Consider the following 144,179-nt stretch of genomic DNA (forward strand, 5'->3'; position numbering starts at 1 on the left):
GGATAGATGCATTAAATGAATTTTAAATGTTTGGATGGGGTGAAACTACGCACATGAACACAAAACAGTGCAGATCCACCGGAGGTTCATTGACTCTCACACGACCAAGCCAGTACAAAGTTAATAAATAAATAAATAAGACCATTACGTGCTTGATTTTTTGTAAACTTAATATTTTGTGTTCTATTCACTAAAATTGATCAACCGCCATTGATGTTTTCGCCGCAGTGTGCACATTTTTTTAGAGTCAGGCAGAATTCCTTCCGTAAGGAATTGCTTGAACAAGATATAAAAAACAGAAAATGTAAAATGTTAAATAATGAGTTTAAATTTGATATTGGGAAAAACATTTGGTTATTCTTTGGCATTTATTTTTCCGCACCGATTTAATTTGGCATAAACAAATGTTCAGCAAACCGACAAGTAAAAGGCAATATTTAAAAATAAAACGGCAATAACCTCGAACGCATTTCCCCAAACAACTTAATGTTGTGATGCATATTTTTAACGATAGAAAGTCGTTCTTTACAAAGTAAATGAGAGTAAAACGTGTACAAACCTGATTTGAGTGGCACAACACGAGGCTGGTTGCAACCTTCGTCCAGCAGTTGAAGATGTTGCTCGTTTTCTTCTTTTATTCCACAAAGTTCCTCTTTGTACTTGGGTGTCGTTCTTTCACACATTTTCAAATGATAATTCCAAAAAATCCGCACTTGATCTCTGCTTGGCGATGAGTCATGTGCCTCTTTTCGTTAGCGGCTAGCAAGCTAACAAGCTAAGCTAACTACGCCGAAAAGCATCAACGCGCGAAGATGAGATTATCGGGACACAAAGACTTAATGAATTATGACGTAGTCCTTTAGAGTAGCACTGGACATCCTTTGAGAAAATTACAGTCAGTTCTACACTAAATCAGAAGAATTTAGCGGTGGACTGTTTTTGTTCCGGTGTGGACGGGTCGGGGGATGTGGTCGAGGTCGAAGATGCGCGCTTGCTTATGACGTCATGCACGTATTTTTCAAATATATTTCTTTGCCTCTGTGTTTGTTTTTACCCCTGTCTGATCTATTTTAATATATATTTAATATAATATTTTAATTCGGTTGTTAAAAAAATTAACAAAATAACTAAATTAACACCACATTGGCGAGTCAGCTCTTACGTCACTTCCGCCTAAGCCCCGAGAAGCCGCTGCTGCTCCAGCAGTGAGACGTTTCCGTTTCTCCGACCGAACTTGCAACAATGCTGTGGTTCACTCGGGCTGCAAGATTGTATGAATATAATGTCTGCATATACTAGCAGTGCTTCTCAATTATTTGACGCCCGCCCCTTCCAAGAAGAAAAAGATTCGCGCCCCCCCACCACCATTTTTTTCTGTCTTTGTATATTGATGTTAGATTGTCAATAAAATATCCCTTAACTAACCTAAATTGATAAGAAATATAATTTTGAGAACTATTATAGTAAGGATCTCGAAACTCAGTACTCTATTGTACAAATATTGATGAGATGACAAATATTTGTCATGTCATTATCCACACCGCTTATCCTGTAGAGGGTGGCGGGAGGGTGCTGGAGCCAATTCCAGCTGACTACGGGCGAAAGGCGCACTACACCCTGAACTGGTCGCCAGCCAGTCACAGGGCAGACATATCCACCGTGACTGAGTGGCAACTGAACCCACGTTGCCTGCACACAACTCAGGGGAGTGTACCACTCCACCATCAGTGACATGATAAATATTTACGAATACGTTTTTTGTAAAATACTTTCTTAAAATTAACCAAACACAGTTCTTAATACGTACATAATATAGAAAAGACAAAAAGAAGAGCCAGGCGGATTTTAAACAAAAATTTTATATGAATAACATAAAGCAACAGCTTTAGTATTGTTGGAGTTGAGTCACCGTGGAAATGAGAAGTAGTTAGTAAATCAACCTTTAAAAGCCAAACTTACGCCAGTACGTGTTCGTTTTTTTGTATTCAAGAAGAAAAGGGTAAAATAAAGACTCAACAACTGTTCAGAGTTCCGATATTTAGTTTCTTCAATTTCTGGAGTTCAGGAAATAGTACAAAGACAGATATCTGGGCAGCTTTTTCTTAATCTCACGAGAAACTACACTTGGGCGAGCACAGTCTAAAAATGCGCGCCATCTTTCAGCCCAGCTTCAGTTTTTATAGGAGTTTTTTTTTATCAAGGGTAATGTAGGTTGAATCTGTCGTCCTCGCTCCCTCTCACGGCACAGGTCCACGTCCAAGGGAAGGTCCTCCCCAGGTTAGTCATCGTCTGGATTGTTTATTCCCGTCTGGTCCCCAAGACTGGCACGCCAAGGCTGGCCTTCTCCGGCGGGCAGTCTCTCTGTCTCTCTCCCCGCTGGCATTCCTCTGTAATCTTGTCGGTGTGCATGTGTGCATGCGTATGTGCATGTGCTCCGATCTCCAATTGTTATGTCTTTCGGAATGTGTTTTTTTTATAGCGTCAGTGTGAGTCCTCCAGTGCCCAATTTGGTATGTTTGCATATCTACAGCCAATGTGGAGAATGAGCTTCGTGGTATTTGTCCATGAAGTGCTGTGAATGCAAGTCATGGAAATGCTATGTGTGCAAATTTGTTCTCACTACCCAAAATTTCAATAAAGTTCACACATTTAAACTAAGTACTATAAATTTAGCATTTGAGAATAATATAATAAATCATTAAACATCAGGCCTACCACGCAGTCATTCTTGTGACCCGTGCTTCTAGTTTCATTTGATAAATGCTTATTGTTCCATCCATGTTTAAAATATTCAGTAAATATGAACCTGCTAACTTTAATAATCGACATTCTGTCCCGTATGTGTTTAAAATAATGCCAGCAATCGTAATACAATCCTTCATTTACCATTCCAGCACTTTTATCATTGCAGTATTTTTTATCATTGCAGCATTTTTATTAATTTCCCCTCTGTACCATGGACAGACATTCGGAGTGTTTCCTTACACTTGTTTTGTTGTGGGATGTAAGTGTGTATATTCAGGGGGATTTGTGTATTTACATATAAACAGTGTATATTTGCATGTTTTTTATGAATGCTGCTGCTAATGTTATACATGAACGGCTACATTACGCCGCCGCCTCTGTGTGATCTATACCTTTGCTGCTGTAACACTGCAAATTTCCCCATTGTGGGAATATGAAAGGACATCTTTATCTTTATCTTTAAAAACCTTGTGTTGGTGCTTGTTAAATAATTTTCCATAAGATTAAGATTGAACAAAATGGTGAAACAAAAATTTAAAAAGTAAATACTGTAACAATTAAACATTGAATACTAAATTATTCCTAAAACAGTTCAATGAATGTTGAAATTAATAGTGAATTATTGTAGTTTAATGAATACTGAAACGAATAATGAAATATTAAAGTACTTAAATAAACACCGAAATCATTTTCGAACACAATAACAGTTAAGTAATAAAAGAGTGACATATTTTAATTTAAAATTTGCAACCACATCGCAACCTGTCGAAAAAAACTGTAAAAAGGCAAAGGTGCAAATATGTTGACATAAAGTATCACTTTATCATGTCAACTGTTAATAATAGGGAAATACATTTGGAATACTGTCCAACCGACGACATGGTGTCAGATGTATAAACAAAACCAGCAACAAAAGTAAAATTCAATACATCTCTCAAGTTCATATTTGGGAACAAAAATGTTTGTTCATGTGCATACGGTTTAAATCTTACGTTTTTTATGTTTCGAAGAAGATAACAATGATTTGCATCGCAAATGGCGACATCTGTCGGTGAGTTGGTGACAGTGCTCCACACAGCCAGCAGCCAATCAAATCACAGCGGGGTGTGTCCTGTTCTTCCGCTTTCGTGACGAACAGACTGCCATTTTCTCGGAGGAAAAAAACGACGCCATCTTTCATTCGTCTCGTCTCGAGAAGCACACGAGTTATCGCCAAGCAGAGAACAAGTGCGGATTATTTACTCCAATGCGTGTTTGTTTTTTGTACTCAAAAAGAAAAGGGTCAAATAAAGACTCAACAACAGCTGATTAGAGTTCCGATATTTTAGTTTCTTTGATTTCTGGAGTTCAGGAAATAGTACAAATACAGATATCTGGGCGGCTTTTTTTAATCTCACGAGAAACTATAATCAGACGAGTTCAATCGAAAAATGTCGCTCTGATCTCAGCCCAGCCTCAAATTTTATAGGAGGTTTTCTATGTCAAGGGTCATGTTGGTTGAATCGATCGTCTTTGCTCCTTCCCCCGGTCCACGTCCAAGGCTGACCTTCTCAGACAGGCGGCAGTCTCTCCTGCTCACATTCCCCTGTAATCTCGTCAGTGTACAGATTGTGTGGTGTATGTTTTCCCAGATCAAATTATGTTTTTGCGTGTTCTTGATCGCGTCAGAGATAGGAGAATGTGGCTTTCTTAATTATTCATGACGTCATAGCCCCGCCTACAGAATGTGGCTTCTGTCAAAATTGGCCCCGCCTAGAGAATGTGGCTTCTGTCAAAAATGTCAAATTTCCCCGCCCCCTGTGTTAAAAACTATCCAATCTCCAGCCTCCTATTTTAAAAAAATTACATTTTCCCCGCCCCTTGAAACGTTAATCCCTCCCTACAGAATGTGGTTTCTGTCAAAAATGTCCCCGCCTACAGAATGTGGCTTCTGTCAAAAATGTCAAATTTCCCGCCCCCCCTGTGTTAAAAACTATCCATTTTCCAGCCTCCTCTTTTAAAAAAATTACATTTTCCCCGCCCCCTTGAAACGTAAATCCCACCCTACAAAATGTGGTTTCTGTCAAAAATGTCAAATTTCCCAGCCTCCTTGAAGTGTCAACCCCTCCCTACAGAATGCGGTTTCTGTCAAAAAAAAAAATGATGTGTCCCCAATCCCCCTCCCAAACTGTACTTATGTCATCAATATTTTAATATTTGAAATATAGTGTTATATAAAGTAGCTAATTAAATAAGTGAAATATATATCATTGAATTAAATAATTGAGATATATAAAACCTAATTAAATAATTGAAATAATATGAGTTGAAAGGGGTCGGCGTTGTTTTTACCTTTCAATAAGGTGTTGACCAGGTATATGTTCGGTTGATAAAAGCTCCCGTTTTCTTTTTGCAAACATGTCTAGACATATTCCCAGGGACATAAGTTTAAACATGGCAATGTGCATGCATGGGGGGTTGTCTGTGCAAGTCCCGGCGCCTTGAACCGACACCCCCCAAGCCTGTCACATCCTACATCTGATAAGAGCCTTAAGGTGTTTGAAAAGATAGCGAGGGGCAGGCAACTGTCGACATCCGGTCGACAGACCCCTTTACTTTTTGCAAACATGCCTAGACATGTTTGCACCGACACAAATCTGAACATGTATTTGTTGCGGCTGCCTACATTTGGACAGTCAAACGCCGTCATTTATCCCGCTACGGACGAGAAAAATGAAGGGTGATGTCTCCACCCCTCCCGCCGTCGCACCCTCCTATTTCCCTGTACGTCACATCCTTCCTACTTCCGGCAGCCCCCATGTTTGTAGTCCTTTTTTGTAGTCCATACGCTGAGTAAAATAGCAACCAGCCAGGTTAAGAAATAGAATACAGCTAGGTTAAGAAAATAGCACACAGCTAGGCAACCCCCATGTTTGTAGTTTATACAGGTAAGCAAAGAAATATTAGATATTAGAATATTATTATAGATATATATTATAGTATATATATATATATATATACATATATATATATATATATATATAAAATAAATAGCATGCAGCTAAGAAACAGCGTACAGCTAAGAAATAGTATGTAGTTCGGTTAAGAAACAATATACATTTAGGTTAAGAAAATAGAATACAGCTAAGAAACAACATGCGTTTAGGTTAAGAAATAGCAGCTAAGCTAAGATATCATTAAGGTTGTTTTACCAATTATTTTACCTTTCAAGGAGGAACATCATCTTGTCTGTAGACATCCCCAAGTCATCTTTGCAACAAGCTTTGACATGTTTTCACGTATTTCTTATCTATAGTTGGACAGACAGACGACCACCAAGTTGTGGTCGTGTTTGTAAGCATAAACAACACCGCCCGCCCCCCAGAATCACGCTTCTGTCAAAAATAAGCACATCCCCTACTATCATATCCCGACCCCAGTCTCAGTACAGCCAAAGCCCAAGTCACGCTCTGCACAGACAAACCAATTTTTCCGGCTGAAGAGCCAGACCTACTCTAAAAATGAAGACGCTCAGAACAAGACGCCGCATGGTCATGGACATCACACCGAGAAGGGTGACAACCATCGTTGCACCTGATCAGGTTTCTAACAACATTGCAGAAATCTCTTCAGGTAAACGTTGCAATTAATCTTTAACTATATAGCTATATAATATTTAATCATGGTATCTTTGTATTACAGATAGCGGTGTGGATGAACCTACATGCGGCCATGACATGACTATGGTTGAAAACGTTGTTGGTGTAGAAACCCTGACAACTGCAAACATGGAACAGGTTGACGCCTGTACAAATGTAGACCAGGATGGAACCCCTACAAAAACAGACGAGGACCAGGCAGGACCATCATACTCTTTATGGGTGGGCGGTACGGGAATCTTAGCAACCCCTGTTGTAGCCTCGTACAACACTGGCGAGCCATCATATTCAGGGTGGAGCCGTCCCGTTTCACCGACACCGCCGTCGACACCTCCGATGACCCCCACCTCGTCGGCAGAATCTTCACAAAACGAGAAGGTACAACAGCCCAGTTGGTCCCACCAGGCTGAATCTCCACAAATCAAGGAGGTACGAGTACCTAGTTGGTCCGAACAAGAGTTCTCAAACCGTTCGCTTGAGCCCTCTAAGGTTCAGACCGTCAACGACCCTTACCCCGGACCTGCACCTATTTCCGAGGATGATGTACAACATATGTCATGGGTTGATCCTCCTAAGGGATGGGTTGATATGGATGTCGTAATAGTTATTAAAGCGGCGATTCTTTACATGGTAAGACGCTTTTTGATAAAGTATCACAAAAAACGGGGTTGTTTGCATAGCTATAAATACTTAGGGCATAATTATTATCTAAGACAGCAATATGAGCGCATCATGCCAATCCTTTACGATAAAAAGTTTTTACCCTGTATTCACTACTTGTTAGATTTGTGTTCTGTAAAAACGGATAAAGAAACAGTCAAGCGAGTTGCAGAGATCTTAATGGTGGAGTTAGCGCTCGTAAAGAACTTACCCGACCGCCTTGCATTGGATGAGAACGTATGTCTTATGATATACCGTGATCAACTTGATGTTTTCGAAGAATATCTGATAGAAAATAATAACTTTGATTAAAAATGGGTAATGTGTTGAGAAAATTATCGATTTTTGGCTATAGAAGCCAAGGGTGGGCAGATATAATAAATAGAACAATTACATATAACCCCGATGATAAAGACCCTTTGATTGAAAATTTTTTATTGTTTATGCAAAAAGTGCGTGCCATGTCTTTGACAATTTTTCAGGAGCCTTGGGAATCGTTTGTGCAACATGTCATATTTTTGAGTCGCTCGGGTTCGATCGACACGTTTCAAAATATTTTGGAAAATGAGATAAGTGTAGGACATGTACTTACCATACTCACGCTGTTTACCGATGTGATAAGATACCGTCTCCGTCATCAACAACCTGTGGATCTCGCGCACGAATTGAAGATGTTTGAAGATCTGTTAGAATCAAATGTTAATCCATCTGTTTTAACCCTGACCTATAGACTTTTTACGACTTAGAGAATCCTTATCATGTGTAACCATACTGAACCTTGTCATATTTTTGATTTTTCTTTCAATAAAAAATGGATGTTTTAAAAAAAGAGGCTTTTGCGTCTGTGTGTTTAGACAAATAACAATGTGACGTTTGTCACTAAATCATAAACCGTCATGAGCGTTAAGCGTTGGTTGAAAAAATTGTACTACGATCCCATTCAACCAGCCAGTTTTGGAGGTGCAGATCGCCTTCATTTAGCTGCGAGGGAGAAAATGGGTCAAAAAGTGACGCGTCATAAAGTCAAGGATTTTTTTATCATAGCAAGATGCATACACCTACGAAAATAGGAGCACAGAAAGGTTTAAAGGGAAGTCTCTGCTTTGAAGCTTGCCCCACAGAGTAATAAAATTGCACTTGGTAACAAATAAATTACCGCAAAAGTCGGCCAGCCAGGATGAAATAGTTAAAGACAGAGAGTTTCCAGAGTTAACAAGTATCATTAAGCGTTCACTGTATCGCGTACCATCGCTATTTAGAATTTATTGTCATCGTGCCCGCAGGTGGTCAAAAGTAAAGACGGCTGCCGCCAGCACAAACGGCCCCAAAACCTGAAAATAATATTGAAGAGAGATAGAAAAAGAAATCTGCCAATATGGAAATGCACTGGTGCCGGACTACGAGTCCATCATAAAACAGAAGCATTGTTCGGTAAATAAATTAAGGTTGAATGATTTAGAATGATAACATAAATTATGCTGCTTTATATTTTGATGTAAAATCTTAAGAGCTCCTTTCAGAGCGCATTCTCGCATTTAGTACGAGGGATTGTGTACATTATTTAAGAAATGAGACATTAAGTGATAAAGACTGCGTAAACATCATTTAAGAAATAATAAAAGCCTTGTTCTTCTGAACTGTCAGTAAAACACCGGACTTAATAGCTCTCGGATGGTGCTTTATGTTTAGTGGAAAACACCAAAATTTGTTTCATACCATTTATGCTTGCATACTCTTACGCTGATATATTGTGTTTTCAGTAAGTCGATGTCAGATACACAGAATGGAATGGTGTTTATCTACTTCTTTGAAAAGGTAAATATTTTACGAATCCGATAAGAAATGTAGCAATTTTTGTAATGTTAGCAAAGTCGAGTAAGTTTTGCTGCAGATATGACTTGACACCGATTTGACAGTCTTTTTCATCCTTAATTTACTTTTCTTTTTTTTTAAATCTGACTTGATGATTTATTATCCTGACAAAATTCTGACTAATAGCTACTGTTAACATCTTTGGCAGCGAGACTTCAGCAAACTATTAAAACAATAATAATAATATGCTTATTCTCTTCCTTGGTTTTTTGTTTCTTTTGTAGGAGACATGACTGTGATATATTAACAAAAAAGATGGCAGGAATTTGTTCATATTCATTTTTGTTTGTCTTGGCGTGTTTGATTTTTTTTAAAAGGAAAACAGGCAACATAAAAGATAGCCGCATTTTCGCAAATAAACCTCATTCTCATTTTCTGTATTTTGATTATTTGAAAAATATCTCTCGGGTTGTTGGGAGCGTGTCTTAAATTTCACAATGTATTATTTACCAGTGATGCACGATAATATTACCATTGTTTTTAACACGCTGGCCATCGATCATGTGGTATTGGCATTAATTTCACAGTTTGCGCCGTGACTTTTGACCGTAGGTCAGTCAAATGGTCCAGGCTGACTTTCTAGACACTGAGCATGAACTGTAAAATAGTCCCACTTTTTCCATGCATTGTAAATGATTCACTTTGTGACTATAGTAACATGGCAGAAAATAGTCAGAAATGTTTATCATTGTTTTCCAAAGTAAATGCCGGTGTTTGCCCGTCTTATTCTGAGTCACAAATCAGAGAAAATTAACTTTCGAGAGGCTGAAGTCAGGACTTGGGCAATTTGAATTTTAAGTAGTGTCTCTCAATGATTAACCGATTATCAAAATACTTAATATTTGATTCCAGATTAATTATAGCGGTCACTGAAGGTGTAGTGGTACACTCGACTCGACCGAGTTGTGTTTTTTACCCTTCACCTGTGCAAACCAGAACACTAAGAGCAGAGTTGTTGAACTTACATGTCCGTAGTTGAGGAACCCTTGTTTAATGGCAATTTGTTCTGCTTCCTCCCGACCTCCTGGTATGTGGACAGCTCATGTGTTGGTGTAGACCCTCTGACCCGTTGTTGGTTGCAGCCCCGAAACCAGCAAGATCAACAGGGATTATAAAATCAACTCCACCAGTGTGAGCTTTCGGTTGCTCGCAGAGGGAGATGGTGGGCCCGCAGCCATGGGGTCTCCAGAAGCAGCACAGTTTACGAGTACTGCCCCTTTCCGCCAGGCTAGGACTGCCCGCGGTACTTGCCAGTGTATGGAGTGACAAAGACAGGAAAGGTCACAGCTTACCTGATGGAAAACACAGGGGGAAGGTGGAAGAATAAATACAAGAGTGCATAGTTACACGTTTGAAAAGTAGCACGCAATAAAACGGTCGTCATCAGGCAAGAAAAGGTGCAACAATTGAATGATTAGGCTATAATTAATGTCATGTCATTATCCACACCGCTTATCCTGTACAGGGTCGCGGGAGGGTGCTGGAGCCTATCCCCGCTGACTACGGGCGAAAAGCGCACAACACCCTAAGCTGGTTGCCAGCTAGTCACAGGACGGACATAGACACCGTCACTGAGTGGAAACTGAACCCACGCTGCCCACACAGCACACAACTCGGTCGAGTCTATCCATTAGTCACAAATAATTACAGTGGAACCTCGGTTCTCGAACGACTCTGAGTTCGAACAAATCGGAGTCCGAACAAAAAAATAGAGAAATTCTTGCTTCGCAGTTCGAACAAACATCGGAGTTCGAACGCCGGTATGACGCGTGAGTGCGTACGCGAGGGTGGGATGCTGAGCGGCGTACGGGTGTAGATCGCTCTCTTGCTCTCTTCGTGATCAACTGTTGTCGCGTGCGGACGTGCTGCGTTTTGCTCTCGCATTTTATATAGGTGTACGAAGTGTTTTATCCCCTAATCATGCCTCCAAAGAAAGTCAGTGCAAGCAGCAAAGGAATGGTTTCGGTGTTCGAACAATTCGCTTTTCGAACAGGGTTCTGGAACGGATTATGGTCGAGAACCGAGGTTCCACTGTATATTGAAATTAGAGGACACTGCAGGGAATGTCATGGCCATCTTGACATCAATTGCGACAGAGAGCCTGAACTCGACGGTCCAATGATGCTCAACTGTTTACATCAAGAACATTGATGACTCTCATTACACTGGCAGCTCAAAGTGATTCCTGTCTGGGCAGTTGCATGTGAAGATAGCCAAGGAACTTGTTGAGGGCAGGATGGAACCACATGTATGGCGGGCACCGCAAGCAACAACACTAATGAACTTCGGAGATCCTGAGCCAAGCCACCTCCCAAATTTGGCCACCCTGCGCAAGGCAAAACAAGAGAGAAATGATTTGGCATTGGGTGATAAAAATCCAATTTTGTCGTTGCAGCTGTTAAAGTACAGTACACCTCACAGTGGGAGCATCAAAGACATTGGACTTGACAAATTCTTCTGTCATTACTGGAGTCAAACACAAATGCATGTGTACAAGACATTGTCAAAAAAACCTCATCCAACTGTATGCTTTGATGCTAAGCATGATGTTAGCGCTATCACAGGGTGGCTAAAAGAATGGATACATGCAGGTGCACCGGTCCCAAAAGAAGCTGTAAGTGATTTCTCTCTCGCAATTCTTGGATCTCTGGTCAAAGCTTTTACCCCACATCCCGATTTGAAGAGCTACATTAATGAGTGCTTTAAAGTCTTACTTGGGAATCAGCATGCAAACCTGCCACCATGCTTTGTCAGGGTAGATGTTGCACATTGCATCAAAATGATCTGCCAGTGGGACTGCCTGAAAAATAAAAGACATTGTGTTAAAGAGTTTTATGTGAGATCATTATCACAACTACTCAAGTCACAATGTGTGGAACATTCAACAGAACTTCTAGGTGCCATCACTATTGTGGCACTGAGTGAGTCCGAAGGTAATGACAGTTCTGCAACCCCTCTCCCATCAGAAAAGTGGAAGAAATACCCAAAAGCTCAAATTGCACAAGAAGACTGTATCAGCATGCCAGACACAGAGGTTCAGGCACAGGAACCCGTCGAGGCGCATCAACAGATCCACACTAAAGCTCGACAGTGGGTGACTGAATTATGCGAGGAGAGCAGGTCACTTGCCATGGCTGAGGGAGACAGAGATAACATCCACTTCCTCCCTGAGATTATTCCCCACATCATCAGACTGGGAAGTTACTTACCACTCTGGACAGGAGTAATGAATGGCCCCTCTCTTCCGAAGCACCACCATCACTGCAAGTTCGGCAGCTGTTGAAGCAGAGTTTAAAAACATAAAAAATGGGCTTTTCAAGCATGAAAGCCTTCCCATTCGTGTCGACCGGTTTGTTGCTCGTCATCTTGCCTTCATTGACGGAAACATGCGGATTTCTGCTGCAAAACAAAAAAGAGAAAAGGCTGATGTAGGTGATGCTACGACTGTCTTAAGACCTGACGATGTCTCTACTTCCCAGAGTGGGGGAAAAAATGTAAAAAATTATGCTGACCTTGGTGATGAATCTGATGCTGCTGCAAACAATCTTCAAAAAGGAAGATGAGTTCATATCTCTCTCCTTGTCCTGAGTGGCTGAATGTGGATTCATCCGTGGAACGTAAAAAAGTCAAGGTGCCATTGTTGAAAAATGGAAACCAACAACAGCCTGTTAAACTTTCCAAATTGAAAGTCGCTGTGCTCAACATTTGTGCATTTGATGCCGTGTTTGAGTGTCTTTCTTGCTCTTATTGTCATTTGAAAAGGCTGTAAGCAGCAAGACCTGTGACAATCCATTCCTCCACTTGGTAAAAACCATCGCAACACGAGTTGTGACACAACACGTGTATTCCAAGAGGGCAGAACTCCTGAAAGAAATATTCAAGCCTGTCCACCTAACCTCTGGTGCTCTCCAAATAGATGCACAATGCCACATCTCGACAGTGATTGAGAGAGCCACGAGGAATCTTCCAAGTGTATACTTGAAAAAACAATGTTCCTCACCGTACTGCAGCCTAAGCACTCAAGTAATAAGGGAAGTTCCGCTTGTGTGTACCAATATTGCTGTCCTGCAGACTTGTGGCATGACTTATCTTCAGACTGCTGCTGAAGAAGGACTGAGCCTTCCTGACTCTACTTGCCTCCGACCAATCAAAATGCATCTCAGTGTCCATCTACATTTAAAAAGCAAGACAACAGTACAGGAAAGGCTCTGTGTTCGGCAAATGTTTCCCACAGCTACAGTCTGGGAGAATGTTTGTTGATTGACACCGACCTTGGTACGAGTGGGACAGAAGTTGCCCTGCTTGAAATTCCCTCTAGTCTGGTGCTGCAAGAGAATATGTTTACTTTGAGAGCAGTCATAGGATTTCAAAGAGGTTTGACCCAGGATTCTCTTGGACATTATGTGGCATACTGCAGGAGGGCTGCTTTTGCCTGGGAGATGTACAATGACCTGGAAAGTGGAGTGAAAGCAGCATCAGAAAGGACAAAGATCTTCCCACATGCTTTGTTCTTCACAAAGCAGTGATTGCTTAATTGTTGCAATGTAAATAGTTTGGTGTTTTGTTTGTTGCTGTTTGTTTTTACATATAAAGCTTTCTCTACAGGCTCTCATCAATTACGCATGGACTGTTTTTATATTAATTCAGTTGTTCTCAAATGAGGGAATGCTACATCGAGGGGTGTGTTTATGTTGTTTTTATTTCAAAATAGATCAAGGGATAAGTTTCGGCCTCACGTCTGCTATAATTTAAGAAATAATCACATAGCTTTAATGACTACTGATGAAATAAACACGTGAGCAGCAGAACAACATATTAAAAGAAATAAGATCGAATTTAAAGTAATGGACAGCAGTGAAAACAGGAAGATTTTAAGATTATTGCATGCTAGCAAAAAAAAGCTACAACAGTGAGTGTGACATGTTTACCTGAAGTTCGTCCGGCAACAGTTGCTTTCCAGGATCATGAAGAATGTAAAATGCGCAGAAACATGCAAAACATCGGTTCATTCCAGGAACTAGTTTATAACCTGGAATTAATAACAAATACGAGTGATTCAAGTGATTAGCTGAACGCGGTAGCGCGATACCTAGCTCCTTGTTCGACAGCATCCAAAACAAATTAGACTGACGCCGGAGCGTTAGTGTTTGTGACATCACCGCGTGAATTAAAACGTGTAATATCTATCGAACCGGAGCAACACAAACGAAACTTTTAACAGCACAAACAAGCACAAACGAAGCACAAACGAATGGCACCATTCCCGACCCATTTGGATGAAAGTGGGGGGCTGGGTGACGTCACCACTCGAAATAAAAAAGTGTCATATCTCTGGAACCAAAGCAGCACAAACGGAAATTTTAACAGCACAAACGAGCACAGATGCACTCTTAACTATTTCACCCTATTTTTGCAAGAAATGGAGGGCCAACTTCACGCTGATGGACTAGGCGCGCGCCGTTGACCAGTATGGTGTGATAGACTGGATCGTGCTAGTCTAAGGAGTTATATCAATGGAATTAGGCCATAACTCATTGAGAAACTGGGTTTCTCGGGAAACTGTGTTTCCCCTGCGGATAGCACGGAAGTGTAAATTAAGGGTTCTGCGGTCCCTCTAAAACCGAATCGTGTTATTCAAGGAGTTATATAAATGCTATTAGGTCGTAACTCGTTTAGAAACATGTTTTCTCGGTGCGGAAAACTGTCTCGTGTCCGAGATCTTACATTGTGGGGACAAAGGATGGACAAAGAGTGAGGGGGAACTGGAGGAGTCTTGTGAAGGTTCCCGAGGACTAGTGATGGGTCCAGCGACACTGAGGCGTCGATGCGCCCGCCGAGCTTCCAGGGCAAACCCGTGTCATTGAGCGTACTGCTTTAAGAAAGTCACGTGACCACTACCGGAACCGTGTCGACACAGCGGTCGCGCACCAAACTGTGTTTATAAGGATGCGCATCTGTCAACAGGATGCACGCTCAAAACAAGCATTGCGTTATTGGCGCGTTACTCTGCGTTAAATATCCGCAAAATGGAAGACGTCACTGGTAAACTCAAGTTTTCTGCCTTGTGCGCACTCAGAGGTGCAGCGCTATATGTCAGCAGGACACGTTGCACGTACGGAAGACCCGCTCTTATACTGGAAGTCCATGGAGGCAACGTTCCCTCATCTATTTATATTAGCCACACAGGCGTTGTGCACACCGGCCTCTTCAGTGTCTTGTGAGAGGATCTTCTCAAAGGCGGGGGAAATTGCCTAAAAAAAAAAAAAGATATAAATAGACTGAATTACAAAACGCTGGAGAAACTATTTTTTTTAATAAAAATCTTTAATTACAATGAGTCCATTGTCATTCACAACACTTTTACTTAGGCATTCAGACAGATGTTCACTTAATTTATCAACTGCGTCTCGAATATCAACGATTTTTTTTTATGAAAGTATGTATATGTAAAAATAATGTGAATGGAAATGCCTAATCAATGGAATTGGATAAAATTAGTTTGACAGATCAGAGTCTGATGACCCGGTCAAATTTTTCCTGCAAGTCCACCAGGTGTCAGTATTCAGCAACACAGTGTCAACACAGTGTCAATACAGTGTGTCACTGTGTCAAAACAATACAGGATGCCTCATCTACCCATCACTACCGAGGACTGCAAGAAATCTTCTGATAAGGCTGAGGCTGCAAAGCAGGCGTATACATCGAAGGAGCACAGACCTCAACCACCAGCAATTTCTGGGATTACTGAACCTCTTCGAAGATCAACAAGAGTTAGACGACAACCGGACAGGCTGATTGAAAATGTTTAATGTTTTGTTATTGTTCCTAAAATTGTTGTAGAGCTGCTTGTTGTCATCAAAAAATGGATAGATATTGATAAGAAGTGAAAATAATTGATAACAAAACTAAATTATTATTATAATAATAATATTTTAAAAAATTAATTAAAAAAGTCATAGGCATTGTTTAACGTTTGAAAGGGAGATGTAATGAGAGCAGTTATGTCATTAGTTACTAATTGGCAGTATTGCCTGACGTGTGTTTGGTTACCAGACGAACAAGTGTCTACGCACATAGACGAGAAGTCAATAAATAAAGAGGCACAAGCTTGCAGCATCACGTTACCTGCGTGACTTCTTAAGATAGAAGAAATAAACTTTACAGTAACCATAAAAAAAACGTATAGTCACCATAAAATAAAAAAAAAAACGTATCGTAAACATACTAAAGCTGTTGCTTTATGTTATTTACAAAGAATTGGTGTTTAAAATCCCCCTCGCTCTTCTTTTTGTCATTTCTATATTATGTACGTATTAATAACTGTGTTTGGTTTGCTAATGTCAATAAAGTTTTTTTTTTTTTTTTTACCAAAAAACGTATGAGTAAATATTTATCATCTCATCAATATTTGCACAACAGAGTACTGAGTTTCGAGATCCTCACAATAGTAGTTCTCAAAATCATATTTCTTATGAATTTAGCTTAGATAAGGGATATTTTATTGACAATCGAATATCAATATACAAAGACAGAAAAAAATGGTGGTGGGGGCGCGAATCTTTTTCTTTTTGGTAGGGGCGGGCGTGAAATAATTGAGAAGCACTGCTAGTATATGCAGACATTATATTCATACAATCTTGCAGCCCGAGTGAACCACAGCATTGTTGCAAGTTCGGGAGGAGAAACTTAAACGTCCCACTGCTGGAGTAGCAGCGGCTTCTCGAGGCAAAGGCGGAAGTGACGTCAGATCTTACGCGCCAATGTGGCGTTATTTTAGTTTTTTTTTTTTTTTTTTTTATCAACCGAATTAAAATATTATATAGAATATATATTGAAATAGAACAGCCAGGGGTAAAAACATACACAGAGGCAAAGAAATATATTTGAAAAATACGTGCTTAAAGCATGACGTCATAAGCAAGCGCGCAGCTTCCGAAGGACCTCAACCATATCCACCGACCCGTCCACACCGGAACAAAAACAGTCCACCGCTAAATTCTTTTGATTTAGTGTGGAACTGACTGTAAATTTCTCACAGAATGTCCAGTGCTACTCTAAAGGACTACGACATAATTCATTAAGTCTTTGTGTCCCGATAACTCATCTTCGCGCGTTGATGCTTTTCGGCGTAGTTAGCTTAGCTTGTTAGCTTAGCTTGTTAGCTTGCTAGCCGCTAACGAAAAGAGGCACATGACTCATCGCCAAGCAGAGATCAAGTGCGGATTTTTTGGAATTATCATTTGAAAATGTGTGCTAGAACGACACCCAAGTACAAAGAGGAACTTTGTGGAATAAAAGAAGAGAACGAGCAACATTTTCAACTGCTGGGCGAAGTTAACAAGCAGCCTCCTGTTGTGCTACACAAAGCAGGTTTGTACCCGTCTTACTCTCATTTGCTTTGGAAAGAACGACTTTCTATCGTTAAAAATATGCATCACAACATTAGGTTGTTTGGGGAAATGCGTTCAAGGTTATTGCCGTTTTATTTTTAAATATTGCCTTTTACTTGCCGGTTTGCTGAACAATTGTTTATGCCAAATGAAATCAGTGCAGAAAATAAATGCCAAAGAATAACCATTAGTGGGGGGTCAACTCCGTGTTTTTTTCCCAGTTTAAAATTTGAACTGATTATTTAACATTTTACTTATTCCGGTTTTTAAATGTTGTTAAAGAAATTAAGTTTGTCATGTCATCATGTTTCAAAACTATGCTGACAGATGTAGTGTACTTTTATATCCACTGTTGGAGTTGAGCCACCGAGAAAATGAGAAACATTTAGTAAATGAATCTTAAAAGCCAAAGTTACTCCAATGCGTGATCGTTTTTTGTACTCAAGAAGAATAGGGTCAAATAAAGACTCAACAACAACTGAATAGAGTTCCAATATTTAGTTTCTTCAATTTCTGGCATTCAGGAAATAGTACAAATACAGATATATGGGCGGCTTTGTCTTCATCTGACGAGAAACTGTACTCAAGACGAGTACTATCGAAAAATGGCGCGCTGATCTCAGCCCAGCCTCACATTTTATAGGAGGCTTTTTATGTCAAGGGTCATGTAGGTTGAATCGGTCGTCCTTGCTCCTTCCCCCGGCCCGGCCCACGTTCCAGGTCCAAGGCTGACCTTCTCAGGCAGAAGGCAGTCTCTCCGTCTCTCCTGCTCACATTCCCCTGTAATCTCGTCAGTGTACAGATTGTGTGGTGTATGTTTTCCCAGATCAGATTATGTGTTTTTGGGTCTTCTTGATAGCATCCCTGTGATGTCCTCCCCCAACTTGATATGTTTGTATCTTCTATGGCCTATGTGGAGAATGTGTTTTGTCGTATTTGTCCATGAAGTGCTATCTGGTTTGTCATCAGTTTGACCTGAGCAGACTGAATCTGTTTGTTCTGAATGAGAGTGTGGGTCATGAAAATACGATGTGTGCAATTTTGAGGTCTTACATTTAAACTAAGTCATATAAATTTAGCATACGAATGCATCAGTAAACACCATGACTACAATCCCAGTCAATCTTATCGATGCACTGTACTTCTACATTCATTTGATAAATGGTTTTTGTTTAATCAATGTCGAACATATTCAGTAAATATGAAGCTGCTCAATTAAATAATTGACCTTCTGTCCCGTAAGTGTTTAAAATAATGCCAGCAATCATAATACAATCCTTCAATAATCAGGTGTGGCCATTCCCGATAAGAAGGGAAGGCCGGAGAGAGGGGACACCTTTCCCTTTTTGCTTTTTGGGGAGACTTCTTTTGACATCAGCACGTGACAAAAATAACCAAAATGACTGTGTCAGAGAATTTTTTTCCATCACCAATTCTGCCATGCTCGGCGACCTGTCCGGAGGGAAGCTGAGCCAGACCCACACATCAACAACAAAATATACCCCATTTTTGGCATCACAAACAGGATTCTTGCTCCATTGATGGTCTCAAGGGTGCTGGGGCGCAGGCGTTCAACAGCCGGCCGGCTGAACTTTCGGTGAGATGCTTTTACTCACAATGGGTGTTGTGCGCCTGTGTCCAAGCGGTCGGGGCTTTTGGGGTCGTTAAAGAAAGCTTGTGCGTGTGGGTCTGCTGGCTGATTGGTCATGGAAAATGTCCCTGTGTTAGTTTCAATTATTGTTTAAACAAGAGGCCTCTATAAATGATTAAGACATTAAAAGATGTAAAGTAACCGCACTGTGAAAGAACATACAAAAATGTATTAAAAAATAAATAAATAAATGAAAAAAAATAATGATAGGAACTATGTAAATGGGGACTAGCGCGGGAGAAATGTGCAGAAGATAAAGAAAAGAAAGGTCTAGTGGTTAAAGAGATGAGAAATAAGATGTGTAAAATTATAGCTATAGACAACATAGTCGTGAATAAGCTCAGTTTTAGCACAGACCCTGGCCAGGGTGTAAATTTTAGCAGGAAAATTATGAGCTGAAAATAGAAATAATGAAGAGCAGCGCGCGTCCATGTATCGTATTGGGCACTTTGTGGCATGGAACACAGTAAGGATCGAGGCGTACCGTTGTGTGGAGGGCCTGCGGCTGAGCCGACAGTTTCGCTGGTACGTAGCAAGAGATACGCTGTTCAGATACGTACCCTGTGATTACTCGTGTTCTGGTCGGATAATTCTGTCAGGGTCTTGCCAGCGAAACGCTGGGAAGAAGGTGGCAGGACTCTCCAAACGCGGACACAGGAAAATCAGTTTAACAAAGAGTGTTTATTGATTCACAATAGTGGAAGTCCAATCATCAATTAAGGCAAATATATCTATCTTAGCATTACATCCGTCGATAAATCAGGAGAAAACACAAAGCGCTGGCGGATAAAAGCTCACACCAGGAAGGAGATAAACGACGGAACGAAAAGCGCTTGCACCGGCAAGGAAAAGGAAAAACGATCAACATAAATAGCTTGCCAAAAGGGCAAGAGGGAAAACCAATTGGAGAAAACGAGGAACAAAAAGAGACCAAGCAATAGCTGGCAAAACGTGGAACACAAAGAGATCGCAAGAGCAAAAATGCATGAACAAGAGAACAATCGATACCAGGGTCATGAACGTGAGCAGTGCAGGAAAATTATCCGACGCCGGGCAGTCAGTGTAGGTGGCTTAAATAGTGTGTGTAATTAGTCAGTGGATGGATGTCAGGTGCGGCGCCGGTGGGCTGGTCTCCCGCTCGTGATGACGCGGGCGGAGTCGGTCGTCGGAGGAGACGCCCCTGCTCAGCTGAGAAACATAAACAAAAGTGCACATGGCAGGGAGGTGACGAAAACAACAACAAAACAGGCGTGACCGGCACGAGTCATGACAACCGGGGGGAAGCAGCTAATGCAGCAGCCGACGCATACAGCTCCCATTGCGTCTGCTCTTTCCATTTCCGCTGCTCCTGGGCCAGGTTCTGGTGACGCAGTGCCACAGCAGGCTTGTTGTCCGCACCTGCCGGTCAACAAGGTCACGTAACAGAAGTAGGGGTGGTTATAGACATGGATTGTGAGTGGGACGTGCTTTTGCTGTGGGATGTGGGGTCACTGGGTGATGAGCAGTCCAAGCTGAGCCACTTACTGAAATGTGTCAGCCTGTGGACCAGCGCCATGCCTGTCACGAAGAGCTCCACGAGCACGGGGGCGCCATCGCTACCCCCTCCTCCGACAACGCTTCTATGGCTTCCAAATGCACACTTGACGCCTCAACCCGATTGGGAACCCATTCCACGATAGGGGTGCCCGCGGAGCCTCCGCATTCAAGGACTCGCAGGTCTTGGCATTCCGTTGACGACTGATGGACAACAGTTTTTGATGGTGGAACAAGATATTCCACGCTTTGCAAGCTCCCTCTGCATATCCCAGTGAGCAACAACACTGTCACCCTTGTGGGACTCTTGAGATTGGCCGAGTCACTGCCATGGTCCGAACCCGCACCTGTGAAACACTGGAATTCGAGTGGGACTGAATTTCCAGAAGGGACTGAATTTGACTGTGCACTTCCGCCGGGGGAAGCATATGTTGTCCTCCGTTCCAGTAGACTGGGCAGCTCTGAGACCAGGGTGGTGTTTCAGCACCCATTACGAATTCCTCTGTTATGGAACATTTTCCGAATTTCTCGGCACTGTGGTAGACAATGAATTGGTCACTCTGAAGCGAAAGCTTTGTTTGCGTCTCTGCCAGAGGGGTCGTGGACCCGGGGTCTCACTGACGTTGTGCTCTGCTCCACAGCGTCTCCAATTTGTTTTTGCTATATCTGCGCCTTCCCCATTTGACAGAGTTAATGCCGGCACAGCTTGGGGGCAAAGGGGGGCATTCCGGCCATAATGGCTGGGATGAGGACTGCACTGCTCTTGGTGCCCTCCACATCCTGGAATGGACTCTTTCCTGTGGAAAATGGATTTCATTGGCATCTCTGGTGCTCAATTTTTGTGTGGAGTGTGTCTGCTTGTTGTATTTCAGGTGAAGTGTAGATGGAGTTGGATGCAGACTGGAATCTCACTTGGAGCAAGCGACGAGGAGGACTCCTATGAGGGTCATAAGATGTGGACGTGATAATCTGAAACAATACTGTTTGCAAGAGCTCGTCGGTGACGAGGGGTTGGCAGCTCTCGAGCGAGACGATGCCATGGGATTCTCACGCTGGAGCGTGGCCTCAACTATGTTTTTGCATATCATTGGACTCGTGTTTGTGTTTTGTATGTTAATGTGTCTTGTCCTATCATGCTTTTATTACGCTGTGGATTTATTCTGTTCTGTAACGGTGTTCCTTCATCCTACTTGCCTTGTGGATGCAGGTTCACTAGAAAGTGTTAGCAAGGATCTCCCTCTTTTCCCCCACTCTTTCGAAGGGGGTTGGGGGGGGGTTCACCCGAGGTTTGGAGAAGCTTTGATGCCTCCATATGGACTGCACTGGAAATTGTTAGTCTGACTGCCGGTTTGCTTAAAGATCTAACATTGCGGGGGGAACTCCTTCGTGACCGAGGTGGTTGATTTGGGATTTTTTGGAATTATTGCTGGATTTATGTGTGGTCCTGCAGGAGGTGTTAGAGTGACACCAGGGAGCAATTTGGCCATACACTTAGTTTTCCTAGTTAAACTACCCTTATGTAGCATGCCTTGAGCATGATTTAGGTTTTAGTCAATTAGGTTTCCCAAATTTTAGACAATGGATTCATATAAAAGGTTGGAATGGGATTTTTGGTGACATGCTGGTGTCGTTTTTGCTTTATCAGGACAAGATTTCCTCAAAGGGGGAAATATGTAGTGTATTTTTTTATTCACTCTTATGAACATTTTAGTAATTCTCTTAAATAACTATGAGGGAATTGGAGACTAAAGAAGTGACCAGTCACCTATTCTGTCATGCTCGGCGACCTGTCCGGAGGGAAGCTGAGCCAGACCCACACATCAACAACAAAATAAACCACACAGGTTAATAGAAGGTCACAAAAACATGGACCTCTTAAACAGGAAAACGTGAGTTCAGTGGTAACAGAGTTGTGGCTATGCTGGCAGTTTAGCAGGAAGCCACAAAAACAGATGCACGCCTTGAACCGTGTTTGACAGGAAACCGTTTCGCTCGCATTTAATAACAGAAGTGTGACCCAAACATGTCTTGTAAGCTGAAACCGTTCGAACAACAGGAAGAGTGTGGACGGGTGTGATGAAGTCAAAGTGTTCATGTTTTTCCATTCTTTATGAGTTTGCATATACAAATTGCTTTGCTGTGCTTCAATAAAACGCTGCACAGGAGCGGGAACGCTTTTCTCTTTGCCGGACTGCTCCTCCTCAATCTTGGCTGGGTGATTCATTTGTGCAGGCTTGTCTTGTTTTTTTACAAAAAAATTATCTGACATACCATGTTCAAGCAATTCCCTAAGGAATGATTCGACCTGACTCTAAAAACTCTGCACACTGCGGCAAAAAGATCAATGGCGGTTGATGAATTTTAGTGGATAAAACAAAGTTTTTAAAAAAATCAAGTACGTATTGGTCTTATTTATGAACTTTGTACTGGCTTACAATGGGCTTAAAAAGGGAAAACGTCACAACCCCCTTTTCTCCCAACAAGCCCAGGAGCATTTAGTTCTATCTCTTAATGCAAAAAGACTTGTAAACATATTTCACTTGAAGGATTCCTATTTTATCAATGACATTATGTTGCGATGGCCCCCATCAAGATGTTCGGGTCCCACAACAGGTGTTCCATCAGACGCACACAATAGCCTGTGTGTGCTAACTTCAGCTCGCTTCCAGAAACGTCTGTAACTATGTCAGGAATTAAATCGGGCATCAGCCGCAACGTGCTTCCTTTTTAAATGCTCGTTTATCACAGCTGTGCTGCTAAGAAAGGGAGGTTGACATCATCGGACGTAATTTTGTGAAATACCCCGATGGTCCGGTCCAAATCGGGGTTGCACGCATTGCTCTGTGTGCGGCGGGCACAAGTCAAGGTAGCATGGTAGAAACAATATAAGTCGAAGTTGCCGCCTGAGCTTTGACTTGACCAAACCAAATTTGTCTTTTTGTGTCCTGCAGACGTCAGTGAATACAATCTCCGTTCCGTGAAAGAGGAGCCAGACTTGACTCACATCAAAAAGGAGGAGGAGGAGGAGGAGATCAACAAGTCTCCAGTGAACGTTGTCCCTATAAAGACTGAAGATGAAAACAAGGATGTGAGTGAGGACAACAGAGGGGCGGAGCCGACAAGCAGCAGCTCAAGTCATCACATGACAACAGAAAGTGATGAAGACCACTGGGGGCCATCACAAGCACATAGTGAGGACACATTATCAGATGCTCTTGACGATGATGATACTAATGATGATGATGAGCATGGCAAAGGTGAAAGGGCATGTCACACTGACAATTGGGTATGTTCTCAGTGTGGGAAATCATCAACTTCAAAGTTGTCTTTAAAATGGCACACAAGAACACACAGTGGAGAAAAAACTTTTTCATGCTCTGTTTGTGGAAAATGCTTCTCTGAAAAGTCACATTTACAAATCCACACAAGAACACACAGTGGAGAAAAACCTCTTTCCTGCTCAATTTGCGGTAAATGCTTCACTCAAAAGTCTCTAGTAAGGCACACAAGAACACACAGTGGAGAAAAACCCTTTTCATGCTCAGTTTGTGGCAAATGCTTCTCTCGAAAGTCTCATTTAGTAAGGCACACAAGAATGCACACTGGAGAAAAACCTTTTTCTTGCTCAGTTTGTGGCAAAAGCTTCTCTCGAAAGTTTGATATAACAATCCACACAAGAACGCACAGTGGAGAAAAACCTTTTTCTTGCTCAGTTTGTGGAAAATGCTTCTCTCAAAAGGCACATTTAACAGAACACGCAAGAACCCATAGTGGAGAAAAACCTTTTTCCTGCTCAGTTTGTAGGAAAAGTTTCACTCAAAAATCAACTTTAACAAGGCACGCAAGAACGCACGGTGGCGAAAAACCCTTTTCCTGCTCAGTTTGTGGAAAGAGTTTCTATCGTAAGTCGCATTTAACGAGCCACACACACTGGAGACAAGCCATTCAGTTGCAGCGTTTGTGCTAAAAAATTATTTTCTAAAAATGGTGCTGAGAGTCACAATTGTGCTGGTGAGAATTGCAGCGATCCTTGAAGCTTAAAAAAAGACAACAAAAAACTGAAGGAACTGACTCTTTGTGGTAAGATGTAAATGTGATTTTGAATCAAATATGTTATATTGAATTTTGCAAAGCTTTTTTATTGACATTAAGCCAATGTGATCAGTGTCAGAAGAACCATTGTGTCTGAGTGATGATGAGTTTTTTGTGTGTTTACATCAAACATGTAAATGAAATTAATTGAGAGTGAGAGGGGAACGATGGGCGTGAACGACAACAGGCGGATATGAGAGGGGAGATGGGCGTGAATGACAATGCAAAGGCACGCCCCTAGTGCAAAGCAGCCCCAATGCCCCAATATATACCAGGTGCAACACGTTGCTCAGGCAATTAATCAGCAAAAATGGCATCAATGAAGAGACACTCTTACGAAGCACAGTTCAAGCTGCAAGCTATCAGCTACGCAAATGTTCATGGGAATCGAGCAGCTGCGAGGGAATTAAAAATCAACGAATCCATGGTTCGCAAGTGGAGGAAGCAGGAAGACAGAGTCAAGAAAGTCAAGAAAACTACACTGAGTTTTCGTGGAAGCAAGGCAAGGTGGCCCGTGTTGGAAGACCAGCTCGAGCAATGGATTGCTGCTCACAGAACAGCTGGGAGAAGCGTATCTACCATCACCATTCGACAGAAGGCAGTAACGCTTGCTGGCGAATTGAACATCGAACATTTCCAAGGAGGGGCGTCTTGGTGTTTTCGTTTTATGAAACGGCGCCATCTATCCATCCGGGCAAAGACGACCGTCGCACAGCAACTCCCAGAGGATTACAAGGAGAAGATGGTCGCCTTCCGCTCTTCCTGCAGCAAAAAGATTGCCGACAAACGTATCCAGCCCAGTCACATCACCAATATGGACGAGGTGCCGCTGACTTTCGACATCCCGGCGAGCCGCACTGTGGAGAAGAAGGGGCTCAGCACGGTAGCAATCCGCACAACGGGGCACGAGAAGTCGGCTTTTACTGTTGTGCTAGCTTGCCATGCTAACGGACAAAAATTGCCACCTATGGTGATTTTTAAGCGGAAGACGCTGCCTAAAGAGAAGTTTCCTGCCGGCGTTATCATCAAGGCCAATCAAAAGGGCTGGATGGACGAGGACAAAATGAGAGAGGGGCTGAGTGAGGTGTACGTAAAGAGACCCGGTGGTTTTTTCCACGCGTCACCGTCGCTGTTGGTCTGTGACTCCATGCGTGCCCATCTGACAGCCGCTGTGAAAAACCAAGTCACGCATATGAACTCAGAGCTTGCCATCATCCCGGGAGGCTTGACAAACGAACTCCAACCACTCGACATTAGTATAAACAGGGTGTTCAAAGTGAAGTTGCGTGCTGCGTGGGAGCGATGGATGGCGGAGGGCGAACACAGCTTCACAAAGACTGGGAGACAGCGAAGAGCAAGTTATGCCACAATTTGCGAGTGGATTGTAGCTGCTTGGACGAACGTGTCTGCTAGCTCTATTGTAAGAGCTTTCGCGAAAGCCGGCATTACATCCGAGGAGCCGCTCAGCAGCGACACAGAATTGGACAATGATGAGAGGGAACTGGCGTGTTTGTGCGAGAACTTGCCCAACTGTTTGTATCTGATACGGAAGAATCTGATTTTGAAGGATTTGTGGATGACTGATCAATATTAATGTGAGTACCTTGTTACATAAAATACAACCAAACTCAGTTTTGCTCCTGTTGCCTTATTAAAAACAGCTAGCCACGCTAGCCGTGCTATCTTCTGTTTTAGTGTGCATGCATGTAAACTAAACTAGTGTATGGTAATCTGGGAGGTGTAATTTTGCTGGACCTACACTATTATGCTATTCAGTTGATTTGGGGTGATAGTTTTAGTTTTAATGTAACTCCGTGACCGCACATCATTTGTTGATTAGTGACTTGCTCACACCGGCATTGTGTCGGCATCCCATCTGAGGGGCTGCGCCGCAGCGAGACAGCGAGGCAGACTGATAATGACTCTCGTGTTTGGTGGAGAACGTGTCCAGTTGTTTATCTTGGATACAGAAGACAAGGACTTGGTGCATTTTTGGATGAGGACAACTTTAGCACGTTGTTAAAAGCTAAAATAAAGTACCACTGAACTCCCGCTGCCATTTTAAAAACACGCTAGCGCGACTGAGCAGCTAGTGCGACTGCTCTGTTGCTCGGTTCTGTTAGCGCCCAATGAGACGGTGCGTTGTATCTATGTGTTAGCGCCATTTCACAAATGTTTATATTTTTATGGATAATGATTGCAAATATTTGTTTTTTGCCATTTGTATGTTAGATTTCAAGTCATTCCTAAGAGCTTTCGACCATACAATTGTCAGCAAGGTCGATAATGATAGTGACAAGATTTATTTTCTTGAACAATTCACAAAAGATGAACCTAGAGACCTAGTTCGAAGTTGCCAACAGATGAGCCCTCAAAAAGGCTATAACGAAGCAATGAAACTCTTATACTATCATTATGGCAACGAGATCAAAATTGCAACAGCTTACCTGAACAAGGTTGTTAACTGGCCTCAGGTGAAAGCAGATGATGCCAAAGCTTTGCATAGTTACTCTTTATTTCTAACTGGCTGTAACAATGCAATGCAGAATATTAATCATCTTGATGAACTCGATAATCCCACAAATCTCAAGGTCATAGTTTCTAAGTTGCCTTACAAAATGAGAGAAATGTGGAGGGTTTTTGCCTTCGACATTCAGGAAAACTCTGGTGGAAGAGCTAGGTTTTCAGATTTAGTGAGATTTGTTAACAGACAAGCTAAAATAGCTTCAGATCCGCTGTTTGGAGACATTAAAGATGTTGACAAGGACAAGCAGCATTCAAAACAAAACAAGACGTATAGACCGAAGGGCAGTGCATTTGCCACCAGTGTGGCACCTGCAAGAGAAGAAAAGATTCCAAATGGTAACAAAGGCATCATAAAGCAAAGAGTTGATGCGTTTAAGAGTCCGTGTGCATATTGTGAGAAAAAACACTCACTTGCGGACTGTCAGAAAATAAGACAACTGCATCACAAGGAAAGAGTGGAGTTCCTTAAGGGAAAAGGACTTTGCTTTTCATGCTTGACTCAAGGTCATTTGAGTAAGGACTGTAAGAAACGACTTCAATGTGATGAATGTTCAAAAAGACATCCCAGCCTCCTTCACTATGTTAAAACAGAGGACGGAACAGTTAAAAACAAATCCAATAATGACAATGACATTTCAGATACTGAAATCCCCAGCCCTACTGCAATCACAAGTGGAACATGTGGTGCCACTGGGGCCGGTAATGGCAATAGAATTTTGGCTATTGTGCCAGTTCATGTTAAGGTCAAGAAAAACAACAAAGTAATAGACACATACGCCTTTTTGGACAATGGTAGTGACGCAACTTTCTGCTCAGAGAAGCTCATGAGACAACTTGGTGTAGAAGGAATGAAGACTAGATTCCTTCTCCGCACGATGGGCCAGAAAAGGGTTGAGCCAAGTTACATTGTTTCAGGCTTGGAAGTTAGCGGTGTAAAAGAAAATGTGTACATTGATTTACCTGACACGTACACACACAAAGACATTCCAGTTTCGAAAGACAGCATCCCAAGGCAGACAGATTTGGAAAAGTGGCCTCATTTGAAAAAAGTTGATCTGCCAGCTATAGATGCAGATGTTGGACTCTTGATTGGAGCAAATACTCACAAGGCAATGGAGCCATGGGAAATCATTCACTGCGTAGATGATGGTCCCTATGCAGTCCGTACAATCCTCGGTTGGGTTATCAATGGACCTTTAAATAGAACAGACTCTGAAAATGAACACAGTGCTTCTGTCAACCGCATCTCACTGTCAGACATTGAAACACTGTGTGTGAAACAGTTTAACCATGACTTTCCAGAAAAGATTTCTGAAGAGCAACAAGAGATGTCACAAGAGGATAAACACTTCATAGACTCAGTCAAGAACACTGTTAAAAAGGTTGAAGGTCATTATTGCATTGGCCTCCCACTTAAAGATCAGTCTGTCAAACTACCCAACAACCGTAACCTAGCCGTGCAAAGAGCAGAAAGTCTCAAAAGGAAACTGTTGAAAAACAAAGATTTTCACGAAGAGTACACAGCATTCATGTCAGATCTCATTGATAAAAAATATGCTGTGTCTGTGCCAAGCGAACAACTGGAACGTGATGATGGGAGATTATGGTATATACCTCACCATGGGGTGTACCACCCACAGAAAGGAAAACTCCATGTTGTCTTTGACTGTGCTGCCTCATTTCAAGGCAATTCATTGAACAAGGAACTTTTACAGGGACCTGATTTGACAAATTCTTTAATTGGAGTTTTAACCCGTTTCAGACACGACCACATTGCCTTGATGTCTGATATAGAGGCAATGTACCACCAAGTGAAAGTTCCACCAGAGGACACAGATATGCTACGTTTTCTCTGGTGGCATGAAGGAAACCTGGATGTACCACTGCAGGAGTTCAAAATGACTGTGCATTTGTTCGGTGCTACGTCTTCACCAAGTTGTGCCAATTTTGCCTTAAAGAAAACGGCTGAGGATGCCATTAACAAGACATCACAGATGGCCATTAGTGCAGTGCAGAATAACTTTTATGTGGATGATTGTCTTGTGTCAGTCACAAGTGAAAGTGAGGCCTGTACTATGGTGAAGGAGTTAACGAAACTATGCGCAGGTGGAGGTTTTCACCTTACAAAATGGAATACTAACAGCAGACTTGTCCTGACTTCCATTCCCGAAAAGGAAAGAGCATCAGAGGTTAAAGCATTAGATCTCTGTCATGACGAACTTCCAGATGAACGGGTTTTAGGCGTAAATTGGTGTATTGAAACAGACTCTCTTAAAGTCAAAATCAATGAAAAAACAATGACACAAACCACACGTGGAATTCTGTCGTTCGTGAGTTCAATTTATGATCCTTTAGGGTTTTTGTCACCGGTAATTCTTCCAGCAAAAATTATTTTGTAGGAGCTGTGTAGAAAGAAATTCTCGTGGGATGAGGACATTCCAGAGAACCTGATTAAGAAGTCACAACAGTGGTTGTCAGAATTTTCAAAACTACAAGGATTCACAGTGGACAGATGTTTTAAACCACTCAGATTTGGAAATGTCACATCTGCGCAACTTCATAATTTCGCAGACGCGAGTGAGAAAGGATACGGAGTGGTTACATACCTTCGTGTTACAAATGAAAGAGGTGAATCGCATTGCTCTTTTGTAATAGGCAAATCACGAGTATCGCCTTTGAAACAAACTACCATTCCTCGACTAGAGCTTACGGCGGCTGCTGTGGCTGTGAAAATGGACAAAATGATGAGAAAAGAGCTAAAAATGCCATTGAAGGAATCCATATTCTGGTCAGATAGTACCACAGTGTTGCGGTACCTTGCAAATGACAGTGTCAGATTTAAGACTTTCGTGGCAAATAAGAGTATCGCTGATCAAAGATCATTCCATGGTCAGTCAGTGGAGGCACGTAAGTTCAGGGTTGAACCCGGCTGACTATGCATCTAGAGGAATGAAACCAAGCGAGTTCCTCTCAAACAAATCTTGGATTCAAGGACCGGACTTTCTTAAAGATGATTGTAAATCTTGGCCAGTGTCACCAGTAGCATCAATGGACATTCAGAATGACCCAGAAGTCAAGGTCATGAGCGTTACTGTTGATACTGTGCGAGACGATCCAATCAGCCAATTTATTTGGTACTACTCAGATTGGTACAGATTAAAAAAGGCTATTGCCTGGATGTTGAGATTCAAACAGCTACTCTTAAAACTGTCGCATGAGCGCAAAAGTTTGCCATCCAGTGATAGCCGATCGAAAAAGGGAAAGTTGAACAGAAATGAATGTTACTTAACTGTCACAGAACTGGAAGATGCAGAGAAGGAAATTGTTAAATTTTGTCAAAATCAGAGCTACAAAGATGAAATCCTTACTCTACAGAGGGGTCAAAAGGTCAAAAGGACTAGTCATATATTGAAACTAGATCCTGTGTTGGACAATGATGTCTTGAGGGTGGGCGGAAGGCTGGATAAATCTGCTTTACCATGCAATGTGAAACACCCTGTAATACTTCATCAAGACCACTATGTATCGTCTTTGATACTCAGACACATTCACATGCAAACAGGTCATAGTGGTAGGAATGTAATGTTGTCCAAGCTGAGAGAAAAATATTGGATTCCAAAAGCTGATGCAGCTCTAAGGAAAATCTTGTCAAAATGTGTCATTTGTAAAATGTTGTCAGTCAAACCTGGTGAACAGAAAATGGCAAATCTGCCAAAAGATAGACTTGAAATGGACAATCCCCCTTTCACAAACGTAGGGATGGACTATTTTGGACCTTTTGATGTTAAATAATAATAATAATAATAATTTGCCCTTTATTAGTCCCACAATGGGGAAATTCGAGATTCGAACCCAGGCCTCCTGGGGAGACTGGGTTCTGAACGCGGCGCCTTAGACCACTCGGCCATCCTAAATGTGGCAGGAGTAATGTGAAAAGGTATGGTGTTTTATTTACATGTCTTACCACAAGAGCAGTTCACATAGAAGTTGCGCACTCACTTGAAACTGATTCATGCATTAACGCTTTCAGAAGGTTTGTAGCCAGGAGAGGTCAAGTTTCTGTTATGAGATCAGATAATGGTACAAACCTGGTTGGTGCACAAAAGGTAATGCGTGAAGCAATCAAAGGTTGGAACAAGTAAAACATTGCTGAGTCACTTTTGCAAAAAGGTGTTACATGGATATTCAATCCACCTTCTGGGTCTCATTTCGGTGGGATTTGGGAGAGACAGATCCGTTCTGTTAGACGAATTCTTGTTTCATTATTGAAACTACAAACTCTAGATGATGAACGTCTTCACACTTTGTTTTGTGAAGTGGAATCTATTATTAATAATAGACCAATTACCAGAGTTTCAAACGATCTAAATGACATAGAAGCATTAACACCAAATCATTTGCTGCTTCTAAAAAGACAACCTGTTTTACCACCTGGTTTATTTGAAAAGGAAGATTTGCACTCAAAGAGAAGGTGGCGTCAGGTTCAATACTTGTCAGACATTTTTTGGAAGCGTTGGGCCAAAGAGTATCCCCCACTTTTGCAAGAAAGGCAAAAATGGTTCAATGTGAAAAGAAACCTACAACCCGGTGATATTGTTCTTATTGTAGATGACAGTGCACCTAGGGGTTCGTGGGTAATGAGAAAGGTTGAAAATGCAATCCGTGATTCGAATGGTCACGTGAGAAGAGTTTTGGTTAAGACTAAAAGTAGTGTTTTGGAAAGGCCAGTTGACAAGTTATGCCTTTTGCTTGAAATGGAACAGTGATGTGATTAGTTTCAAAATACAAACGTGTTGCGTTTACATTTAAATATGGTTTCTATAATAGAACAGTTTAGAATGTCGCTTTTGTAATTTTTGTGATTGTTATGCCCAAACAGAACAATTAGGGGCCGGAATGTTAGCGCCATTTCACAAATGTTTATATTTTTATGGATAATGATTGCAAATATTTGTTTTTTGCCATTTGTATGTTTGTGAGAAGAAATTATACATTTCTTTGTCTTTTGTAATTATTTTGATTTGTGGAGTGAAATGTGTCAACTGTCATGACCCGTGTCTGCCACGTCAGTGTTTTTGTTATTTTCTTCCCTCCTTCCTGCCATGTGCCTTTTGTTATTGTTTTCGTCACCTCCCTTCCATGTGCACCTTGTTTTTGTTTTGTCAGCTGAGAGGGGCGTTTCCCTCTCAGCCTTTTCGTTCTCACCAGCCACGCACCTGTTCCCAGTTCATCATCAGCACCTGTTTCTCATCTGCTCCCTTGATCACTGTTTATTTAAACCCCCCAGACCGACACCACATTGTCGGGTCATTGATCATGCTGCCGCATTTCTCCTCTGTGTCTCGCTTGTTGCCGCATTTCATGTACTGCCACGACCACGTTTATTACCTGCCCTGTTGATGCTCTCTAGTTTCCTTATCCTTGTGCCCGTTCAGTCTTGTTTAGTTGCCTTTTGTTGTTTCTTTGTCCACGCCCCGTTGTTTGTCCCTGCTGAGCTCCGGAATAAATCCCCTTTAAGTTTCACCTACCCCTGCTTCCTCGCTTCTTGGGTCCACCTCCTCATCGCCGCAAGGCGAACGTTGACAGAATGACCTGACCTCGAAAGAAGGACCCAGCGAGGGGCTCGCGGCGGCGTTATGGACACCGCCGCACGGACCCCCCCCACCAACCCGCCGATCAGCTCAACGCCACGTCTGCCACGCTACCCGCTTCCCCAGATTATGAGGACTTGTTCGAAAAGACCGCCTACCTTTTGGACTCCCGCCGCGCTGAGCTGGGCGCACAACTGGCCCAGATAGCGGAGCAGGTGGCCTCGATCGCGGAGAAGGGCGCCGCCGCGGTACCACCCCGGGAGACTATCATGGAGCTGACAGCTCAGATGGTGGAGCTGGAGGTCAAGATGGTGGAGAGCATGAGGCTGGCACAGCTGGCCGACCGACAGCTGGCTGAAAGGCGTCCCGCCTCCACGTCATCTGCAGCAACCCACGTCGCCTCCACGTCCGTAGCAGCAACCCACGTCGCCTCCACGTCAGCTGCAGCAACCCATGCAGCCCCCACGTCAGCTGCACCGACCGTGCAGCCTCCGGTGCCTGCCCCTCACCAGCCTGCCGACCAGCCCCGTACCTCGTCTTCCTTTCACGGTAACGCCCTCGTCTTCCTTCCCGACCTTCCTCCACACTATACCATTGATTCCGATTACGACGACAATTTTGATCACCAGGCCAATTCACCCACTCACGCTTTAGTTGATAATGATTTAGCAGATGATTCTGAGCACTATGCCCCGCACATTTTTGTCGACTCGGATCACGAGTACGATGCAGACCACATCTACGCCTTGTTAGACGCTCAGCGCCACCCGGACACAGTTAGTACCAGTCACTTTTTCCCCCCCGAACCATTCCTGACACCTTTTTCGTTTGAGTCTTCCAAGACCACCTCCCAATCCAGCTCGCGCACTTCACGTCCCAAATCACGTAGATCACGGCCACGTCGTTCCCCTCGTTCACCATCGGTTTTAGCACCTGCTCACGTTCCCCTGGCACCCCCTAGCTCGCGTTCACCAGCCCCTGTAACCTTGGTCCCTCGTGTTCCCCATTCCCCTGATTCCCTATGGCGGCAGGCTGATAGGGATCAGGGCCCCCGGTTCGGCTGTGCCCGGACCGACTGCTGCATCCGGCCCTCTGTCGCCCCCCCCGCCAGCTACTGAGCTCTGTCCCGGCTCCTCTCCAGCCGCAGCGTCCCATCCCGGCTCTCTGCCAGCTGCTGAACCCTGTTCCGGCTCCCCCCCAGCTGTTGAGTCCCATCCGGACCCCCTGTCAGCTGCTGAGCCCCGTCTCAGCTCCTCCCCAGCTGCTGAGCCCCGTTCCGGTTCCTCCCCAGCTGCTGAGCCCCTTTTCGGCTCCCCGCCAGCTGCTGAGTCCCGTCCCGGCTCCTTGCCAGCCGCAGCGTCCCGTCCGGGCTCCCTGTCAGCTGCTGAGCCCCGTCTCAGCTCCCCGCTAGCTGCTGAGCCCCGTTCCGGCTCCTCCCCAGCTGCTGAGCCCCTTCCCGGCTCCTCCCCAGCTGCTGAGCCCCTTCCCGGCTCCCCGCCAGCTGCTGAGCCCCTTCCCGGCTCCCCGCCAGCTGCTGAGCCCCGTTCCGGTTCCCCGCCAGCTGCCGCGCCCCGTGCCGGCTCCCCGCCAGCAGATGAGTCCCGTTCCGGCTCCCCGCCAGATGATAAGCCCCGTCCCGGTTCCCCCCGAGCTGCTGGGGCCCGTTCTGGCCTACCGAGAGCTGCTGACCCCCGCTCCGGCGCCTCGCCAGCGCTTCAAGTTCCTGTTCCGGCGGAGCACGTCCTGCGTCCGCCACAAGTCCCTGTTCCGGCGGAGCACGCCCTGCGTCCGCCACCAGTCCCTGTTCCGGCGGAGCACGCCATGCGTCCGCCACAAGTCCCAGTTCTGGCGGAGCACGTTCTGCGTCCGCCACAAGTCCCTGGTCCGGCGGAGCACGCCCTGCGTCCGACACCAGTCCCTGTTCCGGCGGAGCACGTCCTGCGTCCGCCACAAGTCCCTGTTCCGGCGGAGCACGTCCTGCGTCCGCCACAAGTCCCTATCCCGGCGGAGCACGCCCTGTGTCCGCCATCAGTCCCTGTTCCGGCGGAGCACGCCATGCGTCCGCCACAAGTCCCAGTTCTGGCGGAGCACGTTCTGCGTCCGCCACAAGTCCCTGGTCCGGCGGAGCACGCCCTGCGTCCGCCACCAGTCCCTGTTCCGGCGGAGCACGTCCTGCGTCCGCCACAAGTCCCTGTTCCGGCGGAGCACGTCCTGCGTCCGCCACAAGTCCCTATCCCGGCGGAGCACGCCCTGTGTCATACATCAGTCCCTGTTCCTGCGGAGCACGCCATGCGTCCGCCACAAGTCCCTGTTCTGGCGGAGCACGTTCTGTGTCCGCCACAAGTCCCTGTTCTGGCGGAGCACGTCCTGCGTCCGCCACCAGTCCCTGTTCCGGCGGAGCACTCCATGCGTCCGCCCCAAGTCCCTGTTCCGAGGGAGCACTCCATGCGTCCGCCCCAAGTACCTGTTCCGGCGGAGCACGCCATGCCTCCGCCACAAGTCCCTGTTCTGGCGGGGCACGTCCTGCGTCTGCCACAAGTCCCTGTTCCGGCGGAGCACGCCATGCGTCCGCCACAAGTCCCTATCCCGGCGGAGCACGTTCTGCGTCCGCCCCCAGTCCCTGTTCCGGCGGAGCAGGCCCCGCGTCCGCCACAAGTCCCAGTTCTGGCGGAGCACGCCTTGCGTCCGTCACAAGTCCCTGTTGCGGCGGAGCACGCCCTGCGTCCGCTACCAGTCCCGGTCCCCGCTGCGCCCGGCCCGCTGCGGCTCCAAGTCCCGGCCTCTGGTACGCCCGAGCCACCGCCGCTCCAAGTCCCGTTCTCGGCAGCGTCCGATGAACCGCCGTCGTCTCTCGCCTCTGGCCCGGCGGTGCCAGATGAACCACCGCCACTTCTCGCCTCCGTGTCGGCGGCGTCCGACGATCCACTACCGCTCCAGATTCCTGCCTCAGCGGTGGACGATGACCAGCTGCGGCCTGCCGCCCTTGCCTCGGCGGCATCCGACGAGCCGCCACCACTCCACGTTCCTGTCGCGGCGGGGCTTGACAACCAGCCGCCGCTCCACTTTCCTGTCTCGGCGGGGTTCGAGGACCAGCCGCCGCTCCACCTTCCTGTCTCGGCGGGGTTCGAGGACCAGCCGCCGCGCCACGTTCCGGTCTCGGCGGGGTTCGAGGACCAGCCGCCGCTCCAAGTTCCTGTCCCGCCGGCACTCGACGATCATCTGCCGCTCCAAGTCACGTTCTCGTCGGCTTCGGATGAACCGTCACCGCAAGAGGTTCCTGTCCCGCCGGCACTCGACGATCATCCGCCGCTCCAAGCCACGTCCTCTGTGCCCTCCGATGAACCGTCGCCGCTCCAAGTTCCCGTCCCGCCAGCGTTCGACGACGAGCCACAGCTCCACGTTCCTGCTTCGGCGGGGCTCGACGACCTGCCGCCGCTCCACGTTCCTGTCTCGGCGGGGTTCGACGACCAGCCGCCGCTCCACGTTCCTGACTCGGCAGGGCTGGACGACCAGCCGCCGCTCCACGTTCCGGTCTCGGGTGCGCCCGGACGTCCGCCTGAATGTTCACGGGGGGACTTATTGATCGGGCCTCCCGGACGCCCGCCCGAATGGCCCCGTCGGGACTCGCTGGTCTGGCCCCCTGGACATCCGCCAGACCGGCCTAGTTCGCGGGCCTTGGTCCTGCCTCCCGGACGTCCGCCCGAATGGCCCCGTCGGGACTCGCTGGTCTGGCCCCCTGGACATCCGCCAGACCGGCCTAGTTCGCGGGCCTTGGTCCCGCCTCCCGGACGCCCGCCCGAATGGCCCCATCGGGACTCGCTGGTCTGGCCCCCTGGACATCCGCCAGACCGGTCTCGTTCTCGGGCGGTGGTCCCACCTACCGGCCCCCTTCCGCCCACCCTCGTTCTTGGACTTGGTTTCGTTTTGACTGTTTTCGTTTGGGACGTCTGGAATCCGTCCCTTGGGGGGGGGTACTGTCATGACCCGTGTCTGCCACGTCAGTGTTTTTGTTGTTATTTTCTTCCCTCCTTCCTGCCATGTGCTTTTGTTATTGTTTTCGTCACCTCCCTTCCATGTGCACCTTGTTTTTGTTTTGTCAGCTGAGAGGGGCGTTTCCCTCTCAGCCTTTTCGTTCTCACCAGCCACGCACCTGTTCCCAGTTCATCATCACGCACCTGTTTCTCATCTGCTCCCTTGATCACTGTTTATTTAAACCCCCCAGACCGACACCACATTGTCGGGTCATTGATCATGCTGCCGCATTTCTCCTCTGTGTCTCGCTTGTTGCCGCATTTCATGTACTGCCACGACCACGTTTATTACCTGCCCTGTTGATGCTCTCTAGTTTCCTTATCCTTGTGCCCGTTCAGTCTTGTTTAGTTGCCTTTTGTTGTTTCTTTGTCCACGCCCCGTTGTTTGTCCCTGCTGAGCTCCGGAATAAATCCCCTTTAAGTTTCACCTACCCCTGCTTCCTCGCTTCTTGGGTCCACCTCCTCATCGCCGCAAGGCGAACGTTGACATCAACGTTAGAGGGCGCAATTCTTTATTTACTGTTATGCACGAAGAAGAAAGTGTTTTTTGGTTGAAGAAGAAATAAAGATGATGGCGAAGGAGCAACACAGTCTTTTTGCCGTGCTTCGACCATCAGTGTTTGTTCACGCGTAAAAAGTTGTTTTTATTCGCCACCAAACGAAGCGGTTGAACAACGAAAATAAGAAGAAACTAAAGGAATCTAAAATAACTTCTACACATAGCATTTCCATGAGCTGCCCTCACATTCACAGCACTTCATGGACAAATACGACGAAGCACATTCTCCACATTGGCTGTAGAGATGCAAACATACCAAATTGGGCACTGGAGGACTCACACAGACGCTATCAAAAGAAAAACACATTCCGAAAGACAGAACAATTGGAGATCGGAGCACATACACATACGCATACACACACACAGAAATAAACATACACGCACATACACTTGCACATACACGCGCACACACCGACAAGATTACAGAAGAATGCCAGCGGAGAGAGAGACGGAGGGACTGCCCGCCGGAGAAGGCCAGCCTTGGCGTGCCAGTCTTGGGGACCAGACAGGAATCAACTATCCAGACGATGACTAACCTGGGGAGGACCTTCCCTTGGACGTGGACCCGTGCCGTGGGAGGGAGCGAGGACGACCGATTCAACCTACATTACCTTTGACATATAAAACTCCTATAAAAACTGAAGCTGGGCTGAAAGATGGCGCGCATTTTTCGACTGTGCTCGCCCGAGTGCAGTTTTCTCGTGAGATTAAGAAAAAGACGCCCAGATATCTGTCTTTGTATTATTTCCTGAACTCCAGAAATTGAAGAAACTAAATATCGGAACTCTAATCAGTTGTTGAGTCTTTTTTTTTACCCTTTTCTTCTTGAGCACAAAAAACGAACACGCATTGGAGTAAGTTTGGCTTTTAAAGGTTGATTTACTAACTACTTCTTATTTCCACGGTGACCCAACTCCAACAATAACATGACAAATATTTGTCATCTCATCAATATTTGCACAACAGAGTACTGAGTTTCGAGATCCTCACTATAATAGTTCTCAAAATTATATTTCTTAGCAATTTAGGTTAGTTAAGGGATATTTTATTGACAATCTAACATCAATATACAAAGACAGAAAAAAAATGGTGGTGAAGGGCGCGAATCTTTCTCTTCTTGGTAGGGGCGGGCGTGAAATAATTGAGAGGCACTGCGAGTATATGCAGACATTATATTCATACAATCTTGCAGCCCGAGTGAACCACAGCATTGTTGCAAGTTCGGTCGGAGAAACGTAAACGTCCCACTGCTGTTCCAGCAGCGGCTTCTCGGGGCATAGGCGGAAGTGACGCGTGAGATGACTCGCCAATGTGGCGTTAATTTAGTTATTTTGTTAATTTTTTTTATCAACCGAATTAAAATATTATATAAAATAAATATTAAAATAGAACAGCCAGGTGTAAAAAAACCCACTGAGGCAAATAAATATATTTGGAAAATACGCGCTTAAAGCATGACGTCATAAGCAAGCGCGCAGCTTCCGAAGGACCTCGACCACATCCACCGACCCGTCCACACCGGAACAAAAACACCCACCGCTAAATTCTTCTGATTTAGTGTGGAACTGACTGTAATTTTCTCAAAGGATGTCCAGTGCTACTCTAAAGGACTACGACATAATTCATTAAGTCTTTGTGTCCCGATAACCTCATCTTCGCGCGTTGATGCTTTTCGGCGTAGTTAGCTTAGCTTGTTAGCTAGCTAGCCGCTAACGAAAAGAGGCACATGACTCATCGCCAAGCAGAGATCAAGTGCGGATTTTTGGGAATTATCATTTGAATATGTGTGAAAGAACGACACCCAAGTACAAAGAGGAACTTTGTGGAGTAAAAGAAGAGAACGAGCAACATCTTCAACTGCTGGACGAAGTTTGCAACCAGCCTCGTGTTGTGCCACTCAAAGCAGGTTTGTACACGTCTTACTCTCATTTGCTTTGTCAAGAACGACTTTCTATCGTTAAAAATATGCATCACAACATTAAGTTGTTTGGGGAAATGCGTCCAAGGTTATTGCCACTTTATTTTTAAATATTGCCTTTTACTTGCAGGTCTGCTGAACATTTGTTTTTGCCAAATGAAATCAGTGCAGAAAATATATGCCAAAGAATAACCAATGGGGGGGGGGTGAACTCCATGTTTTTTTTTTTTTCATAAAATTTGAACTGATTATTTAAAATTTTACATTTTCTGGTATTTATATCTTGTTCAAGCAATTCCTTCCGGAAGTAATTCTGCCTGACTCTCAATAATATGCACACTGCGGCGAAAACATCAATGGCGGTTGATCAATTTTAGTGGATAAAACACAAAATATTAAGTTTTTAAAAAAAATCAAGCACGTAATGGTCTTATTTATTTATTAAATTTGTACTGGCTTCGTCGGGTGAGAGTCAATGAACCTCCGGTGGATCTGCACAGTTTTGTGCACATGTGCATAGTTTCACCCCATCCAAACATTTAAAATACATTTAATGCATCCATTCAGGGTTGCACGGATCTCATCAGTGAACAAGCGCATGCTGCAAGGAATGCATCTGCATCTTTGTCTGACTATGGGCTTAAAAAGGGAGAACGTCACAAGCCCCTTTTCTACCAACAAGGCCAGGAACATTTATTTCCCGGTCATAAAGTTCCTGTGGCCCAGGTGGTTTGCATCTCCCCCACAACTCATAGTTCCTGGTAATTTATGCAAATGACAATGTTGTGTTACTTTGTTACTCATTACTGACACCCTGTGGCTGTTAAGCATCATTGCAGTTCCAAAATAATTCAGTGAACTCTTAATATTTTGGTGTATCTTAGTCGAATTTGAATACATATTGGATAACTTTAAAATATACAGTCATTATTCAAATATGTCAACATGAAAGTCAGAGTGAAAGTGTTGTTGCTTAATGCTTATGTGTAGGGATTTTGACTCTTCAAACATAATGTTGTTTTAAAATTTATTTAAAAACAGAAATTTTATAAAAAATAAAAAGGGTAATGTCGGAACGTACTCGCAGGCTAAATGTCATTTTGGGCAAAAAAAAAAAACAAACGTAAATCATGCAATAAATAGCGACTCTAATGCCAGGGCCCCTTTAATTCTTTTAGGGATCCAGATTATAATGGAAGCAAAAATACCCACGATGAAGCTTTCTCTAAATGCAAAAAGAAATACTTGTAAACATATTTCACTTGAAGGATTCCTATTCTATCAATGACATTATGTTGCGGTGGCCCCCATTAATAAGTTAGGGTCCCACAACAGGTGTTCCATCAGACGCACACAATAGCCTGTGTGTGCTAACTTCAGCTCGCTTCCAGAAACGTCTGTGACTAATTCAGGAATTAAATCGGACATCAGCCGCAACGTGCTTCCTTTTTAAATGCTCGTTTATCACTGTTGTGCTGCTAAAAGGAGGTTTACATCGTAGGACGTAATTTTGTGAAATGCCCCCATGGTCCGGTCCAAATCGGGGTCGCATGCATTGCTCCGTGTGCGGCAGGCACAAGTCAAGGTAGCACGGTAGAAACAATATCAGACAAAGTCACCGCCTGAGCTTTGACTTGACCAAACCAAATTTGTCTTTTTGTGTCCTGCAGACGTCAGACAAAATGATCTCTGTTCTGTGAAAGAGGAGCCAGACTTGACTCACATCAAAAAGGAGGAGGAGGAGGAGATCAACAAGTCACCAGTGAACGTTGTCCCTATAAAGACTGAAGATGAAAACAAGGATGAGAGTGAGAACAACAGAGGGGCGGAGCCTCCAAGCAGCAGCTCAAGTCATCACGTGACAACAGAAGGTGATGAAGACCACTGGGGGCCATCACAAGCACAAAATGAGGACACATTATCAGGCGCTCGTGACGATGATGATGATAATGAGCAAACTAAAGGTGAGAGGGCATGTCACACTGACTCATTATCTTCAAAGTTGTCTTTAAAACTGCACAAAAAAACACACAGTGGAGAAAAAACATTTTCCTGCTCAGTTTGTGGTAAGAGTTTCTCTCAAAAGTCAAGTTTAAAAACGCACACAAGAACACACACTGGAGAAAAACCTTTTTCTTGCTCAGTTTGTGGCAAGAGTTTCTCTCAAAAGTCGCATTTAACAAACCACACAAGAACACACAGTGGAGAAAATCCTTTTTCCTGCTTGGTTTGTGGAAGATACTTCTCTAGAAAGGCTAATTTACAAATTCACACAAAAACACACTGTGTTGAAAACCCTTTTTCATGCTCAGTTTGTGGTAAAAGCTTCTCTGGAAAGTCACATTTACGAATCCACACAAGAAAACACACTGGAGAAAACCCTTTTTCTTGCTCAGTTTGTGGTAAAAGCTTCTCTCAAAACTCAACGTTAACAAGCCACACAAGAACACACAATGGAGAAAAACCTTTTTCCTGTTCAGTTTGTGGTAAAAGCTTCTCCCAAAATTCTCATTTAACAAGGCACGCAAGAACACACAGTGGAGAAAAACCTTTTTTCCTGCTCGGTTTGCGGTAAATCTTTCTCTGTAAAGTCAAATTTACGAATCCACACAAGAACGCACAGTGGAGACAAGACATTCAGTTGCAGCGTTTGTGCTAAGAAATTTGCCACTAAACAGAGTGCTGAGAAACACGATTGTGCTGGTGAGAATTGCAGCGATCTGAAGCTTAAAAAAAGGACAAAAAAACTGAAGGAACCGACTCTTTGTGGTAAGATGTGATTTTGAATAAAATATAATAAACGGTATAAGAAACGGTGCTTATGAAATCGGTGCCTTCCACGATCATCAATAAGATCACTTGTTCCACTTGCTCAACTGGCCTTCATTACGCTGTGAAAAGGTGAAAAACTGAACTTGAAGTTGAACTTTAAATAGAACAAGAAAGATAAATGCAAGTAGTCTCAGTTTCTCTCAAAGATTTTGGAATGTCAAGAGTGTAGCTACACCGGTCCAGCGAAAAGGCCACGATTCAGACTGATGTCCAGATTTTCTTTTTTTATTTCTCTTCCTTTGATGGCTTTAGGAAATCACGTGACACAGTGAAAACTACAAATACATACACGCCGAATGAGTCCTTGAGGCCAATGCAAACAATGTACATTAATAAACAAAGTAAAAATGAAGAAAGGCACAAATATCGTGTGCGCCTCCTGAACACAGTGTTTTTATCGCTCTGCTGATGCACGGTCCGTTCCTGCTTTCGTAAATCTTCCCGCTTCTTTTTTTTTCGTCACCACGGAGGAGAGGATCCGCATTACGCAGTTCGTTGCTGCGCGTCTGAATTGCAAAAGTGAATCACCGTAATTTAATGAATACTGAAACGAATAATTAAATATTTAAGTACCTAAATAAATACCGAAATATTTTTTAACACTCTAACATTTACATAATAAAACAGCGACATATTTCAATTTAAAATTCACAACCACATACTGAGTTAATTAAATTCATAATAAATATAGAAACATTTAATAAATATTGAACGAATTTTGAAAGATAAAAAATAATGAATGAAATTTTAAGTATTAATTATTGCAATAAATAAATAAAATAATTGCACTCATATTTAAATGAACAAATATGTTGACAAATATTCAAGATTTAAATAAAAATAATTAAAAAATATTTAAATAATTTCTTTGTATTAAATAAATTTAATAAATATTGTAGCATTACACAAGCAAGCTTAAATAATTCCATGAAAATCGAATTAAATACTGATAGAGGTAAAGAATAGTAAAAGAAAAAAATACTTAAATAGTGACGTGCAAATAAATGAAAAACAACAGACAAATCCCGAATGAAAAATACAATTTATCAACATTTGACAAACGACAATGTGAAATGTTGAGCTGAGAGATTTCTTTCTTGCATATTCATATTCTTAAAGAACCTTAATTATTTTTTTCTTTTACTTTTTTAGTTACTTAAGAGCTCAATCCACGTGAAATATCCCCTTGGGAGATAAAAAAATATCTCATGCAAAAAATAAAGAGCGACTAATTGTTTTTGAGGACAATCAAGGCACCATAGCACTGGCGAAAAAGCCTGTAAAAAGGCAAAGATGCAAATATGTTGACATTAAGAAGCACTTTATCACGTCAGCTCCAGCACCCTCCCGCGACCCAGTACAGAATAAGCGGTGTGGATAATGACATGGCATGACATTTGGAATACTGTCCAACCGACAACATGGTGGCAGATGTTTCAACAAAACCAGCAACAAAAGTTAAGTTTAATTCATCTGTCACGTTCATGTTTGGGAACTAAAATGTTTGTTCATTTGCATACGGTTTAAATCTTAAGTTTATCCGATGTTTAGAAGAATATGACAATGATTTGCATCGCAAATGGTGACATCTGTCGGTGAGTTGATGACAGTGCCCCACACGGCCAGCAGCCAATCATATCACAGCGGGGTGTGTCCTGTTCTTCCGCTTTCGTGCCGAACAGACTGCCGTTTTCAAGCAGCGGATCCATTCAGCGCTACTTTAAAAAACGACGCGATCTTTCATTCGTCTCGTCTAACAAATAGAAGCACAGAGATCAAGTGCGGATTTGTTGAGATTGTCAGGGGAGGGATTTCACTGGTCACCGAACCATAGAGTCATGGTTTCAAATCAAAACCAAAAATATCTCTGAACAGCTTACAAGCAAACAATGAAACAAAGAAATAAAATTATCACAAAACGTGCATCTCTCATGCCATTCATATCCTCATAAGAAATAAAAACAACACAAAAACAGTACTGATGCATTCCGGGAGCCTCAGCCAATCAGATGGCTGGTTAGAGAAATGTGAGTGGTGTGCTTTGGGCAGTGTGTTTTCATTTATTTTTTTGCAGTCTGTTGTCTAAACCTGTTATGTATCTTGCTTGCAATAACATGAATGATAAGACAGACTACAACATCGTGGACAGATGCCATTTTGTCCCGCTTTCTCCTGCACCATCAGCCAAAGAACGTATTCACATAATATATATGTCACAGTCAATTTGAAGCATAGATGTCTCAGACTTTGGCCAGCAGTGTGTGCTAAAATGCCCTCTGAAATACCTCAAGGGGAACAAGCCCATGGTCGAGAGAGTTTCTCAGTCCATATGATTGACGTGTCACATTACAAGGCGTCTCATTTGTTTTGGGGAAGATTTAAGACTTTGAAGTGCGCCTTATGGTCGTGAAAATATGGTACCCACAATGAAACTATCTCTAAATGCAAAAAGAAATACTTGTAAACATATTTCACTTGAACGATTCCTATTTTATCGATGACATTATGTTGCGATGGCCCCCAGTGGTCTGCATCAATATGTTTGGGTCCCACAACAGGTGTTCCATCACACCCACACAATAGCCTGTGTGTGCTAACTTCAGCTTGCTTCCAGAAATGTCTGTGACCATGTCAGGAATGAAATCGGCATCAGCCGCAACGTGCTTCCTTTTCAGATGCTCGTTTATCACAGCTGTGCTGGTAGAAAAGGGAGGTTTACATCGTAGGACGTAATTTTGTGAAATACCCCAATGGTCCGGTCCAAATCGGGGTCGCACGCATTGCTCCGTGTGCGGCAGGCACAAGTCAAGGTAGCACAGTAGAAACAATATAAGACAAAGTCACCGCATGAGCTTTGACTTGACCAAACAAAATGTGTGTTTGTCTTTTTGTGTCCTACAGACATCAGACAAAACGATCTCCGTTCTGTGAAAGAGGAGCCAGACTTGACTCACATCAAAAAGGAGGAGGAGGAGATTCACAAGTCACCAGTGAACCTTGTCCCTATAAAGAATGAAGATGCAAACAAGGATGAGAGTGAGAACAACAGAGGGGCGGAGCCTCCAAGCAGCAGCTCAAGTCATCACGTGACAACAGAAGTTGATGAAGACCACTGGGGGCCATCACAAGTACATAATGAGGACACATTATCACGCTCTCCTGATGATGATGATGATGATGGGCAAGCCAAAGGTGAAAGGGCATGTCACACTGACTCATTAACTTCAAAGTTGTCTTTAAAACCGCACACAAAAACACACAGTGGAGAAAAAACATTTTCTTGCTCGGTTTGTGGCAAAAGCTTCCTGCATAAGTCAACGTTCACAATTCACACAAGAACACACAGTGGAGAAGAGCCTTTTTCATGCTCAGTTTGTGGCAAGCGTTTCTCTCAAAAGTCGCATTTAACCAACCACACAAGAACACACAGTGGAGAAAAACCATTTTCCTGCTCAATTTGTGGAAAATGCTTCTCTCAAAAGTCACATTTAACAGAACACACAGTGGAGAAAAACCTTTTTCCTGCTCAATTTGTGGAAAATGCTTCTCTCATAAGAAGAGTTTAACAGAACACACAAGAACACACAGTGGAGAAAAACCTTTTTCCTGCTCAGTTTGTGGCAAGAGTTTCTTTCATAAGGCAAGTTTCACAAAACACACAACAGCACACAGTGGTGAAAAACCTTTTTCCTGCTCAGTTTGTGGCAAGAGTTTCTCTCAAAAGTCAAATTTAACAATCCACACAAGAACACACAGTGGAGAAAAACCTTTTTCCTGCTCAATTTGTGGAAAATGCTTCTCTCATAAGAAGAGTTTAACAGAACACACAAGAACACACAGTGGAGAAAAACCTTTTTCCTGCTCAGTTTGTGGCAAGAGTTTCTTTCATAAGGCAAGTTTCACAAAACACACAACAGCACACAGTGGTGAAAAACCTTTTTCCTGCTCAGTTTGTGGCAAGCGTTTCTCTCAAAAGTCGCATTTGACAATCCACACAAGAACACACAGTGGAGAAAAACCTTTTTCCTGCTCAGTTTGTGGAAAGAGTTTCTATCATAACTCGCAATTACGACGCCACACAAGAACACACAATGGAGAAAAGCCATTCAGTTGCAGCGTTTGTGCTAAAAAATTCTCCACTAAACAGAATGCAGAGAGTCACAATTGTGCTGGTGAGAAAAGCAGCGATCCTTGAAGCTTAAAAAAAGAAAACAAAAAACTGAAGGAACTGACTCTTTGTGGTAAGATGTAAATTTTGATTTTGAATAAAATATGGTATATTGAATTTTACAATGCTTTTTTATTGACATTAAGCCAATGTGATCCGTGCCAGAAGAAGCAATGTGTCTGAGTGATGATGATTTGTTTTGGTGTTTACATCAAACATGGAAAGAAAATAAATTGCCTTTGCCTGGAATAACATTTTTTAACATTATGCTTTTCAGTTGTCTTTTTAATCGTATTTAATGGAAAAGGTGTGAGAAGAAACAGTGCTTATGAAATCGTTGCCTTCCACAATCATCAATAAAATCACTTGTTCCACTTGCTCAACTGGCCTTCATTACGTTGTGAAAAGGTGAAAAACAGATCTAGAAGTTGAACGATAAAAAGAACCAGACCGAGAAACGCAAATCGTCTCAGTTTCTCTCAAAGGTTTTGGTATGTCAGGAGTTGGCAACTTGATGGCGACTGGAGTCAGCGCTGGTTTTCTCGCTGTGTTTGGCTTGCTCGTATATGTATGGTCCATTGAACAAAACTCAAACTCTTCAAATATCCCCTCACATACATTTAATATTACGCTTTCTGAATAAATTTCTGACTTGCTAAATACACTTTCTAGGTTGAGCTCTATCAAGGGTTTGGTGTTTGTTGCTAAGCAAAATCTCACTTTGGAAAAACTATAATTTTGTCAAATATACCAAATATTTTTTTTCATGCTGTATTATATTATTTATACGTTGCATTATTTATATATTGAAATAGGAAAATATTAAAATTTAAAATTGGAAACCACATACAGACTTAATTCAATTAATAATAAATATAGAAACATTTTATAAATATTGAACTCATTTAGAAGAGTCCTGATCTTGAAATAAATATTGAATGATAAAAAATACTTAAAAAATTAATTCAATAACCCGACCCCGGATTAGCGGCAGAAAATGGCTGGATGGATGTAATAATTTAAATTGCATCCAAATTCAAAAGAACAAATATGTTAAGAAATATTCAAGTGTGAAATAAAAAGGTTTAAATTGTTGAGAATTTTACATACGAAAATAATTGAATAAATATTGTATTATTACATAAGCAAGCTTAAATATAAATTGAAATATCCTCCTGACGACCAGTAGTTCAAATTTGTCCTCTGTCATTTTCAGCGCTTCTGGTGGCCTTAGGGAGTCCATCTCGCGTCAGTCCTTTTCTTGACCCGCGACCTGGTACCATGTAATGTTCTGTCTTCTATCTTAAGAAGTCACGCAGGTAACGTGATGCTGCAAGCTTGTGTGTCTTTATTTACTGACTTGCATTCTCGTCTATGTGCAGACACACTTGTTCGTCTGGTAACCATTAATTGCACTCAATCACCTTTTTAAACTTGTTTGTGAAGCTTGTATCAGTCACTTGAATAAGATATTGGAATTAACGTAGACCCACCAAATTTTATATCTATATCTATATCAATTCCCAGACTGTTGTAAAAGCTTTCTTTGTATATAATCCAGACAGTGGCATCCTCACAGGCATTGCCCCCAGAAACAATTTTACAACGTATACATTTCGTTGTGCCGATAATCACCACAATCCAGAAGTGTTGGTTCGCAATAATGTCCTAATGATATCCAGCTAATATGGCACAATGTTAGAATTTGGCTTTGCAAGATGGGCAAATTATTCCTGAATTAAAAAAAATGTAGTTCACTGAGTTCAAATATCTAACTGTTTAGAGATTATAAATTAAGCCCTGAGCTAACGCTCCAATTTTGACATTTTTTTGGCAAATCCTCAAAGCAAACCAAATGAAATAGTAACCATTTATGATAAAAATAAAAAATAAAATAAAAATCCCAAAACTAGAATTACACAGATACCAAATTAAACCATTTTTTACGGTGTTGGAGTTTTTAACTTTAAATGTACCAAAAGTTTACCAAAATAGTTCGAATTAATTATCTGACTCCATTAATGGTTAACCAAACACAAGCTCCATTCATCCAACAATTATGCGCGCTCGTTTTGAGAGAAAGATGACCAGGATGCCGGCAACTTCACACAGGAGTGGATTTATTCTTAACAGGAGATCTAGTACAAAGTCTGAGAGGCCCGGTTACAGCAACCAACAGGAAAAAACAACGCCCCCCACTAAATTGCCCAGGATCATTTATACATTACAGCAAACAAAGCCAAGACTTCCTACTCTTCCCCTATTGGCTATGTGTCATCTGCAGTTAACTTTAGCTTTCTCTTAGTGGACGTCTTCTGCCCGCAAGGTGACGTGTCGGCTCTTCCCACGGTGCGCGCCATGGCAGTTGTGCGCTCCACTGCCGATGAACCACTGGATCTGTTATTCTGCTCTCACGGTCGACCGTGTGACCATCTCAAACAACAACAGCCGGGTGGCCTTGATCGAAGTCCGGGACCCTTCGCGTCTGCACACTCAGTTCTCCGACGTGCGGCTCATCCTGCACAAAATATCTGCCACCCATGCATTTCACACAGCCTGGCCTGACCTTTTCTCATGCATTGATTTAAAGCCCAATCAGTATATATCTTTATTGCATTAAACTGAATACATGTCACTTGTAGTCAAGCTTATAAAATCCTTTAATCCCTCTCATGGCCTCAGCTAACTGAGGCCATCACCCCCGCCAAAATAATAAGAGAAAAATAATAACAGTAAAAAATAAAATATGTGCAATGATATATAAAATTTTAATCCCTCTCATGGCCTCAGACAACTGAGGCCATTACCACTTACTCCGCTGGACCCCATGGACCTTCTGTTTGCCAGAGGAACCGGCTCTGGGTCCGACAGGGGGATCATGCACTTGCCACTCGGTGGCAGCGGGCCCAAGGTGCGCTCGAGGGTTTTAACTGTAAGAGATCTGATACAAGGTATACAACAACATCCGCAAAGCACCATAATTAGCTGTAAATACTGCCACTGAGATTAATATAGAGCTAATCAGACCTGTCCATTTAGCAAAGACATTCAACCATCCTGACCACATTTCCGAATCTCCACCTGAATGTTCTTTCATCCCCTTGTTCAAAGTTTGCAAACCTTCCAATGCCTTGGTGAGACGCCCATCCGGTGCCGTGTTGTTTGGGATGAAACTACAACATTGATCCCGAAATATCCCGCACACTCCTTGTTTTTCCGCCAATAACCTATCTAAAGCAATCCTATTTTGAAACATTATTAATAAGGTTTTTGACAATTGTTTATGTACCGCCTCTAATTGATCCCAATTTAACTGGTCCAAATCTACAGGTGTCGCACTCACCGGCATAATTAAAGTCACCAGGGCACACCTGCCAGAGGCATTGGTCGGCAGCCTGTCGTATAGAAATTTTCCACCATAACACAACCAGACGTCTGCACGGGAAAGCGGGGGTCCTGCTGGAAGAGACACATTCGTTTCACACCAATCCCACGGTATTTGTCCAATTGTGTGTCCTGCTCCATTCAACTTCAAACACGTAAAATTTTGCTTGGCCACCTTATTATCAATCACTTAAATTCTCTAAATCAATTGTGTGATTGAATAATTTCGCATATATACCAACCTCGGGGTCTTGGTCACAAATTTTATAAAACAATATCACCTGTGCGTCTGTCAACCTATCCGAGCTGTCCTCCCGTTCCTCGTACATGACCGTCTGATTGCAGTGGTACTGTAACATCACAATTTTTGTCTCTCCTCCGTCTGTCTAAAAAACAGTCTCATAGATTAGAAGCAAACATACTAAAAGCGTAGAAAGCAAGCCTCTCATTCAGAAACAATAAAAAAAAGGACAGCCGTGTCCATTTTTATGTTTGATTTGTATGTGTTTCAATTGGTCAGTATCTCCCCCTCTCTTGACCTGCCCATCCGGGCGGTCAACCTTCAGGCTCACCATATCGGGGAAAGAACTCCGGTGCGGGTTGAAGTTGTGTGTAATAGAACCACTTACAACCTTTTGTATCTAACTGCACCGTACTTTCATTTGATAAATGCTTTCTGTTTAATTAATGTTTAACATATTTAGTAAATATGAACCTGCTAAATTAAATATTTGACCTTCTGTCCCGTAAGTGTTTACAATAATGCCAGCAATCGTTATACAATCCTTCAAAAAATGCATGCTAAATAATCGCAATAATACCCTAATTAATTGTATTCAATCACCTTTTTCAATTTGTTTGTGAAGCTTGTATCAGTCACTTGAATAATATATTTTAATTAACGTAAACCCACCAAATATTATATCTATTTCAATTCCCAGACTGTTGCAATAGCTTTCTTCGAATATAATCTAGACCGTGTCATCCTCACAGGCATTGGCCCCAGAAACAATTCTCCAACGTATAAATTTAGTTTTGCTGATAATCACCACAAGCAGTGTTGGTTCGCACTAATGTCCTAATGATATCCAGCTAATATGGCACAACACTAGAATCTGGCTTCGCAACATGGGCAAATCATTCCTGAATTAAATAAAATTTAGTTCACTGAGTTCAAATATCTAACTGTGTTTAGAGATTACAATTTAAGCCTCGAGCTAACGCTCTAATTTTGACTGTTTTTTGACAAATATTTAAAGCAACCCAAATGAAATAGTAACCATTTAAACTGTAATAACGCAGATACCAAATTAAACCTTTTTTTTTCTTTTAACGGGAAGAATAGGTGCTCTCCCAGACATAGACAGCTCCAAGACCGCTGCAGTCTTCACCTCCCATTGTCTCCCGAATGCTTCAATCCACCTCCAGGCCGTGCCCACACTGCTTCTGTCAACTGGGGAGGGTGTAGAGACAGTAAAAACAATACACACACACCGAATTACCTCTTCCGAGTGACCCGTCTTGTGAAATTTTGGATGTTGCCAAAACCGAAGAATTTGTAGTGGGTGTTAAAATATGATATTCTGATAGTGACGCGGAGTATTCAACAACTATGGGGCCTAGATCTTTTGTATGATGATGTGCATCGATATTCAATGTGATTTGTGGCTCGGTGAAAGTAAACAATTCATACCATTTCCGCTGCTCAGGGACAAGGCAGGCGTACGAAGCAACGCCGGTAGACATAACAAATATATAATCCTAATGGAAGATCTACTCCTGACTAAATTTAGATGAATGCATTTTGATAAACCAAACCATGTGTGACCACATGTACAATGTAATGTCAATTGGTGAATTGAATGGGTGGAGGTTGCTACACCACTCAGACCAGAGCAGGAACAGGGCATACCCACCGCGGGAGGATGAAGAACCAGGTTTCAGAGCTGCCCTCAGATGTTTCAGTTTAGTTCAGCCACTGGGAAGGAAGAGAGCACGACATATGCTCCCTCCGAAGGATGTGCACAGTCAAGTTCAGTCCCATCCAGAAATGCCACTCGAATTCCAGTGTTCGTTCAGTCTAGGGCAGTGACTCAGGCAATCTCGAGAGTCCACAAGGCTCACTGGGAGATGCGGAAGGAGCTCATAGCTCGCCCTAATATCCAGCACCATCGAAAACTTGTCCATCCACCGTCCCCGGAATGCAGGGACCTGCCAGTCCTCGAACGCTGAAGCTCCGTGGCCCCCTGTCATGGAATGGGGTACCAGCGGGTTGGTGTCAATAGTGCGTTGGGAGTGGGTAACGGTGGCGCCCCCTGCGCTGGTGGAGCGCTCCTTGCGACAGATATGGCACCGGACCAGAGGATGGCACATTCCAGAAAGTGGCTCAGCATGGACAGCCCATCACCCAGTGACCCCACACCCCGCAGCACGAGCACACCCCACTCACAACCCCTGTCTATAACCACCCCTACCTCTGTTACCGCAATCCCGACCTCGTTGACCGCCCTGCTATGGACAGCCGGTCTGCTGTGGCGCCGCGTCACCCGAACCTTGCCTACGAGCAGCAGAAGTGGAAGGAGCAGGTCCAATGGGAGCCATTGGCTGCTGCCTTTGCTGCTCCCCCTTTTTTTGTTTTTTTTTTATCTCTCTTGGCCTCCTTAACCTGCAAGTACAACAATTTTTAGTAACGCTCCTTAATCCACTCCCATATTTTCCTTTTCTGATGTTGTGCAAAATTATGTACAAAATGTGCTCTACTTAGACCGATTTAGCATTTTTTCATTGATGGACTGTTTCGCATGATGTCTGCACCCGGAAGGGGCACTCCCATGAGGACGGCCCACTGGAACAGCTGTGTAATGACGACATTATTGGACGGGTCACTTCCGGAAGGCTCACTCCATTCACGTCTCGTCCTGGCCACATAGACCAGGCCTGTCTCCTCCCCTCTCCATCTGAAAGACACAGCAACATCGGCCCCAACGGGGCCAGAAATACTCTGATGCACGGCACGGCCAATCTCACCTGAGGTGTCCCCATTCAGCCGATGACCATCATGCTGGTCTGTAAGTCTGGCCTCGGCCTCAAGTGAGGACAGTTCCTGACAAGTAAATTTTGTCCCGAATGTAACTCTCGCATCCCCCTACGGAGGACCTACCCTTGCATTAAGTGAGTAATTTTTCATGAAAACAGCGCAACTGCCCCACTTAACTGACATTAACTTCAAGTATCACTGCTGTGGTGCCATATTACATGGAAATGTCTAAACAATCCAACAAAATTTTGCCCTATCCTGGACTGGGTGTGTGTTATCTAGTCGCGCACCCGATGTGAATAATAATAAAACCAGCGAGGTCCATGAGCAGGCTAAAGCAACAACTATATCTTAATCTGTTTCGTGGACCCTAAATTAGAATATCTTATATCTCCCTCCTTGTTGAGGAGAACCTCCGGGATGGGCGTGATGAGGCACTCTTTGAAGCGTTCTCCGGCCTTCTGGTCACACAGGACACATGTCACCTCAAACCTGTGGAGAGAACTGGAGGAGTGGCACTTGCCAGTGAGAAGGGGTAAATTACCTCCCTTCTGAAACTTTCAGTTTTGCATAAATTTTGTGTAATAATGTCAATCAATCATTCACTTGATGCTTGAATTTAATTACTCCAATCAGTCACCAATAATAATTTGGAAATCAATACTCGGGAGTGCAATAGGGATTCAGGTTGATCAGGCCTGTCCGCCCATTGCACCCTACGTGCTGTAAGGGCTTGTCGGTGCACTTAATCAGGTTTCTTTCCTGAGGCCGCCCGTCCCTTAAACATTCACTCAAACCACATAGACATACAAACACTTTTTCTTTCACACTTTCGTTCCCCTCTAGGTATCTAATTCCTTACCCAAAAAGATAATTTCCACTTTCCAATTCCACCCCGAGACCCCTCCCTTGGCGCGTCCGCCTTGATTACACTAAGATTTGTGCTGGCAGATCCTTAATTTTGCCTCAATTCAGCCAGCGTATGCCGAAGTTTACAACTGTGGTTCTCTTGATTTTACCATTCAGTCCCCGTGATGTTGTTTCTCCTGGACGTGGCTGACGATCCTGCACCTGTGACGTCAAACACCTCATAGATGTGGATGTTAGCAGTCTGGCATTTATGGAAATGCTGTCATGTCCCTTAAAAGTTGTCATGTCAGAGTTCGCGTCGTACAGTCATAAAACATCTGTCTTCCACCTTTGTCACATTTAATTCACATCAGTTAATAAATCATCTACAGAACTTTTTAATCCAACTTTATATTTGGTAAACCAATCTCCTATCAAGGCTCATATTTTCTTATGGGGAACACAAATTCCTCTTTATTTATGCCAATGGATCCTTAAAAATTTTTCTTCATGCCACATCACAAGTTGAATCAAATTAACAATAACCTACAGAGAGTAGGCAGCAAAGAAAGTAAACAAAACTATCGTAGACCAAACAACCAGCTATGTTTATCAGCCAAAGGGAACACAGACACACACACCCCCACACACACACAGTGAGGAGCTGAGTGTCATGAAAAGAGACAAACTGGGCTGTGAAGGGATGGGTTGTATGGAAACAAACATAGGGGCCGCGGGCCACTCAGGGCCTCAGTGTTTTCCCCTCCTATTTGTCTGGAATTCATAAGGGAAAAAATATTAACTCGGAAAAATCAAAAGTAAAATAAATAATATTATCTGCCAATAGAACAGGAACATTTTACGTGACCAGATTTAGAAAACTACTAAAATAATAGTAGGCCCATATCAATGACAATAGTCTCAAAATAAGTAGTTTTAAACTTGTCAGTTTTCAAACTGTAATATTCCGAACAGTATTCCTAAAACAACTCCACTCTGGATGGCCGCAGCCACGTGCTAACCAGCCGAGCCGAGCACCAACAAGCAAAGTGAGCTCAATCAATAATATAACAAAACTGGAATAACTTTTGCCATTTTCTTTTTGCCTGGAAACCCCTGACATACATGATTGACTACAAATATACGCCAAAGGTTCAACGACCAGTTCAATATCACCCTTTACCAATCTTGTCACTTGCACAACCCTCCACAACATTCAACATCTCCTTTTTCTCACGTGCCTCTCCTTCTTATCCACTTTCACAACCTTCTCAACCTTTTCTTCCAATTTTATGTTTGCCAATGCTGTCGCCACTGTCGCCAATTGATGCACACTAAGTCTGTCCTCCTCCACCATTGCCAATTCTTTTTCCATTTTACCTTTCCGAATCCATTTAGCTTTATCTTTTGCCCCTTTTCAATTGTTTGATGTCATTCAACATTTTCCTCTCTTTCTTTTGCACCTGCTTAGCCAACTTAATCATATCCCATGTGGTCATCCATTTGTAATTTCAACAACACCTTCCGATACCTCTCTTTTGCTCTTTCTTTTTGTTTGTTTATCTTTTTTCTCCTCAATTCCACTCTTTAATTGCGTCTCCAACTTCACATAATGTCCATCAATTTCTTGCCTCACACCATCACTTTCATACGGTTCATCGCAACCGAGCCCCATATCACACTTATCTCCACTCCTCCTGAACAATCCACTCCCGTGCGTCCCAGCCAAATATCAAACAAAACAGTCCAAATTATATCACACCAATCACACTGCTTACACTTGCACACAAATTGCGATACGTAAATCCCAGATTTTACACCGTATCAATACCACATATAGTCTCAGACTATTTTTGTAATAAGTAAATCCCAGATTTTACACCTTATTACGACTTTGCGATACGTAAATCCCAGATTTTACACCGTATCAATACCACATATAGTCTCAGACTATTTTTGTAATAAGTAAATCCCAGATTTTACACCTTATTACGACTTCGCGACACGTAAATCCCAGATTTTACACCGTATCAGAACCACAAATTTAGTAATAAGTAAATCCCAGATTTTACACCTTATTACCGTGATACGTAAATCCCAGATTTTACACCGTATCACCGTGACACGTAAATCCCAGATTTTACACCGTGTCACAATCCACACTTTTAATATTTAATTTCCCAATTATCCCCGTTTTCCTCTGTTTCATTTATTTTTCCCCAATTGTGCAGAATTCAGACATGTAGTAACAGGTATTCTGCTTACCTTTTAGATGTGGTACCACCAGAGGAAAACAGGTCTAAGTCGGGATTTCCTTTCCGTTCAACAAGTCGTCACTTGGTGTGGATACGGGTCCCTGACCCTGGGTCCCAGACCCTGTGGTTCTCTTATTCGAAGACTGTGGATTTCTTTTGTAGTCCTCTCCCTCCGATCACGTCAGGGTCACCATAAATTGTTGGAGTTTTTAACTTTAAATGTACCAAAAGTTTACCAAAATAGTTCGAATTAATTATCTGACTCCATTAATGGTTAACCAAACACAACCTCCATTCTTCCAACAATTATGCGCGCTCGTTTTGAGAGAAAGATGACCAGGAGGCCGGCAACTTCACACGGGAGTGGATTTATTCTTAACAGGAGATCTAATACAAAGTCTGAGAGGCCCGGTTACAGCAACCAACAGGAAAAAAGACAACCCCCCCTAAGTTGCCCAGGATCATTTATACATTACAGCAAACAAAGCCAAGACTTCCTACTCTTCCCCTATTGGCTATGTGTCATCTGCAGTTAACTTTAGCTTTCTCTTAGTGGACGTCTTCTGCCCGCAAGGTGACGTGTCGGCTCTTCCCACGGTGCGCGCCATGGCAGTTGTTTGTGCGCTCCACTGCCGATGAACCACTGGATCTGTTATTCTGCTCTCACGGTCGACCGTGTGACCATCTCACACAACAACAGACGGGTGGCCTTGATCGAAGTCCGGGACCCTTCGCATCTGCACACTCAGTTCTCCGACGTGCGGCTCATCCTGCACAAAATATCTGCCACCCATGCATTTCACACAGCCTGGCCTGACCTTTTCTCATGCATTGATTTAAAGCCCAATCAGTATATATCTTTATTGCATTAAACTGAATACATGTCACTTGTAGTCAAGCTTATAAAATCCTTTAACGGGAAGAATAGGTGCTCTCCAAGACGTAGACAGCTCCAAGACCGCTGCAGTCTTCACCTCCTATTGTCTCCCGAATGCCTCCCTCCACCTCCAGGCTGTGCCAACTCTGATTCTGTCAACTGGGCGAGGGTGTAGAGACAGTAAAACAATTGAGGGAGCTGTGGAGCAGAGCCCAAAATCAGTCGGGCCCCGTGTCCACAAACCCTCCGGCAGAGACGCACACAGAGCTACCTCTCCCGAGTGACCCGTTTCGTGAAATTTTGAAATTTAGTCACGTTCCCAAAACCGAAGAATTTGTAGTGGGTGCTGAAGTATGATACCCTGTTAGTGACGCGGAGTATTCAACATTCGTAATAGACGTCTGAACCCAGCCAACCGCCTCTACACACCGCTTTACCATGGGGCCTAGATCTTTAGTATGAAGACGCGCATCGATATTCAATGTGATTTGTGGCTGGGTGAAAGTAAACAATTCATACCATTTGCGCTGCTCTGGGACAAGGCACGCATGCGAGGCAACGCCGGTAGACAAAACCTGTTGCTCTCACACCAGTCATTATGAAGTGCTTCGAGAGGCTGGTTCTCCAGCACATCAGGGACTGCCTTCCTCCCACTCTGGACCCCTACCAGTTTGCATACCGGGCTAACAGATCCACTGAGGACGCCATCGACACTGCTCTGCATGTTGTACTGGGCCACCTGGAACAACAGCGGAGCTATGCAAGGATGCTCTTTGTGGACTACAGCTCGGCACTCAACACGATCATCCCAGACATCCTCGTCGCCAAACTGGACACTCTCGGCCTCCCTGCCCTCACACGCATCTGGATTAAGGACTTGACCAACAGACCCCAGACTGTGTTGCTCGGCCCCTACACGTCCTCCACCCTCATGCTGAGCACCGGTTCCCCCCAAGGATGCGTGCTGAGCCCTCTCCTGTACGCCCTCTACACCTACGACTGCAGCCCGGCCCACGGCAACAACACCATCGTCAAGTTTGCTGACGACACGACAGTGGTCGGTCTGATCTCGGAAGGTGACGAGACAGCCTACAGAGAGGAGGTAAAGAGACTGACAACTTGGTGCAAGGACAACAGACTGCACCTTAACTCTGCTAAAACAAAGGAGATTGTCGTCGACTTCAGGAGGAACAAGACGCTGCCGCCCCCCCTCTGCATCGAAGGCGTGTGTGTGGAGAGGGTCCACACGTTAAAGTTCCTGGGAGTACAGATCTCCGATGACCTTTCTTGGAGTCACAACACCACAGCAGTGGTAAAGAAGGTCCGCCAACGTCTGCACTTCCTGAGAGTCCTCAGGAAATTCATCCTGCACTGAGGCGGACAGAGTGAGGCTCCAGAGGACAGTCAAAACAGCGCAAAGGATTATTGGCTGCCCTCTCCCCTCACTGTCGGACATCTACACCGCCCGGTGCCTCAGAAGGGCTCTCAACATCGTCAAAGACAATACCCACCCAAACTCACACCTGTTCGACCTGATGCCCTCTGGCAGGCGCGACAGATGCATCAAATCGAGGACCAATAGACTGAGAAACAGTTACTTTCAGACAGCCATCTCTATTCTGAACTCTCACACACACACACACGAGACCACCCTTACCTTGCAGAACAGCATTGTGATGTGTTTTTATATACCCTATTCAGTACTAAATTCCATTGCACTCTCTTATTTATTTATCTAATTTATATATTTGTCTGTATTATTGTTGTATTGCACTGGAGAGGGGAGCCCTCTAATCTCGTTGCACACTTGAGTACAATGACAATAAAGGGATTTCTGATTCTGATTTCTAACCTAGAAAGAGGTTTTAGCGAGTCAGAAATTTATTCAGAAAGCGAAATATTAAATGTATGTGAGGGGATATTTGAAGAGTTTGAGTTTTGTTCAATCGACCATACATATACGAGCCAGCCAAACACAGCGAGAAAACCAGCGCTGACTCCAGTCGCCAACTCCTGACAAACCAAAACCTTTGAGAGAAACTGAGACTGCTTGCGTTTCTCTTTCTGGTTCTTTTTATAGTTCAACTTCTAGTTCAGTTTTTCACCTGTTCACAGCGTAATGAAGACCAGTTGAGCAAGTGGAACAAGTGATTTTATTGATGATTGTGGAAGGCAACGATTTCATAAGCACAGTTTCTTCTCACACCTTTTCCATTAAGTAGGATTAAAAAGACAACTGAAAAGCATAATGTTAACACATGTTTTTCTTGGCAAAGGCAATTAATTTCATTTTTAATGTTTGATATAAAAACAAAAAAAAAATCATCACTCAGACATGATGGTTCTTCTGGCACGGATCACATTGGCTTAATGTAAAAAAAAAAGCTTTGCAAAATTCAATATACAGTGGAACCTCGGTTCTCGAACGACTCTGAGGTCGAACAAATCGGAGTTGGAACAAAAAAAAAGAGAAATTCTTGCTTCGCAGTTCGAACAAACCTCGGAGTTCGAATGCCGGTATGACGCGTGAGTGCGTACGCGAGGGTGGGGGCTGAGCGGCGTACGGGTGTAGATCGCTCTCTTTCTGACCAACTGTTGTCGCGTGCGGACGTGCTGCGTTTTGCTCTTGCATTTTATATAGGTGTACGAAGTGTTTTAGCCCCCAATCATGCCTCCAAAGAAAGTCAGTGCAAGCAGCAAAGGAATGGTTTCGGTGTTCGAACAATTCGCTTTTTGAACAGGGTCCAGGAACGGATTATGGTCGAGAACCGAGGTTCCACTGTATCATATTTTATTCAAAATCAAAATTTTCATCTTACCACAAAGAGTCAGTTCCTTCAGTTTTTTGTTGTCTTTTTTTTAAGCTTCAAGGATCGCTGCAATTCTCACCAGCACAATCGTGTCTCTTAGCACTCCGTTTAGTGGAGAATTTTTTAGCACAAACGCTGCAACTGAATGGCTTGTCTCCACTGTGCGTTCTTGTGTGGCGTCGTAAATACGACTTTTGAGAGAACCTCTTGGCACAAACTGAGCAGGAAAAAGTTTTTTCTCCAGTGTGTAATCGTGTATGTGTTTTTAAATTTGTCTTAAAAGAAAAGCTTTTGCCACAAACTGAGCAAGAAAAAGGGTTTTCTCCACTGTGCGTTCTTGTGTGGATTGTTAAATCAAACTTTTGAGAGAAGCTTTTGCCACAAACTGAGCAGGAAAAAGGTTTTTCAACACTGTGTGTTCTTGTGTGATATGTTAAATATGTCTTTTTCGAGAAGCATTTTCCACAAACTGAGCAGGAAAATGGTTTTTCTCCACTGTGTATTCTTTTGTGGTATATTAAACCTGAATTTTGAGAGAAACTCTTGCCACAAACTGAGCAGGAAAAAGGTTTTTCTCCACTGTGTGTTCTTGCGTGGCTTGTTAACGTTGAGTTTTGAGAGAAGCTTTTACCACAAACTGAGCAGGAAAAACGTTTTTCTCCACTGTGCGTTCTTGTGTGCCTTACTAAATGAGACTTTCGAGAGAAGCTTTTGCCACAAACTGAACAGGAAAAAGGTTTTCCTCCACTGTGCGTTCTTGTGTGCCTTACTAAATGAGACTTTCGAGAGAAGCTTTTGCCACAAACTGAACAGGAAAAAGGTTTTTCACCACTGTGTGTTTTTCTGTGCCCTTTTAAAGACAACTTTGAAGATAATGAGTCAGTGTGACATGCCCTTTCACCTTTGGCTTGCCCATCATCATCATCATCATCATCATCATCATTAGTATCATCATCATCGTCATGATCGTCTGATAATGTGTCCTCATTTTGTGCTTGTGATGGCCCCCAGTGGTCTTCATCACCTTCTGTTGTCACGTGATGACTTGAGCTGCTGCTTGGAGGCTCCGCCCCTCTGTTGTCCTCACTCTCATCCTTGTTTTCATCTTCAGTCTTTATAGGGACAACGTTCACTGGTGACTTGTTGATCTCCTCCTCCTCCTCCTCCTTTTTGATGTGAGTCCAGTCTGGCTCCTCTTTCACAGAACAGAGATCATTTTGTCTGACGTCTGCAGGACACAGAAAGACAAATTTGGTTTGGTCAAGTCAAACCTCATGTGGCAACTTTGTCTGATATTGTTTCTCCCGTGCTACCTTGACTTGTGCCTGCCGCACACGAAGCAATGCGTGCGACGCCAACTTGGACCGGACCATGGGGGCATTTCACAAAATTACGTCCTACGATGTAAACCTCCCTATAGCAGCACAACAGTGATAAACGAGCATTTAAAAAGGAAGCACGTTGCGGCTGATGCCCTATTTCATTCCTGACATAGTCACAGACGTTTCTGGAAGCGAGCTGAAGTTAGCACACACAGGCTATTGTGTGCGTCTGATGGAACACCTGTTGTGGGACCCTAACTTATTAATGGGGGCCACCGCAACATAATGTCATTGATAGAATAGGAATCCTTCAAGTGAAATATGTTTACAATTATTTCATTTTGCATTTAGAGAAAGTTTCATCGTGGGTATTTTTGCTTCCATTATAATCTGGATCCCTAAAAGAATTAAAGGGGCCCTGGCATCAGAGTCGCTATTTATTGTATGATTTACGTTTGTTTTTTTGTTTTTTTACCCAAAATGACATTTATCCTGCGAGTAAGTTCCGACATTACCCTTTTTATATTTATAAAATTTCTGTTTCTAAATCAAATTTAAAAAAGATTATGTTTGAAGAGACAAAATCCCTACACATAAGCATTAAGCAACAACACTATCACTCTGACTTTCATGTTGACATATTTGAAGAATGACGGTATATTTTAAAGTTATCCAATACATATTCAAATTAGACTAAGATACACCAAAATATTATGAGTTCACTGAATTATTTTGGAACTGCAATGATGCTTAACAGCCATAGGGTGTCAGTAATGAGTAACAAAGTAACACAACATTGTCATTCGGATAAATTACCAGGAACTATGAGTTGCGGGGGAGATGCAAACCACCTGGGCCACAGGAACTTTATTATCAGGAACTAAATGTTCCTGGACTAGTTGGTAGAAAAGGGGGTTGTGACGTTCTCTCTTTTTAAGCCCATAGCAAGCCAAAGATGCAGATGCATTCCTTGCAGCATGTGCTTGTTCACTGATGAGATCCGTGCAACCCTGGATGGATGCATTCAATGTATTTTAAATGTTTGGATGAGGTGAAACTATGCGCACGTGCACAAAACAGTGCAGAGCCACTGGAGGTTCATAGACCGAGCCAGTAAAAGTTTAAAAAATAAGACCAATACGTACTTGATTTATTTAAAAAAACTTAATCCGTTGTGCTTTATCCACTAAAATACATCAACCGCCATTGATCTTTTTGCCGCAGTGTGCACAGTTTTTAGAGTCAGGTTGAATCATTCCTTAAGGAATTGCTTGAACAAGATATGCCAGAGAAGTTATTGTAAAAAACGAGACAAGTCTGCACAAATGAATCACCGGGCCAAGATTGTCTTTGTCACTTGCGAGGAGCAGTCCGCCAAAGAGAAAAGCTTTCCCGCTCCTGTGCGGCGTTTTATTGAAGCACAGCATAGCAATTTGTATATGTCAACTCATAAATAATGGAAAAACATGAACACTTTGACTTTATACCACCCGTCCACACTCTTCCTGTTGTTCGAACGGTTTCAGCTTACAAGACATGTTAGGGTCACACTTCTGTTAAATGCGAGCTAAACGGTTTCCTGTCAAACACGGTTCAAGACGTGCATCTGTTTTTGTGGCTTCCTGCTAAACTGCCAGCATAGACACAACTCTGTTACCACTGAACTCACGTTTTCCTGTTTAAGAGGTCCATGTTTTTGTGACCTTCTATTAACCCATAAGCATAGTTTTGAAACATGATGACATGACAAACTTAATTTCTTTCACAACGTATAAAAACCGGAAGATGTAAATTGTTAAATAATCAGTTCAAATTTTAAACTGGGAAAAAAAACACAGAGTTTACCCCCCACTATTGGTTATTCTTTGGCATTTATTTTCTGCACTGATTTCATTTGGCATAAACAAATGTTCAGCAAATCGGTGTCGTGCCAAAGTACTTACCCCTGCCAAAATCTGTATCCCCTGTCGCGGGAGCGCGCACGCATTGACTGAAGGCGGCGCGATGTTACTACGTTTGTTTTCATTGAAAGGCACGAAGAATGTATGATTTTGTGTGTTTGATTTGCTGTAATTTAAACCAGGGTTTCCATAAAAGTGGTAGTCTTCGTCGGTGTGGGTTTCAGCACACCATTCGCTGCAATTTAACACGTAAAGTAAGCGTTTGACTCCTCCGAAATCGGGGGGAAATTCCCTGCATTTGCATTAGTTAGACCAAAGACATTTTGCAATCAATGAAGTTACCATAAGGGAATTTCAGTGATCAAAACACGATGGAAAGGGGAGAGGATGAGTGATTCCAGCGAGATCAAATTAAGTGGCAAAATACAGATAGGTGGTATCGTGTTAGAGAACACGTAATTGTATTCCAATTGACTGATTTGTTTATTTTTTTATAACCACTGATAGCCGCGACAAGAGTAGCAAAAGAATAAAAAAATAAATAAAGTCACTCGCGTTCTGCGTCGGACTCGAGGTGCATTCACTGACCACTTAGGCAGTAGGATAGTTACCAGGGGTGACTGATTCTGGCAGCACCTCCCAGAATAGGTACCCCCCTCTAATCACAAAAATATTGACCCCAACCATCAAGTGACTTATTCTGTGTGCTTATTGGATCATTTTGAGTATGTGTGGCAAGTTTGAGCAGGATCGCTCTTTTCTAAGCAAAGTTACCAGGGGGGACCTATCCTGGCAGCCTCTGCCACAATAAGTACCCCACCTCTAATCACAAAAGAAATACCACTATGAGCACCGTATATGCCCTTCCATCACGTACTGAATACTATTTTTTCCATGTAAGGTGGTGATGATTACACCAAATTAAATTTACTTTACTTTATTTAATTAAATCACCCTCTAGTTTATTTTACCAGGAGGGCAGTACATGATACATGAATCGCACAAAGATTAACAAGATTTATTCATAGGTTCCTCAAGTAAATATGATAAACCATGAAAAAATAAGACAACATAAGTTATGCATGTTCTCCCCATGACTGCGTGTGTTTCCTACTTGTACTCCAGTTTCCTCCCTCATTCCAAAAACATGCGTAGTGGGTTCATTGGACACTCGAAATTGCCCCGACGTTTGAATGTGAGCGTGAATGGTTGTTCGTCTCTGTGTGCCCTGCGATTGGCTGGCAACCAGTTCAGGGTGTCCCCCCGCCTACTGCCAAAGACAGTTGGAATAGCCTCCAGGATGCCTGCGACCCTAGTGAGGAGAGGCATATCACATGGTCATCCAACAGCTTCCGACACGTCACAGCCTGAGCAACCCTCCCATCCAGTCTGCCTGTTGTACTTCTGAAGGAAATCGAGGAGTGCTTTCTTCATTTGCAACTGGCAAATCTGGCCAGTTTACAACACTAAACTGGCTGAAGTTCTTCAGTCCAAGTGTGTCCACACACTCAATTCGGTCCAGGTGTCGCAGTAATGATATTAAGCCTAAATGCAAAGAAAGTCAAAAAGCCACCAAGTAACCGACTGAGGATCAAACAATAAACAAAATTACACATAGAAATAGAATTCCAATTATAAAACAACTGACAAAATTTACTGAGGACAGCATAAATATTACATAAGGACTGCACTATTACAGTATGTAAAGTTCTATGATACAGTAGTATTACTTTGTGAAATTTATTATTTATAGTATTAGCACTTAAATAAATATGTAAATGTGTGTTTGTGACTGTTTGCATATGCATTAATTTGATTACTGCATTTATCAAAGCAGGTGCTTAGAGGGGGGGTACTTATTGTGGCAGGGGCTGCCAGGATAGGTCCCCCCTGGTAACTTTGCTTAGAAAAGAGCGATCCTGCTCAAACTTGCCACACATACTCAAAATGATCCAATAAGCACACAGAATAAGTCACTTGATGGTTGGGGTCAATATTTTTGTGATTAGAGGGGGGTACCTATTCTGGGAGGTGCTGCCAGAATCAGTCACCCCTGGTAACTATCCTACTGCCTAAGTGGTCAGTGAATGCACCTCGAGTCCGACGCAGAACGCGAGTGACTATTTATTTTTTTATTCTTTTGCTACTCTTGTCGCGGCTATCAGTGGTTATAAAAAAATAAACAAATCAGTCAATTGGAATACAATTACGTGTTCTCTAACACGATACCACCTATCTGTATTTTGCCACTTAATTTGATCTCGCTGGAATCACTCATCCTCTCCCCTTTCCATCGTGTTTTGATCACTGAAATTCCCTTATGGTAACTTCATTGATTGCAAAATGTCTTTGGTCTAACTAATGCAAATGCAGGGAATTTCCCCCCGATTTCGGAGGAGTCAAACGCTTACTTTACGTGTTAAATTGCAGCGAATGGTGTGCTGAAACCCACACCGACGAAGACTACCACTTTTATGGAAACCCTGGTTTAAATTACAGCAAATCAAACACACAAAATCATACATTCTTCGTGCCTTTCAATGAAAACAAACGTAGTAACATCGCGCCGCCTTCAGTCTATGCGTGCGCGCTCCCGCGACAGGGGATACAGATTTTGGCAGGGGTAAGTACTTTGGCACGACACCGGCAAGTAAAAGGCAATAATTAAAAATAAAACGGCAATAACCTTGAACGCATTCCCCCAAACAACTTAATGTTGTGATGCATATTTTTAACAAAAGAAAGCCGTTCTTTACAAAGCAAATGAGAGTTAGACGTGTACAAACCTGCTTTGTGTAGCACAACACGAAGCTGCTTCCAACCTTCGCCCAGCAGTTGAAGATGTTGCTCGTTCTCTTCTTTTATTCCACAAAGTTCCTCTTTGTACTTGGGTGTCGTTCTTTCACACATTTTCAAACGTCAATCTCAACAAATCCGCACTTGATCTCTGCTTGGCGATAACTCGTGTGCTTCTCTTTGTTCGACGAGACGAATGTAAGATGGCGTCGTTTTTTTCCTTCGAGAAAATGGCAGTCTGTTCGTCACGAAAACGGAAGAACAGGACACACCCCCTGTGATATGATTGGCTGCTGGCTTTGTGGAGCACTGTCACCAACTCACCGACAGATGTCACCATTTGCGATGCAAATCATTGTTATCTTCTTCTAAACATTGGAAAAACGTAAGATTTGAACCGCCTGCATATGAACAAACATTTTAGTTCTCAAATGTGAATTTGACAGATGTATTGAATTTTAATTTTTTTGCTGGTTTTGTTTTCACATCTGACACCATGTTGTTGGTTGGATAGTATTCCAAATGTATTTCCCTATTATTAACAGTTGACATGATAAAGTGATACTTTGTCAACATATTTGCCTTTTTACAGGGTTTTTCACCAGGTTGTGATGTGGTTGCGAATTTTAAATTAAAATATGTCACTCTTTTATTACTTAACTGTTATTGTGTTCGAAAATGATTTCGATATTTATTTAAGTACTTTAATATTTCATTATTTGTATTAGTATTCATTAAACTACAATAATTCACTATTAATTTCAAGATTCATTGAACTGTTTTAGGAATAATTAAGTATTCAATGTTTAATTGTTACAGAATTTACTTTTTAAATTTTTGTTTCACCATTTTGTTCAATCTTAATCTTATGGAAAATTATTTAGCAAGCACCAACACAAGGTTTTTAAAGATAACGATAAAGATGTCTTTTAATAGTCCCACAATGGGGAAATTTGCAGTGTTACGACAGCAAAGGTATAGATCACACAGAGGCGGTGGTGCAATGTAGCCGTTAATGTATGACATTAGCAGCAGACATTCAGAAAAAGCAAACCTATGCGAATATACACAGTTTATACATAAACACACAAATCCCCATGTGTATATACACACTTACATCCCACAACATTTACAAGTGTAAGGAAACACTCCGAATGTCTGTCCATGTTCCAGAGGGGAAATTAATCAAATGCTACAATGATAAAAAATACTGCAATGATAAGACGACTGCAATGGTAAATGAAGGATTGTATTATGATTGCTGGCATTATTTTAAACACTTACGGGACAGAAGGTCAATTATTTAATTTAGCAGGTTCTTATTTACGGAATATGTTAAACATTGATGAAACAAAAAGCATTTATCAGATGAAAGTAGAAGCACGGGTCACAAGAATAACTGGGATTGTAGTCCTGATGTTTTCTGATTTATTATATTTTTCTCATATGCTAAATTTATAGTACTTAGTTTAAATGTGTGAACTTTATTGAAATTTTGGGTAGTGAGAACAAATTTGCACACATAGCATTTCCATGACCTGCACTCACACTGACAGCACTTCATGGACAAAGACAACGAAGCACATTCTCCACATTGGCTGTAGAAGATGCAAACATGCCAAATTGGGCACTGGAGGACTCACACAGACGCTATCAAAAGAAAAACACATTCCGAAAGACATAACAACTGGAGATCGGAGTACATGCACGTACGCATACACACACACAGACAAATACATACACCTGCACCTACACGTGCTCATACACGCACATTCACGCGCACATACACATGCACACATGCACACCGACAAGATTACAGAGGAATGCCAGCGAGGAGAGAGACGGAGAGACTGCCCGCCGGAGAAGGCCAGCCTTGGCGTGCCAGTCTTGGGGACCAGATGGGAATCAACTATCCAGACGATGACTAACCTGGGGAGAACCTTCCCTTGGACGTGGACCCGTGCCGTGGGAGGGAGCGGGGACGACCGATTCAACCTACATTACCCTTGACATAAAAAACTCCTATAAAAACTGAAGCTGGGCTGAAAGATGGGGCGCATTTTTCGACGGTGCTCGCCCGAGTGCAGTTTCTCGTGAGATGAAGAAAAAGCCACCCAGATATCTATCTTTGTACTTCCTGAACTCCAGAAATGGAAGAAACTAAATATCAGACCTCTAATCAGTTGTTGAGTCTTTATTTGACCCTTTTCTTCTTGAGTACAAAAAAAACGAAGACGCGTTGGAGGAAGTTTGGCTTTTAAAGGTTGATTTACTAACTACTTCTTATTTCCACGGTGACCCAACTCCAACAATAACATGACAAATATTTGTCATCTCATCAATATTTGCACAACAGAGTACTGAGTTTCGAGATCCTCACTATAATAGTTCTCAAAATTATATTTCTTGTCAATTTAGCTTAGTTAAGGGATATTTTATTGACAATCTAATATCAATCTACAAAGACAGAAAACAAATTGGTGGGGGGGGGCGCGAATCTTTTTCTTCTTGGTAGGGGCGGGCGTGAAATAATTGAGAGGCACTGCGAGTATATGCCGACATTATATTCATACAATCTTGCAGCCCGATTGAACCACAGCATTGTTGCAAGTTCGGTAGGAGAAACGTAAACGTCCCACTGCTGTTCCAGCAGCGGCTTCTCGGGAAATAGGCGGAAGTGACGTCGGAGCTGACTCGCGAATGCGTCGTTAATTTAGTTATTTTGTTAATTTTTTTCATCAACCGAATTAAAATGTTATATAAAATATATATCAAAACAGAACAAACACAGAGGCAAAGAAATATATTTGAAAAATACGTGCTTAAAGCATGACGTCATTAGCAAGCGCGCAGTTTGCGAAGGGCCTCGACCACATCCACCGACCCGTCAACACCGGAACAAAAACACCCACCGCTAAATTCTTCTGATTTAGTGTGGAACTGACTGTAATTTTTTCACAGGATGTTCAGTGCTACTCTAAAGGACGTCGATATAATTCATTAAGTCTTTGTGTCCCGATAATCTCATTTTCGCGCGTTGATGCTTTTCGGCGTAGTTAGCTTAGCTTGTTAGCTAGCTAGCCGCTAACGAAAAGAGGCACATGACTCATCGCCAAGCAGAGATCAAGTGCGGATTTGTTGAGATTGGCGTTTGAAAATGTGTGAAAGAACGACACCCAAATACAAAGAGGAACTTTGTGGAATAAAAGAAGAGAACGAGCAACATCTTCCACTGCTGGACGAAGTTTGCAACCAGCCTCGTGTTGTGCTACACAAAGCAGGTTTGTACATGTCTTACTCTCATTTGCTTTGTAAAGAACGACTTTCTATCGTTAAAAATATGCATCACAACATTAAGTTGTTTGGGGAAATGCGTTCAAGGTTATTGCCGTTTTATTTTTAAATATTGACTTTTACTTGCAGGTCTGCTGAACATTTGTTTATGCCAAATTAAATCAGTGCACAAAATAATTGCCAAAGAAAAACCAATAGTGGGGGGTGAACTCCATGTTTTTCCCAGTATAAAATTTGAACTGATTATTTAACATATTACATTTTCTGTTTTTTATATCTTGTTCAAGCAATTCCTTACGGAAGGAATTCTGCTTGAATCTAAAATATGTGCACACTGCGGCGAAAACATTAATGGCGGTTGATCAATTTTAGTGGATAAAACACAAAATATTAAGTTTTAAAAAAAAAAAAAATCAAGTACATATTGGTCTTATTTATTTATTTATTACCTTTGTACTGGCTTCGTCGGGTGTAATTCAAGTTTTGTGCACATGTGCGTAGATTCACCTCATCCAAACATTTAAAATTCATTTAATGCATCCATCCAGGGTTGCACGGATCTCATCAGTGAACAAGCACATGCTGCAAGGAATGCATCTGCATCTTTGGCTTACTATGGGCTTAAAAAGGGAGTACGCCACAACCCCCTTTTCTACTAACAAGCCCAGGAACATTTAGTTCCTGGTAATAAAGTTCCTGTGGCCCAGGTGGTTTGCATCTCCACTGCAACTCATAGTTCCTGGTAATTTATCCAAATGGCAATGATGACGTATCAGTGGGAGGTCTTGTGTTACTTTGTTACTCATTACTGACACCCTCTGGCTGTTATAAATCATTGCAGGTACAAAATAATTAAGTGAACTCTAATATTATTATGGTGTATCTTAGTCTAATTTTAATACATATTGGATAACTTTAAAATATACAGTCATTATTCAAATATGTCAACATGAAAGTCAGAGTGAAAGTGTTGTTGCTTAATGCTTATGTGTAAGAACTTTTACTCTTCAAACGTAATTTTGTTTTAAAATTTATTTCAAAACAAAAATTTTATAAAAATAAAAAGGGTAATGTCGGACGTAAATCATACAATAAATAACGACTCTGATGCCAGGGCTCCTTGAATTCTTTTAGGGATCCAGATTATAATGGAAGCAAAAAGTACCCACGATGAAACTATCCATAAATGCAAAATGAAATACTTGAAAACATATTTCGCTTGAAGGATTCCTATTTTATCAATGACATTATGTTGCGATGGCCCCCAGTGGCCCCCCATTAATATCTTAGGGTCCCACAACAGGTGTTCCATCAGACGCACACGATAGTGTGTGCTAACTTCAGCTCGCTTCCAGAAACGTCTGTGACTTTGTCAGGAATGAAATCGGGCATCAGCCGCAACGTGCTTCCTTTTTAAATGCTCGTTTATCACTGTTGTGCTGCTAGGAAAGGGAGGTTTACATCGTAGGATGTAATTTTGTGAAATGCCCGCATGGTCCGGTCCAAGTTGGGGTCCACGCATTGCTCCGTGTGCGGCAGGCACAAGTCAAGGTAGCACAGTAGAAACAATATAAGACAAAGTCACCGCATGAGCTTTGACGTGACCAAACCAAATTTGTCTTTTTGTGTCCTGCAGACGTCAATGAAAACGATCTCCGTTCTGTGAAAGAGGAGCCAGACTGGACTCACATCAAAAAGGAGGAGGAGGAGGAGGAGGAGGAGATCAACAAGTCACCACTGAACGTTGTCCCGATAAAGACTGAAGATGAAAACAAGGGTGAGGGTGAGGACAACAGAGGGGCGGAGCCGACAAGCATCAGCTCAAGTCATCACTTGACAACAGAAGGTGATGAAGACCACTGGGGGCCATCACAAGCACAAAATGAGGGCACATCAGACGCTCATGACGATGATGATGATACTACTAATGATGATGATGATGGGCAAGCCAAAGGTGAAAGGGCATGTCACACTGACTCATTAACTTCAAAGTTGTCGTTAAAACCGCACACGAGAACACACAGTGGAGAAAAACCTTTTTCCTGCTTGGTTTGTGGTAAAAGCTTTTCTCTAAAATCAAATTTAACATACCACACAAGAACACACAGTGGTGAAAAACCCTTTTCGTGCTCAGTTTGTGGTAAAAGCTTCTCTCGAAAGACTCATTTAGTAAGGCACACAAGAACACACAGTGGAGAAAAACCTTTTTCTTGCTCAATTTGTGGCAAGAGTTTCTCTCAAAATTCTCATTTAACAATCCACACAAGAACACACAGTGGTGAAAACCCCTTTTCGTGCTCAGATTGTGGGAAAAGCTTCTCCCATAATTCTAATTTCACAAGACACGCAAAAACACACAATGGAGAAAACCCTTTTTCCTGCTCAGTTTGTGCCAAGAGTTTCTCTCAAAAGTTGCATTTAACAAACCACATAAGAAAGCACAGTGGTGAAAAACCTTTTTCCTGCTCAGTTTGTGGCAAAAGCTTTAATGTAAAGTCATTTTTAACAAATCACACAAGAACACACACTGGAGAAAAACCTTTTTCCTGCCCAGTTTGTGCCAAGAGTTTCTCTCAAAAGTCGCATTTCACAAGCCACACAAGAACACACACTGGAGAAAAACCTTTTTCCTGCTCAGTTTGTGCCAAGAGTTTCTCTCAAAGGTCACATTTACGAAGCCACACAAGAACACACAGTGGAGACAAGCCATTCAGTTGCAGCGTTTGTGCAAAAACATTCTTCACTAAACAGCAAGCTGAGAGACACAATTGTGCTGGTGAGAATTGCAGCGATACTTGAAGATTAAAAAAAGAAATAAAAAATGAAAGAACCGACTCTTTGTGGTAAGATGTAAATGTGATTTTCAATATAATATGATGAAATTGAATTTTGCAAAGCTCTTTTATTGACACAAAGCCAATGTGATCAGTGCCAGAAGAACCATTGTGTCTGAGTGATGATGAGTTTTTTTGTGTGTTAACGTCAAACATGTAAATAAAATTTATTGCCTTTGCCTGGAATAACATTTGTTAACGTTATGCTTTTCAGTTGTCTTTTTAATCGTACTTAATGGAAAAGGTGTGAGAAGAAACTGCTTATGAAATCGTTGCCTTCCACAATCATCAATAAAATCACTTGTTCCACTTGCTCAACTGGCCTTCATTACGCTGTGTGAAAAGGTGAAAAACTGAACTAGAAGTTGAACTCTAAAAAGAACCAGAAAGAGAAACGCAAATAGTCTCAGTTTCTCTCAAAGGTTTTGGAATGTCAGGAGTTGGCAACTTGATGGCGACTGGAGTCAGCGCTGGTTTTCTCGCTGTGTTTGGCTGGCTCGTATATGTATGGTCCATTGAACAAAACTCAAACTCTTCAAATATCCCCTCAGATACATTTAATATTTCGCTTTCTGAATAAATTTCTGACTAGCTAAAACCACTTTCTAGGTTGAGCTCTATCAAGTGTTTGGGGTTTGTTGCTCAGCAGAATCTCACTTTGGAAAAACTATAATTTTGTCAAATATACCAAATATTTTTTTTTCATGCTATATTATATTTTTTATACATTGAATTATTTATATAATGAAATCGGGAAATAATAAAATGGGAATCGACATCCAGACTTAATGCAATTAATAAGAAATATAGAAACATTTTATAAATATTGAACTCATTGAGAAGAGTCCTAATCTCGAAATAAATATTGAAATATAAAAAATACTTATGTATTAAATTAATTCAATAACCCGACCCCGGATGAGCGGCACAAAATGGCTGGATGGATGGAATAATTTAAATTGCACACATATTCAAATGAACAAATATGTTAAATAATCAAGAGTGAAATAAAAAGGTTTACATTAATATTGATATAATTTTGCATATTAAAATAATTGAATAAATATTGTATTATTACATATGCAAGCTTAAATATAAATGAAAAAAAAAAGTCGTGTATTTTTAAATGGCCTAATATAGATATGGGAAGTAATTCTCTTTATAAGATAAGATAAGATGTCCTTTATTAGTCCCACAATGGGGAAATTTGAGGTGTTACAGGAGTAAAGATATAGATCACACAGAGTCGGCGGCGTAATGTAGCGGTTAATGTATAACATTAGCAGCAGACATTCATAAAAACGCATGCAAATATACACAGTATAAACGTATCTAAGTGTAAGGAAACACTCCTAATGTCTGTCCATTATACAGAGGGGGAAACGCTGTAATGATAAAAACTACTGAATGATTGAAAATACTGCAATCATAAAAATATTGCAATGATAAAAGTACTGCAATGATAAAATATACTGCAATGGTAAAAGTACTGTAATAGTAAAAGTACTGCAACGATAGAAAAATACTGCAATGATAAAAGTACTGCAATGATAAAAGTACTGTAATAGTAAAAGTACTGCAACGATAGAAAAGTACTGAAATGATAAAAGTACTGTAATAGTGAACGTCCTGCAATGGTAGAAATGCTGCAGTGATAGAAGTACTGTTATAAGAATACTGTAATGGGAAACAAAATACATCATTGGTCAATATTTAAGTACACCATTGGCTGAAAGTACAGTCGTAGTATATATTGCATCCTAGGACTGCACAATTGCACTAATGCCCTCCCGTTTGTAGGCCTGACCCAATGTTCTTGTTAAAAAGTCTGACAGCAGTCGGCAGGAAGGGGCGGCGAAATCTCTCTTTGGTACAGCGAGGGTGTAACAGTCTGTCACTGAAGGAGCTGTGAAGTGTTCTCAGAGTGTCATTGAGTGGGTGGGCTGGTTTGTCCAGCATTGATGACAGTTTTGCCGTCATCCTCCTGCCCCCCACTGAGTCCACAGAGTCCAGGGAGCAGCCCAGGACAGAGCTGGCCCTCCTCACTAGTTTGTCCAGTCTCTTTTTGTCCCGGCCCGAGATGCCTCCTGCCCAGGAGACCACTCCATAGAAGATGACTGATGAAACCACTGAGTCATAGAAGTTCCTGGGGAGTGTTCCTCGAACGCCAAAAGACCTCAGCCTCCTGAGTAGGAAGAGTCTGCTCTGACCCTTCCTATAGAGAGCGTCTGTGTTGTCGCTCCAGTCCAGTTTATTGTTCAGATGAACACCCAGGTACTTGTAAGTTGAGACCCTCTCAACATCTGTTCCCTGGATATTCACTGGTGCAGGTGGAGAGTGCCGACGCTTGCGGAAATCCACCACCAGCTCTTTGGATTTCCCAGCGTTGATTTGGAGGCGGTTCTGCTGACACCAGTCCACGAACCCCTGCGTAACCCCTCTGTACTCCCGATCGTCATCGTCAGTGATGAGGCAGACAATCGCAGAGTCATCAGAGAACTTCTGCAGGTGACAGGTTGTGGAATTGTATTTGTAGTCCGAGGTGTAGACGGTGACGGCTAATTCCAAACACGTAGGTCTTACGTCAAGTAGTCCACTCAAACTGACCAACTCTATCACTGTTAATGGTTTCTAAAAGAGTCCGGTTTGAACACTTTCGTTAACCAACTCCAACAGTCTACTTTTTGTACACTCGTCTGCCTTCGTTCTCCTATCGCCGCCGCAATCGCCGTCCTCCCTCTCTCGCTCGCTCGCCCACTCGCTCCTCCTCCCCCGGATGTGATCCGCTCATTTTAATAACAAAACTAAATACACAAAATTACAACACAAACTATGTACCTAATTTGTTTCATGGGCTATTATAACAAGCACATTCCCCAAAAAAAATTATAATACAACAAACAACTTATTAGAAATTGAATAACATTTAGTCAAAAATATTTGAGTATTTTTAACTTGGTTACACCTGGCAGTGATCATAATCAAATAGAAAGCACAACAGTTACATGCGAACCCGGAGAAACTACAATAGAACCAAAGAAATTCTGCCCATTCTGTAACACTACTCAACACTATCTCAACCAGTGTACAAACTTTAAGATTCTCACAAAAGAGCAAATTAATAACTGGATTAAGACATACAAGAGGTGCTGGAGATGTGGGCGTAACCATTTCTCATCACAATGCACTTTAAAGGCAAGATGTAATAAATGCAAAGGGAAACACTTGGAAGTGCTTCATGAGGTAAATGCCGGTGAATTTCCCACTCCCACATCCATCCATCCGATCATGGCCGACAGCTCCCGTGCAATAAATTCTACCGCCGAAACACTCTATGTGGACAGACCAATTGGACACAATAAAGTGCTGCTCAAAATTATTCCTGTCACCCTGAGACATGGAGATGCATCACTCGACACCCATGCTGTGCTGGATGATGGATCGGAGCGTTCTTTTCTACTTCACGAGGCAGCTCAAGCATTAGGTATCCTGGGGAGCCCGGAGGACTTACACCTGCGCACTGTACGGCAAGATGTCTGTATCATTCATGGTGCCTCTATGTCATTCACAGTGTCCTCAGCGACCAATCCCAATTATAAATACCAAATACAAGATGCCTTTACAGCTAAAGAGCTAGCTCTAGGAAGTCATTCCTACCCAGTAGCCGCCCTCAAGACGAAATATCATCACCTGAGAGAGTTGCCAATCCCTGAAATAAATAATGCACAACCACTGCTCCTAATAGGGTCGGACCATCCACACCTCATCCTACCAACAGAGCGTGTCCGGCGCGGACCACTTGACGGTCCAGCTGCAATTAAGACAGCGATGGGCTGGACCCTGCAAGGTCCTTCCAGGTACCTGAAGCATTCCCCCCACTCCGCGCAATGCCATTTCACCTCCACTCAGCCACCCCAAGCCAATCTTCTTACTCATGTCGAACGTTTATGGCAGTTGTACATCTTGCCTTATCGAAGTGAGAGGGTGGTTACCAGGTCGAGGGAGGACACTGAAGCACTCGAGACGTTATCCCAAAAACCTGTCAAGGTTGACGTAAATGATGCCTCCAGATATGCCACACCCTTGTTGTGGAGAAAGAATCTGCCACAGCTGGTCGCACCCAAAGAAGCTGTTCTACCTCATTCACGTAGTATGGAAAAAAGGTTAACAAAGGATAATAGTAAGTTGATAGCTTATAAAAACGAGATCAACAAGCTACTCACCTTGGGATACATCAAGAAAATCACACCTGACGAAGTCGATTCCAGCGAAGGTTGGTACATTCCCCATCACACGGTAACGCACAATGACAAAAACTGAATTGTGTTTAACTGTTCATTCAAGTATAAAGGACTATCACCGAATGAACATCTGCTGCCCGGCCCCAGACTCACCTCAAGTCTTTTGGGGATCTTGTTGCGGTTCAGAGAGAATATGGTGGCCATTAGCAGCGACATAAAGGGAATGTCTCACCAGATACATCTCCTTCCCGAAGATCAGTCGTACCTGAGATTTCTCTGGCGGAACACAGTGACTGAACCCCCTGAAGTGTACCAGTGGTTAGTTCTGTCGTTCGGAACCGTCTCAAGCCCTTGCTGTGCTACGTTTGCTTTGCAAATGCACGTGACAAATAACAGTCAACCTAATGAAGATGTGCGTGCGGTAATTGAGCGTTGTTTCTACGAAGACAATTGGCTGAAAAGTTTACCATCAGTCGAGAAAGCTAAGTCACTAGCCATCAAACTACGAGATTTGCTGGCAGAAGGTGGATTTGAACTCAGGCAGTGGGCAACCAGTCACCCAGAAACGCTTGAACACCTTCCCGTTGAGTGCGCATCAGAAAGTACAAAACTTTGGTTCACTCAAAACCATCATGACCCATCTGACATCGCAGATCCCGAACCTATTACACCAAATACACTCTTGATGGGGCGGCATGATTCATCTCTACCACAGGTGGTGTACCCCGAATCCGATCTTCTGAGCAGGAAGCGTTGGAGACATAGTCAAATTCTCGGTGACCAGTTTTGGAAATGCTTCACACAAAATCACCTGCCCGCCTTACAAACTTGTAACAAATGGACAGAGGTCAAGGATGACCTCAAAGTCGGAACTGTGGTAATGTTGGCAGACCCACAATCTCCGAGAGCCCCTTGGCTTGTCGGAATAGTCAAAACGACTATACAGGGAAGAGACAATAGGATCCGACCGGCAGAGGTTCGCGTGAATGACAAAATTTTCGTAAGACTGATGTCTCGCCTCATAAAGTTGCCCGCCTTTCCACCAGAAGAAGACTCTTAACTGGCTTCAAGGGATACAAATCTGCTTCTCAGATTTGGGGGCGGCTTTTAAAAAGGTCAGGTTGTTTTGTAGTATGCCGTTGTAGCACCCTCTGGTGGCTCGCCTGTTCATACAATTGAATTTTAGATGGGCATGTTTTTAGCCACCTATTTTAGGACTCACGAAAAGTAACAGACAAGGGTGTACAGTCATTCTCTCCGAAGCCATCCAACCACAAGGTGTGCGTGCATTAGCATGTAAGTGACCCAACATAAAATATCCTTTTTTGTGGGAACGCGATTTGTTTGTGGGCATTTCAGTTAATGTTGTTTGTGCTGTTTTGTTGATTTGTTATGGTTATGACTACGGCAAATTAGTGTTGTGTTGATGAGGCTTTCCATTGTATCCGCTCATGTTTTCTTTTTATTTGTTCTACAGAAACCACACACACATCCATATCGAAACAAATTAAAGATTACATGGACCAAACTGGTTTGATTATTCCTCATCTGGACAATATTGTGTTCTAACTGGACATACTGCAGCGGTTATCAACTCCTGAAAATCAGTCCTACAAGCAAATATTTTACAATAACAGTTAAGTAATAAAAGAGTGACATGTTTTAATTTAAAATTTACAACCACATCGCAACTTGTCGAAAAAGCCTGGAAAAAGGCAAAGGTGCAAATATGTTGACATAAAGTATCACTTTATCACGTCAACTGTTAATAATAGGGAAATACATTTGGAATACTATCCAACCAACAACATGGTGTCAGATGTGAAAACAAAACCAGCAACAAAAGTCAAATTCAATACATCTCTCAAGTTCATATTTGGGAACTAAAATGTTACTTCATGTGCATACGGTTCAAATCGTACGTTTTTCCAATGTTTAGAAGATAACAACGATTTGCATCGCCAATGGTGACATCTGTCGGTGAGTCGGTGACAGTGCTCCACAAAGCCAGCAGCCAATCATATCACAGCGGGGTGTGTCCTGTTCTTCCACTTTCGTGACGAACAGGAAATCCTTTCAGTGGGACTTTGAAAAACGATGCCATCTTTCTTTCATCTCATCGAACAAAGAGAAGCACACGAGTTATCGCCAAGCAGAGATCAAGTGCGGATTTGTTGAGATTGGCGTTTGAAAATGTGTGCTAGAACGACACCCAAGTACAAAATGGAACTTTGTGGAATAAAAGAAGAGAACGAAGCAGGTTTGTACACGTTTTCCTCTCATTTGCTTTGTAAAGAACGACTTTCTGTCGTTAAAAATATGCATCACAACATTAAGTTGTTTGGGGAAATGTGTTCAAGGTTATTGCCGTTTTATTTTTAAATATTGCCTTTTACTTGCCGGTTTGCTGAACATTTGTTTATGCCAAATGAAATCAGTGCAGAAAATGGAGGCCAAAGAATAACCATTAGTGGGGGGTAAACTCCGTGTTTTTTTCCCCAGTTTAAAATTTGAAATGATTATTTAACATTTTACATATTCCGGTTTTTATACGTTGGGAAAGAAATTAAGTTTGTCATGTCAGGTTTCAAAACTATGCTGACAGATGAAGTGTATGTTTATATCCACTGTTGGAGTTGAGCCACCGAGAAAATGAGAAACATTTAGTAAATGAATCTTAAAAGCCAAACTTACTCCAATGCGTGTTCGTTTTTTGTACTCAAGAAGAAAAGGGTCAAATAAAGACTCAACAACAACTGATTAGAGTTCCGATATTTTAGTTTCTTTGATTTCTGGAGTTCAGGAAATAGTACAAATACAGATATCTGGGCGGCTTTTTCTTAATCTGACGAGAAACTGTACTCAGACGAGTACAATCGAAAAATGGCGCGCTGATCTCAGCCCAGCCTCACATTTTATAGGAGGTTTTCTATGTCAAGGGTCATGTAGGTTGAATCGGTCGTCCTTGCTCCTTCCCACGTTCCACGTCCAAGGCTGACCTTCTCAGGCAGGTGGCAGTCTCTCGGTCTCTCCTGCTCACATTCCCCTGTAATCTCGTCAGTGTACAGATTGTGTGGTGTATGTTTTCCCAGATCAAATTGTTGTGTTTTTGGTGTTCCTGATCGCGTCCCTGTGACGTCCTCCCCTGCCCAACTTGATATGTTTGTATCTTCTATGGCCTATGTGGAGAATGTGTTTTATTGTATTTGTCCATGAAGTGCTATCTGGTTTGTCATCAGTTTGACCTGAGCAGACTGAATCTGTTTGTTCTGAATGAGAGTGTGGGTCATGAAAATACAATGTGTGCAATTTTGAGGTCTTACATTTAAACTAAGTCATATAAATTTAGCATATGGAGGCATCAGTAAACACCATGACTACAATCCCAGTCAATCTTATCGATGCACTGTACTTCTACATACATTTGAAAAATGCTTTTTGTTGAATCAATGTTGGCAGAGTGGTACTACGCAGCAGTAGTATCGCGTCCAACTATTTTCAGGATCAGCAAACCAGAATTTCTGTATTGACAGAGGAATAACTGCACACAACCTGTCTCGTCTGACAGTGTGGAAGAAGTGATTTTATTCTGAGGCTACAAAGGATAAAAGGGATGAAAGGGGCGGCACATCATAAGCATGCATGTGACAAAATAATAAACATACGTAACAAAGTAAGGACTTTGAGAGCACATCTTTAACAATCAATGTTGAACATATTCAGTAAATATGAACCTGCTAAATTAAATAATTGACCTTCGGTCCCGTAAGTGTTTAAAATAATGCCAGCAATCGAAATACAGTGAACCCCCGGTTATATATAGTTATATATAGATATATATATATGTATATATATAGATATATATATATGTATATATATATATATATATATATATATATATATATATTCCCTCCATTTGCATTCGTTAGACCAAAGAAATTTCGCAATCAATGAAGCTACCATAAAGGCATTTCAGTGATCAAAACACGATGAAAAGGGGAGAGGATGAGTTAAGTGGGCGATCGTGTTTCCAGCGAGATCAAATTAAGTGTCAACATACACATAGATGGTATCCTGTTAGAGAACACGTAATTGTATTCCAATTGACTGATTTGTTTATTTTTTATAACCACCGATAGCCGCGTCAAGAGTAGCAAAAGAATAAAAAAATAAATAAAGTCACTCGCGTTCTGCGTCGGACTCGAGGTGCATTCATTGACCACTTACGCAGTAGGAAAGTTACCAGGGGGGGACTGATTCTGGCAGCCTCTGCCACAATAAGTACCCCCCCTCTAATCACAAAAATTGACCCCAACCATCAAGTGACTTATTCTGTGTACCTATTGGGTCATTTTGAGTATGTGTGGCAAATTTGAGCAGGATCCCTCTTTTCTAGGCAAAGTTATCAGGGGGGGGGGCTGCCAGAATCAGTCACCCCTGGTAACTTTCCTACTGCGTAAGTGGTCAGTGAATGCACCTCGAGTCCGACGCAGAACGCGAGTGACTTTATTTTTTTATTCTTTTGCTACTCTTGACGCAGCTATCGGTGGTTATAAAAAATAAACAAATCAGTCAATTGGAATACAATTACGTGTTCTCTAACAGGATACCACCTATCTGTATGTTGACACTTAATTTGATCTTGCTGGAAACACGATATAGCCCACGTCACTAACCCTCTCCCCTTTTCATCGTGTTTTAATCACTGAAATTCCCGTATGGTAGCTTCATTGATTGCGAAATTTCTTTGGTCTAACGAATGCAAATGGAGGGAATTCCCCCCCCCCCACCCCACCCGATTTTGGCGCAGTCTAACGCTTACTTGACGTGTTGAATTGTAGCGAATGGTGTGCTGAAAACCGCACCGACTAAGACTACCACTGATGGAAACCCTAGTTTAAATGAAAGCAAATCAAAAACACAAACTCATACATTCTTCGTGCCTTTCAATGAAAACAAACGTAGTAACATCGCGCCGCCTTCAGTCAATGCGTGCGCGCTCCCGCGACAGGGGATGCAGATTTTGGCAGGGGGTAAGTACTTTGGCACGACACCGGTCCCGAACGAAACGGGCGGGGGTTGTTCCTCTACGGCTTGACTGCCACGCACGCACGCCGGCCGGTCTCCTCCGGAACTCTCGCAAGGCCTCGAGCGAGGCGAAATGTCGCTCTTCTCTGTCCACTCTCTTCTTCTCCCACGCTCTTCTTCGGCGCACGCCGGCCGTCTAACCGCTCCAGCGCCCCGTCGTGCCGCTCGGCGAAACTACAATGCCCCCGAATATTTTTTAGACCCGCGAAGCACTGAACCCGCGAAAGGTGAACCGCGAAGTAGAATAGAAATCCCTTTATTGTCATTGTACTCAAGTGTGCAACGAGATTAGCGGGGTTTCACTGTACAAACCTTCAATATTCATGTCCGGTGTGGCCATTCCCTATAAGAAGGGAAGGCCAGAGAGAGGGGACACCTTTCCCTTTTTTCTTTTTGGGGAGACTTCTTTTGACATCAGCATGTGACGAGAATAAAATCTCTTTCTAACCAAAATGACTGTGTCAGAGAATCTTTTTCCATCACCAATTCTGCCATGCTCGGCGACCTGTCCGGAGGGAAGCAGAGCCAGACCCACACATCAACAACAAAATATACCACATTTTTGGCATTTTGCTCCATTGAGGGTCTCAGGGTGCTGGGGCGCAGGCGTTCAACAGCCGGCCGGCTGAACTTTCGGTGAGATGCTTTTACTCACAAAGGGTGTTGTGCGCCTGTGTCCAAGCGGTCGGGGCTTTTGGGGTCGTTAAAGAGAGCTTGTGCATGTGGGTCTGCTGGCTGATTGGTCATGGAAAATGTCCCTGTGTTAGTTTCAATTATTGTTTAAACAAGAGGCCTCTATAATGATTAAGACATTAAAAGATGTCAAAGTAACCACACTATGAAAGAACATTAGAAAAAGTATAAAAAAAATAAATAAATAAATGAAAAAAAAATGATGATAGGAACTAAGTAAATGGGGACTAGTGTGGGAGAAATGTGCAGAAGATAAAGAAAAGAAAGGTCTAGTGCTTAAAGAGATGAGAAATAAGAAGTGTAAAACTATAGCTATAGACAACATAGTCGTGAATAAGCTCAGTTTCAGCACAGACCCTGGCCAGGGTGTAAATTTTAGCAGGAAAATGATGAGCTGAAAATAGAAATAATGAAGAGCAGCGCGCTTCCACATATCGTATTGGGCACTTTGTGGCATGGAACACAGTAAGGATCGAGGCGTACCGTTGTGTGGAGGGCCTGGGGCTGAGCCGACGGTTTCGCTGGTGCGTAGCAAGAGTAATGCATTAAGTCTGGGCCGGTTCAACTCCGCTGTTCAGATACGTACCCTGTGATTACTCGTGTTCTGGTAAAGACCTCACAAAATCAAAAACCTGGCTACCATCTACTGTGGCACCAAGAAGTCAGGCAGCCCCCACGCAGGAGATAAGGGGTGATAGTTATAAACCAGTGCCAGTCCCTCCTTTGTAGAAAGAAATGCCCCTTCTAAAAGCCAAATGTTATTGCATTAATATTCCGTTTTATCAGTTCAACTAACGCGTGTGCGTCCTAGTGTGCATTGAAAGATGCAGTATAAAAAATGTTTAAAATTTTGGATAATAACTAAAGCAAAATTAGAATGAGAAAGATAATTGGCTACATAATCATTGGGGTGAAATTAATCTTCATTGCAAGAAGCGGTCATATAAATAGAGAAATCTAAGATCATAAAAGGATGAATGCATGTTCTGTGGAATGTGATTTGTCAACACGGAAAAGCCCTGAGTGATAAAAACGTTTACATTTGGTTCAGGAACAGTTCTCTTTGACGGCAAAAGTCTGACTATGGTAAACAATTGATAATTAGACCTCAATGATTGTGCAGTTGAAAAAGTTCATATATTGACTGTGAAAAGCTAAAGTGAGAAACTAGGATTAACTATTTGGCAAACACGAGAACGTATTCAGTCTCGAGGAAGACTGAATGCAGTAAAATTGCAATAAGAAGAACAATAAACCAGCCTAGAGTGTTACAATGTCCTGGAAACAAAAGTTTGGGATTGCCCCTGAGGGTGAAATTCCTCTCTGAACTCCTCCTTTGTGCCCCCGGCAGCAACTCATGAAACAGGGAAACTGATAAGAGATACAATTTTGTTGAAACAGAACATGCAAGGACAAAGGTCATGCAAAACGAAAAAAACCATCTAATGTTCCATACTTCAGTTTGGCGACGGATGGACTACGGTAATTCAATTAATGGAACGACATTTTGAGATGGAAATGACAGGAATATGATGAATTATCATGTTATGAGGGGACTTTTGAGATACAGTAAATTGATTTAAATTCAATTAGAAATTTTTAGTCTGTGGATAATCCACTTCAAAGAATACTGACTCATTGGTTGAGGAAAACGGGGTTATATTAGTTCAGTGGTTCTCAATTATTTCCTGTCACGCCCCCTCTACCAAGAAGAAAATAAATTTGCGCCCCCCCACTACAGTTTTTTTTTCATTTCGTACTCATGTACATGTTCTTTGTATATTAATGTTGGATTGTCAATAAAATATCGCTTAACAAAGATAAATTGATTAAAAAAAAACATCATTTTGAGAACGACTATTTTGAGGATCTCGAAACTCAGCACTCTGTGGTGCGAATATTGATGGGATGATAAATATTTACGATACGTTTTTGTTTAGTTTTTTTTTACTTTATTAACATGAACAAACCAAACAGTTATTAATACATACATAATATAGAAAAGACAAAAAGAGCCAGGGGGATTTCAAACAAAAATTCTTTATAAATAACATAAAGCAACAGTTTTAATTTGTTGACTATACATTTTTTTTTTATGTCCACAATCTGTTTGACGTCAAACCGCTTCGTTTTGATGACGTCGGCCATTTCCGTGTTCCAGCATGAGAGCGTCTGCTAAATTGCTAACGTAGCCATCGTCTTATTTTGTTTGGATACGTAATGGTTGCAATACAACATTTCTGTTCATAGCTGCTGGCTCTCCGCCCGAACGCAGTTCAAGTCAGACTTCTTTTAAAAGTCGAGCGTCCATCGAAGCAATTCATTTTAGCGCTTAGCGCGCTTAGCGCTTCCTTGCTCGCTCTGCTGCGGCGCAAGATAGCTTGGCGCGGGGCATTTAAGGAGCGGCGAAAGAAATCACTTCCGGGTCAACGAGCGACGCTTTTTTTTTTGTTAATCAGTACTGCGTGAACTCGGGGCACAAACAGCTTTGACGAGCTCAAACTCGCGTGGTCTGAGATCGCCTTTTTTTGTCCCAAAACCATGCAAATCATGTTCCCCAGGGTCCCACGCGCGGTGCGATGCTGAGGGGGTCAGCATCGCACCGCGCCTCCCCAGGGGGCGCGCCCCACTATTTGAGAATCACTGTATTAGTTAGTTAAAAAAGAAGAGCTAAATTATAGTTGTGTTCATGGGGATTGAATATGAATCATAAACAGAAGACAAAACCAATTGGCATTGGCATTTGTAAAATATGATGAGGGATTAAGTTGGTGAGCTCTTATGGGAGACGGGGCGAGACGCGAATGGATTGAAGCTTCCGCCAGTGACTGACCCGTCCAATAGTGTCACCACCACTCAGCTGTGCCGGGTGGCCGTCCTCAAGGGCGTGCGCCTCCCAGTTACTGACATCATGCGGAACAGTCCGTCAATGAGAAACTGCTAATCAGTATGAGTAGAATCCACGTTTTTGCATCGATAAAAGAAAATATTGTATTGGATGGAGAAAAAGAATTGTTACACTTGCAGGTTCAGGGGGCCAAGAGTGCTAATTCACCGGGAACGGAAAAAAGAATATGCGGGAAAAAACTAAAATAAAACAGGGGAAGCAGCTAATGCAGCAGCCAACGCATGCAGCTCCCATTGCGTCTGCTCTTTCCGTTTCCGCTGCTCCTGGGCCAGGTTCTGGTGACGCAGCGCCACAGCAGGCTTGTTGTCCGCACCGGCTGGTCAACAAGGTCACGTAACCAGGGTTCGCGGTTAACTTTAAAAACTGCTTGCCCATAGGGCAAGTGCCACTAAAATTTGCCTTGCCCGAGTGGCCAAATTACTTGCCTGACTTGGGCAAGTGACAATTTTTTTTCTCTAAGAATAAAATGTTTATGGTTGTAAAATGTGCGCCACAAATGTAAATAAACATATAATCTGATAAGCATAAATTAATCTTGTTTTCATCATCAACCATGAAACCCTACTCACAAGAGCAAATGTATCATCCTGTGCAGTTATTGAAAATGTTAATTGTAGTTTTAATAATTAACAAATCTGCATGTTAAATTGGGAAAATGATATTACAGCAATACAGATGATCAATTTTAAATCCAGGAGAGCCTATTAATTGAGTAATCACATGAGTAAATTATGAGTGTGGGAAATTTGTGTATTCCTTTAAGACCAGTGCCTGTGGCGCTGCGTCCATAAGTTTCATAGCATAAACAGAACACATGTCAGGGCACATCATGGAGCTAATGAATTAACAGCCAATAATCAAATATGACTCCCTTCCTTACTCGCAACTGAATTGTCGACTTAAAAATATTCGAGGTATTTTTGTCATGTCAGAGGAATCCGAAATGTTCGGGCGAACTCGTCGCCACTTTAAACATGCGCAGAAGGTAAGAAAACTTCCGGCTGTCAATTTTCGGCCGAAATATCATCGGTTTTTGTTGTGTTTTTCAAACTTCAAATGAGGATGCGACTACAGCGAGTTCCAATACTGCGGGATTTATTGACGTCCACTTTAACTCGACTTTCACTGAACTAACTGATCCCCGTAGCGCCCGCCCATTGCCCCCAATAAGGCCAATGGACCATACCACAACATAAGGGGGTGTCTGGGTTAAACCATCACCATACAGTGCACACAAACGGATCACACCACAGTTTTCGTCGAAATTAAAGATATTTAGTTGCTTTAAAAAATGCTTGCCCGGTCGGGCAAGTTGCCCATAATTTTACCTTGCCCGTGGCCAGATTTCACTTGCCCCGGGCAATCGGGAAGCGGTTAACCGCGAACCCTGGTGGTGCAGCTAGACATGAGAAACCTCGACCGAATCGCCTGTAATAGGATGCCAGCCCAAGAAAGCTCTTGCTGGGAGTCGTCCAGTCCCTCACGGCTCGCACTTTCTCCTCCAAAGTGCTAATGTCTTCCCTTCCAACTTTGTGTCCCAGGAACTCAAGCTCTCTTCTCATAAAGCAGCACTTGTCAGGGTGAAGCTTCAGACCTGCAGTGGAAATTCTTTGTAAGACCTGGCGCAGGGCCTCCAAGGCTGCATGGAAAGAGTTCCCATGGACCAGGACGTCATCCAAATAGACCAAACATTCCTGTCGGGGGATGCCAGCCAGCACCTTGTCCATAAGCCGCTCAAAGGTAGCAGGTGCATTACACAGGCCGAAACAGAGAACTTGAAACTGCCACAACCCCCTGCCAGTACAGAAAGCAGTCTTTGACCTGGCTTCACGGCTGAGGGGCACCTGCCAATTTCCACTGCGCAGGTCTAATGAGGAGAACCAGGACGATCCAGACACCATATCCAGATTCTCATCAGTAGATAGGATTCTTTCTTGGTCACGCTGTTTAAGGGTCTATAGTCCACACAGAACCTTTTCTTCACTGTCTTTTTTTTTTACCATGACAACCCCTGAGGCCCAAGGGCTGACAGATGGCTCAATGATGCCAGCTTTCAGCATCTCGTCAATTGCGCTGTCCGCATCTGCCTGATGTGCAAGGGGAAGGCGGCGGGGGCGTGCTTTGATAGGTCGTGCATCCCCCGTGTCAATTTCGTGCTGCACCAGGTCTGTTCTGCCCACCTCCTCTTCTGTCAGCGCAAAAATGTCCTTAAAGTCCCACAACAGTTGCCACAGCTCCTCCTGTTGCTTGGGTTCTAAACCATAACCGTTGCGCTTCCACACTTCACGCACTGCCGTCAATCTGTCCACTCCACCTGTCATGGACCACGGGGCCGGGGAAGAGGAATGCTCATCAATGTGGGCATCTGATGTGGGTGGAGAAGTCATAGGAGCCAGCGGTTCATGGGTGGGATCAGATTCCTGCTGTGCAGTGGCTGCGCTCGACGTCGGAGGAAATTACTTTTCAGGCTGTGTAGGGCGCACCATTTCAACTGTGGGGCCTCCTGGAAAAGCCAACGTGTTCCTCCCCAGGTCAAGCACGCACTGGGCTGTTCGTAGAAAGTCCAGTCCTATGAGCCTTCCCTTCTTATGTGGAAATGTAAGATAAATTGAGGATCACATTGACTTAAAGTAACTTTATGTAATCAGTTTTGTGTATTTATGATCATGTTTATATACACTCATTAATATTTGCACACACACATACTGACATTTATGTTATAGCACACACGCACAGCTGGAACACACATGCACACGTTGCTTTAACTACACACAGACACAGTATCCTGAAGATGTGTTTAGTTAAAGTAACCTTTACACCGTGAGTTGTCATGTTATGCTTGCTGTCTCCTGATGATTAGTTATTGATGTTTTCTGTCTTCTGCTGATTAGTTTAGTCTAAAACAGACCACCATTGTTAATTCATCTCCTGTATTCTGGTGATTTAGTTTAGGCTAAACAGACCTTCATTGTATTCTAATTTCTTGTGATTCTTGAGTCAAACTAATAAAAGCCGAGCCGGTGAGAAGAGGAAGGAGAGGAGTTGCATGGAGCGGCTGCGAGCAGGCGAGCTGCTGCTCGCGGCCTCTCTGTCCCACTCATTTCCCCCCGCCGGCGGTGAAAATTAACAACGGTGTCTGGTTCAATTTTCGGCCGAAATATCGTCGGTTTTTGTTGTGTTTTTCAAACTTCAAATGAGGATGCAACTACAGCGAGTTCCAATATTGCGGGATTTATTGACGTCCACTTTAACTCGACTTTCACTGAACTAACTGATCCCCGTAGCGCCCGCCCATTGCCCCCGATAAGGCCGATGGACCATACCACAACATAAGGGGGTGTCTGGGTTAAACCATCACCATACAGTGCACACAAACAGATCACATCGCAGTTTTCGGCGAAATTAAAGATATTTGGCTGCTTTAAAAAATGCTTGCCCGGTTGGGCAAGTTGCCCATAATTTTACCTTGCCCGTGGCCAAATTTCACTTGCCCCGGGCAATCGTGAAGCGGTTAACCGCGAACCCTGAGATGGTAGCCAGGTTTTTGATTTTGTGTGGCCTTGACCAGAACACGAGTAATCACAGGGTACGTATCTGAACAGCGTATCTCTTGCTACGTACCAGCGAAACCGTCGGGCCCTCCACACAACGGTACGCCTCGATCCTTACTGTGTTCCATGCCACAAAGTGCCCAATACGATACGTGGAAGCGCGCTTCTCTTCATTATTTCTATTTTCAGCTCATAATTGTCCTGCTAAAATTTACACCCTGGCCAGGGTCTGTGCTCAAACTGAGCTTATTCACGACTATGTTGTCTATAGCTATAGTTTTACACTTCTTATTTCTCATCTCTTTAAGCACTAGACCTTTCTTTTCTTTATCTTCTGCACATTTCTCCCGCACTAGTCCCCATTTACTTAGTTCCTATCATCATTTTTTTTCATTTATCTATTTATTTGTTTTTTTTATACATTTTCTAATGTTCTTGCATAGTGCGGTTACTTTGACATCTTTTAATGTCTTAATCATTATAGAGGCCTCTTGTTTAAACAATAATTGAAACTAACACAGGGACATTTTCCATGACCAACCAGCCAGCAGACCCACACGCACAAGCTTTCTTTAACGACCCCAAAAGCCCCGACCGCTTGGACACAGGCGCACAACACCCATTGTGAGTAAACGCATCTCACCGAAAGTTCAGCCGGCCGGCTGTTGAACGCCTGCGCCCCAGCACCCTGAGACCCTCAATGGAGCAAAATGCCAAAACGGTGGTATATTTTGTTGTTGATGTGTGGGTCTGGCTCAGCTTCCCTCCGGACAGGTCGCCCAGCATGGCAGAATTGGTGATGGAAAAAAATTCTCTGACACAGCCATTTTGGTTAGAAAGAGATTTTATTCTCGTCACATGCTGATGTCAAAAGAAGTCTCCCCAAAAAGAAAAAAGGGAAAGGTGTACCCTTCTCTCCGACGTTCCCTTCTTATTGGGCAGGGGTCTCAAACTAAATTTACCTGGGGGCCACTAGAGGCAGACTCTGGGTGAGGCTGGGCCGCATCAGGTTTTCCGCAAGAAAAAAATAAAAAAAATCTAATCTTCTCAAATGTCTTTATTTTTATTTTTTAACACAAAATAGGATTTAAAAATAAATAAGCAATTAATAAGAAAATAAATAAGAAATTAATAAGAAAATTAATCCGTAATAAATAATAATAATGAGTCAAATGTCTGTCTTCACAGTTCTTTAATCTTCTTCTGAACATGAATTGTCATGAACATGAGTGGAACATTGAACATGAACTGATCTTCTGAACATGGCTTCTCATGCCTACATCTTGCTGCTAGAGACCTGGCAGCGCTTCCTTTTGCATAGCTGAGCCACGAACAAAAGTAAATAATAAAAACTCAGTTTATATTTCGATAAAGTTTTCAACCAGCCTGCTCACTAAATAAAAACCGGAAGTAATTTTCAGACGCCACAAAATCCGAACATTCATCAATCAAACCCCTACTAAAACATCGAAAAAAAAATTACAATCCTACCCTCGTTTTAAAGCTGAAGATGTGGTAGGTTCGTTCAGCTCCGCACAAAACACTGTAAAGTGCCAGTCATATCAAATTCGCGGGCCGCACGAACATTAAACTTTCATAATAAGGCGGGGGCCGCAAACTATCATCGCGCGGGCCGCAAATGGCCCGCGAGTTTGAGACCCCTGTTATAGGGAATTGCCACACCTGACATGAATATTAAAGGATTGTATTATGATTGCTTGCATTATTTTAAACACTTCCGGGACAGAAGGTCAATTATTTAATTTAGCAGGTTCATAGTTACTGAATATGTTAAACATTGATTAAACAAAAAGCATTTATCAAATGAAAGTAGAAGTACAGTGCATCGATAAGATTGACTGGGATTGTAGTCATGGTGTTCACTGATGCATTCATATGCTAAATTGATATGACTTAGTTTAAATGTAAGACCTCAAAATTGCACACAGAGTATTTTCATGACCCACACTCTCATTCAGAACAGATTCAGTCTGCTCAGGTTAAACTGATGACAAACCAGATAGCACATCATGGACAAATACGACAAAACACATTCTCCACATAGGCCTTAGAAGATAGAAACATATCAAGTTGGGCAGGGGAGGACGTCACAGGGACACTATCAAGAACACCAAAAACATAACAATTTCATCTGTGAAAACATAGACCACACAATCTGTACACTGACGAGATTACAGGGGAAGGAGAGACGGAGAGACTGCCGCCTGCCTGAGAAGGTCAGCCTTGGACGTGGAATGTGGCGGGGGAAGGAGAAAGGACGACCGATTCAACCTACATGAACCTTGACATAGAAAACCTCCTAGAAAATGTGAGGCTGGGCTGAGATCAGCGCGCCATTTTTCGATTGTGCTCGTCCGAGTACAGTTTCTCGTCAGATTGAGAAAAAAACGCCCAGATATCTGTCTTTGTACTATTTCCTGAACTCCAGAAATCGAAGAAACTAAAATATCGCAACTGTAATCAGTTGTTGTTGAGTCTTTATTTGACCCTATTCTTGAGTACAAAAAACGAACACGCATTGGAGTAAGTTTGGCTTTGAAGATTCATTTACTAAATGTTTCTCATTTTCTCGGTGGCTCAACTCCAACAGTGGATATAAAAATACACTACATCTGTCAGCATAGTTTTGAGACATGACAAACTTAATTTCTTTCACAACGTATAAAAACTGGAATATGTAAAATGTTAAATAATCAGTTCAAATTTTAAACTGGGAAAAAAAACACGGAGTTTACCCCCCACTAATGGTTATTCTTTGGCATCCATTTTCTGCACTGATTTCATTTGGCATAAACAAATGTTCAGCAAACCGGCAAGTAAAAGTCAACATTTAAAAATAAAACGGCAATAACCTTGAACGATTTCCCCAAACAACCTAATGTTGTGATGCATATTTTTAACGATAGAAAGTCGTTCTTTACAAAGCAAATGAGAGTAAGACGTGTACAAACCTGCTTTGAGTGGCACAACACGAGGCTGGTTGCAAACTTCGTCCAGCAGTTGAAGATGTTGCTCGTTCTCTTCTTTTATTCCACAAAGTTCCTCTTTGTACTTGGGTGTCGTTCTTTGACACATTTTCAAATGACAATCTCAACAAATCCGCACTTGATCTCTGCTTGGCGATAACTCGTGAGCTTCTCTTTGTTCAACGAGACGAATGAAAGATGGCGTCGTCTTTTCAGAGTCGCACTGAAAGAATTTCCTCCGAGAAAATGGCAGTCTGTTCGGCACGAAAACCGAAGAACAGGACACACCCCGCTGTGATTTGATTGGCTGCTGGCTTTGTGGAGCACTGTCACCAACTCACCGACAGATGTCACCATTTGCGATGCAAATCATCGTTATCTTCTAAACATAGAGAAAAACCCAAGATGCACATGAAGAAACATTTTAGTTCCCAAATATGAACTTGAGAGATGTATTGAATTTTACTTTTGTTGCTGGTTTTGTTTATACATCTGACACCATGTTGTTGGTTGGATAGTATTCCAAATGTATTTCCCTATTATTATCAGTTGACATGATAAAATGATACTATGTCAACATGTTTGCACCTTTGCCTTTTTACAGGGTTTTTCGCCAGCGACGTTATTGCGAATTTTAAATTAAAATATGTCACTCTTTTATTACTTTACTGTTATTGTGTTCGAAAATGATTTCGATATTTATTTAAGTACTTTAATATATCATTATTTGTATTAGTATTCATTAAACTACAATAATTCACTATTAATTTCAAGATTCATTGAACTGTTTTAGGAATAATTAAGTATTAAATGTTTAATTGTTACAGAATTTACTTTTTAAATTTTTGTTTCACCATTTTGTTCAATCTTAATCTTATGGAAAATTATTTAACCAGCACCAACACAAGGATTTAAAGATAAAGATAAGGATGTCCTTTCATATTCCCACAATGGGGAAATTTGCAGTGTTACGACGGCAAAGATATGGATCACACAGAGGCGGTGGTGCAATGTAGCCGTTAATGTATGACATTAGCAGCAGACATTCAGAAAAAGCAAACCTTGTGGCGGACATTAGGACCATGCCTCTCACCCAGCAGGCATCCCGTTTGGGGGCGTATTCATGTTAATGTTTGTTGGCGCGAATTTGTGATTGTGCGTTATTCTGTTGTTGGCAGTCTTGGAATAAAGACGTGTTCACAGTCAGTCGTGTGTGCTTATTTCAACTGCCACATTGGTGACCCCGACGCTGAGTATGTTTCAAGTCGTAGATGAAGAGGTGTCTTCCTCGGCCATGCCGCCCCAACTCCCTCATCTTGCAGCCGTCACCGCTACCGTGAGGCTACCGGAGTTCTGGCAGAGCGATCCGGCTTCGTGGTTCCAGCATGTGGAAGCGCTTTTCCACCTTCGTGGAATCACCTCCGATGACCCGAAGTACTACATGGTCGTGGCGTCCCTCGACCAACTGACTACACGTCGTGTTATGCAGCTATTGCGAGCACCTCCACATGGCGGGAAATACGACGCGCTCAAACAGCTTCTGCTGAGGAGGTTCTGTTTGTCGGACTCAGAGAGGGCAGATAGGCTCCTTTCCCTGCCCGGTTTGGGCGATGGCACGGCAGTGGATCTCATGGACAATATGCTGTCGATCTTGGGTTCGGATGAGGGCGGTTTTATTTTCCCGCACATTTTCCTGCGACAGCTACCATCTCCGGTGCGCGCAGTGTTGGCTAACTCCGCTTGTCTGGCGACCGGCGATCATCGAGGTTTGGCTGAGGAAGCGGATCGAGTTCTGCTGGCTACGAGACGGTTCGCCGTGCAAAGTGTGGCGGCCGATTCCACCCTTGGGACGACATCAGACGTGGATCCGTCAACGGTGGCCGCAGTGGTCGTTCGAAAGCGTCGTGAGAAGGTTCTCTGCTTCTTCCATTAGCGGTTTGGCGCCAGGGCTCGGCGTTGTGTTCCCCCCTGCACCTACGAAGCTCCGGGAAACTCCAACGCCGGCGTTCAGTAGTGGCTGTGGGCGCCGGCAAAGAGAGCGAGCTGCTTTTCCTTACAGACTCGTCCTCTGGACGACGTTTCCTGGTGGACTGCGGGTCGCAAGTCAGCCTGCTTACACCCTCCGCCGTGGACAAGGCGGGCGGCGTTTGCGGACCACCCCTGTGTGCGGCTAACGGCTCGCCCATCATCAGCTTTGGTTCCAGGTCGGTGACTCTGTGCTTCCATGGACGTGATTTCCAGTGGAACTTTCTTGTTGCCGCAATCACGGTTCCCATTATCGGCGCGGATTTTCTGTGTGCACATGGACTGCTCGTTGATGTCGCAAACCGCCGTTTGATTGACGCTGTTTCTTTTGCTACTTTTCCGTGTGAGGCTGGGGGACTCGGGCCATTGACGCATGCGAATTATTTGGCATCGGGTGACATTTATCAGCGCCTGCTGACAGACTTTCCCTCCCTAACGACTCCAGCCTTTTCCACCGCATGCACTAAACACGGGGTGGAGCATTTCATACCCACGGTCGGCCCGCCTGTTTTTGCTCGCGCGCGTCGCCTTGATGCGGCCAAATTGGCGATAGCAAAAGGGGAGTTTGCTACAATGGAGCGTTTGGGGATTGTGAGGCGTTCTAACAGTCCGTGGGCCTCGCCTTTACACATGGTGCCTAAAAGGGATGGTTCCTGGCGGCCTTGTGGTGATTTTCGTCGCCTTAACAATGTGACTACGCATGACCGTTACCCCATTCCACACATTCAAGACTTTTCCACCCGTTTGGCGGGCACCACCATTTTTTCAAAAGTGGACTTGGTCCGTGGTTACCACCAGGTGCCTGTGCAGGCGGAAGATGTGCCCAAAACCGCGGTGATAACCCCGTTCGGTCTTTTTGAATTCTTGCGCATGCCTTTTGGACTGAAGGGGGCAGCACAGACTTTTCAAAGATTGATGGACTCTGTGTTGCGCAACCTCGACTTTGTGTTTGTTTATCTTGACGATATTCTGGTGGCCAGTCCTTCACCAGAGGAACATCTGTCACACTTAACAGAGGTTTTCAAGCGTCTTGATTCGCATGGTCTGATCGTTAACCCAGCGAAATGTCAATTTGGTCTGGCTGAGATTGATTTCTTAGGCCACCGGATTTCAGCACAGGGCGCGGTCCCCTTGCCCGCCAAGGTGAAGGCAGTGGTGGATTTCCCCCGCCCGGCCTCAATTAAGGCGCTGCAGGAGTTTTTGGGCATGGTTAATTTTTATAACCGGTTTCTCCCGCGTACGGCCCACCTCCTGCATCCTCTTTACAATGCCTTGAAAAATAAGAAAGCTAATGATACTGTCGAGTGGTCTGCACGGCGGGAACAGGCTTTTCAACAAACTAAGGACGCCCTGGCGAGTGCGACTCTCCTGGTCCACCCGATTGCGACTGCGCAAGTTGCCTTAACTACAGATGCTTCTGATATAGCTGTTGGGGCAGTGGTTGAGCAGCTCGTGGCAAATGTGTGGCAGCCTCTTGCGTTTTTCAGTCGTAAGCTGCGGGATAACGAACGCAAGTATAGTGTTTTCGACCGAGAGTTGTTGGCTTTGTACCTTGCGACGCGCCACTTTCGTTTCCTTCTTGAAGGACGCCGTTTCACGGCTTACGTGGATCATAAGCCACTTACGTTTGCGATGTCAAAGGTTACTGAACCATGGTCGGCCCGTCAGCAGCGGCACTTGGCGGCCGTTTCAGAGTTTACGACGGACGTTCGGCACGTGGCCGGTAAGTGTAACCCTGTGGCTGATTGTTTATTGCGCGCGATCGTGTGTCCAGTCCAGCTCGGGGTTGATTTTTCGGAAATGGCTGCCGACCAGTCCGTTGATCCTGACATCCGCAACCTCAAGGCAGTGAGTACGGCTCTTAAGCTTGAGGAGGTGGTGTTGCGGGGCGGTGGAACTGCTCTCCTCTGCGATGTGTCCACGGGCCGCCCTCGTCCTGTAGTTCCGTTGGAATGGCGTCGCCGGATTTTTGATTCGATCCACTCCCTGTCACACCCTGGCGTCCGTGCATCGGTCAAGCTGGTTGGGGCAAAGTTTGTCTGGCCCGGGCTTCGTAAGGACGTCAGGATGTGGGCAGCGGCCTGTGTAGCATGTCAGCGTGCCAAAGTCCACCGACACACCAGGTCGAGTCTTGAACCTTTTCCGATTCCGGCCAGGAGGTTCGACCATGTGCATGTGGACTTGGTAGGTCCCCTTCCCCCTTCGCAAGGTTTTACTCACCTACTCACTATGGTGGACCGGACGACTAGGTGGCCAGAGGCGGTTCCTCTGTCCTCCACGACCTCGGTGGATATAGCCCGTGCGTTTCTGTCGTCCTGGGTCGCGCGTTTCGGCACGCCGTCCGATATCACCTCGGACAGGGGCCCCCAGTTTGTATCTGAGCTCTGGTCAGCCTTGGCAGTATCGTTGGGTGTGCGCGTGCACCGCACTACTGCCTACCATCCGCAGGCTAACGGTTTGTGCGAACGTTTTCACCGGTCACTTAAAGCTGCGCTGCGAGCTGCGTTATCGGACGGTAACTGGGTCGACCGTCTGCCATGGATTTTGCTCGGCTTACGTTCAGCGCCGAAGGAGGATCTTAACGCCGCTCCTGCTGAGTTGGTGCTCGGTCAGCCGCTTCGCGTACCTGGTGAATTTCTGCCAGACGGTTTGGGCGCTCCGCCCTTTTCCTTTTTGTCGGGGGGGCCCCTGAGCCCTGCACCGGTTCACCACTGTGTTCCCAAGGTATTCGTGCCGTCCGCGCTTATGTCAGCCCGTTTTGTTTTTGTGCGCCACGATGCCCACCGCTCGCCCTTGCAGCCACCGTATGACGGCCCGTTTAGGGTGCTGGAGCGCGGCGATAAGAGTTTTGTGCTTGATATGGGTGGGCGAAGGGAGTGCGTCTCGGTAGATAGGCTAAAACCAGCTCATTTGGTTGCAGGCGATGTGCTGTTGCCGGCCCACGTCCCTCGCCGCGGTCGCCCTCCAAAGTCCACGCCCTCACTTCCGCGCGACAACGTTGTGTGTCGTGCTCCCGCTCCTGTCTCGCCTGACCCCCCTGCCCACCGGGTTTCAACTGCACCACTAAAGGATGGCCTGCGTAGTCGTTGTGGCAGGCCGGTGAAGCCCCCGGTGAGGTTTTCGTTCTGAGCGACCTTCTGGGTGTTCGGGGGGGGGCTGTGTGGCGGACATTAGGACCATGCCTCTCACCCAGCAGGCATCCCGTTTGGGGGCGTATTCATGTTAATGTTTGTTGGCGCGAATTTGTGATTGTGCGTTATTCTGTTGTTGGCAGTCTTGGAATAAAGACGTGTTCACAGTCAGTCGTGTGTGCTTATTTCAACTGCCACAACCTATGCGAATCTACATAGTATATACGTAAATACACAAATCCCCATGTGTATATACACACTTACATCCCACAACATTTACAAGTGTAAGGAAACACTCCGAATGTCTGTCCATGTTCCAGAGGGGAAATTAATAAAATGCTACAATGATAAAAAAATACTGCAATGATAAGACGACTGCAATGGTAAATGAAGGATTGTATTATGATTGCTGGCATTATTTTAAACACTGACAGGACAGAAGGTCAATTGTTTAATTTAGCAGGTTCATATTTACGGAATATGTTAAACATTGATGAAACAAAAAGCATTAATCAAATGGAACGAGAAGCACGGGTCACAAGAATAACTGGGATTGTAGTCCTGATGTTTTCTGATTTATTATATTTTTCTCATATGCTAAATTTATAGTACTTAGTTTAAATGTGTGAACTTTATTGAAATTTTGGGTAGTGAGAACAAATTTGCACACATAGCATTTCCATGACCTGCACTCACACTGACAGCACTTCATGGACAAAGACGACGAAGCACATTCTCCACATTGGCTGTAGAAGATGCAAACATGCAAAATTGGGCACTGGAGGACTCACACAGAAGCTATAAAAAAAACACATTCCGAAAGACGGAACAATTGGAGATCGGAGCACATGCACACGCATGCACACACACAGACACACCCTTACACCTGCACCTACACGTGCTCATACACATGCACACATGCACACCGACAAGATTACAGAGGAATGCCAGCGGGGAGAGAGACGGAGAGACTGCCCGCCGGAGAAGGCCAGCCTTGGCGTGCCAGTCTTGGGAACCAGACGGGAATCAACTATCCAGACGATGACTAACCTGGGGAAGACCTTCCCTTGGACGTGGACCCGTGCCGTGGGAGGGAGCGAGGACGACCGATTCAACCAATTCAACCTACATGACCCTTGACATAAAAACTGCTATAAAAACTGAAGCTGGGCTGAGATCAGCGCGACATTTTTCGACTGTGCTCGCCCGAGTGCAGTTTTCTCGTGAGATTAAGAAAAAGCCGCCCAGATATCTGTCTTTGTACTATTTCCTGAACAGCAGAAATTGGAGAAACTAAATATCGGAACTCGAATCAGTTGTTGAGTCTTTATTTGACCCTTTTCTTCTTGAGTACAAAACCCGAACACGCATTGGCGTAAGTTTGGCTTTTAAAAGTTGATTTACTAACTACTTCTCATTTCCACGGTGACTCAACTCCAACAATACTAAAGCTGTTGCTTTATGTTATTCAGATAGAATTTTTGTTTAAAATCCCCCTGGCTCTTCTTTTTGTCTTTTCTATATTATGTACGTATTAATAACTGTGTTTGTTAATGTTAATAAAGTTTTTGGCAAAAAACGTAGAAGTAAATATTTATCATGTCACTGATCGTGTAGTGGTACACTCGCCTGAGTTGTGTGCAGGCAACGCGGGTTCAGTTCCTACTCAGTGACGGTGTCTATGTCTGCCCTGTGACTGGCTGGCGACCAGTTCAGGGGGTTGTGCGCCTTTCGCCCGTAGGCAGCTGGAATTGGCTCCAGCACTCTCCCGCGACCCTGTTCAGGATAAGCGGTGTGGATCGTGACATGACATGACAAATATTTGTCATCTCATCAATATTTGCACAACAGAGTACTGAGCTTCGAGATCCTCTCTATAATAGTTCTCGAAATTATATTTCTTATCAATGTAGGTTAGTTAAGGGATATTTTATTGACAATCTAATCTCAATATACAAAGACAGAAAAAAAATTGGTGGTGGGGGGGCGCGAATCTTTTTATTCTTGGTAGGGGCGGGCGTGAAATAATTGAGAAGCACTGCTAGTATATGCAGACATTATATCCATACAATCTTGCAGCCCGATTGAACAGCAGCATTGTTGCAAGTTCGGTAGGAGAAACGTAAACGTCCCAGTGCTGTTCCAGCAGCGGCTTCTCGGGGCATAGGCGGAAGTGACGTCGGAGCTGACTCGCTTTTGTGGCGTTATTTTAATTTTTTTGTTACATTTTTTTATCAACCGAATTAAAATATTACATAGAATATATATTGAAACAGAACAGCCAGGGGTAAAAACAAACACAGAGGCAAAGAAAGATATTTGAAAAATACGTGCTTAAAGCATGACGTCATTAGCAAGCGCGCAGCTTCCGAAGGACCTTGACCACATCCACCGACCCGTCCACACCGGAACAAAAACACCCACCGCTAAATTCTTCTAATTTAGTGTGGAACTGACTGTAATTTTCTCAAAGGATGTCCAGTGCTACTCTAAAGGACTACGACATAATTCATTAAGTCTTTGTGTCCCGATAACCTCATCTTCGCGTGTTGATGCTTTTCGGCGTAGTTAGCTTAGCTTGTTAGCTAGCTAGCCGCTAACGAAAAGAGGCACATGACTCATCGCCAAGCAGAGATCAAGTGCGGATTTTTTGGAATTATCATTTGAAAATGTGTGATAGAACGACACCCAAGTACAAAGAGGAACTTTGTGGAATAAAAGAAGAGAACGAGCAACATCATCAACTGCTGGACGAAGTTTGCAACCAGCCTCGTGTTGTGCTACACAAAGCAGGTTTGTACACGTCTTACTCTCATTTGCTTTGTAAAGAACGACTTTCTTTCATTAGAAATATGCATCACAACATTAAGTTGTTTGGGGAAATGCGTTCAAGGTTATTGCCGTTTTATTTTTAAATATTGCCTTTTACTTGCAGGTCTGCTGAGCAATTGTTTATGTCAAATGTAATCAGTGCAGAAAATATATGCCAAAGAATAACCAATAGTGGGGGGTGAACTCCATGTTTTTCCCAGTATAAAATTTACATTTAAAATAACAAAATAACATTTTCTGGTTTTTATATTTTGTTCAAGCAATTCCTTACGGAAGGAATTCCGCCTGACTCGAAAAATGTGCACACTGCCGCGAAAACGTCAATAGCGGTTGATCAATTTTAGTGAATAAAACACAAAATATTAAGTTTTTTTTTTTTTTAAATCAAGCACGGATTGGTCTTATTTATTTATGAACTTTTTACTGGCTTGGTCGGGTGAGAGTCAATGAACCTCGGGTGGCCCTGCACTGTTTTGTGCACGTGTGCGTAGTTTCACCCCATCCAAACATTTAAAATACATTGAATGCATCCATTCAGGGTTGCACGGATCTCATCAGTGAACAAGCGCATGCTGCAAGGAATGCATCTGCATCTTTGGCTTACTATGGGCTTAAAAAGGGAGTACGCCACAACCCCCTTTTCTACCAACAAGGCCAGGAACATTTAGTTCCTGGTCATAAAGTTCCTGTGGCCCAGGTGGTTTGCATCACCCCCACAACTCATAGTTCCTGGTAATTTATCCAAATGACAATCATGATGTATCAGTGGGAGGTCTTGTGTTACTTTGTTACTCATTACTGACACCCTAATAGCTGTTAAGCATCATTGCAGTTCCAAAATAATTCAGTAAACTCTTAAAATATTATGGTGTATCTTAGTTGAATTCGAATACATATTCCAAAAACATCTGTGACTATGTCAGGAATGAAATCGGGCATCAGCCGCAACGTGCTTCCTTTTTAAATGCTCGTTTATCACAGTTGTGCTGCTAAAGGGAGGTTTACATCGTAGGACGTAATTTTGTGAAATGCCCCCATGGTCCGGTCCAAGTTGGGGTCCACGCATTGCTCCGTATGCGGCAGGCACAAGTCAAGGTAGCACGGTAGAAACAATATAAGACAAAGTCGCCGCATGAGCTTTGACTTGACCAAACCAAATTTGTCTTTCTGTGTCCTGCAGACGTCAGTGAAAACGATCTCCTTTATGTAAAAGAGGAGCCAGACTTGACTCACATCAAAAAGGAGGAGGAGGAGGAGGAGATCAACAAGTCACCAGTGAACGTTCTCCCTATAAAGACTGAAGATGAAAACAAGGATGAGAGTGAGGACAAGAGAGGGGCGGAGCCTCCAAGCAACAGTTCAAGTCATTACGTGACAACAGAAGGTGACGAAGACCACTGGGGGCCAGCACATAATGAGGACACATTATCAGATGCTCATGACGATAATGATACTAATGATGATGATGCTGATGATGGGCAAGCCAAAGGTGAAAGGGCATGTCACACTGACTCATTCTCTTCAAAGCTGTCTTTAAAAGGGCACAGAAAAACACACAGTGGTGAAAAACCTTTTCCCTGCTCGGTTTGTGGCAAAAACTTCTCTCGAAAGTCTCATTTCGTAAGGCACACAAAAACGCGCAGTGGTGAAAAACCTTTTTCTTGCTCAGTTTGTGGCAAAAGCTTCTATCAAAAGTTTGATTTAACAATCCACACAAGAATGCACAGTGGAGAAAAACCTTTTTCTTGCTCAGTTTGTGGCAAAAGCTTCTCTCAAAAGTCTCATTTAGTAAGGCACGCAAGAACACACAGTGGAGAGAAGCCTTTCTCATGCTCAGTTTGTGACAAAAGCTTCTCTCAAAAGTCTCATTTAGTAAGGCACGCAAGAACACACAGTGGAGAGAAGCCTTTTTCATGCTCAGTTTGTGGCAAAGGATTCTCTGAAAAGGGAAATTTAACAAAACACACAAGAACACACAGTGGAGAAAAACCTTTTTCTTGCTCAGTTTGTGGAAAATGCTTCTCTCAAAAGTCAAGTTTAACAGAACACACAATAACACACAGTGGAGAAAAATCTTTTTCTTGCTCAGTTTGTGGAAAATGCTTCTCTCAAAAGTCAAGTTTAACAAAACACACAAAAACACACAGTGGAGAAAAACCTTTTTCCTGCTCAGTTTGTGGTAGACGCTTCTCTGTAAAGTCAAATTTAACTTGCCACACAAGAACACACACTGGAGAAAAACCTTTTTCTTGCTCAGTGTGTGGCAGGAGTTTCTCTCTAAAGTCGCATTTACGAAGCCACACAAGAACGCACAGTGGAGAAAAACCTTTTTCCTGCTCAGTTTGTGCCAGGAGTTTCTCTCTAAAGTCGCATTTACGAAGCCACACAAGAACGCACGGTGGAGAAAAACCCTTTTCCTGCTCAGTTTGTGGCAAAAGCTTTTCTTTTAAGTGGAATTTAAAAACACATACACGATTACACACTGGAGAAAAACCTTTTTCCTGCTCAGTTTGTGGCAAAAGCTTCTCTGTAAAGTCAAATTTAACAACCCACACAAGAACACACAGTGCAGAAAAACCTTTTTCCTGCTCAGTTTGTGGCAAAAGCTTCTCTGTAAAGTCAAGTTCACAAAGCCACACAAGAACACACAGTGGAGACATGCCATTTAGTTGCAGCGTTTGTGCTAAAAAATTCTTCACTCAACGTCTTCCTGAGAGACACGATTGTGCTGGTGAGAATTGCAGCGATCCTTGAAGCTTAAAAAAAAGACAACAAAAAACTGAAGCAACTGACTCTTTGTGGTAAGATGTAAATGTGATTTTGAATAAAATATAAAAAATTTAATTTTGCAAAGCTCTTTTATCGACATTAAGCCAATGGGATCAGCGCCAGAATAACCATTGTGTCTGAGTGGTGATGATTTTTTTTGTGTTTACATCAAACATGTAAATAAAATTAATTGCCTTTGCCTGGAACAACATTTGTTAACGTTATGCTTTTCAGTTGTCGTTTTAATCATACCTAATGGAAAAAGTGTGAGAAGAAACAGTGCTTATGAAATCGCTGCTTTCCACAATCATCAATAAAATCACTTGTTCCACTTGCTCAACTGGCCTTCATTACTTTGTGTGAAAAGGTGAAAAACAGAACTCGAAGTTGAACTATAAAAAGAACCAGACAGAGAAACGCAAATAGTCTCAGTTTCTCTCGAAGGTTTTGGAATGTCAGGAGTTGGACACTTGATGGCGACTGGAGTCAGCGCTGGTTTTCTCGCTGTGTTAGGCTGGCTCGTATATGTATGGTTCATTGAACAAAACTCAAACTCTTCAAATATCCCCTCACATTTAATATTATGCTTTCTGAATAAATTTCTGCAAAATACACTTAATGGGTTGAGCTCTATCAAGTGTTTGGGGTTTGTTGCTAAGCAGAATCTCACTTTGGAAAAAACTATAATTTTGTCAAATATACCAAATTTTTTTTTCATGCTGTATTATATTTTTTATACATTGGATTATTTATATAGTGAAATAGGAAAATATTAAAATGTAAAATTGGAAACCACCTACAGACTTAATTCAATTAACAAATATAGAAACATTTTATAAATATTGAACTAATTGAGAAGAGTCATGATCTTGAAATAAATATTGAATTATAAAAAATACTGAAAAATTAATTCAATAACCCGACCCTGGATGAGCGGCAGAAAATGGCTGGATGGATGGAATAATTTAAATTGCACACATATTCAAAAGAACAAATTTGTTAATAAATATTCAAGTGTGAAAAAAAAGAATTAAATTGTTGAGAATTTTACATACTAAAACAATTTAATAAATATTGTATTATTACATAAGCAAGCTTAAATATAAATTGAAATAAATAAAAAAAAAAGTCGTGTATTTTTAAATGGCCTAATTTATGTGTAATTTATTATGGTGTATCTTAGTCTAATTTTAATACATATTGGATAACTTTAAAATACACCTTATTCATATATGTCAGAGTGAAAGTGTTGTTGCTTAATTTATGCGTAGGGATTTTGATTCTTCACATGTAATTTTGTTTTCAAATTTATTTAGAAACAGAAATTTTATAAAAAAAAATTAAAAAGGGGAATGTTGGAATGTACTAGAAACAATATAAGACAAAGTCGCCGCATGAGGTTTGACTTGACCAAACCAAATTTGTCTTTTTGTGTCCTCCAGACGTCAGTGCAAACGATCTCCGTTCTGTGAAAGAGGAGCCAGACTTGACTCACATCAAAAAGGAGTAGGAGGAGGAGGAGATTAACAAGTCACCAGTGAACTGTCCCTATAAAGACTGAAGATGAAAACAAGGATAAGAGTGAGGACAACAGAGGGGCGGAGCCTCCAAGCAGCAGTTCAAGTCATCACGTGACAACAGAAGGTGACGAAGACCACTGCACACAATGAGGACACATTATCAGACGCTCATGACGATGATGATGGTGATAATGATGATGATAATGGGCAAGCTAAAGGTGAAAGGGCACGTCACACTGACTCATTAACTTTGTGTTTAAAAGGGCACAAAAAAACACACAGTGGTGAAAACCCTTTTTCTTGCTCAGTTCATGGTAAAAGCTCTCAAAACGCAACGTTAACAAGACACACTAGAACACACACTGGAGAAAAAACATTTTCCTGCTCAGTTTGTGGCAAGAGTTTCTCCCGAAAATCACATCTAACAAGCCACACAAGAACACACAGTGGTGAAAAACCTTTTTCCTGCTCAGTTTGTGGCAAGAGTTTCTCTCAAAAGGCACATGTAACAGAACACACAAGAACACACAGTGATGAAAAACCTTTTTCCTGCTCAGTTTGTGGCAGAAGCTTCTTTGATAAATCAACTTTAACAAACCATAGAAGAACACACAGTGGTGAAAAACCTTTTTCCTGCTCAGTTTGTGGCAAGAGTTTCCCTCAAAAGGCAAATTTAACAAGTCACACAAGAATACATAGTGGAGAAAAACCTTTTTCCTGCTCAATTTGTGGAAAAAGCTTCTCTCAAAATTCAAGTTTAACAATCCACACAAGAACACACAGTGGTGAAAACCCCTTTTCCTGTTCAGTTTGCGGAAAAGGTTTCTCTCAAAAGTCTCATTTGGTAAGGCACATGAGAACACACAGTGGTGAAAAATCTTTTTCATGCTTAGTTTGTGGAAAATGTTTCTCTCAAAAGGCGAATTTAACAAGCCACACAAGAACACACAGTGGAGACAAGCCATTCAGTTGCAGCGTTTGTGCTAAAAAATTCGCCACTAAACAGCAAGCTGAGAGACACAATTGTGCTGGTGACAATAGCAGCGATCCTTGAAGCTTAAAAAAAGACAAAAAAACTGAAGGAACTGACTCTTTGTGGAAAGATGATGTTGGAGTTCAGTCACCATGGAAATGAGAAGTAGTTTCGTAAATCAACCTTTAAAAGCCAAACTTACTCCAATGCATGTTAGTTTTTTTGTACTCAAGAAGAAAAGGGTCAAATAAAGACTCAACAACAACTGATTAGAGTTCCAATATTTAGTTTCTTCAATTTCTGGAGTTCAGGAAATAGTACAAAGACAGATATCTGGGTGGCTTTTTCTTAATCTCACGAGAAAACTGCACTCGGGCGAGCACAGTCGAAAAATGCGCGCCATCTTTCATCCCAGCTTCAGTTTTTATAGGAGTTTTTTTATGTCAAGGGTAATGTAGGTTGAATCGGTTGAATCGGTCGTCCTCGCTCCCTCCCACAGCACGGGTCCACGTCCAAGGGAAGGTTCTCCCCAGGTTAGTCATCGTCTGGATAAGTTGATTCCCGTCTGGTCCCCAAGGCTGGCCTTCCCTGGCGGGCAGTCTCTCCGTCGCTCGCCTCGCTGGCATTCCTCTGGAATCTTGTCGGTGTGCAAGTGTGTATGTGCGTGTGCTCCGATCTCCAATTGTTCTGTCTTTCGGAATGTGTTTTTTGCGATAGTGTCTGTGTGAGTCCTCCAGTGCCCAAGTTGGTATGTTTGCATCTCTACAGCCAATGTAGAGAATGTGCTTTGTCGTCTTTGTCCATGAAGTGCTGTGAATGCAAGTCATGGAAATGCTATGTGCGCAAATCTATTTTCACTACTGAGAATTTCAATAAAGTTCACACATTTCAACTAAGTACTCTAAATTTAGCATATGAGAATAATATAATAAATCAGTAAACATCAGACCTATAATCCCAGTCATTCTTGTGACCCGTGCTTCTAGTTTCATTGGATAAATATTCAGTAAATATGCACCTGCTAACTTTAATTATCGACATACTGTCCCGTATGTGTTCAAAATAATGCCAGTAATCGTAATACAATCCTACAATGTAAATTTTGATTTTGAATAAAATGATATATTGAATTTTGAAAAGCTTTTTTTATTGACATTAAGCCAATGTGATCTGTGCCAGAAGAACCATTGTGTCTGAGTGATGATGAGTTTTTTGTGTGTTTACATCAAACATGTAAATGAAATTAATTGCCTTTGCCTGGAATAACATTTTTTAACATTATGCTTTTCAGTTGTCTTTTTAATCGTACCTAATGGAAAAGGTGTGAGAAGAAACGGTGCTTATGAAATCGGTGTCTTCCACAATCATCAATAAAATCACTTGTTCCACTTGCTCAACCGGCCTTCATTATGCTGTGAAAAGGTGAAAAACTGAACTAGAAGTTGAACTAGAAAAAGAACCAGAAAGAGAAACACAAATCGTCTCTGTTTCTCTCAAAGGTTTTGGAATGTCAGGATTTGGCAATCTGATGGCGACTGGAGTCAACGTTTATTTGTCACCACGGAGATGATCCCCATCACGCAGTTCGTTGCTGCGGCTGTCTGAATTGGAAAGGTGAATTGCCGTAGTTTAATGAATACTGAAAGCAATAATGAAATATTTAAGTAATTAAATAAACTGAAATAATTTTTAACACTCTAACATTTCAATAAAATAGGGAAAAATTTAAAATTCGCAACCATATACAGACCGACTGGTTAGCACGATTGCCTCACAGTGAGAGACAGCATCGGGCACGGGTTCGATCCCGGCTCCGGCCATCCTGTGTGGAGTTTGCATGTCCTCCCCGTGCTTGCGTGGGTTTCCTCCGGGTACTCCGGTTTCCTCCCACATTCCAAAAACATGCATGGTAGGCCGATTGAACACTCTAAATTGCTCCTATGAGTGTGAGCGCGGATGGTTGTTCGTCTCTGTGTGCCCTGCAATTGGCTGGCAACCAGTTCAGGGTGTCCCCCGCCTACTGCCCAAAGATAGCTGGGAAAGGCTCCAGCACCCCCCGCGACCCGAGTGAGGAGAAGCGGTATAGATAATGGATGGATGGATACAGAGTTAATTAAATTCATAATAAAAATAGAATTATTTACTAAATATTGGACAAATTGAAGGGTCCAAATTTTGAAAGATAAAAAATAATAAATGAATTTTTAAGTATGAATTAATTCAATAAATAATTAAAACAATTCCACACATATTTAAATGGACAAATATTCAAGATTGAAATAAAAAGTATTTAAAAATATTAATAGAATTTTTACATTTTGAAATTTTTTAATACATATTGGAGTAATACATAAGCAAGCTAAAATAATTACGTGAAAATCGATTTAAATACTGAAAGAGGTAAAAAAACGTGAAAGAAAATAAAACTTAAATATTGAAGTGAGTATACAATTAAATGAATAAACAACAAACAAAAACCTCATTGAAAATATAATTTATCAACATTTGTCAAACCACAATGTGAAATTTTGATCTGAAAGATTTCTTTCTTGCATATTCTTAAAGAATCTTCATTATTGTTTTTCTTTTACTTTTTTAGTGACTTAACAGCTCAATCCATGTGAAATGTCCCCTTGTGAGAAAGAAAACATCACATGCAAAAAATAAAGAGCAACCTATTGTTTTTTCGGACAATCAAGGCACCATAGCACTGTCGAAAAAGCCTGTAAAAAGGCAAAGGTGCAAACTTGACAAAGTATCACTTTATCACATCAACTGTTAATAATGGGAAAATAGATTTGGGATAGTCACTGATGGTGTAGTGGTACATTCGCCTGATTTGTGTGCGGGCAGCATGGGTTCGGTTCTCACTCAGTGACAGTGTCTATATCTACCTTGTGCCTGGCTGGCGACCAGTTCAGGGAGTTGTGCGCCCTTCGCCCATAGACAGCTGGGATAGGCTCCCGTGATCCTTTGCAGCAGGGGCGGGAATAATTTTTGATTGGCGGGCCACAATGAGTTCTAAAATTTGACAGACGGGCCGGACCAGGAGCAGATGGATAAAGTGTTTTGGTGCCCTCACGTCATCTGAGAAAAAAAATACATTTAATTTTAAATGAAAGTGGAAAAAAAGCATTAAAACAGTATATGTCTTTGAAAAACCACAGTATTTAGAAAATAAAACATGAACAAGGTTTATTCATTTAATTTTTTTAAAGTTCGGCAGGCCGGATTAAAACATTTAACAGGCCGCATGTGGCCCCCGGACCGTGGTTTGCCCACCCCTGCTTTCCAGGATAATCGGCAAGAAATACTGTCCAACCGACAACATGGTGGCAGATGTGTTAACAAAATCAGAAATGTTTGTTAATGTTAATAAAAAAATTTTTTTTAACGTATTCGTAAATATGTATCATGTCACTGATGCTGTAGTGGTACACTCGCCTGAGTTGTGTGCAGGCAACGTGGGTTCAGTTCCCACTCAGTGACGGTGTCTATGTCTGCCCTGAGACTGGCTGGCGAGCAGTTCAGGGTTTGGTGCGCCTTTCGCCCGAAGTCAGCTGGGAAAGGCCCCAGCACCCTCCCGCGACCCTGCACAGGATAAGCAGTGAGGATAATGACATGACGTGACAAATATTTGTCCTCTCATCAATATTTGCACAACAGAGTACTGAGTTTCTAGGTCATCACTATAATAGTTCTCAAAATTATATTTGTTATCAATTTAGGTTAGTTCAGAGATATTTTATTGACAACCTAACATCAATATACAAAGACAGAAAAAAATTGTGGTGGGGGGCGCGAATCTTTTTCTTCTTGGGAGGGGCGGGCGTGAAATAATTGAGAGCAACTGCGAGTAGATGCAGACATTATATTCATACAATCTTGCAGCCCGATTGAACCACAGCATTGTTGCAAGTTCGGTCGGAGAAACGTAAACGTCCCACTGCTGGAGCAGCGGCGGCTTCTCGGGACAAAGGCGGAAGTGACGTAGGAGCTGACTCGCCAATGTGGCGTTAATTTAGTTATTTTGTAAGATTTTTTTATCAACCGAATCAAAATATTATATAAAATATATATTCAAATAGAACAGCCATGGGTAAAAACAAACACAGAGGCAAAGAAATATATTTGAAAAATACGTGCTTAAAGCATGACGTCATTAGCAAGCGCGCAGCTTCCGAAGGACCTCGACCACATCCACCGACCCGTCCACACCGAAATAAAAACAGCCACCGCTAAATTCTTCTGATTTAGCGTGGAACTGACTGTAAATTTCTCAAAGGATGTCCAGTGCTACTCTAAAGGACTACGACATATTTCATTAAGTCTTTGTGTCCCGATAACCTCATCTTCGCGCGTTGATGCTTTTCGGCGTAGTTAGCTTAGTTTGTTAGCTAGCTAGCCGCTAACGAAAAGAGGCACATGACTCATCGCCAAGCAGAGATCAAGTGTGGATTTTTTGGAATTATCATTTGAAAATGTGTGAAAGAACGACACCCAAGTACAAAGAGGAACTTTGTGGAGTAAAAGAAGAGAACGAGCAACTTTTTCAACTGCTGGACGAAGTTTGCAACCAGCCTCGTGTTGTGCTACACAAAGCAGGTTTGTACACGTTTTACTCTCATTTGCTTTGTAAAGAACGACTTTCTATCGTTAAAAATATGCATCACAACATTGAGTTGTTTGGGGAAATCGTTCAAGGTTATTGCCGTTTGCCTTTTACTTGCCGATTTGCTGAACATTTGTTGATGCCAAATTGCAGAAAATAAATGCCAAAGAATAACCAGTAGTGGGGGGTGAACTCCATGTTTTTCCCAGTATAAAATTTGAACTGATTATTTAACATTTTACATTTTCTGTTTTTTATATCTTGTTCAAGCGATTCCTTACGGAAAGAATTCTGCTTGAATCTAAAATATATGCACACTGCGGCGAAAACATTAATGGCGGTTGATCAATTTTAGTGGATAAAACACAAAATATTATGTATCTTTTTTTAAAAATCAAGTACGTATTGGTCTTATTTATTTATTAACTTTGTGCTGGCTTCGTCGGGTGTAAGTCAAGTTTTGTGCATGTGCGCATAGTTTCACCTCATCCAAACATTTAAAATTCATTTAATGCATCCATCCAGGGTTGCACGGATCTCATCAGTGAACAAGCGCATGCTGCAAGGAATGCATCTGCATCTTTGGCTTACTATGGGCTTAAAAAGGGAGAACGTCACAACCCCCTTTTCTGCCAACAAGGCCAGGAACATTTACGCGCTGCCTCTAAGGGCGCAACACCTGTTGAGGATGCTATTTCTGTCTTTGAAGCACGTACTGGGCCCACCGCCTTACAAGGCGTTAGCTAGGCTGCTGTTAGCACAGCAGTAACTCAGCTGCTCACGCTGACTCAGCCGATGGCAACTCACTTTGCCTCAATACCATCAGCAATTGCCCCATTTCAATGACCGATGCCATGAAACCATTGGGAATCAAGGTCATTAACATTGACTCTAACCAATAATAGGTGTCTTGGCAATAGCCTACAAGACAACGTCAGGGGAGGGACTTCACTGGTCACCAGACTCCTTAGAGTCACGGTTTCAAATCCCCCCAAAAAATCTCAGCATACAAGCAAACAATGAAACAAAGAAATAAGATTAACACAAACCATGTATCTCTCATTCCATCAATATACCCAAAAGAAATAAAAATAACACAAAACGATTATAGCAGTGGCTTCTTGGGAGCCATTAGAGCAATGCCTTCTGGGAGCCACTCAGACTCAGCCATATCACATGGCTGTTTAGAGAGATGTGCTGTTGTGATTTGGGCTTTTTGTTTGTTGTCTAAACCTGGGACGTTTCTTGCTTGCAATAACATAAATGATAAGACAGACTACAACATTGTGGACAGCTGCCCTTTTGTCCAGCTTCCTCCTCCACCATCACCCAAACAACATAGTCACATAATGTATAAGTCACGGTCAATTAGAAGCATGGATGACTCAGACTTTGTCCAGCAGGGTGTGCTAACATGCACTCCGAACAGCCCAATGAGTAAAAGGGTTGATGGTCGTGAGTGATATTTTGTCCATATAATGGGCGCAGTCGCCTTACAAGGCGCTTTGTTTGTTTTGGGTAAGATGTGGGACTTTAAAGTGCGCCTTATGGCTGCGAAAATACGGTAGTTCCTGGTAATAAAGTTCCTGTGGCCCAGGTGGTTTGCATCTCCCCCACAACTCATAGTTCCTGGTAATTTATCCAAATAACAATGACGATGTATCAGTGGGAGGTGTTGTGTTCCTTTGTTACTCATTACTGACACCCTATGGCTGTTATACATCATTGCGGTTACAAAATAATTCAGTGAACTCTTAAAATATTTTGGTGTATCTTAGTCGAATTTGAATACATATTGGATAACTTTAAAATATACAGTCATTATTCAAATATGTCAACATGAAAGTCAGAGTAAAAGTGTTGTTGCTTAATGCTTATGTGTAAGAACTTTTACTCTTCAAACGTAATTTTGTTTTAAAATTTATTTCAAAACAGAAATTTTATAAAAAATAAAAAGGGTAATGTCGGAACTTACTCGCAGGATAAATGTCATTTTGGGTAAAAAAAAACCCAAACGTAAATCATACAATAAATAGCGACTCTGATGCCAGGGCCCCTTTAATTTTTTTAGGTATCCAGATTATCATGAAAGCAAAAAGTACCCATGATGAAACTATCCATAAATGCAAAATGAAATACTTGTAAACATATTTCGCTTGAAGGATTACTATTTTATCAATGACATTATGTTGCGATGGCCCCCATCAATAAGTTAGGGTCCCACAACAGGTGTTCCATCAGACGCACACGATAGCCTGTGTGTGCTAACTTCAGCTAGCTTCCAGAAACGTCTGTGACGATGTCAGGAATGAAATCGGGCATCAAAAGGGGGTTTACATCGTAGGACGTAATTTTGTGAAATGCCCCCATGGTCCGGTCCAAATCCGTATGCGGCAGGCACAAGTCAAGGTAGCACGGTAGAAAATAAGACAAAGTCGCCGCCTGAGGTTTGACTTGACCAAACCAAATTTGTCTTTCTGTGTCCTGCAGACGTCAGTGAATACAATCTCCGTTCCGTGAAAGAGGAGCCAGACTTGACTCACATCAAAAAGGAGGAGGAGGAGATCAACAAGTCACCAGTGAACATTCTCCTTTTAAAGACTGAAGATGAAAACAAGGATGAGAGTGAGGACAACAGAGGGGCGGAGCCTACAAGCAGCAGTTCAAGTAGTCACGTGACAACAGAAGGTGATGAAGACCAATGGGGGCCATCACAAGCACATAATGAGGACACATTATCAGATGCTCATCACGATGGTGATGATAATGAGCAAACTAAAGGTGAAAGGGCATGTCACACTGACTCATTAACTTCAAAGCTGTCTTTAAAACTGCACACAAGAACACACACTGGAGAAAACCTTTTTTCTTGCTCAGTTTGTGGTAGACGCTTCTCTGTAAAGTCAAATTTAACTTGTCACACAAGAACACACAGTGGAGAAAAACCTTTTTCCTGCTCAGTTTGTGGTAAAAGCTTCTCTCGAAAATCAAGTTTAACACTCCACACAAGAACACACAGTGGTAAAAAACCCTTTTCATGCTCAGTTTGTGGCAAATGCTTCTCTCGAAAGTCTCATTTAGTAAGACACACAAGAAATCACAGTGGAGAAAAACCTTTTTCTTGCTCAGTTTGTGGCAAAAGCTTCTCTCGAAAGTTTTATTTAAAAATCCACACAAGAACGCACAGTGGAGAAAAACCTTTTTCTTGCTCAGTTTGTGGAAAATGCTTCTCTCAAAAGGGAAATTTAACAGAACATGCAAGAAAACACACTGGAGAACCTCTTTCTTGCTCAGTTTGTGGTAAAAGCTTCTATGGAAAGTCTAATTTAATAAAACACACAACAACACATAGTGGAGAAAAACCTTTTTCCTGCTCAGTTTGTGCCAAGAGTTTCTCTCGAAAGTCACATTTACGAAGCCACACAAGAACGCACAGTGGAGACAAGCCATTCAGTTGCAGCGTTTGTGCTAAAAAATTCTTCACTAAACGTAGTGCTGAGAGACACGATTGTGCTGGTGAGAATTGCAGCGATCCTTGAAGCTTAAAAAAAGACAAAAAAACTGAAGGAACTGACTCTTTCTGGTAAGATGTAAATGTGATTTTGAATAAAATATGAAATATTGAATTCTGCAAAGCTTTTTTATTGACATTAAGCCAATGTGATCCGTGCCAGAAGAACCAACGTGTCTGGGTAATGATTTTTTTGTTTCCATCAAACATGTAAATACAATTCATTGCCTTTGCCTGGAACAACATTTGTTAACTTTATTCTTTTCAGTTGTGTTTTTGATCGTACCTAATGGAAAAGGTGTGAGAAGAAACTGTGCTTATGAAATCGCTGCCTTCCACAATCATCCATAAAATCACTTGCTCAACTGGCCTTTTTTCCTGAGCCTTTGTGTTAGTAGAGTCATTTAAAAGTCTAATATAGAAAACAGTGTCAGTGTGAAAAGATCGGTTTCTGATTGCCAAACTTACATTTATGAATAAAAAAAATATTATTAGCAAATAAATTATGAAAAAAACATCTGCAGCACCACACTTCTGAAAGAAACAGAAAACATTTTCCCACTTTAAAGAAAAGTATTTAAAAAGAAATAAACTGACACATTTATTGAAGTCCTTCCAAAATGTCCTTGAGTATGAGCCGATCCAAAACGGGTGTTGAACTGTCTCTGCGTGGGTTCCACAAAAAGAGCAACTCTTCCGGCTTCTCGCTCCTCTTCGGTACAAAACACAGTTTTACGCTTACAATGCAAACTGTGCCACAATTATTAACCAATCAGGAGTCGGACACTCGGGCTGATTCTGATTGGCTGTTTACCGTCCAATCGCATTTTATAACAGTATGACATCCGGGAAGACTCAAGTCTGTGACGTACTGACTGCTGCTGTGAGTAGGCTACAAACAAAGCACCCAAATACCCTGCTCCTTATCTCTGGTGACTTCAATCATGCTTCTCCTTCCTCCTCTCTGCCTTCATTCACACAATATGTAACCTGTCACACCAGAGACAATAAAATCTTGGACCTTTTCTATGCCAACACCAAGGAGGTGTACACATCACTATCCCTCCCCCCCGCTGGGCAAAGCTGATCACAACTCTGTGGTTCTCCTTCCTGTGTACAAACCTCTGGTCTGCAGGCCGCCAGCTGTGACAGGCAAAGTTCAGAGATGGTCTTTAGAAGCAGAGGAGGCCCTAAAGGACTGTTTCAACACAACTGTGTGGGAAGTATTCAGCGAAGCCCACTGGGAGGACATTAATGGTCTAACGGACACAATTACAGACTATATTAATTTCTTTCAAGGAGAACACCATTCCCACCAGGAGAGTAAGATGTTTCTCCAACAACACACCATGGATCACAGCAGACATTAAAGCTCTCCTGAAGGAGAAAAAGAGGGCTTTTGTGTCAGGCGACAAGGAAGAGCTGAAGAGAAACGTCAGCTGAGAAGGAGGATCAAAGAGGGGAAAAAGTCCTCCAGGATGTGGATGGAGGAAAAGCTGCAGAGTAATAATGCCAAGGATGTCTGGAGGAGCCTGAAGACCATTTCAGGCTATGGACAACCAAAGCCCCAGAAGAGGGGGACCTTAATAGGGCAAATGAGTTAAACCTATTTTTCAATATGTTTGATCAGATGCATGCCTGTAAGATGGGCTGAGGATAGTTAATCAGTTTGTGTATTTATAATCATGTTTTTATACACTCATTTATGTTTAAACACACACACATAGACACTTACTTGTTATTTTAGCACACACACGCACACAGACACTGTATCCTGATGACGTGGATAGTTAAACTGACCTTTACACTGTGAGTTGTGATTCTCTGCCTGCTAGAGTTACTGATGATTAGTTATTGATGTTTTTCTGTCTTCTGCTGATTAGTTTAGTCTAATACAGACCACCATTGTTAAGTAATCTCCTGTCTTCTGGTGATTTAGTTTAGGCTAAACAGACCTCCATTGTCAGTTAATCTTCTGTCTGCTGAGGGATGAGTTTTCTTCTTCTAATAAAAAAGCCAGAGCAGGGTGTGAGAGTCAGAGGTTGCAAAGGCTTGAACAGAGCAAGACGTTCGTTCCAGCCTGACCCCTCTCCCCTTCGCGAACGGTCAAAAAACAAAACTTTATCTGGTGTTTCTCTGGGTCTCTGCAAAGTTAATTCAGTCTATAAAAGGCGTCAGGGCATTTTAAACCTGACATTTATTTGGTGCCGAAACCCGGGAGCCACACCTGGACGGACGCTCGTTGCTGGATATTTTGGACGCCACCGAATCTGACGTCAGCGCTTTCCCATTGAAAGAAAGCGGGCCTCCGAGTTCCGGCTACGGCCGTCTGCCCGGATGTCGGTTCCCTAGCGGACAAGGCTGATCCAGAAGAGACCAGGTATTGTTTTTCAAATTATTTTGTACCACCATTTTAAAATTTTAAGAGTTTAAAATATTAAAACAATTGGAAGGGGGTGATTGAGGTGAGTGAGACAAGCACGCGCAGAGGCCGGGCCTCGACCGTTTAGTCAGTACGGTAATAAAACTGAAAAAAATAATTGGTAGCGAAATAGGCCATAACTCATTGATAGCGAATTGACCATAACTTGTTGAAACTGAGCAAATTTTAGAGATACGGGTAGCACGGTGAACAAATTGAGTAGTGTTTTCTCGGTGTCGAAGGTGGCGAATTGGGCCATAACTCGGTGAGAAATTGAGCAGATTTTAGAGAAAAGACAACAGCCTAAGAGAGGGGAAACAAGGTTCCCGCGAAAATTAGAGGTTCCCTCCGGTGTCGACAATGGAAATGATCGACAATCTGTGGAGAAGGTCTGCTCACAATTTCACATTAAAATTCAGGGAATAATAAGGCATTATTTTTGGTGGTTTTTATTTAGATTTTCTTTGATAAGCAGACTGCTTGTTTGATTGAGAGGTGTGTGCGTGAATTTGGTGCTGTACAGCTGTGTGTGTGTGTGGTGCATGAGACTGAGTGAAGAGGAAGGGAGGGGGTGATTGAGTGCCTGTGCGAGTGTGTGTGAGTGGAGACGGCGGACTTCGGACAACAATGGAAAATGGGTCAAAATGTGGCAAAAGAGTTGAAAGCAAACCCTGATGTGAAGTTTATGAACGGGTATGACCCGGATTGTTGCCAATTTCTGGAGAAATGGGTGAGGAAATATGACTTTAAGCCACGTCTGAAAGATCCGGCAAATTTCGAAGCAGTGAAAAGTGCGTTAATGGAAAAAGAAAGAGGAAGATAAGAAAGGGGGAAAACACTAAATCAGTGGACAGGCAACTGAGGGCTAACATAAAGTTGGTAGAACAGAGTAAGAAGAGAGTGGAAGATATCAGAACAAAAGAGGAGAAAAAAGTTTATCAGATGAAGAAAAGGAAAGATGACGAGACCGGAGTCAGAGGCAAGAGAGGAAGTGCACTGTTCAACGAGCGAACCCACACTGCCGCGCAAGCAGGAAGACAGGCGGCCACAGCCCCAGAGACGGAGCCAAGTGACGTTGAGATGCCGCCCCTGGAGAGCGAGGAGAAAAATGGCACTCCCCGCTCCTCACACACGGCCCCTCCTGCCTCATTCGATTCCACACAGCGACCCCCCGCGGCTGGAACAAGGGAACAAATGAAAAAGAGAGCTCAAGCACAGCCGATGGAAAAATCACTCAATTACCCTGAAAGAGCACAAGTCTTTCAAGCCACGAACCTCTACCCACCGCTACCCAGTGTAGAGACCTACCCGATGGTGGCCGTTGCCAACCCAGCTTTTGGGACTGATGATGCAAATGGCCACCCACATGAACCTACCATCATGGTCTACAGGCCCTGGACCCAAGATGAATGGAAGGCGGCCTGTCAATCAATTCCTCCAATCGAAGCGGATGTGGAGAAATGGATTGAGAGTATGCACGACCTGATGAATAGCTACCACCTGAATGGAAAAGAATTTGAAACATGCATGAGAATGATCCTAGGATATAGATATGGCAGAATCAGAGGTGCCTTCAACCCTTACGATGCCATAGGCCAGCCCCTCCAGCCTGGAGCTCCCGAGCTCGCAAACGCAATCCGCGCCATGTTTGATGAAGCAAGAAAAATCTTCAAGAAGCAACCAGATAACACAAAGATCAGACAATGCCGCCAAGAAGACATGGAATCTGCCCGCCGGTATTTGGAAAGGTTATCTGGAGTTTACAGGCTCTATTGCGGCCTACAGGAAGACAATGCAGACAACAGCCCATACCAAATCCTCTTGAAGTCGGCCTTCCTAGATGGTATCCACGAATCCACCAGAGACTTCATCTGCAAACACCACGTTGGGTGGCGAACTGCAAACCTTGACACGCTCATCGAATATGCCTCCCATGCCGAGGAAATCCAGAAGAAAAAGGAGGAGCGAAACACATCAACCACTTTGGCTGCCGTGATGGAAGGCCTTTCCACAGCGGCCTCCGCCCCCATCTACTATTAAGGTCAAGGGGACAGAGGACGAGGACGAAAGCGCGGCAGATATTCTGGCGCCAGGGGACAAGGTCGAGGACGGTTTTCTAATAGAGATGACAGCTGCTACAAATGTGGCAAATTAGGACACTTTGCCAGAGATTGCCGTCAAACATTCAGGAAGACCACACCAGAGGAAGACTATACCGGTAACATGTGACTAGTAAGTTACCAGCCACAGGGCGAAGAACAACCTGAGCAGAGGCCGCTCAGCAATAGCGAAGATGAAGAAGAAGTAACATTAGAATCGCCACTGGTCGTTCTAGATTTATCTGTTTTGTTTGGAATGGCCTCTACAGTGGACCCACCAATGAGAACACTACAATTAGGCCCAAAGAAAACAACAAAACAATTTATAGTTGACTCTGGAGCAGAAAGTTCAGTAATCAAGGCCCTACCTGCAGGGACCAAACTGTCAAATAAAGCTGTCATGGTGATAGGAGTAGGAGGAAAGGCAGCGCAACGGTTTTATACCAAACCCCTCACAATAGAAGATGAAGATGGAAGTTTATATCGAGGCAAGAGGTTAGTCGTAGTTCCAGAATGTCCATCCAACCTTTTGGGAAGAGACTTAATCAAAACCCTCCAGCTCGTTCTCACTGTAGAAGGAGAAAAAATGACAGTGATTAAACGAGGACAGGAAGTCAAACAAATGATGATCTTGGAAGGAAAAGGAGGCCCTTTCACCTTCTACAGCTTGGACCTAATAACCACAGGACCACAATCGAGTACTGAAGACCTCCAAGAAATGCCCAATAAACTACTCCAAGGGAAAGACAAAGAAACAGGAATGAGAAAAAAAAATACAGGCTTTTCAAATAAAACAACCTAATTTAAATTGGCCAACTTGTAAAATGGAAAAGAAAATTCTAAATTATGCACAAAAAGCATGAACGTGTTGAGCAAAAGGAAGAAAAAAGGAGAAAGCAGAAAGTCCTGTTTTAAACATTACTTTTTCAGGACGAGTCGTGGTAGCAACGGAGGATCACGTGACATAAAAAAACAAACATAAAAAGTGTGTGTAGAAGAAGTTCTACATCAACGTGCATTTTACTTATTAGGCCGTGATGCACTGACACAATTGGACCTTAATATCAGAGTCAATATGCAGGGGCGGATTCAAACAGACGTCAAAACTTTAAAAGGGCGCATTATCGGTGATAAGCAAAAAGGAAAAACATTGCCAGAGCATTAAAACCAATAACAGAGAAGTTAATGATGTTTTTATAGGTGTTTAATTCATGAATTGCAAATTACTCAGAAATCACACGACCATTGCTGGACATCGTTTATGATAAGCCAATGATATTTGCAAGAAGAGAATAATTGTTTGACCACTTAAGGCTGACAAAGCTTTTGAACTTGTCAAGCATGAACTCATTGATTACGATGTGTTAGCACTACCAACTTGATATTTAACTGCTAAATTGAGTCATGGAAATTCCCATGTCTCAACAGGGGGGATTGATATCCATAGTACAGCTAGGACAACAAACCTTTTTAAAAAAAAAATTTTGTAGGTCATGTGTAGTGTGTAGTAAACATAATGTTCAAGGGAACATGAGACCAAAAAGGAGATTCTATCGACAAAGCATCTTAACGCACTACCAAATTACTATGAGCATTGAGCAAACAGTGACTGCAAAAATGGCTTCATGGACTTGTGTTGCTGCAGAAACACAGGAAAGTGAATCCATTTGCATATTAGTCACAATAATTTGATCCCGTGGTAAGAGCCACGTCAGAGTGTGTTCAAGCAGTCTTGACTGCTGCTTCAGGAATTAAAAAATTACATTCTTGTCCACCACATTCACATTGCACGGCGACCTAATTGTCACAGGGACACATTACACTGATAAGGTGCGGTGCGTTTCAGCCAAGCGTCACTTTTCCCGCACCAGTAGAAGGCGCCACGCGACTGTGGAAGCCGCTCCAAATTATCACCAAACTGCGACTTGACGTTATGGACATTTTTTTTTAGGACAATTTTCTCCCGACTGGAGGAACATTTTTTGTTTTGGGGATTGCAAATGGAAATTTAGTTTCAAGGGATACTAAATTCTGTATGTTCAGGACAAGCAGCATGATGTTTTGCACTGATTCAGGCGTGTAAGAAAAAAAAAAACAGGTGCACATTCCAGACTGACAAGAAAGAAATGAGGTGCACATTCCGAACTGATGAGGAGTAGAAGCGTTTGAGAAGCAAGGTCACAAAACAGATCATTTGTAAGAGATAAATTGTTAGAATGAGCAGGAAGAGCCTAGGCGGGTGTGAGCAAGTCAAAATTTGGGGTTTCCCATCTTTGATGGGTTGTATGGTTACAATGTGAACTGACAGTCAAGATAAATGTTCATGTGTTCTGTCGACATTGGGCAGACAAGGGCTTTAAAACCACAACAGGAAACGAAATGTTGTGCATAAAAGCACGTCTAAATAGTTATGTAAAAAAGCAAAACTTACTTAATAAAATGACCCAATTACAATTGGAAACTGCCTCGCTGACAATGCAGCGAAGGCTGCAGCCCAAAGCATGACCTCAAAGTCGGCACTGCATTACTAAAAGGGAATATGAACACATACACACACACACCCACCCCCACGCACCCACACACACACCCACACACACACACACGCAGCAAATCAACTTGACAATTTGATGTCACGCCAGGAAAAATACACCACTAATTGAATGCACACATTGGGATAACAAAGGTGCAAACAAATCCTATATGGCCACCCCTATAGATTCCCAGATCTTGACTCATCAGAACCACCAGCGACTGGCACATCGGTCGCAGTCCACATGAAAAACATGTTTGACCGAAAAAGATGCAAAAGACACAATTACTGGTCAGTGTGTTCTGATCCACAGAGAAATCACGTCCGTGTGGGAGACCAACTCTTCTTCAAGGCGTTGAAACAACTTCGTTGGGACAAGTGAATGCTGAGATGGCCCTCGCCAGATGATGGCAGTGACCCCGACGCTGCAAAGGTCGCGGGGCGTGGCAGCTGGATCCACCAGTTGCAGTACAAGCTTCACCGGTTTCCAGCTAAAGGCCTAGCAACGCGAATCCCTCGAACAGGAGCTCACCTGAGTCACAATCTCGGACCACACGCACATCAGAACCACACAACCAGCCACAGATACGAATGTTGAAGCCACAGAACAAAAAGATCAGATATTGTTTGGACATTAATGACGTACATAAAGAAATTTCAGCCTTGATTGGAGAACATTACTCCATTTAAATTTTTAGTAAAATGAAACAATTATTGATGTTATGACCACTATAAAAAATTTGAAAGACACAATTTATCGGGATAATCATAGTTTTCATTTTGTTATGTGTCGTCTGTTCATGTTGCATTGTTCCTATGACAAAGACTATGGTTAATCGTATGTTTGTTGCCCAAACGTACCATTCCAATCAAATTGATGTTGAGAATGATGAACTCGAACTGGACACTGAAACCTAAAAAACACATGGACCCTTTTTGCCCCTGCCCAAACATGTGCACACATACACCACACACAAAGATCCGCGAAGCGAGGACGGCTGTCCCATCCTACCACGAGGCAAGGGCCTCCACCAAGTCACCCCAGGGACAAGCTCTGCGTGGAGACAGTTTTATTATTTTTCACTAGGCATATAGAAATGTTTCTTTCTATATATATATATATATATATATATGTTTTATTCCCTGATGGTCATCAAATTATGAGGATCTCGTTCCACGCCGGAAGGGAGGAGGGGAATTTTGTCCCTACTGAGGGGTTTCACCCCTCCACTGATAATCACACTGTTGTATGATTTCATTATGATGATCTGTCTTAAACACCACAAACAGGGGGGAAATGCAAGATGCGGTGAGGATAGGTAATCAGTTTGTGTATTCATAATCATGTTTTTATACACTCATTAATGTTTAATACACACACATAGTCACTTACTTGTTATTTTTACACACACACACACAGTATCCTGAAGATGTGTGTCAGGTTCGCCAATTTGACATATAGGGTTCACAGCTGAAAGAAGAGAGGCACTCAGCTCAAGTGGAGACAGAGAGGTTAATAATGTTTACTTGGCAACTTCATCTCCCTTCTGTTCCTCGATGTTTTTCACACATTCCCTTTTATAACATCGAGGAATCAGATTACACTCAAGGGTGGTACAGTTCGTCTTCTCAAAAGCTGGTTTAGTCCGGTTTATCATGAGCGTGCCGTCGTGGGTCGCAGCTGACTTTGACATCAACATCTTCTAACAGGACCCAGCACGATGCTGTTTGCGTCAGACTTTGGTGCCAACTTCTTCTATCAGGGCTCATCACGATGTTGTGTTATGGCCCTGGGCTCGGGCCCACCTACAAGGCCACGCCCTTGTTGTATTGCAGTAACTCTTCCACCCTTTTGTTTGTAAAGTCAATGGACTTGTGCCTCAGCGCTGGACTGCTTTCCCGCTCGTTCCCTGTTGGTGGACTGCTTTCCTGCTCGTTACTCATGGACGTCCCAACCAACGAGCTCCACCTGGGCAGCTGGGACCAATAAAAGGACCTCGGTTCTGCTGCTCAGGGCGGCTGGGACTTTAGAGTTCAGTTTGCCTCGCTTGCGCTTGTTGTGTCTCTTGTTTGGACTTTTGTGAATTTTGGAGACACTTGCTTTTGTTATTCATACACATTTGTCAACTTGGGTTAATACCTGTTGGTTGAGATCATTTGTTTAAACCCTACCTCTCTTCTTTACTAAAAATAAATTGTAAACTCTCTCCACACCATTTAACAGCTCGGTTTATGTTACTTCCCTCCTTCCCTAGCAGAGCCGGTCGTCACAGTTGTTTACTTCATCCTCACTTCTGAAGAAGTGCCGCCGCCCTGCCAATTGCAGACACCTCCCTGCAGTAAAGGTTTCCTCCTGTATCTCCACTCAAACTGTAAACACTCAAGCATAGTCCACTCCACTAATTTGCAACATGTCATGCGCACCATAAATTGAAATAAAGCTGTGTCATGGCAAATGTATAATAACCTCTAAATATTATTCGAACAATGTGTTTAGTTAAAGTAACCTTTACACCGTGAGTTGTGATTTCCTGCCTGTTGGAGTCTTCTGGTGATTAGTTTAGTCTAAAACAGACCACCATTGTCAGTTATTCTCCTGTCTTCTAGTGATTAGTTTAGACTAAACAGACTCTAATTGTATTTTAATTTCTTGTCTCCTGGTGATTCTTGAGTCAAGCTAATAAAATCAGAGCAGAGCAGAGCAGGGAGGAAGAGAGAGGAAGGAGTCACGCGGAGCTACCTGCTCGCTTCTGCTTTGTCCCACTCTTTCCCCCACCGGCCGGTGAAAATGAACGCCATGTCTGGTTCCTCCTGGCCTCTCAGGCATATTTTTATTTCGGCCGTTACCTTTAGTAAGTTATTTCAGTAAGCTCTCCCAAAAGGCGTCAGGGCATTTAAACCTGACAAAAAGACAACTGAAAATCATAATGTTCACAAATGTTGTTCCAGGCAAAAGCAATTTTATTTATAATTTTTGATGTAAACACAAAAAAACTCATCATCACTCAGACACAATGGTTCTTCTGGCACTGATCACATTGGCTTAGTGTCATTAAAAGAGCTTTGCAAAATTTAATTTATATTTTATTCAAAATCACATTTACATCTTACCACAAAGAGTCAGTTCCTTCAGTTTTTTGTTTTATTTTTTTTAAGCTTCAAGGATCGCTGCTATTCTCACCAGCACAATTGTGTCTCTCAGCACTATGTTTAGTGGAGAATTTTTTAGCACAAATGCTGCAACTGAATGGCTTGTCTCCACTGTGCGTTCTTGTGTGGCTTCGTAAATGCGACTTTTGAGAGAAACTCTTGGCACAAACTGAGCAGGAAAAAGGTTTTTCACCAGTGTGTGTTATTGTGTGGCTTGTTAAATTTGCCTATAGAGAGAAACTCTTGCCACAAACTGAGCAGGAAAAAGGGTTTTCTCCAGTGTGTGTTCTTGCGTGACTTGTTAAATTTGACTTAAAAAAGAAGCTTTTGCCACAAACTGAGCAGGAAAAAGGTTTTTCACCACTGTGTGTTCTTCTATGTTTTGTTAAAGTTGACTTTTCAAAGAAGCTTCTGCCACAAACTGAGCAGGAAAAAGGTTTTTCACCACTGTGTGTTCTTGCGTGACTTGTTAAATTTGACTTAAAAAAGAAGCTTTTGCCACAAACCGAGCAAGCAAAAGGTTTTTCACCACTGTGTGTTCTGGAGTGCCTTACTAAAGTAGACTTTCGAGAGAAACTTTTTCCGCAAACTGAGCAGGAAAAGGGTTTTTCTCCAGTGTGTGTTCTTGTGTGTTCTGTTAAACGCGCTTTATGAGAGAGACTCTTGCCACAAACTGAGCAGGAAAAAGGGTTTTCTCCAGTGTGTGTTCTTGTGTGCCTTTTTAAATTTGACTTTTTATCGAATTTCATGCCACAAACTGAGCAGGAAAAAGGGTTTTCTCCAGCGTGTGTTCTTGTGTGCCTTGTTAAACTTGACTTTACAGAAAAGCTTTTGCCACAAACTGAGCAGGAAAAAAGTTTTTCACCACTGTGTGTTCTTGTGTGTCTTGTTAAACTTGACTTTTGAGAGAAACACTTGACACAAAATGAGCAAGAAAAAGGTTTTTCTCCAGTGTGTGTTCTTATGTGGCTTGTTAAATGCGACTTTTGAGAGCAACTCATGCCACAAACTGAGCAGGAAAAAGGTTTTTCTCCACGATGTGTCCTTATGTGCAGTTTTAAAGAGAATTTTTAAGTTAATGATTTCCCACAGTGAGAACATATCCATCTGTCAGTGTGACATGCCCTTTCACGTTTGGCTTGCCCATCATCATCATCATCAGGAGAGCGTGATAATGTGTCCTCATTATGTGCTTGTGATGGCGCCCAGTGGCTGTTAAGCATCATTGCAGTTACAAAATAATTCAGGGAACTCTTATAATATTATGGTGTATCTTAGTCTAATTTGAATATGTATTGGATAACTTTAATATATACAGTCATTATTCAAATATGTCAACATGAAAGTCACAGTGAAAGTGTTGTTGCTTAATGCTTATGTGTAAGAACTTTTACTCTTCAAACGTAATTTTGTTTTAAAATTTATTTCAAAACAGAAATTTTATAAAAATAAAAAGGGTAATGTCGGAACTTACTCGCAGGATAAATGTCATTTTGGGTAAAAAAAAAACCCAAACGTAAATCATACAATAAATAGCGACTCTGATGCCAGGGCCCCTTTAATTTTTTTAGGTATCCAGATTATCATGAAAGCAAAAAGTACCCACGATGAAACTATCCATAAATGCAAAATGAAATACTTGTAAACATATTTCGCTTGAAGGATTCCTATTTTATCGATGTCATTATGTTGCGATGGCCCCCAGTGGCCCCCATCAATATGTTAGGGTCCCACAACAGGTGTTTCATCAGACGCACACAATAGCCTGTGTGTGCTAACTTCAGCTCGCTTCCAGAAACGTCTGTGACTATGTCCGGAATGAAATCGGGCATCAGCCGCAACGTGCTTCCTTTTTAAATGCTCTTTTATCACTGTTGTGCTGCTAAAGCAGGGATGTCCAAACTTTTTGCAAAGGGGGCCGGATTTGATGTTGTAAAATGTGGGAGGGCCGACCTCGGCTGACATTAACTACATAAAGAACAATATATTCAAACACATTTTAGCAAGTGATTCTGTGTTTCACATTTGCTTTTTTATTTTCATTTAAACCATCAAACATGTATTTTGGTTCATTTGAAACATGAACATCACATGCAATTGAATATTTGCTTAACTTTTTTTCTTAAACAGAAGTAATTATAGTCTTGAGTGCAAATAATATTTGAACATGAATTATATCATCATGGGAGTTCAATGTTCACAGAATTTTTGAATTACAGAAATGATTATCCACAAGTGCAAGGACTAATTTGATATATATGACATATCATCAAATATAAATGTTGAATGAACATTTTATTCTGGAATGAAAACCGACAACTTGTCTAAATTTGTGACTGAACAAAACAAAATTAAGTCAGTTATTTAAATGACAAATGACTTGCCTGCATTAATGTGACGGGTGATACTGAGATCTGGACTGCAGCACAAAGGCCAGGTCTGGCTCAAAGGCAGTGGTATTGATGCGCGAGGTAAGAGTCTGTGAGCCGTGTCCTCACGCGCCTCTGATTTAAGTTCATAACCGAGAATGTCTTTTCACACAAATACATTTTCCTAGCAAACTCTCAAATCTCTCGAAACCTGCCTTTATCCATTTGTCGGTAAAAGTTGTCGAGAGAAAGTTGCCGGTGCCGACTGCGGCTCTCGGCGTCACACTGCAGCTCAATGAGCTCCAGCTGGGCTGGAACATTGTCTGTGTCCACGGAGAAAGGTGATGAAAAAAGAGAGATATCCTTCTCAATAGCTGCAAAATCCCGAAGGCGTCGTGTGAACTCTTCAGCCAAAGACTTCACATCTATTGCGTACTTTGTCTGCGCACTGATATTGCTCTCAGTCAACTTTCCTTTTTTTGTTTCTTGTCGCCATTTTAGAAATTGGGGGTAAAGAGTGTCAAACATTAGGAGTGTTTCCTTACACTTAGATACGTTTATACTGTGTATATTTGCATGCCTTTTCTGAATGTCTGCTGCTAATGTTATACATTAACGGCTACATTACGCCGCCGACTCTGTGTGATCTATATCTTTGCTGCTGTAACACCTCAAATTTCCCCATTGTGGGACTAATAAAGGACATCTTATCTTATCTTATCTTATCTTAAAGGTCACCCGGGGTGATGTCGCAGAGTAGTACTGCCTCTAGTGGGTAAATTAGGAACAGCAATTAAGAAGAGAGCGAACTAAGCACTGTATATGTGCGGGCCAGAATGTATTAATTTTATTACAGAGGCTGCGGGCCAGATAAAGTTTGACCCCGGGCCGCATTTGGCCCCCGGGCCGGACTTTGGGCATGTCTGTGCTAAAGGGAGGCTGCCAGGATGGCCGAGTGGTCTAAGGCGCCGCGTTCAGGACCCAGTCTCCCCTGGAGGCCTGGGTTCGAATCTCGAATTTCCCCATTGTGGGACTAATAAAGGGAATATTATTATTATTATTATTATTATTATTATTACATCGTAGGACGTAATTTTGTGAAATGCCCCCATGGTCCGGTCCAAATCGGGGTCGCACGTATTGATTCGTGTTCGGCAGGCACAAGTCAAGGTAGCACGGTAGAAACAATATAAGACAAAGTCGCCGCATGAGCTTTGACTTGACCAAACCAAATGTGTGCTTGTCTTTTTGTGTCCTCCAGACGTCAGTGAAAACGATCTCCATTCTGTGAAAGAGGAGCCAGACTTGACTCGCATCAAAAAGGAGGAGGAGATCAACAAGTCACCAGTGAACGTTGTCCATATAAAGACTGACGATGAAAACAAGGATGAGAGTGAGGACAGCAGAGGGGCGGAGCCTACAAGCAGCAGTTCAAGTCATCACGTGACAACAGAAGGTGATGAAGACCACTGGGGGCCATCACAAGGACATAATGAGGACACATTATCAGACGCTCATGACGATGATGATGATACTAATGATGATGATGATGATGGGCTAGCCAAAGGTGAAAGGGCACGTCACACTGACTCATTCACTTCAAAGCTGTCTTTAAAACCGCACACAAGAACACACAGTGGAGAAAAACCATTTTCTTGCTCGGTTTGTGGCAAAAGCTTCTCTCGAAAGTTTCATTTAACAATCCACACAAGAACACACAGTGGAGAAAAACCATTTTCTTGCTCAGTTTGTGGCAAAAGCTTCTCTCGAAAGTTTCATTTAACAATCCACACAAGAACACACGGTAGAGAAAAACCTTTTTCATGCTCAGTTTGTGGCAATAGTTTCTCTGACAAGTCTAATTTAACAAGCCACACAAGAACACACAGTGGTGAAAAACGTTTTTCTTGCTCGCTTTGTGGCAAAAGCTTCATTCGAAAGTCTCATTTAGTAAGGCACACAAGAATGCACAGTGGAGAAAAACCTTTTTCATGCTCAGTTTGTGGCAAGAGTTTCTCTGACAAGTCTAATTTAACAAGCCACACAACAACACACAGTGGTGAAAAATCATTTTCCTGCTCAGTTTGTGGAAAATGGTTCTCGAAAAAGACATATTTAACAGAACACACAAGAACACACAGTGGTGAAAAACATTTTTCCTGTTCAGTTTGTGGCAAAAGCTTTAATCTAAAGTCAATTTTAACAGATCACACAAGAACACACACTGGAGAAAAACCTTTTTCCTGCTCAGTTTGTGGAAAAAGCTTCTCTCAAAGGTCTCATTTAATAATTCACACAAGAACGCACAGTGGAGAAAAACCCTTTTCCTGCTCAGTTTGTGGCAAGAGTTTCTCTCGAAGGTCTCATTCAATAATTCACACAAGAACGCACAGTGGAGAAAAACCTTTTTCCTGCTCAGTTTGTGCCAAGAGTTTCTCTCAAAAGTCGTATTTACGAAACCACACAAGAACACACAATGGAGACAAGCCATTCAGTTGCAGCGTTTGTTCTAAAAAATTCTTCACTAAACAGAGTGCTGAGAGACACGATTGTGCTGGCGAGAATTGCAGCGATCCTTGAAGATTAAAAAAAGGAAAAAAAATGAAAGAACCGACTCTTTGTGGTCAGATGTAAATGTGATTTTCAATAAAATATGATGAAATTGAATTTTGCAAAGCTCTTTTATTGACACAAGGCCAATGTGATTAGTGCCAGAAGAACCAATGTGTCTGAGTGATGATGATTTGTTTTGGTGTTTACATCAAACATGTAAATAAAATTTATTGCCTTTGCCTGGAATAACATTTTTTAACATGCTTTTCAGTTGTCTTTTTAATTGTACCTAATGGAAAAGGTGTGAGAAGAAACGGTGCTGATGATATCGGTGCCTTCCACAATCATCAATAAAATCACTTGTTCCACTTGCTCAACTGGCCTTCATCACGCCGTGAAAAGGTGAAAAACTGAACTACAAGTCAAACTATAAAAAGAACCAGAAAGAGATGGCGACTGGAGTCAGCGTTTATTTGTCACCACGAAGGAGATGATTCGCATAACGCAGTTCGTTGCTGCTGCTTGCTGCGCGTCTGAAGACTGAAATGAAATGAAATATTTAAGTACAGACGCTCCTGATGAAAAAAACTAAGAAGAAAACTCTGCAATCGTCGTTAGAGCGCTTCTTTTGGCCAGTTTCGAGTAAATCCTCCAAGGAAGATACTTATCAACCCTCATCTTCTTCCTACATTGAAGTTACGGAGGAGGAAGTAACTTTTGAAGCCCATTCCAGCAATGACGAAGACCCTTTCATGATATAAAATCCTCCTCTTCCTCCATCATCTCCTTAAGCATCGGGTATATCTTCCAAAAGTAAGTTAAACTTCATTTTATTTATCTTGTTACGTACATGTACTTCCTGTGTGTGTCTCTCTCTCTAACATTCGTAGTACAGGACTGTAGCTATTCTCTCCATTTTATTTAATGTTTTTTTCAGTACAAACCAATACAGGTTACTTATACAAGCCTTAAACATACTTATATAAACCTTCAATATACTTATATAGGCCTTAAACATAAATTGTAAGACAAAATATAGCGCTAAAGCAACTTGCAAACAAATTCAGCTCACGAACGACCGTTCGGAACGTATCTCGTTCGTAAGTTGGGGATCGTCTGTCCTTAAAAAAACGATAAAATATTTTTTAACACTAACATTTCAATAATAAAATAGTGAAACATTGCAATTTAAAATTCGCAACCACATAGAGAGTAAATTGAATTAATAATAAAATAGAAACATTTACTCAATATTGAACAAATTCAAGAGTCCTAATTTTGAAAGATAACAAATTTTTTAATCTAATTTTAAATATATTAATTCAATAAATATTTGGGCACATATTTAAATGAAAAAATATTTTGACAAATACTCGAGATTGAAATAAAAAGTATTTAAAAATATTTGTATATTTTTTACATGTTAAAATAATTGAATAAACATTGTTGTAATCTCTAAAGCAGCGGGGTCAAACTCATTTTTGGTGATGGGCCAAATCATAGTATTGGTTTCCCTCAGCGGGCCGTTACGACGTTACCGCGTACCGAAACAAACTGATGGTTCGCGAGTTTTGAAATCAGAAGCCAGGAAGTAATTGTTTGTTCAACAATTCATTTTAAAGGAGGAGGATTGCTAACAAATGAACGACAATATCTCAGATCTCAATGTTGTTAGAAGTGAAATAAATGTGTTAGAAACAGGAACTTGACACACATGATTTCCCCTTTGCGGGCCACATAAAATCAGGTCGCGGGCCAGATCTGGCCCCCGGGCCTTGAGTTTTACACCTGTGATCTAAAGGATCTAAATCAAGAAGAGCAAAACGTTCCGTTAAAAATAGTGTCTGGGCATTTTTGATCGTCATGACATGCAATGCACAACTCCGAGTGGTGACGTTTGCTTATTAAAATGAATAAATAAAACAAACAAACAAAAAAGGTTTATAGAAGCATATAGATCTCAAGGGACAATATTATTGAACCAAACAATGATATTTGAAAACAAAAAAAATGTTTGGAATGATTACAAAATCAATAAGAGCAGCATGTTAGAATGCAGAAGACCCTTCTATCGACTGTGTTTTTGAGTCCTCCCGGACGTCGTACTGTTGTAAAATGCGATTGGACAGTAAACAGCCAATCAGAATCAGCCCTAGTGTCCGACTCCTGATTGGTTAATAATTGAGGCAGTTTGCATCGTAAGCATAAAACCGTGGCCGTGTCCAAATTAACAGGCTGCGACCTCCGAAAGCTGCTTTTTCGGCCCGACACCACCGCACGTGGTGTCCAAATTTACGCTGGCCGTGTCCAAATTAACAGGCTGCGACCTCGGAAAGCTACTTTTTCGGCCGCGTGACGTCTTTTTCGGCGCGGCACAACCGCACGTGGTGTCCAAATTCACGCTGTCACGTACGGCCTTCGAATCCAGCCTTGGAATCGGTATTCGTTTCCGTGGAGACGGCCCCAGAGCCAAGGCCGCTTAGCGCAACACTTACATTACGCCCACACACATTGCTCCGCTGTTCGACGCCGATGTGACGCATTTACGGTGGATTTATATGAATGGATAATCTGCGACGAGCTCCAGATTGAATGAATCGGCGCAAAAAGAATATTTGTATTATGATTTCATTTTGAACAATGGAACCTGAACTTTTCTTCATTTTATTTCACTTTTTAGTTAACTTACATTTTGTTCTTGAGAGGAGAATCATGCTTTGCCATCGGAAAGTTGTCTTTTATCGAACAAATGAAGTAAGTTACAAATACGTCTACCAGCATTTTCACACTGGAACCAACATTGACAGGAAAATAAGTATATAACGTGATTGTTACAGAGAAACTAAAAATATAGCGAGTAAGATAACTTCAGTAGTACATGAGTTTGCTTCATAATAGAACGAACATCCATCGATCCATCCATCCATTATCCGCCGCTTATCCGGGATCGGGTTGCGGGGGCAGCAGCTTCAGCAGGGAAGCCCAGACTTCCCGCTCCCCAACCACATCTTCCAGCTCTGCCGGAGGGATGCCCAGGCGTTCCCAGGCCAGCTGGGAGACGTAGTCTCTCCAGCGTGTCCTGGGTCGTCCTCTGGGCCTCCTGCCAGTGGGACATGCCCGGAACACCTCACCAAGGAAGCGTCCAGGAGGCATCCTAAACAGATGCCCGAGCCACCTCATCTGGCTCCTCTCTACGTGGAGGAACAGCGGCTCGACACTGAGTCCGAGCTCCTCACCCTATCTCTAAGGGAGAGCCCAGACACCCTGCGGAGGAAACCCATTTCGGTCGCTTGTATCCAAGATGTTGTTCTTTCGGTCGCGACCCACAGCTCGTGACCATAGGTGAGGGTAGGAACGAAGATCGACCGGTAAATCGAGAGCTTCGCCTTTTGGCACAGCTCCTTCTTCACCACGACAGACCGATACAGCGTCCGCATCACAGCGGAGGCTGCACCGATCCGCATGTCGATCTCTCGCTCCATCCTCCCCTCACTCGTAAACAAGACCCCAAGATACTTAAACTCCTCCACTTGGGGCAGGATCTCCTCCCCGACCTGGAGAGGGCATTCCACCCTTTTCCGACTGAGAACCATGGTCTCAGATTTGGAGGCGCTGATCTTCATCTCAACCGCTTCACACTCAGCTGCGAACCGTTCCAATGAGAGTCGGAGATCACGGCTTGACGAAGCCAACAGTACCACATCATCTGCAAAAAGCAGAGATGAAATACTGAGGTCACCAAACCAGATCCCCTCATCGCCTCGACTGCGCCTAGAAATTCATTCCATAAAAGTTATGAACAGAATCGGTGACAAAGGGCAGCCTTGGCGGAGTCCAACCCTCACTGGAAACGAATCCGACTTACTGCCGGCAATGCGGACCAAACTCTGACATTGGTAGTACAGGAACCCAACTGCCCGTATCAAGGGGCTTGGTACCCCGTACTCCCGAAGCACGATCCACAGAACTCCCCGTGGGACACGGTCGAACGCCTTCTCCAAGTCCACAAAACACATGTAGACTGGCTGGGCGAACTCCCATGAACCCTCAAGGACCCTGTAGAGAGTGTATAGCTGGTCCACTGTTCGACGGCCAGGACGAAAACCGCACTGCTTCTCTCGGATCTGAGATTCAACCTCCCGACGGACCCTCTTCTCCAGTACCCCTGAGTAGACCTTACCAGGGAGGCTGAGAAGTGTGATTCCTCTATAATTGGAACACACCCTCCAGTCCCCCTTCTTAAAAAGGGGGACCACCACCCCGGTCTGCCAATCCAGAGGCACTGTCCCCGATGTCCACGCAATGTCGTAAAGGCGTGTCAACCATGACAGCCCCACAACATCCAGAGCCCTAAGGAACTCCGGGCGGATCTCATTCACCCCCGGGGCCTCGCCACAGAGGAGCTTGTTAACCACCTGGGTTACTTCAGCCCCCGAGATAGGTGAGTCCACCATGGAGTCTTCAGGCTCTGCTTCCTCAAAGGAAGGTGTGTCGGTAGAGTTGAGGAGGTCTTCGAACTATTCTCCCTCACAACGTCCTGAGTCGAGGTCAGCAGCACCCCATCTCCCCTATAAATAGTGTTGATGGTGCACTGCTTCCCTCTCCTGAGATGACGGATGGTGGACCAGAATTTCTTCGAAGCCGTCTGGAAGTCGTTTTCCATGTCCTCACCGAACTCCTCCCACACCCAAGTTTTTGCTTCGGCAACCACCGAAGCTGTATTCCGCTTGGCCAGTCGGCACCTGTCAGCTGCCTCCGGAGTCCACAGGCCAGAAATGTATTCTTTATTCATCTTTTTTTTTTCCCATTATTTTTTCGTTTTATTTTTATTTTATCTTGTAAGTCGACTATTTTTGTGTATTAAGCTGACCAGCAAATTCATATTTTGTTATCCATGAGTTTAAGTGTTTTACTTTTTCTGGCTTTCTATAAATTTCCAGTCCTTCCATGTCAATTATTGCTTCGGATCCTTTTTGTAAACTTTTTTACTGTTTGATTTCCCCATGTTGGAAGTCAGTGGTTCACCTAGGGTGACTCAACTGTCCTCCAGTCCCAGAACAGGCCGACGATTACTCTGTCTTAGGTAATTCCCGAGCTTCTACCACAAGTGGCGGGAATTCTTGCCTTTGCTTCCCAGACAGTTGTCAGTTAATTTTCCTGTTCCAAAATGAGGTTGCAAGCCTCCATGCACACTTTTTCATTCACACAACGGTACTTTTCTACTTTTTTTTTTTTACACGCGCGTAGGATACGCCCTGTTATCCTCTATCAGTTTTATAGACTATCTCTGTCTCTTCACGTAACATTGACTAGTATTCTTACGGTTTTACACAGTTTCAAAGACCCGTCCCGGGCTAGCTGGCATTTGCGGGCATTCAGGCGCAGCCCCGCCACGCCAATCCGGGAGAAGACCTCCCCCAGTGCAACGAGGTGTTCCTCGAACAACTGACTGTCAAGGAGAACATCGTCCAAATAGACCATGCAGACATGTCACGGGAGCCCTTTCAGCACCATCTTCATGATTCTCTGGAAAGTCACCGGCACATTGGTAAGGCCCATGGGCATGGATTTGAACTGGTAGAGGCCCTGGCCCGTGGAGAATGCTGTTTTCTCACGGTCCTCTGGTGAGACCTCCACCGGCCAGTAGCCGTCCGAAAAATCAAGAGTGCTAAACCAGGTGGCCCCTGTGAGGGCGTCCGGCGTGTCGTCCACCCGTGGCAGCGAGTGAGAGTCTTTTATGGTCACAGAGTTGAGAGCCCTGTAGTCCACGCAGAACCTCCAGGTGTTATCTTTTTTCCTGACGTGCACCACAGGACCAAGGGCTACAGCTCTCCTAAATGATGCCGTCGTCCAATAGGCACTGTACCTGTCTCTCCATCTCCTTCCGTTTCCCTGGAGATGTACGGTTGGCCCGCTTCTTTATCGGAGTATGCTCGCCCGTGTGAATGCGATGTTCGATTAGGTTGCCGGACCAAGTTCCCCTCTCGGCCGGACCGGAACAGCCCCTTGTGTTTCTCAAGTAAATCGCCGCTTTTGCTCAGCAGACAACATACTGTTCGAAACATCCGGTAGTGTAGAAGCTACCTGTGTGGCCACCGAGCCTTCGGTTGGGGCGGATATATCACCTTCGTCCACATGATGGACTTCTCCCAGATAGTTTCCAGAGTGCAATTTCAGCTCCTTCCCGGTCAGGTTGAGCACCCTAGCCAACGTGCACCCATTCTCCACTGGCGCCACCGTTCGTGCAATGGCCAGTCCAAGGGTGTCCCGGAATTCCGACTCAACGCAACCTAGATAGGGTCCCATTGGAGGCATAGCCTTGGGAGGTAGGCCCACCTTAACAGGGACCAACATTTCACTGCAGGGTGGAACAGTTGTATCAAAAGACACAGAAATATTACAACATTCAGGTATGAAATCAGTGGCGCGCATAAGAGGAATATCCAAATCACTGATATGGAGCAGACCACGACCAACGTCCATCACAGCACGAGTTTGTAACATGAAATCAAAACCCAACAAAACCTTCTGTGTGGACCCCCGTACTACATCAACAATTGGCTGCCAGGCCCTGCCCCCATCTGCAAAGGAAGAGTCATTGTATCTAATGTGTCCAACAATTGACCCCCCACTGAACGTGCAACAGTGTATTGTTGACTCAAAACCTCATCACAAAGCACTGGTAGAGACATTCTGAACTCCTCTGAGATCAGCGAAATGTTAGAACCAGAGTCAATCAGAACCGTTATATCAATTTCCCCCACCAGTCCTTTCACATAGGCGGTTGGTTTAGACTCACCTCCGTCGCATGAGCCTTCCAGGGAGGCAGGAGCCCCTGCCCCCTCACAGTCCTTTTGACCCTGCGTCGGCGTAAATGACATCTGGGTCTCAATGACAGTTACTTGATGTTTCCCGACTCCTGGCTACGTGGGGATGGATACGGTGATCGGCGATGAGGTGATAGAAACCTCACACCGTGACTTGACTGTCAATCCTCTTCAGTGTAATGGCCCCGTGAGCCGCCGTCGTCCCGCTGGCGCGATGAGAAGTCTGTGTTGGCATCCCAGTCCCCTCGCTCTCTCGGCACCATCCTCTGGTGACGCCTCCTACCTGCAGCCCACGATGGGGAGAATGGCCCCTCACACACTCGTCTCTCCTGACGTTGCCCCTGGTCGACCTACAGCCGTACTCCCCGCATTCACAGCGGCATGTGCGTCGCTGACCTCCACGCAGCCCCGGGTCCTGTAGAGGCTCTTGCAGTAAAGGGGAGCCACTTCGGCCATTCTCACTTCCCTGCTGGCGTGTTCTTAGCTCCCTCAGCTCCGTCTGTAGGTTGTCCATCTTCCTTGTGAGATTCTCCACCACATGGAGGAGACCCTCCGAGGCGCCAGCCATATCATCACCAGCTGGGACCTGTGACGTTCCGAGCTTAGCCACCAAGGTAGGATGCGGGAGGGAGTAGGCGGGTCCACCCAACGGGTTGGTCTTCAGTGCATACCCAGCACGCTCCCAGCGGCTAGCCACAGTCATCGCCTCCTCGATGTCCATTGCCCCCTGCTCGTGACACTTGGCTTGGAGGGCAGGATCGAGGCCCGCCAGGAAACGCCAAAACTTCTCCCCCTCTATTGCAGGCTTGTCATAACTTGGAAACACCTCAGCCACAAGTCTGGATACGTCAGCAGAATACACCTCCAAACTTCCGTCCACCTTGCACGGGCGTGCTGAGATGCACGTCTGAAAGTACAACAGGAATTGCTTCTGTCCAAATGCTTAGTGCAGCTTCTCTTTCTTCTGCTCATAATCACATTGTACATCCGCAGGGAAACTGTCCCACAGGGGGAAGGCTGCGCCATCCAGCTTGGTGGGGAGAATATTGAGAAGAGTCCGCTGTCTGCGCGCGCACCGCAGCTTCAAACTGTTTAATCCATGTAGCGAACGGCATCTGACCATCACCACTAAACGGTGGCGGCAGCTCCACTTTAATTTTCAAGTCACTCACAGAACGGTTACATACAGAAGGGTAATGGATAGCCTCGTCTTCCACTTTCGACGTATCCTCCATTTTCCCGCGGGAGAACATCTCCGTCGTAGCGCCCGAACAAGTTCAAATTGTTCCAAGAGATCCAGAATACAAAGCAAAAACACTCCAGTTACCGATGCCACCAATGTAAGATCCGAGTTTAGGACCTTTCTGAGATCTTGTCAACAATAATAGGAACTTAGGATCAACTTGGGAGCGTCACCCGTTTATTCAATCGGCAACAGTTCAACACTCCAACACACTTCTTTTTGTCGCACCGCTCTGATGTCATCACAAACCAGTCATAACAAACAGAGATTAGAGCACATGAACCACTCCTACGCCTATACTAGATTAAGCTTCCCACGGTACTCCCGCCACTAAACTAGCTATACTTTGCAGCTAACTCGCTACCGTTGCTTCACCGTGCTAACATGCACTTCGTTACTGTATTCAGAATCTATTCTCGTGACTCTGGGCCCTTAACCTGATACATTCCACGGTTATGTGACATCGTAGGATTATACCTGTTCTGCCTTTCATTTTGCAAAGTATATTCTGTCTCTTATTTTGGTGTCAGAAAAGTTCTTAATGCTTTTATTTTGACATCCGGTTTGACAAGAAACAGTTTGGCTGCCATTTTAGATTCCAGCTTGCAAGTTCCTTTCCGATCAAAAGTAGCGTAACTACTATCAGTTTGCCACCTGCTATAAGCTTCGTGTTGTTTGTGCCTTCGAAAGCATCGTCTGTAAATTACGCATTTGCGATAGAAAGTTATTTAGCAGTGTTAGTTTTATACTGTGATACGTTTGGACTAATCGCAATGTTTATAGACTGTGAAAAAAACACGTTTGGTGAGCTTTATGTTTCATGTTTGTATAGTATCTTCAAAAGGCTTGTGTCCTAACTAATTACCATATACAGTGTTTATAGAAAACGTGCTATAATTCATTTGCATTTTCATATGCACATACTTTAATTAAGCAGTCATTTATCAATGCATATTTGTCTGTTTTAGTTTCATTATGGTTCTTATTGGATATGACAGTGCTGCCCAATAAAGCACTTGGAGCTTGGACGCTATTTCCTGACTCCCGTCTTCGTTTTGAATGGAGTTTGGCTCGCTCTTGACTTGTGGACACTTATACATGCAAGAGTAACAGTGCAAAACCTTAATGCCAAGTCACAGCAGAAGATTAATTCTGATATGCAGACAACTTTTCTCTTTAGGCTGACGTAGTTTATTTCAGCAACACACACGAATTGCTCTTCACAAGAGCCAAAAGCAGAGAGAGAGAAATAAGGCGTGAACTCCGGCCAAACATCGCATGTTAACATCATCTGTCAGCGACAGCACCCCTTGTGGCAAATAAGCACATTACAGTAACAAGCAGTCATACAATAACACTCAACAGCTTTGCTGTGCTTCACTAAAAGCCACGCAGGAGAAGAAAACTTTGGCTTTCTTTCTGGGCTTTCTCACTGAAAGGTTCGAGGGACTGCTCCACGTGAGTGACAAAGACAATCTTGGCTGGTTGATTCATTTGTACAGTCATCAGGCTTGTCTGGTTGTTTTGCAGAAACTTCTATGACAGTTCCTAAATATGAACTTGACAAACGTATTCAACTTTACTCTAGTTGCCGATTTTGTTAAAACATCTGCCACCATGTTGTCGGTTGGACAGTATTTCATACCAATTATCCTGGACAGCAGGGGTGGGCAAACTACGGCCCGGGGGCCACATGTGGCCCGTTAAATGTTTTAATCCGGTCCGCCGAACTATAAATGAATAAACCTTGTTCATGTTTTATTTTCTTAATATTGTGGTTTTTCAAAGACATATATATTGTTTTAATGTTTTTTTTTTTTCATTTTCATTTAAAATTAAATGTATTTTTTTTTCTCAGATGAGGTGAGGTTACCAAAACACTTCATACATCTGCTCCTGGTCCGGCCCGCCTGTCAAATTTTAGAACCCATTGTGGCCCGCCAATCAAAAAGTTTTCCCACCCCTGATGTAAAGGATCACGGGAGCCTATCCCAGCTGCCTATGGGCGAAGGGCGCACTTCACTCTGAACTGGTCGCCAGCCAGGCACAAGGTAGATAGAAACACTGTCATTGTGTGAGAACCGAAACCATGCTGTCCGCACGCAAGTCAGGCGAATGTACCACTACACCAGGCATCACCAAATGGCGGACTGCGGTCCGGATCCGCAAAGGTTGGCGCTGCAACTCTAGTTAATACGGAAAAGGCGTCACTGATTTGAGCCAATCAAATCTTTTGTTTACGATCCACTGCCAATTGCACAGCAGACCGGAAGAAAGTGCTGCTGACAGTATGCCTTGCTAAACAGTTAGCAAGGACGATGCGTGTTGTTTTCAACGAATGGACGGAGAAATTTAGTTTCGTTCTGGCTGCAGCCGATTCAAAACCAGTGTGCACCATATGCTCCGAAACCGTTGCTATATTGCGAAGCGCCACTACGAAACAAAGCCCTTTTATGCAAAGTTATCCGCTGAAGTTTGAGGTGAGCACACGCAGAAACATCGAACTTCGAGTGCAATATAACAGATTTTTACATTTTCGTTTACAGCCCAGCGGCATGCAAACGAATGTTCACTAAAAGTATCATGGATTTTGGGGAAACCTAAAAAAAAAACATTAATTGATAGGGAAGTTGTGAAGGAGTGCTTAAATGCGGTTGCACAAACATTATTTAAAGGAAAAGACAAAGGCCAGATGTGTGAAATAATCTACCAAATCCCAATGGCCCTGACTCCGTTCCAACTCAGATTTTAAATGACAGGCAGGGCAGTCACAAACTAATTTTTCTCATTAAGAGATGTTAAAAAAAATATTCAAAAGAAAAGGTGGTGTCAAAGCTCATTTTGAATTAGTTTTTCATGAGGACAGCCATTTTTATTGATTGTGTACTGAACATGTTGACCTGTTTTACTTGGATAATTAGGCTTTCCATTTTTTTCTAGGCTGATCACTCTTTGATTTGAGAGGAAAAAAAGGTAAAAGATGTTAACTCAATGCTAAGCACTTGATATATTTCTGCAGGAGATATTTGATATTTTTTTTCTGGAAGTGGCAAACTTAACTTCCTGGAGCCACATTTTCTTGAATGTGAAATGCACGCCTTATATTTGTTTGACTGGAAAAGGTGTTTAATGTGAACATTGCTAAATATTTAGTATATAAGTGCGCTCTGTTGAAAATGACTAAATATTGAAACTAAAAATGTAAACATAGGCTAGACATTAAGGGAAGTTGGACTTTGGTTCGGACCTTTTAATTGGAAGAAATTTTAGTCGTGGACCTCTGTAACTTTTAATTGAATACTTCTGCACTACACCATCAGTGACTATCCCAAATCGATTTTCCCATTATTAACAGTTGACGTGATAAAGTGATAATTTATGTCAACAAGTTTGCACCTTTGCCTTTTTACAGGCTTTTTCGCCAGCGCTATGGTGCCTTGCTTTATTTTTTGCATGAGATATTTTTTTTCGCCCACGGGGATATTTCACATAGATTGAGCTGTTGAAGTCAAGTCAAGTCAATTTTATTTGTATAGCCCTTAATCACAGACAGTCTCAAAGGGCTTTACATAAACATAATTAAGATTGTTTAAGAATATGCAAAAAAGAAATATCCCAGGTCAAAATTTCACGTTGTGGTTTGACAAGTGTTGATAAATTATCTTTTCCATGAGGTATTTGTTTGTTGTTTATTCATTTAATTGTATACCCACTTCAATATTTAAGTATTTTTTCTTTCAGTTTTTTTTTTACCTCTTTCAGTATTTAATTCGATTTTCATGTAATTATTTAAGCTTGCTTATGTATTACTATAATATGTATTCAAAGATTTTAATATATTAATATTTTTAAATACTTTTTATTTCAATCTTGAATATTTGTCTTCATATTTGTTCATTTAAATATGTGTGGAATTATTTTATTTATTTTTTGAATTAATACATAAAATTTGATTCCTTATTTTTTATCTTTCAAAATTTGAAGCCTTTAATTTGTCCATGATTTAGTAAATAATTCTATATTTTTAATTTAATTAACTCTGTATGGTTGCGAATTTTAAATTGAAAATGTTCACTATTTTATTGTTTAAATGTTAGAGTGTTAAAAAATTATTTCAGTTTTTATTTAATGACTTAAATATTTCATTATTCATTTCAGTATTCATTAAACTATGGTAATTCACTTTTCCAATTCAGACAGCAGCAGCAACGAACTGCGTGATGGGGATCATCTCCTCCGTGGTGACAAATAAACGCTGACTCCAGTCACCATCAAGTTGCCAACTCCTGACATACCAAAACCTTTGAGAGAAACTGAGACTATTTGCGTTTCTCTCTCTTGTTCTTTTTAGAGTTCAACTTCTAGTTCAGTTTTTCACCTTTTCACACAGCGTAATGAAGGCCAGTTGAGCAAGTGGAACGAGTGATTTAATTGATGATTGTGGAAGGCAACGATTTCATAAGCACCGTTTCTTCTCACACCTTTTCCATTAGGTACGATTAAAAAGACAACTGAAAAGCATAACGTTAACAAATGTTGTTCCAGGCAAAGGCAATTAATTTTATTTACATCTTGATGTAAAATCACAAAAAAAAATGATCATCACTCAGACACGTTGCTTCTTCTGACACTGATTACATTGGCTTAATGTATATAAAAGAGTTTTGCAAAATTAAATTTATCATATTTCATTCAAAATCACATTTACACATTTCTCTAATCTCGTTGCACACTTGAGTACAATGACAATAAAGGGATTTCTAATTCTAATTCTACATCTGACCACAAAGAGTCAGTTCCTTCAGTTTTTTTAAGCTTCAAGGATCACTGCTATCGTCACCAGCACAATTGTGTATTTCAGCACGCTGTATAGTGGAGAATTTCTTAGCACAAACACTGCAACTGAATGGCTTGTCTCCACGGTGTGTTCTTGTGTGGCTTCGGAAATGTGACTTTTCAGGGAAGCATTTTCCACAAACTGAGCAGGAAAAAGTTTTTTCTCCACTGTGTGTTCTTGTGTGTTTTGTGAAATAAGACTTTTGAGAGAAACTCTTGCCACAAACTGGGCATGAAAAAGGTTTTTCTCCACTGTGTGTTCTTCTATGTTTTGTTAAAGTTGACTTATGAGAGAAGCTTTTGCCACAAACTGAGCAGGAAAAAGGTTTTTCTCCAGTGTGTGTTCTTGTGTGTTTCATGAAACTTGACTTTAGAGAGAAACTCTTGCCACAAACTGAGCAGGCAAAAGGTTTTTCTCCACTGTGTGTTCTTGTGTGACTTGTTAAAGTTGACTTATGAGAGAAGCTTTTGCCACAAACGGAGCAGGAAAAAGGTTTTTCTCCACTGTGTGTTCTTATATGTTCTGTTAACGGTGCATTTAGCGAGAAGCATTTTCCACAAACGGAGCAGGAAAAAGTTTTTTCTCCACTGTGTATTCTTGTGTGGATTGTTAAATTTGGCTTTCGAGAGAAACATTTACCGCAAACCGAGCAGGAAAAAGGTTTTTCTCCACTGTGTGTTCTTGTGTGAGTTGTTAAATGTGACTTTTGAGAGTAGCTTTTGCTACAAAATGAGTAGGAAAAAGGTTTTTCTCCACTGTGCTTTCTTGTGTGGCTTGCTAAATTAGTCTTTTGAGAGAAACTTTTGCCACAAACCGAGCAGGAAAAAGGTTTTTCTCCACTGTGTGTTCTTGTGTGCTCTGTTAAATGTGACTTTTGAGAGAAACGCTTGCCACAAACTGAGCAGGAAAAGCGGTTTTCTCCACTATGTGTTCTTCTATGTTTTGTTAAAGTTGACTTATCAGAGAAGCTTTTGCCAGAAATTGAGCAAGCAAAAGTTTTTTCTCCACTGTGTGTTCTTGTGTGTCGTTTTAAAGACAACTTTGAAGTTAATGATTTCCCACACTGAGAACATACCCAACTGTCAGTGTGACATTCCCTTTCACCTTTGGCTTGCCCATCATCATCGTCAGGAGGAGAGCGTGATAATGTGTCCTCATTATGTGCTTGTGATGGCCCCCAGTGGTCTTCATAACCTTCTGTTGTCACGTGATGACTTGAACTGCTGCTTGCAGGCTCCGCCCCTCTGTTTTCCTCACTCTCATCCTTGTTTTCATCTTCAGTCTTTATAGGGACAACATTCACTGGTGACTTGTTGATCTCCTCCTCCTCCTCCTCCTTTTTGATGTGAGTCAAGTCTGGCTCCTCTTTCACAGAACGGAGATCGTTTTCACTGACGTCTGGAGGACACAAAAAGACAAGCACACATTTGGTTTGGTCAAGTCAAAGCTCATGTGGCGACTTTGTCTTATATTGTTTCTACCGTGCTACCTTGACTTATGCCTGCCGCACACGGAGCAATGCGTGCGACCCCAACTTGGACCGGACCATGGGGGGTATTTCACAAAATTACGTCCTACGATGTAAACCTCCCTTTCCTAGCAGCACAACAGTGATAAACGAGCATTTAAATAGGAAGCACGTTGCGGCTGATGCCCGATTTCATTCCGGACATAGTCACAGACGTTACTGGAAGCGATCTGAAGTTAGCACACACAGGCTATTGTGTGCGTCTGATGGAACACCTGTTGTGGGACCCTAACATATTGATGCAGACCACTGGGGGCCATCGCAACATAGAATAGGAATCCTTCAAGTAAAATATGTTTACAAGTATTTCATTTTGCATTAAGAGATAGAACTAAATGTTCCTGGACTTGTTGGTGGAAAAGGGGGTTGTGACGTTCTCCCTTTTTAAGCCCATAGTAAGCCAAAGAGGCAGATGTATTCCTTGCAGCATGCGCTTGTTCACTGATGAGATCCGTGCACCCTTGGATGGATGCATTAAATGTATTTTAAATGTTTGGATGAGGTGAAACTATGCACATGTGCACAAAACAGTGCAGGGCCAACCCAAGGTTCTTTGACTCTCACCCGACCAAGACAGTACAAAGTTCATCAATAAATAAGACCGATACGTACTTGATTTTTGGAAAAACTTAATAATTTGTGTTTTATCCACTAAAATTGATCAACCGCCATTGATGGTAATGCCGCAGTGTGCACGGTTTTTAGAGTCAGGTTGAATCATTCCATCAGAAATTGCTTCAACAATATATGTCAGATATGTTTTTGTAAAAAAACTAGACAAGCCTGCACAAATGAATCACCCAGCCAAGATTGTCTTGGTCACTTGCGAGGAGCGGTCCGCCAAACCTCTCAGTGAGAAGGCCCAGAGAAAAGCTTTCCCACTCCTGTGCGGTGTTTATTTGAAGCACAGCAAAGTGTGACCCACTAAATATGTGGACACAGTTTGGTTCATTGGGGGCCTGTAACAGATTTTTGCGGGCTCGTCCGGGATCTGCATCGCTTGATGAACAACTGTATGCTGATCCAGTGATTATTGGACCCGAGGACTTAGACCGTGACAGCGTGTTGTTGGAGTGGAGAGGTTTCCAGTGAACGACTCAAGAGAGAGCAGGACTGTTTGCCCAGGCCGACCACAACACACACACGATGTCTGACGACGCCAGGAAGGGACTAAGCTGGTCCATAAGGAAGAAACTGCACTTTTTAACAGCTGAAGAAGCCTATGGGATCACCCTCAAGCTCGAGTTGATGGAAGGACTTGACTTAACCAAACTGAGCAGAGGCGACGAGGAGGCTTGTGTTGAGTATATTTCTGATTATATGTATAATTTAAAACACGCAGGACTGGAAGATGATGGTATGTCAGGCTTGTTGGGCCTACAAGCTATTGTTGATATGACCTTTGAAAACCGGGGTAGGGGTGTATTGTGGACACAAAATGATCCAGAAACTGGAACCGATATTTCAGTTAAGTCACCACACGTCAGGTGATGCTGCAAAAATTTGTCGAAGACATGAATCATTAGATACTGCTATTGAGACGGCGGTTCATGATACTGATAATGAAATGCGTCAACTCCTCAGGAGCTTAGAAGAGGTGCAGAACACATTTAGACAGAGCGCTTCTACATCTAGTCTAGGTTACGGCCTATCCAGAGCCAGCCTGATAGGCCCCACCCAACTCTTACCATCACAACTCCACAACCAATTTCCAACTCACCTTTCACGTCTACAGGAGCTCTCTTACCAGAAGGTATGATTTCCCTCAGAGATCTTTCTTTGCTACAGAGAAAAGATTTTAAGATACATGGAGGGCAAATAACTGCTACAACATCAGACATTAGCTATCACAGTTTATGTAAACAGATTGATGGGGGACCCAAAGAACAGCACACTGACGAAGAGATCATTCGGGGAATACTTCGAGTAACAAAAAGTGGAAACTATAAAGACATGTTAACCAATAAGGAAGATCTTACTCTTATAGAGCTAAAAAGGTTCCTACAATCCCAAGTTGGTGAGAAGGGCAGCACTGAGCTCTTCCAAGAATTGATGTGTGCTAGACAGTTGGAAAGTGAAGTTCCACAACAATTCCTCTACCGTTTGATAGGGTTGGAACAAACAAAAATGTTTGCGTCAAAACAGCCAAATACACTTTTCAAATATGATGCGGCTACACTCCAGGGCGTGTTCTTGAACGCAGTCTATAAGGGCA

The 144,179-nt window shown here is 42.8% G+C and overlaps 2 protein-coding genes across 2 annotated transcripts; both read left to right on the forward strand.

Moving 5' to 3' along the window:
- The first annotated feature begins 67,140 nt into the window (after window positions 1-67,140).
- LOC148342103 (uncharacterized) lies at window positions 67,141-71,534 on the forward strand. Its single transcript, XM_088288057.1, has 2 exons — window positions 67,141-67,150; window positions 70,578-71,534. Exons 1-2 carry the CDS (start codon window positions 67,141-67,143, stop codon window positions 71,528-71,530), a joined length of 963 nt encoding a protein of 320 aa, XP_088144183.1. The 3' UTR covers window positions 71,531-71,534.
- A 17,774-nt stretch (window positions 71,535-89,308) lies between these two features.
- On the forward strand, window positions 89,309-104,442 carry LOC148342104 (uncharacterized). The gene is made up of 3 exons (XM_088288058.1): window positions 89,309-89,346; window positions 100,665-101,752; window positions 103,619-104,442. Exons 1-3 carry the CDS (start codon window positions 89,309-89,311, stop codon window positions 104,362-104,364), a joined length of 1,872 nt encoding a protein of 623 aa, XP_088144184.1. The 3' UTR covers window positions 104,365-104,442.
- The last annotated feature ends 39,737 nt before the right edge of the window (window positions 104,443-144,179 follow it).

Source organism: Idiotropiscis lumnitzeri, chromosome 2 (assembly GCF_059441095.1).
Source record: "Idiotropiscis lumnitzeri isolate Australia: NSW breed Sydney's pygmy pipehorse chromosome 2, RoL_Ilum_1.0, whole genome shotgun sequence".
NCBI lineage: Eukaryota > Metazoa > Chordata > Actinopteri > Syngnathiformes > Syngnathidae > Idiotropiscis > Idiotropiscis lumnitzeri.

Coding starts and splice junctions, on each gene's coding strand:
- LOC148342104 (XM_088288058.1), top strand. CDS start 89,309: ATGGCTTCTCATGCCTACATCTTGCTGCTAGAGACCTG. Junction 89,347..100,664: donor ATCTTGCTGCTAGAGACCTG/GCAGCGCTTCCT, acceptor AAAAACGCGCAG/TGGTGAAAAACCTTTTTCTT. Junction 101,753..103,618: donor TGAGAGACACGATTGTGCTG/GTGAGAATTGCA, acceptor TTTCTTGCTCAG/TTCATGGTAAAAGCTCTCAA.